General features: G+C 44.9%; 1 protein-coding gene across 4 annotated transcripts; it reads right to left on the reverse strand.

Annotated features, from left to right (window-relative positions):
• Positions 1-253: 253 nt before the first annotated feature.
• SMOX (spermine oxidase) lies at positions 254-80,645 on the reverse strand. 4 transcript variants are annotated; one of them, XM_005291500.5, is made up of 7 exons: positions 80,363-80,638; positions 36,444-36,678; positions 29,043-29,269; positions 17,210-17,383; positions 14,594-15,293; positions 3,798-3,958; positions 254-708 (listed from the first exon to the last, which is right to left on the reverse strand). In XM_005291500.5, the coding sequence occupies exons 2-7, from the start codon at positions 36,649-36,651 to the stop codon at positions 571-573; spliced, it is 1,608 nt and encodes a 535-aa protein (XP_005291557.1). In that variant the 5' UTR covers positions 36,652-36,678; positions 80,363-80,638; the 3' UTR covers positions 254-570. The 4 variants fall into 4 exon arrangements, with proteins under 4 accessions (XP_005291557.1, XP_042711528.1, XP_042711527.1 ...); XM_042855594.2 differs by lacking the exon at positions 80,363-80,638 and adding an exon at positions 43,483-43,872; XM_042855593.2 differs by lacking the exon at positions 80,363-80,638 and adding an exon at positions 37,330-37,791.
• Between the last annotated feature and the right edge of the window lie 63,534 nt (positions 80,646-144,179).

Raw genomic sequence — 144,179 nt, forward strand, 5'->3', positions numbered from 1 at the left:
AACACCAGTGAAGACACAATAACTTGGGCAGGGCTTTGCAGCGTGACTGCTCACACCTGAGCTAGGCTAAGCCGTGCCCATCACCCAAGTTAATTCTGCAGTGAAGACACACCTTAAGAGAAAAGACCCCTCCTATTCAAAATCCCATGGCAGGCAGGGAACAGAAATCCATAAACTTTTTGGAAAGAGAAAAATAAGGTATTGAGCAGAAGCTCCCAAACAAGTGCACAGGATGTACCACACCACTCAGATATTTTATTACAACATTTATTTTAGAAGAGAAGGCACTTACAAAACAGAAAAAAAATTTGAAGAGGCACTGAAAGTGCAATTAAAATGACACACACACACACACACACACACACACACACAAAGTTTACCATACAGAAAGAGCACCCTCCTCTGTTAACAATACAGTAAAGGAAATAAGCTACAGGTGACTATGTTTTTAAACAGTTAGGGCTTTTTTATATAAAAAGATAAAAATTGTTCTACTATTAATTTAAAAAAACCTACACACAACTGTAAAAGGTATCACGAGTTAGTGGTTCTTCTCAAACATTAAGCCTTTCAGTTCCTGCATTGTAAGAGGTCTTGGTACATTTCAATGAGGTGAGCAGCCTCTCTCTGGCCAGAAAGCAAAGCACCATGGGTAGTGGAATAATACTTCCTATGAGTGGCCTCCCCCGAAAACATCACCTGCATAGGCTGGAGATAAGAAAAGAAAGTCAGTGGAAGTTACAGCGTTCCATCCATTACAGCTTCGGGAAAGAGCCAAACATTCTATTGCCCTTCTACACGCTCAAAATTAACACCCAAATTCTTGTGGGCATCAGGGGCGAAATTTCCAAAGGGATGTGCCACAGCTACATGCAAAACGTGCAGTTGTGAGTACCAAATATGCACTGGCTAGCGTGACTGTGTAGTACCATCCTCTGAGGGCATGGAGACACCAATGCAGCTGTACTGGTGCAAATCATTTTTTAGCCGACTGCAGCACATCTACACTAGAGGAGGTTTGAAAGCTTTACCTTCTCTGCTGATTCAGTTTCTACTTCTTTCATCCCACACGATGCCATGTTCATTGTATTCTTTTTGAGGATTAAGTTTAATTTTTCCCCAGTATGACAAGATACATCCCAAAGCCACCAGATTCCTGGACTAAGAGAACAGTGGCATCTCTCTCGATTTTATAGCGTCTCTCACCACAGTATCTATGTGCTTGTTAAGGGGATCGCATACGAAAATGCTCTGGTTCATCCAGAGATTTTATTAATTAAATTCCCCCACACGTGAGCGATATGAAAGGGGAAAAGGCTACATGGGCTTCGAAGTGGTGAATTCCACAGGAAGTAGAGATGTTCACAGAATTTAAATGATTTAAAATCTCAACTTCCCCTTTTAATAGGCACCTCTGCCCCTCATAATTATACAAAAAATGTATAGCCAAAAGAAGAGACAGGCTCACAGAAGTCAGCTTGACAAGTCATCATCTCTCTAGGAAGGGGGTCTAGACCAGACGTGGGCAAACTCCGGCCCGTGGGACCATCCTGCCCGGCCCCTGAGCTCCCAGCCGGGGATCCCAGTCTCCGGCCCCTCCCCTGTTGTCCCCCCACCCCCACAGCCACGCCCCCACGCGGGCCATGCTCTGGCCCGCCGCTCCTGCTGGGCAGCGTGGGGAGCGCAGCTGGCTCTGGCTGGGTGTCGCGGCTGCAAGCGCCTGCTGCTGGTAAGGGGGCGGGGAGCGGGGGGGTTGGGTAAGGGAGCGTGGGGTCCTGGGGGGCAGTCAGGGAGGAGGGTGCGGTTGGATGGGGTGGAGGTTCTGCGGGGGGGTCAGGGGATGGGGAACAGGGAGGGTTGGAAGTGGGAGGCCGGGGGGGCCTGTCAGGGTGTGGGGATTTGGATAGGGGTCCGGAGGGCAGTTAGGGGACAGGGAGCAAGGGGGGGGTTAGATAAGGGCGTGGGATCCTGGGGGGCAGTTAGGGACGGAGGGTCCTGGAAGGGGGTGGTCAGGGGACAAGGAGCAGAGGGTGGTTGGGAGTCCCAGGGGGGCTGTCAGGGGGCAGGGGTGTGGATAGGGGTTGGGGCAGTCAGGGGAGAGGGGGGCTGAATAGGGGGCGGGGGTCCCAGGAGGGGGCGGTCAGATGACAAGGAGTGGAGGGGGTTAGATAGGTCGGAGGTTCTGAGGGGGGCAGTCAGGGGGCAGGAAGTGGGAGGGTCAGATAGGGGGCGGGGCCTAGGCTGTTTGGGGAGGCACAGCCTTCCCTACCCGGCCCTCCATACAGTTATGCAAGCCCGACATGGCCCTTGGGCCAAAAAGTTTGCCCACCCCTGGTCTAGACCCTGAGACAAAGCATGTAGCCTGGGAAATTGCACAGACATAGTGGACACCTCACATGTCTTCTTAGCGACACATTCAAAGAACTGGGACTGCCTGAGAAGAACATTTTATCACACAGACTTGAACTCCCAACGCATGAGCTTCACGACAAGGGGCAGGATCTCTTTAATGTACTAGCACAGCCACAGAAGGAGTTCTCAATACACTGCTCTGGCATATTCCGAATTAGCCCTCAGGATAAGTCAACTGAGGCCATGTTTAACACTCATTCAGAGATGCACAGATTCTAAGGCCGGACGGGACCACTGTGATCATCTAGTCTGACCTCCTGTATACACGGGCCATGGAACTTCCCTAAAATAATTCCTAGAGCACAGCTTTCAGACAAACATCCTCTCCTCATTTAAAAATTACCGGTCTCCAATGGTTAATTACCATCACTGTTAAAAATTTACATCTTACTTCCAGTCTGAATTTGTCTAGCTTCAATTTCCAGCCTTAGGATCACGTTACATCTTTCTCTATTAGACAGACGTGCCCTTTATTATTATTAATATTTGTTCTCCATGTAGATACTTATAGACTGTAATCAAGTCACCCCTTAACCTTCTCTTTGTTAAGCTAAATAGACTGAGTTCTGTGAGCCTCTCCCTATAAGGCATGATTTTGTTCTAATCCTTGAATCATTCTCGTGGCTTATTTCTGACCCCTCTCCAATTTATCAACATCCTTCTTGAATTGTGGGCACCAGAACTGGATACAGGATTCCAGCAGCGTTCACACTGAACCAAATACAGAGCTAAAATAACCTCTCTGCTCCTCCTCAAGATTCCCTTGTTTATGCATCCCAGGATCACATTAGCTCTTTTGGCCACAGCATCACACTGGGGAGCACATCCATCATGAACCCCAAATGTTTTTCAGAGTCACTGCTTCCCAGGAACACTATGAAAAAAGGGCTGTGTTTTAAAATGAGTAAATGATCGCTATTTAACACCCATCGTTTCAAACAGGACTTGGCATCTAGCATAGATAGAGAAAGTAGTGTTTAAAAATGCATCAGCCAATCATGACCAACCTGAGATTCTCTTTTACAGGTGCCTGCCCCGGCTGATGGGGAGCAAATGTCCGAAGGTCCCTCTCTGTGTTCAGTGCCCCCCATGCCACCCCCAAAAGCAGTAGTAAAAAGAACAGGCAGGTGAAGCAGGGAGGCAAAACCTCTCTGAATAAAATCAGCCCAAGAACAGGTTTAAAATATTTGAGGGCAGATTTCCAGTAGGTAAAAGAAACAAAGAACTGCAAGGAGAGGAGACTAGAGGCCCGCACAGATCAGTATAAATATTGTATCGAAAGTAGGCTACACACCATGGAATCTAGCGAGCTGGAAAAGAGCAAGTCCCCTTAATAAAGTCATAGCCAAACCATCTCTCTCTCCATCCTAGCGTTCAATACTTACAACCGTCTTGGAGCTTTCCGTATAAGGCAGTGGCTTGGCAAGCTTCTCCACATCAGCCCCGCTAGACCCAACCTGGGTGTAAGAATAGGATCCTCGGAAGTTGGGATTGCTGCCCCAGGAGGACCGCAGGATGCGGCGAGGTTTCGGAATGTTTGGATTCCCTGGGTCAAAACCAAAGGAGAAAACACAGTCCAGCGAAAAGCGGCTGCAACATCGGGGAGGCGACAACTGGGGAGCTCTGCAACCTGCCCGGGCAGTCAGTTATTTCTTCACATTTTTAAAATACAACTATAAGGGCCTAACCATAGTGAGCCTGACAACCATATGTAACAAGCCTAAAATAGTTCTCTTGAGGACAGGGGCTGGTTATTCCTCTGGTTACAGCTCACCCCTTGTATGCTTACAACGTTGTAAGAATATTAGGTTGGCGTACAACAGGAAGTTCCTCCACAGAAGCGTATGTTGTGGCATAGTGATATTATTGAACTGATGACCAATGGGACTAAAGTATAGTACAGACGGACAAATAAGCAAGACCTTTATTCTTGAACCTGCACAGTCAAGGAACATGTAAGCAGCCATTTGTAGGTTTTAGTAAAATTTCAAGGATAAAACAAAGGAATTAAAAATATGCTCTTCCAGGAAAATTAGGAGCAGGACCAGCAGTGGTTCCGGGCAATGACTTGGGTCTGATAAGTGTCTGAGCTGTGCAGAAATAGGAAGCCACATTTTAAGATATCAGATTTGTCAAGGAAATTGCTGTCACATTTTATTTTGAAAAGGTTGAGCATAAGCCCAAGAGAACATATGGCAAGTGCCGTAACACAATGCAAATACTGTTGTACTCTAAAGTCTTCTTACAGAGCACATTCCAAAGCACTTACACAAAAGTCACACAATGTATTGTACAGTGCCAATCCAAATAAGAGGAGGTGGTTAGAAATGAGCCTTTGTTGCCCTCACATTGTAAAGGGTGCATGTTCTCATTTTATATTGTCAAGGTGCCCAGAGGTCTTTAGGTGCAGGCGTCAATACATAACAGAACAATAATAAAAAGTTGATAACGCTGGGAACATGACGTTGCCCTTACCAGTACTGAATTTTAAATTGAGAATCAGACAAAAGCAGGGACAGAGATTAGAAAGAGATAATTCAGAGCTAGGGAGCATGCAAACATATTACAGAAGCCAGGGAGCTACTGAATTTGTGAAAGGAAGAGAGTTTGGGGTATCTCTAGCCTGAATGGCAGTTGTATAAAATCAGCGGGCTTAAAGCAATGACTCGGATACTCGTGTAAAAAACAACTTTGTGTTTCCTTTTTGAAGATCTCCAAAAGTACACCCTCATGAGTTAAGCTTCAGTCCTTCTGTGACTGAAGCAGCATCATTCCCATATCACTAATTGGAAACTGAAGCACAGAGAGATAAAGTGACTTGCCCCTGGTCATACCGAAGTATTTGTGGCAGAGCCAGATGCAGATCTGAGACCTCCTTACTGTCAGCCCTGTGCTTGTGCCCAGACCATCCTCCTCTTCGCAGTACAGTGGAGGTGGAGGTGGAGGTAAACAGCAGTATCTATTATGCATTTGACTGTAGCATTCACGCCACTTTAAATATTAGAAACCTGTTACATTTGGGGTGAGAAATTGTGGGGAATGCTGGCCAAGAAACAGACTATCCCTCAACTTTGCAATAGAAATCCTATGGTGTCTTTAACTTCCACCTGGCCAGCCATGGCAGACTGATAGAGGGAGGCTCCATTTGAGGGGAAATAGACAAACTCTACAAGCCACAATGTTGCAGTGCTCCCTTGTAGGGGAAGAAAGCCAATTAGAAATGCTACCTCCGCCTGGCAGGGAAGCAAAACTCAGCTGAAAATCTGTCAAGAAACTCATCTAACAGGATACTCTTTTATAGATAGCTGGATATTCGGGCTGCTTCTGTTTGTCCACAGATCAGATAAATGCATTGAGTGGATGTGGAAACCCCTAAGAAAGGATCACAGCTGCGCTATTCAAATAGAGAGATGATGGTTGTGCAAAGACTTTGGCTATCATTAACAGAGGAGTGTGTGACCCTAGGACTTCTTGCTGCCAACTGGCAGGGGGATGCAGAAGGGTTAGAGGTGTACCCTGGGTGTGGTATTTACACACCACTCCACTGAAGAGTATCACTTCAGCTCTCTACTGAAAGCCTGTGACACACTGGTCATCCTAATCTTTGCAAAATGTACGAGTGGATATTATGTAAGGAGACGTGTATGTATACTGCAAATTATGTTCTTAAATGCTTGGCTGACCATTGTGCATTGCGTGTTTTACAACAGGAGTCTGTTTGCATACTGAGTCACATGCTAACGAGGAGATTGCAGGAACTTCAGAAGAAATTAATTGGAAGAACGGCAGGGGGAGAAATTCGTTTACAGGTGAAAAGCAAAGGACTTGTCTGTTACATGGAGGGGTGCAGAGAGACACCCTGGCATCCTCCATCTGGGGAGACAAGCTGCCAGTGGGCTTGGGCTTACAAAAGGCAGGTGCTCAGCCATCCAGTTGAAAAACACTGTGAGAAGGACTTTGGGTGAGGAGGACAACTTGCTAGTTATGAGATTAAGCTCTAGAATGCGTGTTATGATTTGATTTTATTTGTAATCATTTCTTTCCATTAATCCTACTTGCTTCTTCTCCAATCACTGTTCCTTGTCAAATGAACATATTCCTGTTTGCACTATAAACAAATCTAAGTTCTGTGTGTTAAGTGGAGAGGTGACACTGATAGGCCGGTGCATACTGTTCCCTTGGGAGTACTGGATCTGTGAATTCTGTGAGCGCCCAGTGGATCAGGGGCTGGATACTCCAGCGGATGCTCAGAGAACTCAGGGACTGGCGTGTATCTATCACTAATCTGCAAAGGGACGACAGAGCCTGGGTAGGCTGAGAGTGCTCATGCGTCCTGTGGCTGGCAGTGTCCAGGCGTTGACTCCAAGCAACCACAGACAAGGCTCCCTCATGCTCAGGGCAGGTGGTAGCGAGGTACTCCTGGGAAGCGTCACAGAGCGTACCCATTATTACCCCACCAGGGTTCATATTTCTGAATCTGTGGAGGAGGACTCCATGGAACCCAAACCAGCCTCTCTTTATTCTGTTTTCACAGTACTAGTTCTGAGGCAAGGGTATGTGGATTTACAAGACACAAACCAGGGTATCATCGTTTTAGGGCCTGGTGAGGGATGAATGTGTGGTGCATGCACGTAAGTAAGTAACTCCCATTGAAATCGAGTGGAGTTTTGCCTGTGTGTTTTGCAGAGTCAGTCAGCTTGTAACTTGCTTAAGAGTGAGTAGGCAGAGCTGATTTACTTCCTTTAGATCAGTTCCTCCTAGAAATGGGTCTAGAGCTAACTTCCTCAGAAAGTTGGGTGGTGTTCTGATCTGGGGATTTAGGGCTCACTTTAGTCTACGGAAAGCCTCATTCATATCCGTGGGCTTTATATCAAGCCGTTTGTTTGGTCCATTGTAGAGTTAAGAGCCACCCACGAAATACAGATCAGGGTCCAAGTGTTCCTGAAGACTGAGGGGTCTCGCTTTTCAGCTGTGGCTTGGAATAACTTTTGGAACTCCATGCAGGTTGTTCACTATTGCAGGAAGTCCAGTCATGTTCAAACCCTAACCAAAAGTTAAACTGAAAAGCATGAGCACAGCTGAACGTTATTTTAGATTTTGCACTTGCAAACATTGTGAAAATGTGGAAGTCTAAAAGCTGAAGCATGTATGATGCAGAAAGAACAAAGCACATTTCACAGGGAGGTTGCAGATTTAATACAGCTTGCGTCAGCATTAGACAAACGCAGCATGGCTGAGTGAGTGCCTTGGCCACAGGCTCCCAGAAATCCAAATTCTCAACACTGAGAGCTTAGCCAACACAGTAATGGGTACAAGGCCTCAGACTGTCTAGAGCATGGGCATCGTTGGGGGGCGGGGGAGGACGCTGGCCCCCCCAAACAAGGCCAGCCTTATAGGGAGGCGCTGTAGTCAGGGTGAAAGGCTCGGTGCATTTAACTTAATGCACCTAGCTGGGCCCCTGCCAGCAGCTCCTGACTTCCAGCTTTCTCCTCCTTGTCCCCCAGCAGCCCGGGGTACTGGCTGTTTGGTGGTCCTGGTGGGGCCCACGCAGCCGCGTGTCTCTGTGCGGTGCAGTGGGGAAGCGGGAGCCCGACATGCCGTGTCCCCTCGGCAGCAGCACCAGCCCCGGCAGGAAGGCGGCCACAGCAGCGCCAGGAGTCACCAGAAAATGGCGGCATCAAGTCCAGCGGCAGCAGCTGGTGCCAGAGTGGTCATGGCTCCCCCGCTCAGGTCAGCACAGCAGACAGCATCAGCATCCAGGGCTCCCCTGCTAAGCTGGCCCACCCCACTCCCCAGCACCGGCAGCCCAGGTAGTGCGCAGCCCGTCGCAGTGCCCACCACTCCAGGAGGGGGAATAGAATCAGCGAAAGGGGGGGCTAGAGGGAGAGAGAGAACATGTCTCTCCCTCCCCTGACACACACACACGGCCCTATTGGCCTGGCTGGAGCTGCCTCCCACCCCAAATACAGCAGTCAAACTAGGCCTATGGGCTAGAGCCAGCCTGTTTTAATCAGATTTAGAGGACGCTACATTTTTCAGCTACCCAGTTGTGAATTACTGGAATTGTCAATGGTTCTCCGACCAGCAAAACCGAGAGGGCTTTCACAGCAAATATAGATAATCCACTACTCTCATTTACAGGTGAAATTTAAGGTTCCAGAGGCAGATAATCTCCTCTCCTCCTCCTCCTCCAAGAAGCATACCGAGAGTAAATAATAGAACATGGGCCTGATCCCACTGACTTCAATGGGCACTGGACCAGACCCTGTAACTTAAATGTACAGCTGAAGAGCGGAGTCCTAGGGACTCCTGTATTCTGTTTATAAAGGAGCATGAGATAGCACTGCACTGTCCCTCAATGCCCATCCCTGTGTGGAAGCTACCCAGAGGTATAAAAATCAACAGCATTAATGATGGGGCCTGATGGAGCAGAGGGTTATGGTTATTTCTAGATTGCTGGTGGCAAGTTCTGAGTTAGGTCACAAGTAGTCCTATTCTCTGCAACAGTAATAATCATTTGGACTTATAGAGCATTTTCCTCTGAGCATCTCAAAACACTGATTATGTCTCTCAAGTCTCTTGTGAGGCAGGGAAGTATTGCAGAGGGGTGCAGTCATTTTAAACAGACACAGAGCGGTTAAGGCCCAAATCTCCAGACTTGGGTGTCTGAAGCACCTGAAGAAGTGGTTTGACTGTGAAAAGGGTGAGCTTCAACAGTGGCAGAGGGAGGTCAGGCTGCTTAGTTAGCTATCCAAGTATGGGTTTGGAGCACCAAAATTCACCCAGCAAACACCAATGAAAAAACCGCCCCGTTATCCCAGGGAGGTTTGGAGGAACAGCTATGGGCATTGTGAAAAACTTTCCAGCAGATAAAAAGACTTGCTTGGGGGGAATGAATCAAGCCATGAACATTTCACCGGTGGAACTGGACACAAGGCATAATGAAAGTGCTCCAAGAATCCTCTTTTCCCTGCAGTGATGAATGCCCGAGAGAGAGGAGATCAGTTTGGCTGTGGAGATCTGGCAAATGTAACCAGAGATTCTGATCCAGGATTAGATCACTACACAGCACGAAGATGGGTCACAGCTGGGATGGTTGAGGAACCTGATGGACACTGAGCAAGTGTTGGATCATGCGGAACAGCAACCGTAGTGGACACCGAAGATCCATTTTCAAACTATTTTCCCCTGAAAAGAGGAGTGAGAGGGAGGAGAGAGAGTTCGGTAACTAACTTTACTTGTAAGAGGGTAGATGCAAAGTAGGAGAGGGGAAAGCTAAAGAATTTAGTTCCCACCGAATAAAATAATTTAGAAAAAGAAGCTCAACAGTTTTAAATAGGAGGAACAATGGCAATCAAGATTATTTATAAGATTTGGAAAGCATCATCGTGGAGCACTAAGACAACTTGATGTTAAGAAAAGAGCCCTCTCTTGTCTTTATGGAAGGTTGGAGCTGACCTGCTGTAATTAGTAAGAACAGTGATTTTGATTCAATTTATATGGATGTTTTTAAGGTACCACTGCACTCTTGTTTATAATCTCAGTGGAGGCTGGGATGGAAACAAGAGAAGAGTGGAGTGCAGTGGAGTTCAGGCTGGATTAACCTTGCAATTCGAAAGTCCCGAAGATGGAAAATTGAGCCTTGTAAGTATTTCCCCCCTAAACAGATGGAGGTGGGAAATAAATAATGAGTTGCTCAGACTTCACTGGGCCCCAAGCAGGACCTTTGTCTTGCTTGTGTTTAAGGCAGTTCTGGCTGCAGATGGAGTCGAAGAGGAGAAGGAGGAAGTGGTGATGATAGTTGGTGTTGGTCCTACTTTGAGCAGGGGATTGGACTATATGACCTTGTGGATAGGGGTGAAGCTGTGGATGTGGTATACCTAGACTTTAGTATGGCATTTGACACGGTCTCGTATGATATTCTTATCGATAAACTAGGCAAATACAATTTAGATGGGGCTACTATAAGGTGGGTGCATAACTGGCTGGATAACCGTACTCAGAGAGTTGTTATTAATGGTTCCCAATCCTGCTGGAAAGGCATAACAAATGGGGTCTGTTTTGGGACCAGCTCTGTTCAATATCTTCATTAACGACTTAGATATTGGCATAGAAAGTACGCGTATTAAGTTTGCGGATGATACCAAACTGGGAGGGATTGCAACTGCTTTGGAGGACACGGTCATAAGTCAAAATGATCTGGACAAATTGGAGAAATGGTCTGAGGTAAACAGGATAAAGTTTAACAAAGACAAATGCAAAGTGCTCCACTTAGGAAGGAAAAATCAGTTTCACACATACAGAATAGGAAGAGACTGTCTAGGAAGGAGTACAGCAGAAAGGGATGTAGGGGTTATAGTGGACCACAAACTAAATATGAGTCAACAGTGTGATGCTGTTGCAAAAAAAAAGCAAACGTGATTCTGGGATGTATTAACAGGTGTGTTGTGAGCAAGACATGAGAAGTCATTCTTCCGCTCTACTCTGCTCTGGTTAGGCCTCAGCTGGAGTATTGTGTCCAGTTCTGGGCACCGCATTTCAAGAAAGATGTGGAGAAATCGGAGAGGGTCCAGAGAAGAGCAACAAGAATGATTAAAGGTCTTGAGAACATGACCTATGAAGGAAGGCTGAAAGAATTGGGTTTGTTTAGTTTGGAAAAGAGAAGACTGAGAGGGGACATGATAGCAGTTTTCAGGTATCTAAAAGGGTGTCATAAGGAGGAGGGAGAAAACTTGTTCACCTTAGCCTCCAAGGACAGAACAAGAAGCAATGGGCTTAAACTGCAGCAAGGGAGGTTTAGGTTGGACATTAGGAAAAAGTTCCTAACTGTCAGGGTGGTTAAACACTGGAATAAATTGCCTAGGGAGGTTGTGGAATCTCCTTCTCTGGAGATATTTAAGAGTAGGTTAGATAAATGTCTATCAGTGATGGTCTAGACAGTATTTGGTCCTGCCATGCGGGCAGGGGACTGGACTCGATGACCTCTCGAGGTCCCTTCCAGTCCTAGAATCTATGAATCTATAAACCTCCTGAGGTCTCTTCCAACCCTAATCGTCTATGATTCTATAACACCCCGATTCAGGGAGGCAATGTAGCTTTAAATCCCTATTTAACGGCATAGTATTTTCCAGTACCACACACTGTTTTTAATGCTGCGCATGGTGAGAAATGTTTCTTGCCATGTGAACTTTCAGACTGCTGAGCAAAAGGTCATAGATTTCTCTTAAAGTTAAAGTTGCCACAGGAATTTAATCTACTGCCAGAAATGGCTCTGAGGTATCCTGGTGGCTCAACCAGCAACAAACCACTGGCCAAGAGAACGTGCTACAGTACTTGCAAAATAAAGCAACTAAGTCATCAGTTAACTTCTGCCCTGTTATTGTCAGTAACAAGTCCCACTTATTATTAGAGTTAACAGTTATTGATTTACATTGGTGTGGGTATCAATATTTAGGTCCCAATTCAACTCCTATTGACTTCAATGGGCACTGGAGGTGAAGCTCGATGATTGACAGAGGAAGTCTAGGCCAATATTTATCTTGAGGAATAATAAATCCTGACCATCAGTAAAATTGCAAGTCAAAATCTGTATTGTTAAATACATTCTGAATGTCTCCACCTGAAGTGTTGGAGAAGGTCTCTAGCCAGGGATTTAAAAAGAAAAAAGAGTAATGGCTGTCCTTTTCCGCTAAAAAGTCTATTATGTGAATGGTGAGAAGGTACTCCATGATGTACAAAACTAAAGAGGAGACATGGGGTGAAATCCTAGTCTGAATGAAGTCAAGAGGAGTTTTGCCATGGACTTCCATGAGGCCAGGATTTCACCCCTGGTCTCTACCCCAGGAGTTTAGACTCTGCATCTACATGTACAAGTGAGGCTACATCCACAAGAAGCTATTATTTGCCTCTTGAATGGAAGCAACTAATTAGCAAGTACTCATCAGCATAGCTGATCCAAATAACATTGCTGAAGATCTGAATATGGTTCATAGCCAACAAACAGGTAAGAGAACTTTGCTAACTTGTCATCTTCCTTCAGCTAAGCTGTAAACCATGATTGGCTGGTATGCACAGCAGAAACCTGACTGTTCATACCATGTGAAAACACAAACTATGTTCAAATGTCTGGGGGTCAATAGAACAGGGAGACATGATGGAAGTTAATCAAAAACTAAGGTTTGGATCGCATGGGATGGATGTGTGGATACAAATATGTTAATAATAAGAGAGAAGCTTCTGGAAGCATAGAAGGATTTCTCATCTTTGATAGCACCTCTTTTTTTAAAAAATTATAATTCAGTATGGAGTAGTCCCTAAAACCGAAAATCCTTGGACCAAGACTGTACAATGCTCTGTTCTGCATTTCTGCAAAGTATTTTTCATAGCTTCCGAGACTAGAAGGGACCACTGTGATAATCTAGTCTGAGCTCGTGTATAACAAGGCCATAGAATGTCCCGGAGATAATTTCTAGAGCAGAGCTTTTAGAAAAACATCCAATCTTGATTTAAAAATTGCCAGTGGTGGAGAATCCACCACAACCCTTGGTAATTGTGCCAGTGGTTAATTACCCTCACTGCTAAAAATTGACGCCTCATTTCCCCTCTGAAGTTGCCCACCTTCATCTTCTAGTCACTGGATCACGTTATACCTTTGTTTGCTAGACTGAAGAGCCCATTATCAAATATTTTTCCCCATGTAGGTACTTATAGACTGTAATCAAGACATCCCTTAACCTTCTCTCTGTTAACCTAAACAGGTTGAGCTCCCTGAGTCTATCACTGTACGGCATGTTTTCTAATCCTTTAATCTTTTGCATGGCTCTTCTCTGAAACCTCTCCAATTTATCAACATTATTGCTGAATTGTGGACACGAGAACTGGACACCGTATTCCAGCAGTGGTCGCATCAGTGCCAAATTCAGGTAAAATAACCTCTCTACTCGAGATTCCCCTGTTTATACATCCCAGGATCACATTAGCCCTTTAGACCACAGCATCACCCAAGGAGTCCAAGTTCAGCTGATTATCCAACCATGGCCCCCGAATCTTTTTCAGAGTCACTGCTTCCTGGAATAGAATCCCCCATGGGGGATTGTATGGGAAAGTATGGCCTGCATTCTTTGTTCCTAGATGCATATGTTTGCATGCAACTGTATTAAAATACATATTGTTTGGTTGTGCCCAGCTCACCAAGCATCCACATCGCTCTATATAACAATGAGCTGAGTTCTTCATTATTTACCAGTCCCGAATTTTTGTGCCATCTGCAAACTTTATCAGTGTTGATTTTATGTTTTCTTCCAGGTCACTGATAAAAATATTAAATGGCGTCAGGCCAAGAACTAATCCCTGGGCATCCCCACTAGAAACACACTGACTCAGGGATGATTTGCATATTTATACAGCACCTTTCCTCTGAGTATCTCACCGAGCTTTTCAGCATGAATGGGCTACACCTCACAAACATACCCCTTCCCTCGGCTAAGCTAGACAGGTAATGCAGAACTGACAAATAGACTTGCTACAGCCTGAATTTTTAGAAGGTCACTCATTTGGGGTGCCTTCATTTTTGGGTGCTCCCTGATTTTCACTGCTGTAAACTATTGGCAGCTAACATTGAACAGAAGTGTGCTCAGGGCCTCTGAAAAAGTGAGGCCCGGGGTGGCTCATTTTTGAAAATTTAGTCCTACGTGACTTACACATGCAGAGAGTGGGAGTCAGAGACAGACTCCAAATGTCAGACTCTCAGCTGGTTTCAACTGGTGTAACTCCATGGTCTTTAATGGAGCTATGCTGATTTACACCAGCTGAGGATCTGACCCTGGGAATCCGGACTGTCAGTGCATCGCTGTAACTGTTAAAGCTGATAAAATGATAGTGGAGATTTTTTAAAAAAGCATTTGGAGTCTGACTGCACTCAACCCACCAGTTGATGTAGTGTGCTCCCGTTCTTCATCATCATCTCTATATAAATGAGTCTCAAAACACACACAAGCCTTTAGAGCAGTGGCACTTAGATAAGTACATAGAGTGCATCTCTGCAGCAGGTGCTTCTAAAGCATTTGCACATCCTTTCAAAAGGAACAAGAGGCCAAGGAGCTATTGACTACTTCACTGCATTTCCTTCCTCTCGGTCCCCCCTTTCTTCTCCACCAACAAAAGAAACGAGAGCATTGCTGACCTGTAAATTTACGCAGCATCTCAGTGCACGTTTCTGCCACAGTTTCGTCGTCGTACTTCTCCATGATCAAAGCCTCCTCCCCGCAGATCCAGCCACTCAGCACATAGCCATACCGCTCCGGTGGGTATAGGACATCAAAGCTGCAGATCTTCTTGTACCACAACTCCTCAGGGTAAGTCAAACTCTCACTCTCTGCCTCATCCTCCCAGACGAACTGGATGCTGTTGCATTCAGGACTCCAGAAGGGCTCTTCAAACTCCAGGAAGATTTTGTCGGTGGTGCTAATGCCCAGTTTCTGAATGGCCATCACCTTCTCCTCAGGCAGGCCAGGGTGGAACAGGCTCTCATGGTACTTCTTCAGGACCCCCAGCGATACGGTCACGATGACGTGGTCGGCGAGGATGAACTCACAGTCCTCACACTCCACAAAGACATGGTAGCCCTGGTCCTCCTCGGGGCGGTCGCTGTTGTGGTCGGCCACACGCTCAATCTCCTTGCTGACCGACTGGTTCCAGTGGATGCACTTGACTGGCTTGCGGAGCTGGATGACCGACTCTGGAATGGAATGGGCCAGGATCTCCACAATCTTGATAAAGCCACAAGGAATGACGTGATGGGCCCCAGGGATTTCAGTCCATTCTCCGAATTCACTGAGCGAGACCTCGTCCATGCTATGGGAGCTACTCTCACAGCTCTCCACCTAGCGAAAGCAACACAAAACCAAGTTTCCAAAGAGCTACCCACCTCACCACGGTACAGACAGAATAGTGCAAGTTAACGGCAGAGACAGGAATAGAACCCAGGAGTCCCGAGTCCCGGTCCCTTGCACTAGGCCACACTGACATTTACCGATATAGCACCTGAAAGCCAAAGAGCTAGACAAAACAGATCACTTGTTATACTGCTTACCAACTCTCTCTCTCTCTCTCTCTCTCTAAGGACCAATTGAGTGTGTTCTGCTATAGTACTCTGATGCCCCTTCTGCATGATGTTGGACCAAGGCCCTGGCCACTTTTGATCACGTACAAATCCCATTGAACTTTTCTGCTAGAGAAGGGGTGGAGCGCTGAGCACGGATCAGCTCTGAGGTGCTGCTCAAACAGAGGCTGGTGCCATGCTTATTTAAACACTTTTTCCACTACCCAACGTTGACAGAGATTCACATTCCATACGGAGACATTAGAAGAACCAAAGGGTTTCAAAGCCACCCCCTCAGAGGCAGATCTCAGCACGCCATGAACATTAACATTCAACTAGCTAATGATCTGCATCTGAGAGGTCCTTGATGGACTTTAAAGTCTCTGCTCTTCTCCTTTCCCTGGTTATAGGACAATCTACAGTCTGGGGCTAGCGCATCGGTGGTAGTTGTATAGGTTGTTCTGGCTATGGTAGAAAAGCTTTATCAAATCTAAATAAATAAAAGCAAGTTATTACAATGATTCAGCACCAAAATTACAGAAGGAATCTTGGGGAGGCAAAATGCAACTATCCAGATTAGAATTTGGCCAAGACACCAGAGTTAACGCCCATTTTCTTACCAGAAAGGCCCTAGGTTCTTTAATGACCATGAGTGACTATTACTCATTCAATAATGACTCAGAGGGAAGAGTGTCACAGCAGCTGTCAGACTCCCTGTGTGACCTTAGGTCTCTCTTTGCCTCAGTTTCCCATAGGTAAACTGTGGATACGTATACTTACCTACTGCGCCAGAGTGTTGTGTGTGTGGCTCCCCTGCCTTCCTTCATAAGCCTTTAATTCACATGACAATTTCAAAGCACAAACTGCCCAATTATGATTAACATTTATTCTGTCAGGTTTCAGAGTAGCAGCCTTGTTAGTCTGTATCCGCACAAAGAACAGGAGTACTTGTGGCACCTTAGAGACTAACACATTTATTTGAGCATAAGCTTTCGTGGAATACAGCCCACTTCTTCAGATGCATAGTGTTGACTGCTTGGTGCTGCACAAGTCCCATCCTCAAGATAAGATACAGAGAAGGCAGGATCTACTTGGCAAGTAGCATGGAGGTACTAATGAATACAGTTTACCTTTGATTTGATTCTCTCTCCCCTTTCAAATGAATGTTAAATTGCTTTGGGATTTTTTTTTGGCGGGGGGGATGCTGGCTGGGATGATTTAGTTGGGGATTGGTCCTGCTTTGAGCAAGGAGTTGAACTAGATGACCTTCTATGATTTATTTTGCAGGGATTGCCCCAACAGCTTTGTATTATCAGAGTTAATTTTCCTGGTTTCCAAGCTCTGGAGAAAGGCAAAAGGGGATAAATGACACTCTGCCTGCAGCACATGGTCCATGGTATGGGGCAAAAAGGTAGCATTCCTAAATGGAGCTGGCAGTATGCTGTCTTTGGCCGGTAAGTGGCAGGATAGAGGATTGAATGTTATAACACCACACAGAGGAATTTAACTGAACTGATGAGACATCTCATAACTTGCCAGCCCATTGTGGAGATGTCCAGCTTATGAGGAAAATTTAATAGATGAACTAGAAATATCCCAGCTGCAAAGACGACCAATGTAAGTAATTCCCGAGTGATAGGACATAACTCTTAGCCAGCTTTCTAATGTCCCATGATTGAACTGCCTTTTTAAACATACCTTAAGATATTGCTGGATCATGGCTAGTTTTAGCCTCCTGGTGGTCTCCGAGTCATCTGGATCGGCTTTGATGCGTTTGCGCACCACATCCCGTGTGAAGACGCCCACACTATTCTGGCTCTCAGCATTGACTGGTTTACCACGTTGAAAGAACTCCTGAGTCAGGTTATAGACCTGCCAGAGACAGGACAGAAAGAGGGAGAGAGTCACTCGCAGCAAGTAGCTCGAGTGTGCAGAATCCAAGCCCCGAGCGGTGTGCGCACTCCTCTTCACCCAGGATCGGTAAGCCCAGGCCACCCCACTGTGTGGGGGAACAAATTCCATAGCTGGAGGCGCAAGCCTAAAAGTTGCCAAAGGGCGTTAGGAATTGATTTGATCACATGTTGCCCTTCACAAGATGTACCAAGAGTACAAGGAGTAATGGTCTCAAGTTGCAGTGGGGGAGGTTTAGGTTGGATATTAGGACAAACTTTTTCACTAGGAGGGTGGTGAAGCACTGGAATGGGTGACCTAGGGAGGTGGTGGAATCGCCTTCCTTAGAGGTTTTTAAGGTCAGGCTTGACAAAGCCCTGGCTGGGATGATTTAGTTGGGGATTGGTCCTGCTATGAGCAAGGGGTTGGACTAGATGACTCCTGAGGTCCCTTCCAACCCTGATATTCTAGGATTCTATCCACAGCTCTGCCAGTCAGCAGAGGATAGGAAATCAGAGGGTCAAAGACAAATTGGAAGAACTCTGACCTGCCTAAAATGTTCTATGGTAGCTATTTAGGAACACACTATGTCTGTCGGTCCTCCCAAAATATGGGCGTTTCACCATTACCTTCCACTGGAGGAAGGGACAGCGCTTCTTGTGCAATCATGGCACTCTCAAGGGGCTAAATCCTGCTACTCCAGCTACAGTACCAATATTGTTACTGTCTGTGGCCCAGTTGCCCTCTAATGGTGGCAGACCAGGGAGCACCTATATCTGAATACTACTTCTGTACAGGCAGGGTTGAAGTCTGGGTTTTTGTTAGGGTGAGAATGGAGTTGGAGAATGTTTGGTTTGGGAGATTGGCTTCTTTTGTAGGGCGAGTGACTGGGTTTGCTATTTCTGATTTTGTGTTTCTCAGACTGTCACAACCTGGCCCTGTCACATGCTTTGGACAGATACCAGTCTGCTGTGAGTGGATCCATCAACTCAGTCCCACACCCTTCTAAGCCTCCTGGGTCTGGACAGTGTCTGGCCACTGTACCTAGCTATGGGTCTCTCAGGTACAGACCCCATGTCTGACACTCTCCTTAGGCAGTGGGATCCCACAGTTCAACAGCCTAGACCCTGGAACCAGCGCCACGGTCCTCCAGAGCCCCCACGTTATCTGCAGAATCCACCTGGTCAAGGAAGGTCTGATGCACACACGCACACTTTACTCTTAAAAAACACAAGAATTACAAATCTATCGTTTTCCATAAACTCCATAAATACAATTCCCCCTCAATGTCCTCACGACCCTTGAGAGTCCTGGCATTGGGCTCAGTCCTTTCGGCCAGGCAGCCTGACCTTCCTTGGCCTGACTATCCTTGCTTCTGGCAGGAGAATGGCTTCCTTTGTATACAGAGCATTCCAGTTTTAAAGACAGCCTCTGACACCTTTCTTGCCCCTGCTAGGGAATTCCAGGTTCAAACACCCCCTCTTCGCCAAGCTTCTAGGCAGAGAGTTGTCCAAAATCAATGGCACTGCTCATAGCAAACCCATTGTTCCACCAGAGTATAAGCCATTCAGTGCTGATGGCCTTTAATTACGCTGTCACAGCTTCCCAGACACAGCCTATCCTCTATGGTGTCAAGTTCCTGCTACAAACGAACATTCAAAGCCACGCTATAGGTTACATTCAAAATGGTGGTTGAAATACAACATGACATTCACAAAACAAAAATGGAATCCATAGGTTGACCATTACATATCCCCCAAATTCTAACAGATTGTATTCTTACGTTATTTATCTAGGAGTCCAATATTCTGGAACAGGGGCTCTTATGTTGAAATCAATATATACAAGTGTGAATGATTCACAAATAAGAAGGCCGCTCGTCTGATTTTAAACCACAGTCCCCCTTTTTGGGTGGTTTGTCCCCCATCCCGTACTGAGACCAAACTGCACATAGTTTTGTCTGGGGGACACCATTCTGAAGAGCACGCTGCCCCACCCCTGCCAGCATGACTGGGGCGGCACGCTCCTCAAAATGAGGTCCCCCATGCAGCATGACCTTGCGTGCACATGCCTGCAGGGGCGGCCCCCTCCCCATTCCCAGAAGTACTGGAATGTCTGGTATTCTGGGAATGTGGGAGTGGCCACCCTATACACAAGTGACCACTCATATACGGTCATGAAGCACCCAAGAGTTCCCAGTTGAGATTGCTCAACTGGCTGAATCTTCCACCATTTCATACATTCAGAGACTCCAAGGACAGAAGGGACCATTCTGATCATCCAGGCTAACCTTCTGTATAACACAGAACTCCCCCCCAATAATTCCTAACGCAGAGCTTTTAGAAACACATCCAATCTTGATTTTAAAATTGCCGGTGATGGGGAATCCTCCACAACCCTTGGTAAATTGTTCCAGTGGTTAATTGCCCTCACTGTTAAAAATTTACAATTTATTTACAATCTGAATTTCTCTAGCTTCAACTTCTAGCCATTGGATTGTGTTACACTTTTCTCTGCTAGACTGAAGAGCCCATTATTAAATATTTCTTCCCCTGGTAGGTACTGTAATCAAGTCACCCCTTAACCTTTGTTGTTGTTGTTGTTAAGCTAAATAGATTGAGCTCCTTGTGGCTATCACTATAAGGCAGGTTTTCTAATCCTCTAATCATTCTCATGGCTCTTCTCTGAACCCTCTCCGATGTATCAACATCCTTCTTGAACTGTGGGCACCAGAACTGGACACAGGATTCCAGGACCGGTCGCACCAGTGCCAAATACAGAGGTGAAATAACTTCTCTATTCCTACTCAAAATTCCCATTTATGCATCCAAGGGCTGCATTAGCCCTTTTGGCCACTATATTTCACCGTTCAGCATGTCCCATGTTCAGATGATTATCCACCACAACCCCCAAATCTCTGTCAGAGTCACAGTTTCCCCAGATAAAATCCCCCATCCTGTAAGAATAACTTACATTCTTTATTCCTAGATGCTTGTCTCCAGCTTACCAAGCAATCCACATTGCTCTATAATAATGACTCAAGTTCTTCATTATTTACCAATCCCCAAATTTTTGTGTCATCTGCAAACTTTATCAGTAATGTTTAACATAAAAACTTTATGTTTTCTTCCAGGTCACTGATAAAAATGTTAAATAGCGTAGGGCCAAGAACCGATCTCTGCAGGACCCCCCCAGAAATACACCCGTCTGACGATGATTCCCTATTTATAGTTACATTTTGAGACCTATCAATTAGCCAGCTTTTACTCCTTTTAATGTGTTCCATGTCAATTTTATAAATTTCTAATTTTTTAATCAAAATGCCAGGCAGTACCAAGTCAAATGCATTACAGGAATCTAAGTACATTACTTCAGCACTATCACCTTTATCGACCAACCTTGTAATCTCATCAAAAGAGATCAAGTTAGAATTCTTTTTTTTTTTTTGGAGAAGGTGTTTCATATAACAAGATGACCCAACAACTTGTGTCATTGTTACTGTTGGTGAGGAGGAAGTGGTTATTAAAACACAACCATCACCACCAACCACTTGTGCCCCTCTGGAATAATCAAGTCTTTTGTTTGCATGATTCCAAGAACTGCTCAACTGTGAGTAATGGTACTTCATATTAAATGAAAAACTTAGCAGAACAAAGACAGGCAGGAAAGCCCTTAAAGATAAATCACAGACGTACAACCAATCCCAGGAATAACTTATTTGTCTAGAATCTGTGCCACCTTCTTATTTATCTAGCACCACAGGGAAGCATAGTGCTTTATAAGCGGAGAGACAAGATCTCAGGTTGGAGAGTTTTTCCCATCGAAGGTATTTGGATTAAAACTACTGACCTCTCTGACAGAACTGGATAGTCATGGTTTCAACATACCAATGTTGAGGAATAATTATGGAAAATGGTTTAAACTAATTGCCCCCTGCACCTTCCATATAGCTGCAATTCCCAGCCAGAAGAGAGGTAGGAGGATCCTGGCATGTCCATCCCTGTGGCTTGTAGTAAGAAGCTGCAGGGGCCATAGAGGCCACATGCTTTCTCCCACCCACCACAGCTGGTCCCCGTGTTCTATCCCAGTCCCTCGGTGCACTACAAAGGCCTGGCTGCCAGTGGGCAGCGTGAGGGACAAAACACAAGACAGCAGTTGCAGAGGGAGAGAAAGGATCAGTTGGCCTCAAAACTCAGAGGTCTGCTGTCACGTGGCCAGACTTGTAGACAACTGACTTTTGGAGTTTTCAGGCACCAGGGGATTCAGCATCTACCTGGCTAAGGAAGGACAGACATTTGCCATGTATTTTCCTTGAGACCCTCGCAGTAGTTGCTGTTTGGCTGTTTCCAGGCACAGGATGACTCACCTGAAACTGTACTTTGAGCTATCTGTGCAGTCATTCGGCTGCTAAAAACATCTGAGAAAAAAACCGATGAGTCTGGCAAAATGGCAATCAGTATTGGGGACTATGGTATCAAATTGACCTTTTAGTTCTCAGGACAAAAAGTCGGGGGGAGGGGGTTGGGTGTTTCCTTTTTGCCTCTGTGTACTGCCCCCCTGTTGTGACTGTAATTTGGGGGGGTTGCTTTGAAGTTTTATTTAATAAACATGAACAGAGAGAAAAGAGACAGGAAGTGAACTGGGGCAAGAGAGAGAAAAAATGAAGGAGCAGTACCAGAAAAACCAAAACATAGAAAAAGAAATGATGAGACGGGAAGACACACAGAAGAGAATAAGGAAACTGGTAGAAAACAGAAAAAGAGAAGGATACTGATTGAGGCAACAGAGCTGTCCCAAAGCATAGGGATTTCAAAACAAGAGAGGTTGGGAGTCCTTAGCAGTGGAGGGGGGGAAATGGTCTCTCTTTCCCCCGCCCCCACATCAGAAGTATTGTGGAATTTCAGCAGTCGGCAGTTCATGGGCCTACACTATGGCACAGATTTCTGAGGTCTAACCACTTCCAACAAGTACTGCTACAAGCTGCCGCAGACCTTGCCTCAGCATAATGCAGGTCAGCTTTCATAAGCTGATTGCAGCCTATAAGCAGATAACACATTCACAAGACAAGCAAAGCTGTATTAAAATCCAGTTACCACTTGGCCCAGAGACTAAATTAGCCATAGGCATGTTTTCATTGTCCATTGTAGTATTCACTGGGCACCAGAGGAAAGAAGAGAAACACACATTTCTCCCTCAGGGGGGAAAACACCAAATGAGTTTTTTTCCCCTAAGTATGTGATCCAACTGGTCAGACAACAGGAAAATATCATCGTCTGTATTTATTATGGTAGCACCCAGGAGCCCCAGTCACGGGCCTGCACTGCTAAATGATTTTGTGAATGGCAGCTCGTTCAGCAGCAACGTGCAAAGAAGCAAGATTGGAAATGCCAAGAGAATCTTACAACGAAGTCTCTCTTAATAATGTATCAAGTATTGACTGAGTTTAAGATTGAACACACTTCCTAAATCTGCTTGTGGAAAGGGATATTTATGCTTCTAATGATGGAAAGAATATGCGTGCACACACACACACAAACAAAAAAACGGAAGTGTATCCTTTATATATACATACATACAGCAAAAGCTGTTGTAAGTGACCATACAAAGGTCAAACCAAGACTGTGCGGTTAATGAGAATGTCTAATAAAGGGGAGACAGAACTGTATTCATCCATTTGGAGATACTTTGAGGCTGTTTCTTGAGAGAAAAACCTGAAAAAAACTATAACATCAACAAGTGTACAAGACTCCATTTAAAGTTACTGGGAAATGGCATTTTTGAAATACGGGACATAGAAAAACACCTAATTTTATTTTTTTCCTACAACATAGCTATCAAAGCATATCCAAGAGACTCCAAACAAGGTTTATTTCAAAGAGCTTGGCAAGATGAAGTGCCCAGGAGCGTGTACAAGATTCTACTGATTTTCTTTCCATTTAGAAAGCACATGTGCGCAGGATCTGACCGCACCAGGCCAATTAGCAAAAATTCCAAAGCCAAATATTAATGTCATCTTACCCCTTCCACCAAGGGACAGCTCTAAATACAAACAGTAACACACCAGCAAACACGACAGAGTGAAGAACTGGCCAAACTCTTCTCTGAGGCTGGGAAGAACAAATGGGTCCTGTTGCGTGCCCCAAATCAGCAAATCTGGGTTATTTCAGTCTAGAAACAGAAGGGCGTTCCAGAGCCTTGCGCCTTGCCAACAGTCCCTTCTCTATTAGAATGAGAGATAGGGTACCAGCATCTCCACTCATCGCAACTGTGGCTGCATACCACAGGGAAAGAGGCAGTCTCTCCAGGAGGCCAGATATTGAAAAGCAAATTTTAAAAGTTATTGAGTGCTGAATTAGGAAGGCCAGGATGGCACATCTCAATCTGTGCAGTTTCCTAAGGATTGTCGGAACTCACCTCAAGTACTCTTTCTAACTCGGTTTTAAAATGAAGGGCTTGATTTATACCCCTGTCTCCTGGCAGTCTTACACTAGTGTAACCCCAGTACAAACCAGGCCCTCGGTATCTAGTGGGCCAGGCAAATGGTAGCGTGATAGACTACGAGGCAGGGGAAAACAGCTTAGTTCTGAGCTGGCATAAAGCCCAGCAGAGCGTGGGAGCCTCAGGGGAAGAGAACTTAATCATTCTCCAGCTACCTCTTTAAACCCACCAACCATGCACCACACAGGGGAACGCTGACTGACTCTGAGGCCATTAACTATAGTAACCAGAAAAAGGGTCATTGAGGTGGGGCCGATTGTGCTATGTTTTCAGTGCACAAGGTAGGCGTGTTTTGAAACTGAAGATGGGGCTCTTAGGCACTATGGTACTTACATTATTATTGTTAAGAATGTAAAACCCTACAGAGACAAGGCCCTGTTGTTTTTACCTTGAGGTAGCTAATCAAGGTCAACACTATACCACCCCCTCACCCAGGGTTTAACTCGCCTAGCTCCATCAAGGTGGAAACTACCTGTGCCTTGTCTCCTCCAGAATTTTACATCAATGTAAAACACACCTTTCCCAGCAAATGAAGACCACATCCTGGGAGACTAATGAAGTTAAAAGGGCTAAAAGTGGGTGTGATACTGAGTCAGAAAGGGTTAAGCAACTTGCAGGCTAAATGACCCAAATTCTACCTTTAAAGACATATTAGGAAAGTATGTAAATGGTAATTAGGGATATTCCTTATAAATAGCTAGCAAAGCCACGTCAGATAGACGAGAGCTTTGAAATGTAGACTTGTATTGTTAAAGAATTGGGAAAAGATAGTGATTGTACTAGTCTATGTTTACCTATATCTTGTTAGATGTTAACAATGTAACCAGACGGCTCCTGTCTATCACTATGTTTCATTGATTCAAAGATCAAAAGGGAATATTAATGTTTAGATGAACTGTGAATGTGGTAATATCACGGTCTTCATTTCTCTTTGAAGTATGTAATAAACTTCTTGTGAATGGAACAGGAGTACTTGTGGCACCTTAGAGACTAACAAATTTATATGAACATGAGCTTTCGTGGGCTACAGCCCACTTCTTCGGATGCAAATGGTGGGAGATGGGCAGTTGCCTAATGCTGATCCATGTAGCTAATGATCAGTGATGCTGAGGAAATAGGAGTTCTACTTCAAAGCCACAGTGCTTCACCTATTATTCACCTGCTGTTAAGAGGCTTCAAGAGAATTATAAAAGGAACTCTTGGGCCCTGATCCTGTTATCTCAGATCTGCTTCAGCTTCCTCAGGGGACGTTTGAGTCCCAAGACTGAGGTCCCCAGCTCCAGTCAGGATCACCCAGATATTGGACATTGGGCTATAACCTATGGAATTGATTCTGAAAGAACCTTTTGCAACTCTAAAACTCACCATCTCTATTATGAAACTGACCTAAGAACTCTATTCATATCTGTATGTATAATGATCTTTTAACATATCTTTTCTTTTTAAATAAATCTTAGTTTAGTTAATAAGAATTGGCTGCGTAAGATCTGAAATATTCATTGACCTGGTGGGCGATGTGTCCGATCTTTTGGGATTAGTAGAACTTTTTATATGGTGAATAAGATTTTCAGTAATCCTCATCATATTTGATTTGGCTGTCTGGGTGGGAGCCCAAGGCTGAATTGTTTTAAGGGAACTGTGTTTTGGGCTTCTGGGTAACCAGTAAAGTGTTGTAGAAGCCGCTTTGTTGCTGGCTTGGTAAATCTAAGTATTAGAACAGCCACCAGTTTTGGGAATCATCTTCCCCATTCTTTGCAGTTTGCCCTGATTAAGCAATCTCAGTGTGGCCCCCCGGGACCCTGATCACAGTGGGGGATTCTCCGGGCTCAGAAAGTGGCTTGGAGATCACCCTGTGAGGGAAAGGTATGTCAGGACCCTGGAGAGGACTGTGAGGGAAAGCTAAATACGTCACGTGCATCCAGTTTTCAGATTTGCCTTATTTGCCACTGATTTAGTGTAGTGGTTGTTTGCTCAGAGTGGTTTTAGGGATGTTGTAAAATGCCCCAACATACAATCCCACCAACTAATAAAGAGGAGATTCAAACTGAAGCAGGCCGAATGCCCACTTTTCATTCCCCCTCCCCTTTAATTATAAACATGGCACAAGAACCTGCAAATCATCCAAAGCAGTAAAACCATAAGGAACCAACACAACCAAAAATATAAAAGCTAGAAGTAATGCAACATGCTAACTCAGTCTGTGTGTAAAGAGACACACGTTCTCGTCTGTGCATTATGCAAGAGTAAAGTTCACATTCTCGTCTGTGCATTATGCAAGAATAAAGTTCCTGAAGCCACACGCACATACTACGCACTTTCCTATTTACTTCATCCATCAGCGAGTGATATTGCACATTTGGTTTCTTTTGCAATTTGGGTTTTCAAAAGATCATAACAACTTCTCTTATTTTTGTTCCCAAAAATAGAGAGAGGGGAGAAACACAGGACTTGCCTTAGCCGACCGGTACCAATCATCCACCTAATCCAGCATCCACCTTTGAGCGCAGCCAGTACCAGAACTTCAGAGATGAGTGTGAACTCCCCCACTATGGGCAATAATGATGCAACACGGGTATGGGAGAAAGTTACTTCTTAGTCCCAGACAACTGAGGGTTGGCTTATGTCATAAAGTAAGAATGCTGAGATCCCTCATACATTTTTATCCCAGCACATGTAACAGCAGATGTGTTTACTACCCATATAAACGTCAAATCCTTTCATGACTCTTAGCTATTGGCCACAAGGTTATCTTCTGGTAGTAACAAGCTAATTATGCATTGCATAAAAAAAAAAAGAGATCAGCTTGACGTTTGTTGCTTTCTAGTTTCGCTGGCAGACCCCTTGTTATTGTATTATGAGAAAGGGTAACCCCAAGTGCAAAACTGACTTTTCTTCACCATTCACTTTATATCCCTCTGTAAACTTGTATTAAAGTCTTCTCTTAAACTGTATTCTCACCTCTTTTTGTTTCCTTCTCATAACAGATCATTCTAGGCCTCTAGTAATTTTCATTCCCCTTTGTGAAACACTTTCTATATTTCTGTATCTTTGAGATGGGATGATCAGAACTGAAAACAGTATTCAGAGCAGTGGCGTGCCGTTTTCTTATATAATGTCATTCATTACGGCATTTCCAGTGTTATTCCCTCTCTCTTTTTTGATCTGGCCCAACATTTTATTTGCTTTTTTGATCACTGCTGCACTCTGAACTGAGGTTTTCCCTGAGCTCATTATGGTGATGCCCGGCTCTTTTTTCTGAGGGGCTACTGTTAATTTTAAAACCTAGTAATAAGTAAAAGCAGCTCAAACTATTCCTGCCAAAGTGCATCACCCTGCACTTGTCCAAGTGGGATTTCATCTGCCACTGTGTTGCCCAATTGCCTATCTTAACTAGACCCCTCGGATGTTCCCCACAATCCTCTCTATTAACCCAATACTTATAGGCCACGTATTCATTAGCTCTAGTCATGGCACAATGCTCAACGTTTTTCTTTGTTGAAAATCAGCATTTCCACTCTGTCTCTGATCCACGATAGCACTTTAGCTCTCACCCCATAACTATTTTGTTTCCTTAATGGCCTCTGGTGAAGGATTTTACCAATGTCAGTTTGAATACCCATGTACATATTTTTAAATATATATTATACGATGTCCGGCTGATCCCAGGGGTGTGACATTATAAAAAAGATTTACCCAAACAAGTGTTGGTGAAGTTCAGATCCAGCTGCAAACTTTGAGGGCTCTACAAATGGCTACAACTTGGCAAGGATAGTTCCCCACCCCCACCCCCATTTTATGTAACCCACTCGGAGAGCATTTTGATTGGGGAAATTTTATATTGGCCCCTCACCCAAATATAATTAGAAATAGAGGAAACCAATCAGGAGAATAATTAGAGTGAAACCTGGCAAGCGGTCTTAGCATTGTTTAAGTCTAAGGGCAGGTCTACACTACGTCAGGGATCGATGTTCTGAGATCAATCCACCGGCGGTCGATTTAGCGGGTCTGGTAAAGACCTGCCAAATCAACTGCAGATTGCTCTCCAGTCGATCCCTGTACTCTACCCCCGACGAGAAGAGTAAGGTAAGTTGACAGGAAATTTTCTTCCCTCGATTCCTCACAGTGTAGACCCCGCGGTAACTCAATCTAAGGTACGTAGCTGGAGTTGCATAGTTTAGGTCGACTTACCGCAGTAGTGTAGACACAGCCTAAGTCTTGGTATTATAAAGTACAAAAGTAATGCCATTTTACATCTGTTCAACCATTAATTATCAGGGACCACATTCATCCTGAGCAGAAGCAGGCATCACTCCACTAGAATCAGTAGAATGGTGCCCATTTACACAGAAGTGAGACTGACCCTACCTATCTAGGACACCGAAGATCGCTTTTTCCTTGGGTATTTGCTTAGGACACGTTTCATTACTGAACCTGTATTTCCACTTTTAGTCTGCAATTTTCCATTTATTAATTTTTTTAGTGCTTTCATTTCTATTTTTCGTTCGTCTGGAGTCCCTACCATGAGCTTAGACACTGTTTTACATAGCACTTTGGAGAAAATCACTTAAGATAGAGGAATGAACATTACAGATAGCTTCCAAATCATAAAAATGAAAGCTCTCGCCAGGAGAGAAATTATATTTAACCCTTGTAACATTTGTCACAGCACCTGTGATGCAATCGAGCTTGTAATTCATATTAGGAGGAATGTCATTGCTTACACAGTACAATGTAGTAGTTATAATGTTAATAACAATGTCTCACTGCCACATCTTTTTGTTGGATCTTTCTAAGTTATTATGTTCCGCCTCGTTTGGGCCCCTTCCTTATTATTAGCTAAATGGCAAGTCTACAGCTATTGATTAAATTATCCCACAATATTTGCTGGAAGTGATGAGAATTGATCATATTACAGAACAGAAGGGGTATTCTCCTTGAGTGTGATTTGGTTCCAGGAGCTCTGATCACATTAACCAGCGACTGAATTAAGTAGAAGGCACCATATTGGTTTTTTAAAAAATCCAAAACTTATTTTAAGTAGAGAAACTGAAGGCATTAAAAGTTTTTCTACTGTCTCGGCACTGACAAGCATCTAGTGGTTTTCAGACCAATGTGCAACCGGAGGGGGCTGCTAAATACCAACCTCGTTGTATAAATCACTGAATTCTTCAACCACATCTTTCGGAATCCTCTGCCCATTGTTGGTAAGGTGATAAGCCACCCCATTCTTGGAGTAAAGACTGATACGGCCAATGCTTCTCTCACCATCAGTGGTCTCTTCAAGTAAGCCATTGTCTTCTGCTAGATGATAGACTGGGTTTCCATTTGAACCATGGATCCACGTAGCTCCCAGTTCAAAAGTGGCGTTCTCTAGGGGGGAACAATCCAATTAGACCAGTACGATGAACTCGTTCACACAGAGATGTTGTATGTCACATCCCAGTCTACAAATGAAGACCAGTAAATAGAGCACAAAAAGGACATTTGCCCAATGATGCCACATTACGAAAAAAACAACACTGAAGCACTGAAGAAGTGCTTTCACTTAAGGACAAGTTTAAGTGTCATACTAATGTTTGTTCATCGTAGGTCTCTACGGAACAACAGCGTCACACAGTGCTACAGAAGGGGAGCAATCACAAGAGGGGTGTTCCCTAAAGAGATTCCAAGGTATGCAGCAGCAATGGTATCTAATAGTTCAAGAACAAAGCAGAATCCCTGACTCCAGGTCCTAATCCATGATCGTCACTACAGGTGCCACTTAGCCTCTCTACTTCATCCTTCCCACCTATAAAATAGGGATACTATTCGTTTACCTACCACAAGGATGCTGGAAGGACCTCTGCACAGAGCTTTATATCTTCAAAAGAGCTATGTGAGTATTTTCTATATCCCGGTATCAGATTCTGAGCAGTGTCACAGCAGAATGCAATGGTGTCTACCCTACGAACATCATTAGAATTTAGTGCACCAGAGGGTATATTGATCTCTCTTGCTCAGAAAGTGTGAGGGGTTAGGGGAGGAAAAGAGGAGTTGGCTCTCTGTACTGTACTACTGCAAACAGAATATAAATGAATACTTACATAAATATTGAAGAAGTGGTAGGGAAAGAATAAGAGCATCGGTAGGCCACCCAAAGCCTTCAAACATCAAATTTAGTCTGAGGGAAGGGGAGGGAAGGTGATTGTTATTCAAGTACAGGGCAAAAAGGCATCTGTTCCACTAAAGCAGAGGAATGCAGGAAAGACTGAGACTGTCCTGTAGTGGCAGCCTGAGGTTGCTTACTTTAGCATGCAGGAAAGCCGCCTTCTGCAATTAAACATGTGTGTTGTTTGCCAAAAGGACTCAAGCTACCTGCATTTCCATAAGGTGGAATTAGATCATATTTTATTATTTGTGCCTTTGAAAGCTTTCTTTAAAAAGATGCACTGTCACATTAAAAAAAATCATTTATTTTTCACTACCTATGCTGTTTGTTTGCTTTTTGCATTTCTCAGTTTGGACAATGCAAACTGATTAGTCAGTTACATGGTTCTCTTTAGTCCAGGTCTAATCAGTTTTGCCCTCAGACTCTCGCGTATTAGCCCAATTCTGCAAAGTTTAAGGTGATAACACAGGGGCATGTTTATTAGGTTAAAAAGAAACACGGTTTCTAACAGATTTTAACTTAATTTATGGGACTATTTCTTATTACAGTTAGGTTTTGTAAAAGCTCATTTGTACAAAACCAAATTTGGACTAAATCTGACCCAACACTGTCCCTTTAATATCATGGTCAACCCCATGCAATGCAGCAGGTCCTGTAGTTTACGTGGATATTTTATTAGGAATTAGCAGGTTAGCTACTAGCCTAGATGTTTTCCCTCTTAATAACTTCCTACTGAAGAAGGTAAGAATCACGTAATTGATTACACCAGGGGTTCTCAAACGTCACTGCACCGCAACCCCCTTCTGACAACAAAAATTACTACACAACCCCAGGACGGGGGACCGAAGCCTGAGCTCGCCCGAGCATGGCCGTCCCAGGTGGAGTTGGAGGGCAAAGCCAAAGCCCAGCCCCCTGCTCCGAGTAGGGGAGCCAAAGCTGCAGCCCAAGGGTCTTCAGCCCCGCGCAAGGGGCCTGTAACCTGAACCCCACCACCCAACGCTTAAGCCCTCGGGCTTCGGCCCTGGCCCTAGGCAGTGGGACTTGGGTTTCAGCTTTGGTCCCAGGCCCCAGCAAGTCTAATGCCAGCCCTGGTGACCCCATTAAAATAGGGTCGCGACCCACTTTGGGGTCTCGACCCACAGTCTGAGAACCGCTGGATTACACCATCACATAGTGCTTAACCTGTAAATACAATCACAATGCCATCCAAATATGCTGTTAGAAGTGAGGCTATCAAGTTGTACGAATGAATCACTATTTCAAAGCAAATCCCAAGAGATTTGGGTTTCCAAGCCAAGAAACAATTTCAAAAGGAAGTAAATTGCCAGTGGAAGTTATCCGTCAAGGCCCTGAATGTGCAAAGACTTACATGGGCACATAAAGCATGTGCTCAAGTCTATGCAAAATCAGGGCCTAAATGTGTTAATATTTAAGGCATTGCAACTTCTGAACATACCCATAGATCATGCAGTCTGGTGGAAATGACTCAGTCCAGCAGTCAACGGTATAGTGCTCATAAATATTTCAGGTTTAAAGTGACAGTGATCTTATTACCTGGGATCTTCATACAATCCATGGCATACAAGATTATTAGCAGGAGTAGTATATAAAACATGTCGGCCAGTACACTAGTGTGAATTGGCATTAATACTGACTTCCAAATAGAATCTGGCTCTTTTTCTTTCAATTATCAGCATTTTTTAAAGTAACACAAAATACTAGCATATTCTTCTTTATTTTTACCCAATAGCATTTACTTTACTGTCACAGCACAAACAAAAAAGGAAAAGCCATTTTCTCCTGTGTTCTATAGGAGCCCTTGTGAGGAATGTAATTAAATACTGTACAGGGAAACTAAAAATAGTCTAGCTCACCTGTATATTTAGAAACCCATTAACTGACATTACTCAAAGCAGATAAGCCAATTATTTCCTGGAGTAAGTGGCATGATAAATTCTTTAAAGTTGTGAAGTTAATCACATTCTTTTACACAGATACGCCATTTAGTTCCAGGGCCCTTCAGGGCTTGAAAAATTAAGTAGTTCCAATACCAATCTCATTTAAATAAGGCCTTGTCTACACTACAGGATAAAGTCAATCTAAGCTACGCAATTTGAGTTATGTAAATAGCATAACTCAAGTCGCCGTAGCTTATAGCTATTTACTGCGGGGTCCACACTATGGGATGTCGACGGGAGACGGTCTCCCATCGATTCCCCTTACTCTTCTCGATCCAATGGAGTACAGGAGTTGACAGGAGAGCGATCTGCGGTTGATTTAGCGGGTCTTCACTAGACCCGCTAAATCGACCGCCAATGCATCAATGGCTGTGCGTCGATCCCCCGGTAAGTGTAAACAAGCCCTTAGTAAGAGAGTAGTATACAGTCCTCATAAAATGGGTCTGCTGGTCCCATTAACATGGCTATTTAGCTATAATATGTATTTCTCATGCATCACTGTGATGTAGCACCTGGATGTTATAATGATTGTTGGAATCCATATATCAGACCAATGCAGAGGCCGTATATATTATATATATATACACACCTCTACCTCGATATAACGCTGTTCTCGGGAGCCAAAAAAGCTTACCGCGTTATAGGTGAAACCGCGTTATAACGAACGTGCTTTGATCCACCGGAGTGCGCAGCCCCGCGCCTCCCCCACCGCCCCCCAGAGTGCTGCTTTACCATGTTATATCCAAATTCGTGTTATATCAGGTTGCGTTATATCGGGGTAGAGGTGTATAACTAAAGCAGAACTCTCCATCTCTTCTTTGTTATTGCCCTGAGTGGAATTCTGAAAAACGTGTCTACGTTGAGTTACAACTAACTCTATGAGAGGTCTCATTGGAACTGCAGATACTAAGTAAGTGTATCTGAATTTAGACCTTAAGTAACTATCTTCAAGGGTATGTCTTCACTGCAGATAACTCAGGTAATCAGCACCCAGATCTATGCACATAGCTTAACCTCACCCAGGTGTGAGCAAACACACTGCAAAGCCTGTGTCTTAACTGGTGCTATGCTCCCCTGTGTGCGTCACTAGGTCTTCAGGGGGCATATCTTTGTGCTGCAGGAAGCTGAGCTGTTCTGATTCTTTCCCAGTGGACTTGTGGAAAAACTTGTCTGTCCTTCAGAGAACATTAGGGGAATTGTGGGAAGGCACTGGAGGACTATCAGCAATTGAATGGTTTAGCTTGCATCCTCATTGTCAAGTGGACGGGCTACCCGCTCAAGTGAAAGTGGTACTCAAGTTCTAGCCTACACCTCCAGTCAGGCCAGCTAGCCCAGGTTTAAAGCACTACCAACGTCAGATGAAAGGGTTTTGTGTGTGGACACAAGGGGGGGTTGGGGCAACACTAAAGTAAAACCCTGAGTTACCTCTGCAGTGAAGACATACCCCAAGGAAGAGATCACTAGACCACCCCTTAGCTTTGTCATTGAGGAGGAGGGGCTGCGTATAAAGGCCTTGCAACCTGACCTAATAGGAGGAAAACTTGGGCTCCTCCTGATGACCGGTAACAAAGAATTCAACACCAAGACCCCTCCACCTGGAACAATATGTCCTCAGACACAGCGATCCAGATCACCAGCTAGTACACACGGGCGTGACTCCAATGAAGTCAAACCTAAACCAGTTTATACCAGCTAAGGATGTGGCTTTGAATATTTAAACCGTGAGGAATGTTTTCAAAGAGACTGGAGATCTGGAGATGAAAGGCCCTCTGAGCCAGAATCTGCTAGCCTTGCTCTTGTACAGAAGCAAAGGGAATACTCCCAGGTGCATCTACATTAGATAAGAAGGTACATTCTGTGCTACCAGTAGGTAAATGAACCTCGTCAGTCTTATGGAATCACCTCCCTAATGCCAACTAACTAGTTTAATTTTTGACCATGTTCTCTGTATTCATTAACTTGGGCCTCTAGCTGGTCGTCTTTCACTTTATTTAGCCCGGCCTTACGTCACTTACTGTATTTTACTCTATAAACTCACCACAGTAAATAAACATGAGTGCCTGTGACCTTTCAGAAGGGAAATGAATGAAAAGGCTATTTGACAAATCTAAACTTTGGAGTCTGAATAGGGCATTTCAAATGCTGGCGAGACTTGGCACAGAGATTAGAATGGGAAATGTGTCATTTACTCCCCATGGGCTGTGTCCAAAATATCCTTGACCATGCGTGTGAGTGGAGGGAAGTGTTAAAGGTTTAAATATTAAGGGGCCAATATTTTCCCTGTGGAATATTTTGTATAGTACTAATATAGGGCCTAATTTTGCCTTCCCTGTTCACTATGTTACTCTGTGGTCTTGCCTTCACTAGGAAGAAAAGGGTGTTCTTACCTCATGTTAGCTAACACGTGGTAACCAGCACAAGTTAAAATCCTAGTGAAGACAGGCAATTTGGAGCCTAAGGTTTACCTCAACCAACTAATACACGTTATACTCCTGAGGGCATTTTGCACCAAAAAATTAAAAATTCTGCGCACAGTATTTTAAGATTCTGCAAATTTTATTTGTCAAATAAATGTGGAGGCTCCAGCATGGCATTGAGGAGCACAGGCCACTGGCTGCACAAAGGTGGGAGATCACCCTGCAGCACCCCCACCCCTGGGAAATGGACTCAGCAGTGAGGCTGCACCTGACTCTGACACAGCACAAGGATTGGGCCTGCCCTGGAAACACCACCCCCCTCCATGCCAGTTGCACCAGGTGTGGGCAGGCAAGATCCAAGTATGGAGGGGCTTTGTGTAGGGGAATCCAGGTGTGGGTTGAGAGGGTTCCGTGTGGGGTAATCTGGGTGCAGGCAGCTCAGTGGGAGGATCTGGGTGCTGGGGGGATCTGGATGCACAGAGGCTTGTTGGGGGGTTCTGGGTGCAGTGGTAATGGAACTCTGCAGGGGGGTTCAGGTGAAGGTGGTTGGGGCTCAGCAGAGGGGGTCTGTATGGGGGGGATAGAGCTAGGCGGGGGAGTGTGGGGGACTTAGTGGGGGATCCAGGTATGGGAGGGGGGGGCTCGGTGGGGTGGGGATCCCGGTGCGGTGGCTCATTGGAGTGGTCCAGGTGCAGGGCGAGTGGGGCTTACCGGGGGGGTTCTGAATGCGGGGGGTGAGGATCGACGGGAGGGTCTAGGTATGAGGGGTCTGGATGCATGGGGGTTAGGTGGATGGGGGAGCAGCTCTCTATACAGGGATCCCTCCCCCTGAAGAGTGATGGGTGCAGGAAGCGGGAGAAGTTTGCAAAGCTTCTTGCAGCTGGGGGAGAAATCTGGGGGTGGGTCTGACCCCGCCCCAGATGCTGTGCAGGGGAAGAGCAAGTCCCGTCCTCCCCAGATGAGCCAGGACTAGCTGCTGAGCTTGGAGCAAGGTAGGGAGCTGGGTCTTTCCCAGTCTCGCCCCCTACCCCACAGTGATTTACCTCTTTGCTGGCTGCCCTGGGCACCCAAAACATACTGCTGGGGAGGGTCACATGACCGCTCTTGTGGCTACCCTTTGCTTCCCTGTCAGAAAGTCATTTTTCTGCGGGGAAGCAAAGAAATCTCCGGGGGACATACATTCTGCGCATGCCAGTGGCACAGAATTCCCCCAGGAGTAACGTTAATGCTACACGCTGCCTTATCTTCACTAGGCATTTACTTCACATTACTTACCATGTATTAGCTAACGGGATGGGAATACTAATTCTAATCTAATCTCATCCCAGCCCAGGTAGACAGACATGCACTAGCTCTACTCCAGCTAGCACGCTAAAAGTAGGAGCATGGATGATGTGGCTTGGGCAGCAGCCCAGGCTAGCCACCTGAGTGCCGAGCCAGAGGGTCAGGTGGCCTTGCACTCAGGTGACTAGCTCGTGCCGCAATGTCCACACCACTATTTTTAGCTCAAGCAGAGGTAGAGTGTCTGTCTACTCGGCCTGGAAAACTCATTCCCCGCTGCAGTGTATGTACCCCAAGATACCTACGTTCTGTGGTCAGCAGATTACTGAATGTTCTTAGCCAAGAGCAAAGGTTGGATGCCACAGAAGAAATCTTCCTAGTTCATACATTCAAGTTACTGGAGAAAAATACCCTTCCCCACTCTCAGCCACACTGAATTCTCTTTATAAAGCCAAATGATCACCAACACCTTCACTTCACAATAATACTTTACACTTCTGCAGAGCCTTTCATCTAAAGCTAGGAGTGCTTGGGAAGCTCTGTGCCCCTCACATGCACAATAACCCATTGCACCCAGAAGCCTGGTAATTGCAGGCTAAAATATCCATTTGCAGGTGCAAATGACCAGGAAATGGCTTTAAGAGGATATCTAACAAATTAACCCTCGTAATAATACGAACCCTTGCCAGAAGCGCGAGATGAGAGAGTCCGATACAACAGTACAACAACATTTTCCTTACCAAGTTTGACGCTTTGCACTCTGCCTCCAATTCGGTCAGACGCCTCAAGGATTGTTACATCCGTGAAACCGTTTTCCAGGAGAGATTTTGTAGCTGACAGGCCCGCAAGTCCAGCACCAATAACTACTATTCGAGGCTGTCGTTTTCTCCGTAGGCCACTACTAAGAGGATCATCAGTGCTGTCTGAAGATGTTTCACAACTTTGCATGCCGTCCAAGCTCTCTTTCTAAGGAATCTAAGGAAAAGCAAACAAACAGGTTCAAGGAACTAAGCCAACAATTCTTCACGCTTCAGGAGGATTCCTTCTCTCAGCATGGAAGCAAATTTGGGGGAGTCTCTAGATATATGACTAGCAGAAAAGAAAGTCAACCTATGAACTAGAACAAGTCCTTTCAAATGGGAACCACAGAAAGGGCAAAGAAGGATGTAAGAGTTTCTGGTCTCGACTCTGGAGCATCAATCGTTGAGCCTACTGCCGTCTCCACCCTCTACATTGTAACCATGTAACAATTTCCAGCAAATTCATAGGATTTCTGACCTCCTGTCTCTTTATATAACCTACTGAGGTGGCAATTTTGTGGTAGAGCAAAAACACACACCCTGTGACAAACTAGCTGTTCAAAGAAGTAACGTAACTTTATTCTGCTTCTGTGGCAACCACAAAGCATAAGCTTTAGATCATATAAATATGATACTAGGTAAATGGGACTTAGCTCAAAGCAGGAAGACCGGCTATCAAACCAATAGCTGAACCAAAAGCGAGGGGCGGGAGGAGAATCTAGGGTTTGCTCATTAGAGGGCTATTTGATTATTGCATCGTTAAGAAATGTGACTAAATGCACTAATGATCACAAAACTACCACACTACTTTTCACTTCTGAGGTACCATTCATTTGAGGATCTCAAAGCACGTTGCACATATTAACTGAACTTCTCCACCTCTGTGTAGTACGCAGGAATCAGATATGGAGGAGACAGACGATGGTCCAAGTTCAGCAGCCACAGCTACAGTCCAGAACAAGCCTACAGATCTATCCATTTTATAAACTTCCTCTCATCTTATCAGACTTCTGCCAGCAAAATCCTGCAGTACACAAGTGAGACAATTATATTCCACCACTGAGCCCAGAGGATTAAGGTAGTCCATAGCTGCTTCCTCACTGTTTTCTTGGAATGTGGCACTCTGCTGATAAGGCCTTGTTTCTCTAGGACCCTGAGGGGAGCGGGTGTCAGAGAGAATAGTAAAACAGGAAGCAAACTTGGCAGGAATATCGCCAAGGGTCAAACAAAATTAAAAAAGCAAACAAGGCAATTCTGAGCCAACGCTGGCACAATGTCCTTAACTCACCTAAAGTAGACTGTAGAATAGGCACTAGCCACATGTAGGAGCTGCATGCTGAAGTACCTGCATACTACCGTGCTGTAATCATGGACAAATGGGACACATTCTGAGTTGTGTGTCCACATACTATTCCCAGGTTCATTTGTGTGGGTTTGGTTTTTTTAGACACTATTCTCCAATGAATGTTTTAGCACTTATGAAAGGTGCCTGTTGAGGTGCTAAAATTAACAAAAGCTATATCCAGCCAGCAGGGGAAAAGATCCCTCCTGACCCACAGACTCCCTCAAGCGCAAAAGGACAAATTTAACACAGTCAGTTGCACAGAGTATTTTTTAATTCCAATGAAACAGGATTTAAAGGTTATCCTGCCTTGGAAACCTAGACACCAGCACTGGTTTGTGTGGAACAGCAAAATGAAACAGACTAACTCGGTTTTCATTGCACAGGCCAACAGAAGAACAAGAGATAAACACAGTACGCATAAGACAAAAAGAAGGACCTTACATTTAAGTAATTTTAATGATCTAAGACATCATCAATACTGGTAAAGACACCACACACACATACATTTTATATACTGCATAAGAAATGCTTTGGTCCAAAAATGCACTTCTACCCCGATATAACGCTGTCCTTGGGAGCCAAAAAATCTTACTGTGTTATAGGTGAAACCCCGTTATATTGAACTTGCTTTGATCCGCCGGAGCGCACAGCCTCCCCACCCCCGGAGCACTGCTTTACCGCGTTATATCAGAATTCGTGTTATATCGGGTCGCACTATATCAGGGTAGAGGTGTACCTACGTAGTGTGAAGATTTCTGTAGCAGAGGATTCTTTAACCAAGCAGACAGAGGCATAGCAAGTGGCTGAAAGCTGAAACTAGACGAATTCAGACTAGGAATATGACCTGTATTGTATCACTGTTTACTTGTGCTCCCCGGCCGGTCTGTATTCATCTGCTGCCTCTTGGTTTACATTTAGATTGTAAGTTCTTTGGGGCAGGGACCATTCTTTCTTTGTTTGTTTTTGTTCTGTGTTTGTACAGCACCTCGCACAGTGGGGTCTTGGCCCATGATCAGGACACCAAGTTGCTAAGTAATAACTAGTAATGGTAATTGACCATTGGAACAACTCCCTTGAGGCTGCAGCGGATTCACCATCATTTGAAGTCTTTAAAGCACGGCAAGGTGTCGTTCTAAAAAGAAGTGATTGTCTTGATGCAGGAATTATTGGGGGAAATTCTCTGGCCTGTGTTATGCAAGTCAGCCTAGATAATCATAATGGCCCTTGCTGGCCTTAATCTAGGAAATCTATAATTATACACACAAACGTGCATGTATGTATAATAATATATGTATTGAGCAGGGGGTTGGACTAGATGACCTCCTGAGGTCCCTTCCAACCCTGATATTCTATGATTCTATAATTTGTGTCCATACAATATACCGACACACACGGGAGTGTGTGCTGTTCTCGGTGTCCCTTAAAGAATAAAAAAGGATTACACAATACTCAGTAGCATGCTTCCTCCTCTCCAAACAATCTAAAACAATCTTAGATAAATGGATTGAAAATCCATTTTTCAACAGGCTATTCTCCTCCCGCCCTGCCAAAAAAACAGATTGTTATCTGAAAGCAGAGCTAATGGAATCCATATACAGAAGGTTCACACAACAGAAGCAGGAATGGGAACATATTTAGCAGATGTAAAGATTATGCACAGTGTGGCCATTATCTCATTAAGTAGCCTAGTGCTACTTGAATCAAGCAAATGTATAACAAGCCAGGCTCTAATGAGTAACCTTAGTGGGGAGGGATAGCTCAGTGGTTTGAACATTAGCCTGCTAAAAACAGGGTTGTGAGTTCAATCCTTCAGGGGGCCACTTAGGGAGCTGGGGCAAAATCAGTACTTGGTCCTGCTAGTGAAGGCATGGGGCTGGACTGGATGACCTTTTGGGGTCCCTTCCAGTTCTAGGAGATAGGATATCTCCATATATTAAAAAAATATATATAATAAAAAAAAACCCTTTATCTAATTAACTGCAGTGAGAAAGTATTCAATTATCTTCTCTAATGTACATTTTTTTTTCTTTTTTTTAACCAAGTAAGGGCAAGGAAGTGTTTGGAAGGATAATAAACATCTTCAGGCTGCCAACAGTTACCTCCTCGCATGCCCCCTCCTTTCTGGAAATTCAGGCTGTCCGTTGGGTATACACTGCCTGGCACAGAACAGTGTGTGCTTTTAAACAGATAAAAAATACGCCTGAAGTAGCCGGCAGAGTGGCAGGAGGATTGTACTGTTTGCTGCAACACTGCCTATCGCCAGTACCTCCCGCATCTTAATTGCAGTCATCCTGTCTCCCGGAACAATAAACAAGCATTTTGTAATTTCTCCCTCTTGTACACTCTAATTAGTTCTCTAACAGCAAGTGCATTAAGCATCACTGCCTGTTGCTCTGAAACATGAGGTCAGCGTTCTCAAAACTAAACTTGCCCAACTGAAAGATCATCCTGATTCCCCCCCCTCCCCTGCCCCTTTCCCAGGCTGGCAGCCAAATTCTTGAGACCATTCATGATGCTTTTCAGCACTACTGTTTACACCAGCGCAGGTTAAGTACCAGCACCATTTCACTGCAGGCAGAATAAGGAATACACAAAACTCAAGTACACCACATCAATCTGAAACAAGGGTCTGCTGCTGTTATGAAATTCCTACATATCTAACTATTGCAACCTTATACATTTGTGTTGAATTCCAATTGTAACACCACCACCTCACCGAGTGTCATTTCACCATCTTCATCCTTAACCTCAAACTTCGTTTATTCAAATGTGGTTCTTTACTCTCCATTGTCAATACTCACACCCCTGTACTTAGCATTTCATTTTGGGCAATAAATAAATACACTGCAGATAGTTACATGAGGATAATTAAACATTAAAATGCTGTTATGCTGCAGGGAGAATACTTGAAAGCAGCACTGGCTAACATGTTCCAGGATTTTCATTCCCACCTTTCCCACCAAATATCTTACCACCGGTTAGTGTCCCATCTCCAAACTCTAATAACTCTTACCGCTTTGTAAAGTACTTTGAGATCCTCAGATGAAAGGTGACATATACAAGTGCAAAGTATTATTACTCACATCAGCTCCCTCTCTGTAGTCATATCCGCTTATTTAAGTGAAAGAAACAAGTTTTTACTCCTGATAGCACTGCGTGACGTGTTCTGCCTCATTCATCACTGGCTCGATTCCCATTACAGACGCCAAAGCAACGACTCAAGATGCAGAAACAAGGTGGCTTGATTTCTAAACCAAAAGATGACTTTCCTAAGATTTAAATCCTGGGTGAAAGTTAGCCTCCCCGCACAATGCCCAAGCAATCAGGCTTTGTGCGGGGTGCTAAGCAAATGTTGAGGGGACAGAGGGGAATGCAAATCAATCGTATTTGTATTACATTAGCCCCAAAATGGCCCCTTCATGCCAGGCGCTGCACAAGTTTGCAGCAAAAAGACAGTCCTTGTCACGAAGACCTTACAGTCTTGTTTAATGACAAGACACAATAGGCGGATGAAACAAACAGACAAGGAAGGATAATGAGGATGATGATATGAGCATGTTTTCACTTAGACTAGCTGTGCGCACAGCATAACGTATGCCCCTATTGGCTGGAACAGCGGCTTCCGCTGCCCTCCCATGTCCCCCGCGCATGGGTTTCAGGCCACTAGATTTGTACACTTGCAGAGCCTATGGCCCTGAGCCGAGCTCGCCCCAACATCACCTCAAAACCAGCCTATTTGGAGGCAGCATGGAGACCTCAGGCTAGATTCTGTGCTGTGTCACCTGAGCGATGCAGCCCAGAAGGAGGGGGGAAGGAGGGTGGCACAAGGACAGCTTTAAGCCACCTTTGTCCTGCCCAGATTCTGGATTCGTGAGGGCCTAAAAAGGCAGCCTTTCCAGGACTGCATGTCACTTGCTCTGCAGCCCAGAATCCTCATAGCACTGAAGCTACAAGCATACCACCCCTCCTGCCTCCCTAGATCCAGGCCTGCCTCGGCACTCCTCCCTATGCCAGGGTCTGCAAAGGGGGAGCAGCACAAGGCCATCCGTCTAGCGCAACCTACAGTGAATCCCCATTTTCTCTAGACCAGGACCCCCTTTTCCATGTCAGGACCCTCCCTACCCCTGAAGTCCCCCTACTTCCATCTAGCCACCCTCCACCCCCATTTAACATTATCAGAAAGGCAGGGGCACTGCAATCCCCTGACGTGTTTGAAGCTCCCAGGCTGAGAACCTGCTCCTTCAATGCATACATACAATTCCTATTAACATAGTGAATAGGGCACCAGACTGGGCTCCTATTCCCAGTTTGGCCATTTACACACTGTGTGACCTTGCGCAAGCTACTTCACTTCTGTGCCTCAGTTTTCCCCACTCATCAAATAGATATAACAATGACCCATCTTTGTAAAGTGCTTTTCTAGTTTTAAGTATTATACGAATGAACATTAGATACTATAGAGACAAAGGACCTCAATACAATACATCAAGAGTAGCACTTAAAGTCTTTAAACTTCATAGAAAAATAAACATAAATGTTTAAGTTCTTAGGCAAAAAAACCAAGATATATTTTTGTAAATGTGATCCAAGACAGCCGTTCCCTTTGTCTCTTCCTACATCATCCCTTCATCGTCCTCCCTGCATCATCTTCCCTTGTCTACATCATCATCAATGGAAAATGTGAGGGAGAGAAAGCTAAATACTCAAATCCTACAGTTTTAAAGGTATCTCCAGCTATGCAAACAAGATGTGAAAGGCTTCAGGCAAGCCCCACCACTAGCCAGTAAGCACTAGTTCACCCTTTCTTGGATTCTTTCACGGATTACTCAGATGCTATGCACAATCTCATCGCAACTAGAGCTGAAGTGAGATAGTGTGTAGTATCTGACTAATCAGTAAAACAAGCCATAGAATAAGTGAAACCTAAATATAACAACATTCCCATGGGTGATGACATGGTCTTCAAAATGTCCCGGGACAGGGGTGGGATTGTATTGCAATGATTCATTTCCCAGGCTTATCAAATGCTTGCAAACTTCGTCAGAGCGAGATGACACGCACAGCTAACAAGGCGGGTGGCTGGAAAGGTGAACACAGCAACACAGAGCACTATGCGCAACAAAAAGACTGGGGAGAATTTTATGAACAAATATTGTTTTACAAAAGGAGATTCTGAATACAGACGCTTTCCATTTAATTTTTAAAGCGGCTGATGCAACAAAACATGTTAAAATCACAAAAGCATCACGCAGTCACAAAAATCTATAATTTTTTCAGCATTCATGTATAACAGATCAACCACCACCTGGAGCCTTCAAGTTCCGCCTACGCTGCTGGGGATCTCATGTCCTGGAGGGTGAATCCCACTGAATAATAACACAGAAGTCCTGTAAAAAAGCCCCTTCCCTCCAATGGAGTTACGCCTGTTTATATGAGGGCTCAATTGGGTCCCTGATCTCCTCCTAGCAGTCACAAACCTGTACAGTAACAAACAGGAAATCAGAATGTGAGGTTGCAGTCCTATTCCATCTCTAATGACTAAAGATTACATTAAGAATCTTTCAGATCACTTCAACATGACATTGGGCTATAGGTGCTCTCAGATAAGCAGAGTTGGCTATGGCTAATACTCACATGAGAAACCTCAAAGCAGTCTCTGGATACAGGTGATACAGTTTTTGGCATTCATTCACTGCGAATCAGCATGGCAATGGGTACTGGGCTGCTGATTTGCTGTCTTTACCACAAGAGAGCAACCACGAATCCTGACTTTGCCATTGCTTCATGCTTTTTATAGATTCTGTGACACTTTTTGCAAGCAAAAGGCTAACCCTGGCATCTTACACAAGTCCTAGTCATGGTAATTACGTCTTCCCTACTTGCGCATGCCATGCATGCAGTTTCAGTCGGATAAGAAACGGTTCCTCATTTGCTTCCTTATATCATTGTGTAATGTTGCTGAGCATCAAAAAGAACTACCGTGTTGCAATCCACAGGCCACTGCTGAGTGAAGCAATGCCTTTATTGAGACTGTAGTGTGGTTTGGGATCCTGACGATAGCTACAATATTCAATACTACGCATATGGTTCTAATAATTTCCTACTGTCTGCTAAGAAGCATTTGACGCAACAAACGTTCCCCGCTCTCCCAAACATCACCAGAAAGTTGCTAAATGTAAAATCTCTCTGCCCCAGACTGTTTTTCTTTTTTTAAACAAAGGCCACTCGATGGAGCTTTTGATCATCAAAGCACTGCACATTTTTACCACGTGTGATTGGACTTGGTTTACTGTATTCAAACATTGCTGGGGTAAAATGAACTTGTCTGAAGCTGATTCACATGAAAGCAACTTATTAAATTCAGTTTTTGTTAAGTTGAAGATATTTAACAAGCTCCCAAGCATCTTGGCAGGCAGTCTAAAGACTTCCCTGTTTATTTGTTTGTTTGTTTGTTTGTTTTTAAAAACTAACATATGGGCTGAGCAGGTGGTCTGCCAAAGGGCACTTCCATATAGTGCTCCGAACTAGCAGAATAGCAAAAAAATAAGTTGAAGAACATCATGCCAGGTGGTCGGAATGTGACTCATGTCGGTTTAGAACACTCATAAAACCTGCCAGTGTGTGTTTTCTCAGCCCTTCTGATCTCAGAGAGAGAAAAAAGTAATTGGGTGGCCCACATTTGGCTCTTCAACTTGCTCCCAAGGCTAGGGAGTGCTGCGGATACAGCTTGCTCAGCCAGCTCCAGCGGGTGAGCGGAGGACCTTGCACTGCTCTCTAAATACCCCTCGTACTAGCTCCTGGAGTGAAGCTCAGTCAGCGCTTGAGGATAAGTGGGGATGAAGTTAAACCAAGGAGGTAAATCCTAGAGGATTTCCTCCACGATAGGAAGTCTTGATCCATATGCCCAGATGTCAGTGACCATCCTGCAATGATTCCCAGAGGTATGAGCTAAGAATTAACTTAATAGGGTTTGAGGAACATACTGCAGAGGCCTCCTGCACTGGCTGGGGATGGACTAGCTGCTGTCAACCAGCTCTGGCAGAAGCTTCAATTCCACAACCCTTCAATACCATTTTACGCAACCTTTAGCTCTTTGGACATCCAAAGGTGGCTGGCTTGTCTTGGAATGAGACAACGGTTCTCCTATGCTCTGTGGCCTGGGTTACAAATGTTTCCCTGTCCACCCAGCTAATGAGGTCAGCATACTTATTCAATGGTCCTTCATTGAGTAATGTGCCAGAGGATTCAGTGTTAAACAGGATGCAGTTAAAGAGAATTTTACAATTGCAGCAAGGGTATAACTTTGGGTTCACTGTATTCTTTCCCTGGTACAGTTCACTGAATCATAGAAATGTGGGACTGGAAGGGTCCTCAACAGGTCATCTAGTTCAGTCCCCTGCACTGAGGCAGGACTATGTATTATCTAGACCATCCCTGACAGGTGTTTGTCTAACCTGCTCTTAAAAATCTCCAATGATGGAGATTCCACCACCTCCCTAGCCAATTTGTTTCCATGCTTAACTACCCTTAGGCCTGGTCTACATTGGGGGTGGGGGGGTCGATCTAAGATATGCAACTTCAGCTACAAGAATAGCGTAACTGAAGTTGACGTATCTTAGATCGACTTAGAATCACTAACTTCACGTCCTCACAGTGCGGGATCGATGGCCGCCGCTCCGCCGTCGACTCCGCTTCCGCCTCTCGCCATGGTGGAGTTCCGGAGTCAATGGCAGAGTGATCAGGGATCGATTTATCGCGTCTGACATGATAAATCAATCCCCGATAGAGTGATCACTACCCGCCGCGTACCCTTACAGTCAGGAAGTTTTTCCTAATGTCCAACCTAAACCTCCCTTGCAGCTCTTCTTTCTGGTTAGGTGTTCTACCATAACATCACCCTTGTTTTTTACCCCTTTTATTCTTACCCAGAGACAGTCAATAGGTCTGCCTCCCACTTCTGTCTCAACCTCAGTGCAAGTGTAAACATCTATGACATACAAGGCAACACCTCTTCCCTTTTTTCCCCTCCTTGAACAAGCTGTATCCTTCTATACCAATATTCCAGCCAGGTGAATTATCCCACCAAGTTTCTGTGAAGCCCATTATGTTGTAATTATGATTATTCCCTAGTATTTCTAGTTCTTCCCGTTTACTCCACATACTTCTTGCATTAGGACATCTAAGATGTTCATTGGATTTCCCCTCTATATTCCCTTTTGTCTCTCCTTTGTCCCTACTACGACTGCCCATGTTCCCCCCAAATTCTGACCCTTCCCCCAGGTCTCCATATTTTGGTCTTACCCATGGGCTTTAGTCTCCTGTCCCCATCAAGCCTAGTTTAAAGCCCACCTCACTCTGAATGCCTTTACAGTTTGAGTGCCTTTACTGTTAATTATGTTTCTCCCACATCCTTCTATAGACATGTCTCCTGAAAGGAAAGCAAGTGCTGCCAGTGAATCCCCGGCTCCCCCTCACCCCCAAAGTTCCACAACAAGGAGCAGGAAAACACAAGTAAGTTAATGCTGAGGGGTCCGAGTCCTCTGAGATGGGAAGGGTACAGTAACACACAGAGCAGCCATCCCCCATTCCCACTACATCATCTCCTGCTACAGCCCAATACCTGTGGTTTCCTATAGGAGAAGCAGCAGCAACAATGCCATAGAAGTGGCTCTTCCCAACTCCTGGACCGTTCCAGTGTGTCCCCATTGCCACAGGAAATGGGGAGCTTCCCCCTCTATCCCTGGAGAAGAAAAGGATGATATAGCCCCAGATTCCTACACCTATGTTACATGCTGACATGCCTCAAACTATAGCCCATGGACCCTAGGGGGTCTGCTGTGAGCTCACATGGTGCTAACTCTCCTCCTCATTTCTAGCCGCACGTCTACACTACAAAAGTAAGTCAACCTAACTTATGTTGGCATACTGCAGTAATTACATCGCTTGTGCGGGTCTACACTAGGCTCCTTGTGTCGGGAGTGCGCATCCTCAACAGGAACGCTTGTATCGATTGTACTATCAGTATGGGGCATTGTAGGATGGCTTCTGAAAGCCAGTAACAGTCGACATAAGCAACATGGTGTCTACGCTGATACTGCGTCGACCTAATGACATCGACATTGACCCTACGCCTCTCGTGAAGGTAGAGTTATTAAGCCAGTGTAGCAGAGCACTTATGTCGATGGGAGCCAAATTTAAGCATAAACACTTCCATAGTTAAGTCAACAAAACCTGCCTTGTGCCAACCTAACTCTGTAGTACAGACCAGGCTTAAGGCCACGTCTACACTACCCGCCAGATCGGCAGGTAGTAATCGATCTATCGGGGATCGATTTATCACGTCTTGTCTAGACTTGCCGCCGTGAGGACGGCCAGGTAAGTCAAACTAAGATACTTCGACTTCAGCTACGCGAATAGCATAGCCCTAAGACACATTAAAAGAATACAGGAAATCCCTGGAACAGTAAAGTAGGCAGATAAGCCAAGTGCTGTAGTTGTCATGGAGATGGTATGAGTTCATGAACAGAAGGGAAAAACGCCTGGGAATTGCAAACAGGAGGGGATTTGGTCCATGAGACAACTTATGTAAATTGGAGAATAAACCAAGTGGGGATATGACAGTGGGTGGAGGGTCAGTCTACACTAGAAACTGGAACCATGTTTTGCTATAAACTGGGCCAGTGCTGCAGCTAGGTTCCCTTAGGTGATTGTATCAGTAGCACAGCCAGGGAACAGCTGTGCACTACCCAGCCCACGTAACCACATGATCGTATTACCCTTACTCTTGTTCTCTCTCCTGTTAATTCAATAAGATCGGTCTTAAAATCAGATTCCTGACCTCAGTTATAATGTTTATATAGCGCTGAGCAAACTGGGGTCTGCATCAAATAAATGACAATGCCCATATTCGCATTAGACTTCTGAATGCTTTGGGATTTTGACTGTTTTGTAAACGCGTTACAGTAAGCGAAGGAGCGATGCCTGAGTTCTGAGTACAACTCACCAATGTAAAGGGAGGTGAGTCAGTTAAGGAAGCTATGTTCACTGAAGGAAGCTATGTTCACTGTGTCTACTACAGTATAGGCAGGACCACCTATTCAGGACACACTGCATTAAGGACACTACATCAAAAGAACCACATCTTAGAATCCAGACATTACAGACTGCCATGAAGTAGCAGCAGTTCTCTAAACAGCATCATGTATGCTATATTTGAAAGCCGCACACATTCTGAGTCTTTGATTGAAAGCCACCCTTAAGCAGTAACCACACCTTTCCCTTGCAAACCACAGGAAAAAATAATTAAATGTAATGGAAGCCTTGGCTTCTAACCAAAGACATACATGGCCAAACTCTACAATGATTCACCCCCCACAGCAATATCATTCATACCTAGCCTATTTCTGCTGAAGTCAACCAGTGCAGAATTTGACCCATTGGGTGGATACGGATTGAGAAGGGCTCCCTTGCCTGACTTCTTCTAGAATTCTAATTGCCCATCAAGTACTGTCATGACAGGAAGCAGCAGAATTCTAAATTCTCACTAGCCCCACACAAGAGACTAACGTAAGGATTATGCAACACCTACAACATAAACCTTAACACGCCACACCTCGTTTTAAAATTCCAGGTGTAAGGCAGGAAGGGAGGCCTGATAAATATAATTAACTAGAAACAGACACAAAGCAGATGTTATTTCAAAAGTTTGTTATTTTCTTACAGAGGAAAATTATCATTAATCCAAAGCAGTTCTTGCTGCAGCAAGTGTCACAAAGGTAGTGTGTAGAGGAAGAACATACAGTACAAGGTCAATTTGTTGAAGAAGGGTGGGGTGGGATGGGATGGGATGAGGCTTCCTGAAAGGACCTGTCCACACTTGAAACGCTACAGCTGCAGCACTGCAATGCTTCAGTGTAGACACTACCAACACCATAGAATCATAGAAGATTAGGGTTGGAAGAGACCTCAGGAGGTCATCTAGTCCAACCCCCTGCTCAAAGCAGGACCAACCCCAACTAAATCAATGGGAGGGGTCCTCCTGTCAGTATAGGTCATCCACCTCTCCGCAGTTGCTAAGTTGACAGAAAAATTCTTCCATTGACCTAGCACGGTCTACACCCGGGGTTAGGTGGGCTTTACTATATCACTCAGGGAGATGGATTTTTCCCACCTCTGAATGACATTGCTGGGTCAACCTAACACTTTAGTGTAAACCAGACCTAAATTCTCTGGTAACACTGATGGATGGGCTTCTGAGATTTATGATACACCCATGACTAGATTCCTTCCCAATTTCTTCATGAAGTTTCAATCAAGGAGCCTCTTATTGAAGATTAAGGCATCTCCCCGGTGCTGATCAAAGGGTGTGTTTTTTAATATGAAATGCACATCCTTTTATCTTACAGATGTTTCTGTGGCAAAGGCACATAGAAACTTTTAGCTAGCTGATGTCTATCTTTTAACTGTTTGGTGACAGCTGTAGGAAATAAGACAAATCATCACTATGTTACCATGAAGAAAAATCAACTTATACTGAAGGAGCCAAATTTATCCCTACTGTAACTCCAAAAGCCATTCTCCACTGCCCTCATGATTACTAGTGCCTGGACCCAGAGCAGAGAGAAGACCTAGCTGGTGAAATGAGGGAGGAGAAGAGTAGAAGAGATAGAAATGCACTAGTAATGCATGGTAACAACAGACAGTTCTTTGTTTCCATATTATTACCTTCACCAAAACAGAGCATACGGCTGAAATTCTATCTTGGGGCTCTGGTGACAGTAAAATTGCTTTAGCTGAGCTCTTGGATTGAGATCATTGGATCCCAGCCTTATGTACACTAGGATGTACATAAACCGTGGTTTATTTATCTGTACAATACGGCTTTCAGTTTTCCCCACCATGGCTTAATTAGAGTGACATTGGTAAAATCAGAGTGACATTTCTTAATGATTACCAATATATACTGCATTTTAAACAAATGGAACTTTATCTTGTGTTACACATCTTTAATAAACTGTATCTCAAACTGCTGTCCAGAAGTAAATAATTATGCAGAAAGAGAAAAGTTAAGCATAGGCTAAGAAGGAAAGTGACATTTTAGAAATAGGGGAAGTTTTAGGGGCAGGGAGAATGGTCACATGGCTTACACAGAGGACTAGGAATCAGATGACTTGTGTTTTAGTCCTGGCCCTGCCACAGATTTCCTGTGTGATCGGGGATAATAAACATAAAATTCTAACCATGAACTAGTAAGTACCCTCAATTTCCATGTATTTTGAGGAGAGTTGATTGCATTCAGCATGTCACACTTTATCCTTTCTACACTTTAGTTTCCTCATGCGTAATAAAAGGATAATATTTAGCTACGTCAAAAGGGTGTTTTCATTCATATTTGTAAAGGGCTCCAAAACCCTTACGTGTACATTTAAGATGTTAAGACTCACCTCCTTAACACAGGACCATATAATTTCAATTACTAATTCTTACATCAAGCCCGAAACTACAGGGTGAATGCATTACAACAGATCAGATGACATGTCCACAAGAAATACAGTAAGATTAGACAGATGTAAATGTCAACCAAAGTATAATGCTTAAAGACAAGTTATTTCATAGGAGGATTCTTTTTTAAACTTAGATTAGAGATTTTCCCTTGTGTAAGGTTCTTTTTATTTCCCCTTCCTGTTTAGCCAGTCTGACCCACATCATTTTTCCATTGCAACCATGAGGGTTTGTCCTACAGAGAAGGTTGGGGAGGTTTTGTTTGTTTGTTTGTTTGTTTGTTTTTCCCCCTGGGCCAACTTCGAGTTTAAAAAGGAAAAAAATACACTTGAATGAAGCACAGTCCCTGTTTTTGGAAAGCTTGTTTTGAAAACTTGGGAGGAAGCAAAGTCTCCTCAATTTATAAAAAGTCCTGATTAACATTCTCAACCAAACCTTTCTATAGAAAGTACTTGGTTGGGAACATACTATTTCAAGTTGGCCTCCTCTTTACAATGTCATCTTCAGGAATATAGGTCAATATTTAAAAAAAAAGAGAGACTAGTGATTTTTGTATGCTCACATTGAGACATCTTGACGGCACTTGATTTTCAGAGGGGTGGGTGCTCAGCATGCAGTCCCTTTTAAGATGCTAGACTGGACACCCAAAAAGAGACACTCTCAAAAATCACTAGTCACATTTGAAAATCATGACCATTATTACATTTATTACCAAGATTAAAGCTCTAACCCCCAAGGAAGCACCTCTAAAGAATAAAGCTTGATGCGAAGAAAGAAGTGGATATTACAATATCTTTCTATTCTATAGAGATTCTTAAATTTTATGACAAGTCATTCCATTGACAAACCTTTTCAAAGAGGTAAAACATAGGAACTGGCAGGGATCTCCTGAGTCACTAAGCCCAGTCCCCTGCTACCACATCACAAAATCCTGTTCAAAATCTTGTCAAGCTCTATCTGAAAACTAGTTAGGTTGTCTGTCCCCATTACTCCCATTAGAAAGCTGTTCCAGAACCTCTCTTCTCTAATGATTAGAAACCTTCTTCAGCCTAAATTTATTCATGGACAGTTTATACCCATTTGTTCCTGGGCCAACTTTATTGTACCACCTTTTTTTCCTTCTCAGTAAGGAAAGCAAGACTTCTGGAGCATTCATGAGGTTTAAAAAGTTCACTTTTTCTGAGTACTGAATTGTTTGTTCCAATTACTGTACTCTGGTCTTTGCAAGCTTCCCAACCCTGTTTACACTACATTTTCTTCCATATTATGATATAGCTTTTTGAGATCATGTTTCTGCTACCAGGGGCAGCTCCAGGCACCAGCGCACCAAGCGCGTGCCTGGGGCGGCAAGCCGCGGGGGGCGGCCTGCCGGTCGCCGTGAGGGCGGCAGTCAGGCTGCCTTCGGCGGCATGCCTGCGGGAGGTCTCCCGGTCCCGCGGCTTCGGTGGCAATTTGGCGGCGGGTATGCCGAAGGCGTGGGACCGGCGGACCTCCCGCAGGCATGCCGCTGAAATCTGCCTGCCTGCCGTGCTTGGGGCGGCAAAATACATAGATCTTGCATCTGAAGAAGTGAGGTTCTTACCCACGAAAGCTTATGCTCCCAGTACTTCTGTTAGTCTCAAAGGTGCCACAGGACCCTCTGTTGCAAAATACATAGAGCCACCCCTGTCTGCTACATGTCAGAGTTCCGTGTTATTATATGGTAGTTTCCCAGTGTTGAAACGCCCTTGCGTCTAAACTGAGTTTTAACCATTTTAAATAGCTAATCTTTTAATAAAAGATTTTAAAATGGGGTTTAACAATTACAACAGGTAAGCATTTTTAAACATAATTATGCTGCTAGCGTAGACAGGGTCTATTCTTATTGGCAGTCCCAACGTTGGAGAGACTTATTTGAGAGGTCTGCCCTGTCCATCCTGGTAGTGTAAACGTGAGCTAAGCCAGATTTTTCAGAACTTTTTCATAACAGAACAGCTGCCATGTGACAACACGAAAGGAAACAAACGTGATGCATTTATGGGCCTAAAATGAAATTAAACTGTTATACAAAACCAGTCTTCAAAGCAGTCTTTGAACTAACCTTAAACCACTTTCTGCAAATGCAGGAGAAATAAGGAACATGTCTAGTCTGGACCAGCCCTACTGTCCTCTGTGCCTACGTGCTGCTACTCACATTTAGCTAGTTGTTTAATTGGATAATAGAAAGTACACTTCATAACTGCATCACTATATCACATTCAATCTGCCTTGGAATAGGGGCATGCAAATGGTAACAAATAAACCAGACAAGCCAGGCAGCAGAGTACTAAGTTATGGCCCCACATCCTCCACCACTTCACTTTCTTCTCCTGTGTACTCCCTAGGGAAGGGACTACATGCCTTTGTTTGCACAGCACCCAGCAGAATGGGACCCCAATCCTGAATGGGGTCTTTGGGCACAACTGTAAAAAAAGTTGATTCATTATCAGTGTTTCTTTATAAAGACGGAAGCCTGGTTCTGATCTCACTTAAACCACGGTAAATTGGGAGTAGATCTATTGAAGAAAATGGAATTACTCCCAGTTCACACCAGGGTGAGATGAGAATTGGGCTCTGACTGCCTGTGTGTAATTGTCTCCACTCAGGGTCTGGTTGGGAAGCGTGGCCTAGTGGTCACGGCCACAACCCCAGACTGCCAAGGGGGTTGTTGGGAGGGGAGCCCAGGCCCTCCCACTCCACCGGGCTCTGACCCAGGGCCCTTTGGGCTACCAGTAACCTGGCAACCAAGACCCGTCCTCCCTGGGCCTCTTCCTCTCATCTCCCCGACCTGGAGTCACCTCAGTCCAAGGCATTCACCTGGTGGGAAAAGCCAAATCAAAGACAAGAAAAAGGGAGTCGCCACTGTCCAGGGCCATAGGATACTTTCCTCCCTCCTTGTCTCTGCGGAGGGTCCTCCCTTCTCTCACGGAGGGCCCCTTTGGGCAACTGCATCAGAGCCTTTAGGTTTCACTCTGCTCTGCTGGAGCTGTGGGCTGCAGGTCTGCTCACCTTCAGCACTGCTCGCCAACTGAGCTAATTCGCTGCCTTTTAATTCCTCCAACAGATGGAGCATTTGCTGCAGGCATGGTGGGGCGGGGCTAGCTGAGCCCAAAATGAGCCCTTAAGTCTTCGTTGCTCAGTGTGGGGTTTGTACACCCCATCACACTGTGACTTAAGAAGTCAACTGCTCCTACCTTTTATTCCCATATTGAAAACCATAGTCATTTATGGACAAATTACAGCTGGTGGGAAAACAGAAATTCCTTCCCATGGGAAATTCTGACATTTCGAAAAAACTTCAACCCGAATTGGTACGAAAAGTCAAAATGTGCAGTATGGAAATTCCAAAAATATTTCAATTAGAAAACATGAAAAAAACCCTGACAGAAATGTTTTGTTCTGATGTCAAAATGTAAATACAGAAATATTAAAATTACATTTTAAAAAATAAATTGAAACAAGGAAGCTGAAATGAAATACTCCCATTTCAATTTCAAATAATTTAAAAAATTTTACCATCAAAAATTATATTGAAATCAACACTCTCCCGCAAAAATTTCAATTTCAAAGATACAGCCTTTTTCAACGGATAACTGTTCCATCAAAAACATTTCAACTAACTCTAGGACACTTCCCCAACAGCCAATTGTTGTGGACATTTCAGACAGACATACATTGGTCTAACAGAGAACAGACCCTAACCCGTGACTTCAAGTGAAGTTTACACAACAGAAGCAGATAAAGTTATTCTTTCGCTCACTCCAGCCAGTGGGAGTTTTATCATGGACTTCATAGATCTGGAAGGGACCTCAGGAGGTCATCTAGTTCAACCCCATGCTCAAAGCAGGACCAATCCCCAAGATTTTTTTATCCCAGTTCCCTAAATGGCCTCCTCAAGCATTGAACTTGCAACCCTGGGTTTAGCAGGCCAATGCGCAAACCACTGAGCTATCCCTCCCCCTTCAATAGAAGCAGGACTGGAACCTTAAGTTCTTACCACCACATGACCTATGTAATTATAGGCCTGTCAGTCTGACATCGATCCCAGGCAAGATAATGGCATGGCTGCTATGGGACTCAGTTCATAAAGAATTAAAGGAGGGTAATGTAATTAATGCAAATCAACATTGGTTTATGAAAAACAGATCCTGTCAAACTAATTTTTTTTTTTAATGAGATCACAAGTTTGGTTGATAAAGGCTATAGTGTTGATATAATAGACTTCTGTAGGGCGTTTGACTTGGTACAGCATGACATTTTGATTAAAAAACTAACCTGATATAAAATTGGCACAGATTAAATGGATTACAGATCGGTTAACAGACAGGTCTCAAAGCGTAAATGTAAATGGGGAATCGTCATCAAGATGGTGTATTTCCAGTGGAGTCTCACAAGGTTGTTGGCCCTACGCTATTTAACATTTTCATCAATTACCTAGAACAAAACATACAATCGTCAATGATCAAGTTTTCAGATGACACAAAAATTGGGGGAGCAGTAAATAACGAAGAGGCAAGGTCACTGAAACAGAGCAATCTGGATTACTTGATAAACTGAGCGCAAGCAAACAATATGCATTTTAATATGGCTAAATGTAAATGTATACATCTAAGAACAAATAATTTAGGCCACACTTACAGGTTAATGGACTCTATCCTGGGTAGCACTAACTCTGAAAAAGATTTGGGAGTCGTGGTGGATAATGAGCAAACATGATCTCCCAGTGTGATGCGGTGGCCAAACGAGCTAATGTGATCCTGGGATGCATAAACAGGGGAATCACACATAGGAGTAAAGAGGTTATTTTACCTCTGTATTTGCCACTGGTGTGACCACTGCTGGAACACTGTGTCCACTTCTGGTGCCCACAATACAAAAAGCATGTTGATAAATTGGAGAGGGTTCAGACAAGAGCTACAAGAATGATGAAAGGATTAGAAAACCTGCATTATAGTGATTGAGCTCTTTGAGTGTATCTATTAAGCTTAACAAAGAGTATGTCTTCACTACCCACTGGATCAGCGGGTAGTGATCAATCTATTGGGGATCGATTTATCGCGTCTAGTGTAGACGCAATATATCAATCCCCGATCGCTCTGCCGTCGACTCCGGAACTCCACCGCGGTGAGAGGCGGAAGCGGAGTCGGCGGGGGAGCGGCGGCAGTCGATCCCGTGCCATGAGGACGTGAGGTAAGTCGAACGAAGATACGTCGACTTCAGCTACGCTATTCTCGTAGCTGAAGTTGCGTATCTTAGGTCGATCCCCCCCCTCCCCCAGTGTAGACGAGGCCAAAGAGAAGGTAAAGGGATGCCTTGATTACAGTCTGTAAGTATCTGCACGGGGAAGAAATATTTAATAATGGACTTGTCAGTCTATCTGAGAACACAATCCAATGGCTGGAAGCTGACGCTAGACACATTCAGACAGGAAATAAAGCATACATTTTTTAAGTGAGAGCAATTAACCACCGGAACAATTTACCAGGGGTCATGATGGACTCTCCATCAATGACTATTTTTCAATCGAGACTGGATGTTTTTTTCTATAAGAACTGCTCTAGAAATTATTTGGGGATGATTCTATGGCCTGTACAGAAGGTCAAAGTAGATGACTGCAATGATCTCTTCCCTTAGAATTATATGGCCATAGGTGTATGCATGGAGTTTAAAAAGTAAGACAAGGTTCCATTCCCATGCAGCTTGAAATCTAAATATGATCATAAATAAGAACTACAAGATCCTGGTGGGATGGGACAGATGGGTAAAAAGAAGAGACAACAAACATCTGGCTACCACAGCCAGATATTTCAAAGTCCAAGGAAAGCAGGAGACACACATTGGACAAGGTACCGTATAAAAGATGTATAAGAAGGAAAGGGTTGAGAAAAGAACTACAAGAATGATTGAAGGCCTGGGAAATTTGCCTAGCCATGACAGACTAAAGCAGCTCAATCCATCTAGCTTACCCCAAAGAAGGTTCAGAGAGGTGACTTGATCACGGTCTCCAAGTACCTACATGAGGAAGAGATTTCTGATAACAAACAGTTCTTTAATGTAATAGAAAAAGGTATAATTAAATCCAATGGTTGGAAGCCTAAACTAGACAAATTTGGACTAGAAAGAAGGTGGAAATTTTTAATAGTGAGATTAATTAAGCATTGAAAAACTTACTTAGGGATCTGGTGGATTCGCCATTATTTGAAGCCTTTAAATCAAGACGGGATATCTTTCTAAAAATGATGCTATAGCTCAAACAGAAGTTATTGGCTTGCTGTAGAAATGACTGGATGAAGTTCTTTGGCCTGTGTTATGCAGGAGGCCAGATAAAATCATCATAATGGTCCCTTAAGGACTTAAACATCTATAAACAGGTTATGTGTCCAGACAACAGCACAGGCAGAAGGAGAAATTCTTTGCCAGTATGTAGAATCAATAAGGGAATGCATAAATGAAATTGATTTTTAAATTGTCCAAATGACCTAGTTTCATTAGCCTAGCTGGAAAGAGCATTTCTTCTCTTCTCTTACTAGCACTGTAGACGAACTGCTCAGAGTGTACTACATTACTACTGAGAGTTGGCGTGGGGGCTGAGCGAGGCAGGCCAATTAGTCAGGCTTGGGTGGGGGGCTGCTGGGAAAGAGAGGGGAGAAAACGATCAGACTAAATTATGATGGCAAATTGTGTAACCACCATCTGCTCAACACAATTCAGACAAGCTCGCACTGCACAACAAACAGCTATAATTCACTTGTATTGTAGGTCAAAAATTCAAATCTGGCCAAGTCAGCTGCAACACAGTCTCATGTATCTGACAGCTGTTCAGTGGCATATATAAGAACTCAACTGTGGTCTTAAGGCTTGTCTATACAGGGAAATTGACTGGAATCCACTTTATGGATTAAGCTAAATCAGTAAAAGGCATGCTTCTTTTTAAGTATCCACATTGGGAGCCATTGCTTTTTAAATTCACATCCTATTTTATTCCAGAATACATTCCCTGTGTAGACAAGCCCGGAGTTGTTTTCCTGTTACACATCCTAACGGACACCCTTGTTAGCAAGTCTCCAGAGGCATACGGGTTTGAAAATGTCAGAGATACTCCACCCAACCTCTCCCGGCAGACCAGGGTAAAGACACATTGGTGAGGAACTCTGCACAGCGGCCGCTTGTGCTGTACCTATTCAGTGAGAAAAAGAGAACTTTGGTGTCGAAAGTCGTCAATAAAATTACTTTTGCCAGCATTAAGTTCACTTAAAACAATTTTTTTTAAGGAGAAAATATAGTGTATTTGTTGGCTACCAGAGCCAGATGTTTCAAAGTCCAAGGAAAGCAGGAGACACACATTGGACAAGGTACCATATAAAAGATGTATATGAAAAGCTTACATCTGCTCAGACAAGACAGGCAAAGCGCCATAAGAACTAAAAGCAAGCAAGGTGGATTAAAAATAAAAGAACAAAAAGGAAAAAAAATCAAAAATTTTAAATCAGATTTTTTTATTTAAATTAAATATAAAAAATATGAAGCAGTACATGTTTGCTGTTGAAGCTTTAAAGAAACTCAAGCCACTGGCCTGGTGGAAGTCACTGGCTAAGCACTTGCAACCATAGTTTACTGAAGTGCTAAACCAGCTTTTGACAGCAGTAGCCGCTTCTGCAGGTGCAGAGAGAATATTTTCTTCATTTCAGTTTATTCAACTAGTTCAATTCAATGACTAGTTCAATCACAGTTAGGAAACTAACTGGGAGTTGAAAAAGCAGGAAAGCTTGTTTTCCTCTTCCTTTCTATGAATAAAAACTAGGTGTGAGAGACTATGAGATCTTCTATTTCTAAAATCTTGAAGGACATGGGGACCAGAAACAATCAGTTCAATTCAATAACTTTCTTTGTTCAGTAAATCAGTTACTTTTAGATGCAAAACTAGTTTTAATAAACTCTTTGATAAACTTTTTTCTTATGTATCCAGCACTTTTATTTTTATTTAATAAAATTTTAAAATGCCGTTTTTGTGCATTTTTTAACAAATTTGAATGTCCATCCAAATAGAGCTTGACACAAATACAAAATTAATCATCTTGTCAATAAGAAATGTATCATTCACCATTTTCTAACATAATAATAATGTAAAAATTAAGAATTTGAATAAATATATGTTAAGCTACAGAATTATTTAAATAAATGTGTATATTCTATTGGTTAGCAAAAAGAAGCACCAAATTTAGTATAAAGACTATATTTAGTTGCAAATCAATATTTTTAATAGCTACTAACCAATGAGAATCCACCTTTCTTTAGGAAAATAGCTAAAAGTACAAATGCAAAACAATTAAAATCAATTATTTAAATCAAGGTTTCCTGCTTGCTGATGGAAATCACAATTAAAATTGGTGATTTAAATTGCTTTGATTTAAATCAATCCTCCCTGATAGCAAGAAGGGGGAGGGGGTGAGGGTGGAAGTAAGTGATGTACATAAACTAATCCCAGGGGTAAACCACAAACATTTGTCACTTGCATGTTTCAGGAATATCTAGGCTAGCCTTTACAATGGGGTTAGCTCCTCCAGTTAACTGCATAAAAACACCCTTTGTACACTCTTGAGGCTTGTCTACACAGGGACACATAGGAAAATTAATCTCAATTAAAGGTTAAGCTTGTAAATGGGAGCAGCTAAATTTCAGCTGGGATAACGACATTCTGTTATATAAAATTTCCCCTTTAGTTTCAAATGAATATATCTAAATTTTTCAGTTTACAGGGGGCTATTGCCTTGTGCATGAATAATTAATATTCTTTTTAAAACCCCATGATAATTGATATGAACATAATATCCAAGATGTCCCATATGGATTTCAACTAGTGTCACTGAGGTGTTGTGTGATGTGGACATGTGTCCGTTTGGAACCAGAAAAGACCAAATTCATTTCACATAGAACCACCAACAGCTATCAAATGCCAATCCAATTGCTTCCTTTGTTATTCAATTGCTTCTCAGAATCATTTTACTAAGGACATAATAATCAAGCAATGACAATTATAAAATGCCAGTTAAATACGTTACTATTGAGATTGGCTGAGATTTTAAGTTACTAAGGACATAATAATCAAGCAATGACAATTATCAAACACCAGTTAAATATGTTACTATTGAGGTTGGCTGAGATTTTAAGTTATCATGTATATTTAAAGGACAGCTGTGATTTCAAATGATGTGCTTAAATGTAGTTTAACTGCAATTATATGTTACAGATTTCATACATGCCGGCTGTATTCCACGAAAGCTTATGCTCTGATAAATTTGTTAGTCTCTAAGGTGCCACAAGTACTCCTGTTCTTTTTTCAGTTTAGTAGCTTATCTGCATAAATAATGTTTCTAACATTTGTCCCCGTACATTTTCTATGTAATAATGCCTTCTGTTTAAATAGCATCTTTCATCCCCAAATGCCCAACTATTACCAACTGTACATGCAAAGCAATAATTTTATCCACCACTGAAATGTACTTCTGGGGTGAAATGCATCAGCTGTTTAACAGCACTTGGTGACACCATGGTTCATAACAGTTTAGGATAGGAAGTGAAGCAGAATATCATTGTCCAACTAAAATTGAAGGGAGAGATTAGATCGGCAGAACATAGGTATCCAAACTACAATAGAACCTCAGAGTTACGAACACCTGAGTTATGAACTGACCAGTCAACCACACATCTCATATGGAACCTGAAGTATACAATCAGGCAGCAGCAGAGACAAAAAAAAAGAAGAAAAAAAGCAAACACAGTACAGTCCTGTGTTAAACGTAAACTTGTAGCAGGAGCAAGGGAAAGCAAAATTTTTCTTTTGCATAGTAAAGTTTCAGAGCTGTATTAAGTCAATGCTCAGCTATAAACTCTTAACATTTTGGAAATGTTACGGAAAGAACCATAACATTTTGTTCAGAGTTACGAACACCTCCATTCCCAAGGTGTTCGTAACTCTGTATAATTTGGTCCACCACACAATCTGAAGAGTGCCAGGAGATCCTAACTGGCCACAGCTGGTCAGGGCCTACATTTTACATCCCATAAAAGTGACAGCACCTCAAGCAAAAGAGGACCATGTTAAGGAGTTGGTTCAATACCAGTTCATAAAGAAGAGCATTACCAACACTATTTCCTACAGCACCTGGCTCCCATGAACTGTGAAAACCTTACCCACTCCGTGCATTGATTTATAATGTGTCAAAAGAAAGATATATATATATATATATATATATATATATATACACACCCTCACAAACACAGCAGCAGTGACACCAGAATAAAAGGTTTCTCCTCAACATTTCTATAGTAATTCTATGCACCATATGAAAAGAAGTGTGGAATAGTTGTTGTGTGTGACCAAACACTGGGAGTTACTCTTTCCCCATTTCCCAAAAGAGGAATACATGAAAAATATCCTCTGCAATACAAATGACCTGAATTTGTGAAATCCTGCATTTGAATACCAGGAGCAAAATTTAGCATGCAGCTCCCACTATTCAATTAGAAAACCAGCAGCTCACGAGTGCCCCCTCCTTTTATTACAACAATTGTCATAGGACCATAGTAGTCAGGGCACTCTTGCACCACTGTTCCCTCTCTCTCCTTCTCCTACCTTTGATCTGGAACCTATTTCCACACTACACCCTGTGTTTGGAGCAACTTCCCTTTTCCCATGCACCAAGCAATCTCTTTTCTGCTCCTTCTTTAAATATTTCAGCATACAAGGATCTATGGGACTGGGACCTTCTTTGTGCCTTGTACAGCCCCGAGCACGTTGTCTGTGCTTAACACATAACTGATCATTTGCTTAGCATTGCATCACTGACCTCCCCTCCCGCAATGTCTGCAGCCTCACTTGTGCCAGAGTCTTACGTGTTTCTATCCTATCTGTCTAAACTCTTGGCGGTGGAGCCCTTATTTTCTTTCCGAACAATAAAGCACCTTATATAGGTATGGAGCTTTATAAATAATAATAGTAATTAAATCCATCCCCTGTAAATGCAAGATACAGGGGCTTACTAGAACAAATGAATGCGTATATGGACACCACAATTTCATTCCTGGCTGTCCCAAAGAGTCCTCTGGAAGTTTGAGCAAATCACTCAGCTTCTTCACAACTCCATTTCACCATGTGAGGGCTTGTCTTCATTACTGCGCTACATCGGCGCAGAATTACTGTGAGGCTGAATTCATTGATTGTTACAATGCGCTTGGAGAGCCTCTGGTGGAAGAGTAGCTCTGGGAAAGCAGGAAATGCCATACTAGATCACCCTCTTGTCTTAGCACAATGGGACCCTGGTTTATTACAAATAATAATCACCCCGTATCCTGTCTCTGATGTAGGCCAACACCATAATGTCTCAGAGGAAGGTGCAACAAAACCCAAAGTGAGCACGTGGTGAACAGTCTACCCACAGAGGAATTTTCTTCCTAACCCCCGCCAGTTAGTACTTGGCTTAGGGTCTGATGGAGTGTTCAACATGCCTTCTAACAAGTTCTTTCTATCTAATGTAAATATGGACGTTCTCAATATCTATATGAAATGTCTAATCATTTAAAAAACCCTACTGTGTCCTTGGCCTCAGTGATATCTCGACAATAACCTCCACAAGTTAATTATGTGTTAAAAATTATTTCCTTTTGTCAGCTTTAAGTTTGCTGGCCCTCAATTTCATTGAAGGTCCATTTGTTCCTGTACTGTTAAAAAAATGTCCTAGGAGGGCCCTGTTTATCGCTCACGTCCCCTGATATTCATCATATTTCTAAACTAAGCAACCCGAGTCTTTTCAATCTCTACCCATGAAAATATATCTTCCTGTCTCTAATCCTTTTTGTCACCTATCTCTGAAGCCTTTCTGTTTCTGCATTTTTTATTTATTTTTTGTCTTGGGATGACCTGAAATGAACACCGTATTCCAGGTGAGAGCATATCAGGTGAGGTAATACTTTTTATTGGACCAATGTCTGTTGGTGGAAGAGACAAGCTTTCGAGCTTACACAGAGCTCTTCTTCAGGTCTGGGAAAGGTACTCAGAGTGTCACAGCTAAAGACAAGGTGGAACACTTAGCAAGAGAGACCATTCAAGAAGAAGTGACCAATTAAAATCTCTGCAGTCAGAGGACAAAAAGGGGAATTAGCGGGTTATAGATTGTTCTAATAAGCCATAAATCCAGTGTCTTTATTAAGTCCATGATTTTTACTGTTGTCAAGGCTGGATCCCCACTTTGAACTTTAGGGTACAAATGTAGGGGCCTGCATGAAAAACTTCTAAGCTTAACTACCAGCTTAGCTCTGGTTCGGCTGCCACCATTTCAATGGATTCCCTTCCTGGGAAGCCTTGAAAAACCTTCACCCATTCCCTGGTGAAAACAGATCCAAACCCCTTGGATCTTAAAACAAGGGGAAATTAACCATTCCCCTCCTTCCTCCCACCAACTCCTGGTGAATCAAGATCCAAACCCCTTGGATCTTAAAAACATGGAAAAATCAATCAGGTTCTTAAAAAGAAGACTTTTAATTAAAGAAAAAGGTAAAAATCATCTCTGTAAAATCAGTATGGAAATTAACCTTACAGGGTAATCAAACTTAAAGAGCTCAGAGGACTCCCCTCTAGTCTCAGGTTCAAAGTACAGCAAACAAAGATAAACACTCTAGTAAAAGGTACATTTACAAGTTGAGAAAAACAAAGGAAAACTAACCCGCCTTGCCTGGCTATTTACTTACAAGTTTGAAATAGGAGAGACTTGTTTAGAAAGATGTGGAGAACCTGGATTGATGTCTGGTCCCTCTCAGTCCCGAGAACGAACACACTCCCAAACAAAGAACACAAACAACAACCTTCCCCCCACCAAGATTTGAAAGTATCTTGTCCCCTTATTGGTCCTTTAGGTCAGATGCCAGCCAGGTTACCTGAGCTTCTTAACCCTTTACACGGAAAAGGATTTTGGAGTCTCTGGCCAGGAGGGATTTTATAATACTGTACACAGGACAGCTATTACCCTTCCCTTTATAGTTATGACAACTGTCTAGCAAAGTTATGCATTTAAGCTCCCAGGAACATCTTTTTAAGGTATTGTTGGACCTCTGGATCATGAAAGATGTATTGTGGGGGGTACTGATCATCGCAACAGTGGAGATATGTCTGCAGGTTTTGCATCTGTTATTATGGTAGGGTCTGGTGCTGCTTTGAGTTGGTGTGTCCTGATCTGTGGGGAGCTTGCATCTAATAATGAGCTTGACATGGTTGATGGGTTGTTTGAAGGCCAGAAGAGAAGGTTCAGAAATGATGTATGTCAGGATGTAATTCCCATCAAGTATGGGTTTTATCTGTTTAATGATACCCAGTATGAATTGCAGTGTAAGGGGGTAGGTGACCAGTAGGGAGTGTTGTCAGAGGGTTTTTTTTTTCCTGTATTGAAGCAAGTTCTCTTGGGGTATTTGGGTGGCCCATTCCATGATGCAATCTACTTCTCTGATGGAGTTTCCTTGTTTGGTGAAGGTGGTTTTTAAGTGTGTTAAGGTGCATATCCCAGACTTTCTCCTCAAAGCATATTCTGTGGTATCTGAGTGCGGGCTACGGATAACAGATTTCTTTGTGTGTTTGGGGTGGTTATTGGATCTGTGAATGTAAGTGTGGTGATCCATGGGTTTCCTGTAAATAGGGATCCATTGTTGATGCTGATTGTGGTGTCCAAGAAGGTGATGCTGATGTGGGAGTGTTCTAGAGAGAAACTGATGGATGGGTGGTGGTTGTTGAAGCTGTGGCGGGAATCTCTGAGGGACATTTGCACTAAATGCGTCAATAACAACTATGTGGGTGAAATAGGACAATCACTACACTCTTGAATGAACTCACACAGAAAAAAGATAAAAGATAAAAACACCCTATCACCCATCAGCGAACACTTTTCACAAAGCAATAACGCCACATCGGACCTCTCTGGTATTGTTCTCAAAGAAAACCGGCACAGCACCTTCAAAAGATGAGCTTGGGAATTTAAATTCATAACCTTGCTGGATACTAAAATCACAGACTTAATAAAAACACTGGATTTATGGTTTATTACCATGGGTGGTAAGTGGCTCTTCCATTTGGAGAGGCTGGACATGCCCAGACCGTGGCCATGCCCTGAGGCCTGCCCCCACTCGGCCTCCTTCTCCCAAAGTCATGCCCACACTCCACCCATGGCCCCTCCCCTCCCCCAAAGGCCCCCCGCCTGCCTCTCCCCCCGAAGCCTCCCCCACCCTCTGCTCACATGTCGTTGACCGCTCCCACAAGGCTTCCCCGCCCACCCACTGCTTCTGCCTCCTCGCCCGCCCCGTTTGTGCCTCTTCGCCCCCTCCTCTAAGCCCCCCACCCACCTGCCACTCATCGCTTGCATGTGCCTCTTCACCCCCTCCCCTGAGGCCCCATGCGGGCAGAGCAGGGACAGGAAGAGGCAGAGCGAGGGCAGGGCCTCGGGGGGAAGAGGATGAACACAGACGGGGCCACAGCCCTGGTGCCCTTTCGGAGGCAGTACACTTCAAAGGCGGCAGGTCAGCTGTTTGGGGAGGCTCTTATACCCGCCACCCATGCTTGTTACTACAATCTGTAATCCATAAACGCCCCCTTTTTGTCCTCTGACTGCACAGGTGTTAACTGGCTACTTCACCTTGAATGGTCTATTACAACGTGTTAACTACTTACGCCAGTTGACCTGAAGAAGAGCTCCAAAGCTTGTCTCCTTCACCAACAGACTTGGTCCAACAAAAGAGATTACCAGACCCACCTTGTCTCTCTAAGAGCAAATCTATGCTACTAACTTGCAGCGGCACAGCTGCAGCGCTTCTGGTGAAGACGCTCTAAGCCGGGGTAGTCAACAGGTGCACTCTGGGCAAAATCAGGACTGTCAGAGGCTTTTGCCCGGACCACAGGGCATGCCGAGACTCGGGGCTTCAGCCCCACAGGGTGCGCCGCAACTCAGGGCTGCATCCCCGCTGTGACTCTGGGCTTCAGCCCTACGGGAGTCGGGGCTTCCGCTCCGCGGGAGACACCGGGGCTCAGAGTTTCGGCCCGTGGGAGGCACCAGGGTTCCCACAGGTTTGAAAATATTTACTGGGGCTCTGGCTGACTTTAAACCCCGTGTCGGGCTGACCATAGGAGCCCCATTGCCCAGGCCTGACAGCCTTGTAGCTCCTGTAACCTAGAGTTGCCACCCATCCAGGTTTTACCCAGACAATGCGGTTTTTGGCTTCTGTGTCTGGATGCTATTTAGGGTTGCCACGTTCCCGTTTTTTGACCAGCCAGTCTGGTCGAAAAGGGGATGTGGCAACCCTAAATGGCACCCAAACCAAAAATCCCATTACCGTGGGGCTGTCTCCTACCTGTGGGCAGATTCTTTGAGACAATCCAGCGAGCGAAAGGGGGAGAAGGAAGAGGAGCAAACGATGGGGGTGGGACCTTGGGGGAAGAGGCGGAGCAGGGGCGGGGCCTTGAGGGAAGAGGCGGTGCAGGCGCGGGGCCTCGAAAGTCCGGTTACCAGCAGTTAGAAAGGTGGCAACCCTATGAACCACAGTTAAAGTTGCCGCCCTTCGCCCCAATCAAAATCTGAAATGGCGCTCCTGGGTCACGGACCCTGTTATTAAAATGTCCACAATTCCACCTAAGCTTCTGAGGGGTGCCTATTTCCTGTCTGTCTTGGAGAAACCTCCTCTGGTTGACTGCTTTTTCTCTTGCTGCCAATCAGGGCTGCTGCAGGAAGTAGGCAGTGCTCTCTGCCCCTGTCCCTCAGCAGGCGCCATTCTTACATGAGACAGGAAGGAGAAGACAAAGTTCAGAGGCTTCCGGCAGCTCTGCTCTTCCCTTCTCTCTACTCCTATGACAAGGAAAGGGCTTGTGCCTCTCCCTCTTCTTCTCTCCCTCCCTGCACCCCCTCTCCCTGGACTCTGAGGAGGGGGGTGAAGAGCCGCAGGAACAGCAGGAGGAGCAAAGGTGAACCAAAGTAGTCCCACCTCTGGCGCTTTCAATGTTTAATGGCACCGTGTTCAAACATGGCATCCAAAAAACGAAGAGTGGACTGACGCTTACTATTTTATTTTGCCACAACATCCAAATGGTCGACTAATATGTTTAATTTGTACAGAGACCGTGGTTATCGTTAAAAGCGGCAACATCAAAAGGCACTACGAAATGAAGCACATGGATTTTGACTACAAACATCCACTGGGCTCCCATTTAAGATCAGACAAGATCACTTCATTAAAGGATGCATATTTTCAGAGCACAAATATTATTTCAAAGGCTACTCGTGCTTAGGAAAAGGCTACTGAAGATTCACTGAGATGTGTGGGGGTAATGGCAAACACAGGAAACCTTTTCCAGATGCGGACATTATTAAGCGGTGTATCATCTTCCTGTTTGTAAAGAACCCATTCATGGTACAAGCAAATGCCACTTGGCGTGATCAAGCAAAAGCATCCTTTCCAGATGTTGAAGAAAGCAAAACCACAGCCAGAGCGTACTGATTTACAAGCGGATGAAGTGTGTAAGGTGCATATCTGAAACTTTCTGGACAACTCTTGTGCTGGATTGCAATTATACACATTTAAGGAAGATGGCATTTAACATTTTGACTATGCTTGGTTCAACGTACATGTGAGAGTCAGCATTCTCAACAATGAATAACATTAAATCACGTAATCATAGAATCATAGGATTTGAAGGAACCTCGAGAAGTAATCTAGTCCAATCCCCTGCACTCATGGCAGGACTAAGAATTATCTGGACCATCCCTGACAGCTGTTTGTCTAACCTGCTCTTAAAAATCTTCAACAATGGAGATTCCACAACCTCCCTAAGCAATTTATTCCCGTGCTTAACTACCCTGACAGTTAGGAGGTTTTTCCCAATGTACAATCTAAACTGTCCTTGCTACAATTTAAGCCCACTGCTTCTTGTCCTATCCTCAGAGGTTAAGGAGAACATTTTTTCTCCCTCTTCCTTGTAACCTTTTATGTCCTTGAAAACTATCATGTCCCACCTCAGTCTTCTCTTCTCCAAACTAAACAAACCCAATTTTTTCAAACTTCCCTCATAGGTCATGTTTTCTAGACCTTTTGTATCTTTTGTTGCTCGTCTCTGGATTTTCTCCAATTTGTCCACATCTTTCCTTAAAAGCGGTGCCCAGAACTGGATACAATACTCCAGCTGAGGCCTAATCAGCGCCGAGTAGAGCAAAAGAATTACTTCTCGTGTCTTGCTTACAACACTCCTGCTAATACATCACAAAATGATGTTTACTTTTTTTGCAACAGTGTTACACTGTTGACTCACATTTAATTTGTGATCCACTATGACCCCCAGATCCCTTTCTGCCGTACTCCTTCCTAGGGTCACTTCCCATTTTGTATGTGTGCAGCTGATTATTCCGTCCTAAGTGGAGTACTTTGCATTTGTCCTTATTCAATTTCATCCTATTTGCTTCAGACCATTTCTCCAGTTTGTCCAGATCATCTTGAATTATAATCCTGTTCTACAGAGCACTTCCAACCCCTCACAGCTTGGTATTGTCCACGAACTTTATAAGTGTACTCTCTATGACATTATCTAAATCACTGATGAAAATATTGAACAGAACTGGACCCAGAACTGATCCCTGCGGGACCCCACTCGATATGCCCTTCCAGCTTGACTGTGAACCACTAACTACTCTCTGGGGATGGTTTTCCAACCAGTTATGCACCCAAATTATAGTAGCTCCATCTAGGTTGTATTTCCCTAGTTTGTTTATGAGAAGGTTATGCAAGACAATATCAAAAGCTTTACCAAAGTCAAGATATACCAAATATACTGCTTCCCTGTCAAAGAAAGCTATTAGATTGGTTTGACGGGATTTGTTCTTGACATATCCATGCTGACTGTTACTTACCACCTTATTATCTTCTAGGTGTCTGAAAACTTATTGCTTAATTATTTGCTCCATTATCTTTCTAGGTACTGAAGTTAAGCTGACTGGTCTGTAATTCCACGTGTTGTCTTTATTTCTCTCTTTATAGATGGGCACTATATTTGCACTTTTCCAGGCCTCTGGAATCTCTCCCATCTTCCATGACTTTTCAAAGATAATCGCTAAAGGCTCAGATATCTCCTCAGTCAGCTCCTTGAGCATTCTAGATGTATTTCATCAGGCCCTGGTGACTTGAAGAAATCTAACTTGTCAAATTTCAGAGGGGTAGCTGTGTTAGTCTATATCAGCAAAAACAAGAAGGAGTCCTTGTGGCACCTTAGAGACTAACCAATTTATTTGGGTATAAGTTTTTGTGGGCTAGAACCCACTTCATCAGATGTATGGAGTGAAAAATACAGTAGGCAGGTATAAATATACAGCACATGAAAAGATGAGAGTTGCCTTACCAAGTGGGGTGTCAGTTCTAATGAGGCCAATTCAATTAGGGTGGATGTGGCCCATCCCCAACAGTTGACAAGAAGGGGTGAAAATCAACAGAGGGAAAATTACTTTTTGTAGTGACCCAGCCACTCCCAGTCTTTATTTAGGCCTAATCTGATGGTGTCAAGTTTGCAAATTAATTCCAGTTCTGCAGTTTCTCATTGAAGTCTGTTTTTGAAGTTTTTTTGTTGAAGAATGGCCAATTTTAAGTCTGTTATTGAGTGTCCAGGGAGACTGAAGTGCTCTCCTACTGGTTTTTGAATTACAATTCTTTCACTCCCAGCTATCTTCGAGACACCACTGACTTCCTGAGGAAACTACAATCCATTGGTGATCTTCCAGAAAACACCATCCTAGCCACTATGGATGTAGAAGCTCTCTACGCCAACATTCCACACAAAGATGGACTACAAGCCATCAGGAACAGTATCCCCAATAATGTAACGGCGAACCTGGTGGCTGAGCTTTGTGACTTTGTCCTCACCCACAACTATTTCAGATTTGGGGACGATTTATACCTTCAAGTTAGCGGCACTGCTATGGGTACTCGCATGGCCCCACAGTATGCCAACATTTTTATGGCTGACTTAGAACAACGCTTCCTCACCTCTCATCCCCTAGCGCCCCTACTCTACTTTTGCTACATTGATGACATCTTCAACATCTGGACCCATGGGAAGGAGACCCTTGAGGAATTCCACCAGGATGTCAACAATTTCCACCCCACCATCAACCTCAACCTAGACCAGTCTACACAAGAGATCCACTTGCTGGTCACTACAGTGCTAATAAGTGATGGTCACAATAACACTACCCTATACCAGAAACTTACTGACCGCTATACTTACCTACATGCCTCCAACTTTCATCCAGACCACATCACACAATCCATTGTCTACAGCCAAGCCCTGAGATACAACTGCATTTGCTCCAATCCCTCAGACAGAGACAAAACCTACAGGATCTCTATCAAACATTCTTAAAACTACAATACCCACCTGGGAAGTGAAGAAACAGACTGACAGAGCCAGAAGGGTACCCAGAAGTCACCTACTACAGGAGAAGCCCAACAAAGAAAGTAACAGAATGCCACTAGCCATCACCTACAGCCCCCAACTGAAACCTCTCCAGCGCATCACCAAAGATCTACAACCTATCCTGAAAGACGATCCCTCACTCTCACAGACCTTGGGAGACAGGCCAGTTCTCGCTTACAGACAGCCCCCCAACCTGAAGCAAATACTCACCAGCAACTAGACACCACACAACAGAAACACTAACCCAGGAACCAATCCCTGCAACAAACCCCGTTGCCAACTCTGTCCACATATCTATTCAAGGGACACCATCGCAGGACCTAACCACATCAGCCACACCATCAGGGGCTCGTTCACCTGCACATCTACCAATGTGATATAGGCCATCATGTGCCAGCAATGCTCCCTGCCATGTACATTGGCCAAACTGGACAGTTTCTACGCAAAAGAATAAATGGACATAAATCAGACATCAAGAATTATAACCTTCAAAAACCAGTAGGAGAACACTTCAATCTCCCTGGATTAGCACTCCAATCTCCCTCATTAGCACTGACCCCCCACTTAGTAAGGCAATGCCCATCTTTTCATGTGCTGTATATTTATACCTGCCTACTGTATTTTTTACTCCATGCGTCTGATGAAGTGGGTTCTAGCCCATGAAAACTTATGCCCAAATAAATTTGTTAGTCTGCCACAAAGACTCCTAATTTGTCAAAGTAATTTTTAACTTGTTCTTTCCCTATTTTATTCTCTGCTTCTACCTCATTTTCACTGGCATTCACTATGTTAGATTTCCAATCCCTATTAACCTTTTCGGTGAAAACTGAAACAAAAAAGTCATGTAGTACTTCTGCCATTTCTACATTTTCTGTTATTGTTTCTCCCCCCTGGCCCCTGCCCCCACTGAGTAAAAGGCATATCCTGTCCTTGGTCTTCCTCTTGCTTCTAATGTATTTGTAGAAGCTTTTTCTGTTACCCTTTATGTCTCTAGCTAGTTTAATCTCGTTTTGTGCCTTGGCCTTTCTAATTTTGTCCCTACATACTTGGGCTATTTATTTATATTCATCCTTTGTAATTTGACCTCATTTCCACTTTTTGTAGGACTCTTTTTTGGGTTTCAGATCATTGAAGGTCTCCTGGTTAAGCCAGGGTGGTCTCTTGCCATACTTCCGACCTTTCCTACACTCCGTTCTGACTGATAATCGTCTGTGCAATTGTCTCCATCTTGTCTTGACTGAACTCACGCCAAACTTCTAGGCCCTTGTCTGGTAGAGGACCTGTCACTTTTCCCACTGATGGCAAATCGTATAATTATACATTATTCACACATATTTTATTTTAAATTTCTATTGCCATATAAAATTACATTTTCAGTAGTGATACTACAGTGTTAACAGGTATTTCACAGTAATTATTCATGATTCTTTTGCTTAATACACATGTAGGTGAGTGTGTATTTGTTATTGGAAAGACCCGAATCATAAAAGATAAAGAGTTCACATGTACTAGGGGTTATTTTCTTTCAAATCCTGATACTTATATTAAATAAACCACAAAAGTCTTGAAAGTTTTGAATATGTTTATCTATCTCTCTATATCCACATATGGATACAATAATTTTATTTGACAAAACACATTCAAAACTTAAAACAGTTGTCTGAAAGTATTTTAATGCTAATATTTGCATCTTATCTGCGTACTTTCTCAAAGTCTCAGATGTAATTTATTACATATTTCTTGGAGGTTATTTTCAGGTTATACAGTGGTTTGATTTTATTTTTCATTTAATGCACTCAAAAATAAGCAATAGGCCCTGGGTATATTACACAGCAATGTATGCATTCATTGAACAGGGGCACTTGCAGTGTGAAAAATATTTCTCTGGTGGCTGGATCTTGACCAAGAAATTTGGACCTTGAAAAAAAAATTGACTACACCTGCTCTAAGCCAATGGAAGAGAGCTCTCCCATCAGCTTAATAATTCCACCTCCACAAGAGGCGGTAGCTTTGTCGGCGGAGAAGCTCTCCTGCGACATAGTGCTGTCTACACCAGCACTTAGATCAGTATAACTATGTTGCTCAATAATCCACACCCCTGTGCGATGTAGTTATACCAAAGTAATTCTGTAGGGTAGACCAGGGCTAATATCCTCAGACCAACACAACTACAACATTTGTATTTTCAGTGTTATTTTCTATGCTATCCTTAGGCAGCACACCATTTTGGTTGCTTTTTTGGGCAGGTCTACACTACGGGGTTAAGTCGACGTGTGCCCTGGACTCCAAGACAGGAACAGTGCTCAACCCACTCCCCAAGTGGGTGTTAGAGGTATAGCTTATTACGATCGCTTTCCTCCAGATCTTTGTTCTATTAAACATTTGTTCTAACAGCACCTTGGGACATCTTGTTAACATTCTGCCATATTGAAAGCTTAGCTTTCATTTGTGTTCTGCCTTAGCCTGTTTCTTCTCCAGGATAGTACTTTGCCTCTCACTCCATGACTTAGTTTTCTTAATTGTCTCTTATAAGCAACTTTGTCAAATGCTTTTTGAAGGGCCAAATAAAGTAGAAATGACAGAGGCACAAAGTCTTATCATACAACTTCTACGAGGCTTTGCTAACGCCATTCGGGGAGGTGGTGGCATAGGTGCCAACTCCATGAGTGGTCTGGGGCTGGAGCACCCAGGGGAAAAAAAATAGTGCTCAGCACCCACCGACAGCCCCGTGGATCAGAGCCGCCCATTACCCCTCCCAATCAGCTCCTCTCCCTCCCTCTCTACACCTCCTGAGCACACGAATCAGCTGTTCAGCGGCGTGCAGGAGGTGCTGGAGCGGAGGGGGAAGAGTGGGGGCAGGAAGAGGTGGGGGAAGAGGGAGAGAAGAGGCGAGGCGGGGGCGGGAAGAAGCAGGGTGGGGGTTGCGGGTAGGGCCTGGGACAGAGCGGAGGTCGAGCACCCCCTGGGAACAGAGGAAGTCGCCGCCTATAGGTGGCGGTACTATGGCGTCAGAACTCCTCTTGTTGACATATGCTGTCTACACTAGCTGATTATGCTGCTATAGGCCACATCTACATTACAGATCCTAAGTTCTCGGGGATGGGGGAGAAGTACTCCCTAGGTACAGGAGAGTTGGATTAGGGGTAGTGTAAGACTGTATTGCTTTCAGCTCTCTCTGCTGAGACAACATAGGTTATTCTCTTGACACCTCAGCTACAAGGTAGCTGCAACTGACTATTTCTGCATTAGTGAACTACGTGTTTATTTCCCTTCAGTGTTGAACCAAACCTAAAAATAAAACCTATTCTTTTCTTCATGGCATGAAAACATGTAATTCTAAACAGGCCAATAATATACTTCGATGAATTAAATTTAGCTAATTATGGAGAAACATCTTAAACAAATCTGTCATTACCCAGCAAAATAATGAACCATGAAGAACAGAACACACAATTATCAGTTCTTTGGAAGAGATCTACCACTGTCTATCAGTTATATCAACTGTGAGAATATGACGATTTTTCTGTTTCAGGTGGTTCCTCTCCTTTCACACACCTTTACCTTGTTAATTTTGAAAAGGAAAGGCAGATTTAAATTAAATTGGTACAGGATGTCAACAAAGTCGATATAGCACTTTAAAAAAAAAACTGTAATCAGAAATTTAACACAGCTTAACTATGAATTCATGAGGCCAAATCCCCCTAATCAGAATAGCTCAGTGGTCACCAACCGATAGATCATGATCGTGGAGCCTCTGACAGACGATCTCAGTCTCAGTCATTGAGACTGAGATCGTCACAGGCTCCAAGATCCACCAGTGATCACGATAAGGTTGCCAACCCTCCTGCAGCCAAACAGGGAGATCGGCCACTAACAGTCCGGTGGCACAGAGGGACTAAGGCAGGCTCCCTACCTGCCCTGGCCCCGCGCCGCTCCCGGAAGCGGACAGTATGTCCGGCAGCAGCTCCTGGAGGGAAGAGGCAGGGGGTCTTGCGCGTTGCCCTTGTCTGCAGGCACCGCCCCTGCAGCTCTCATTGGCCAGGAACGGGGAATCGCGGCCAATGGGAGCTGCAGAGACAGTGCCTGTGGATGGGGGGGCCCACCTGCCCAGGAGCCGTCTGATGTAAGTGGCGCCCAGCTGGAACCCAAACACCGAACCCCTCCCACACCCCAGCTCCCTGCCCCAGCCCTGAAACCCCTCCTGCACCCAAACACCCTCCCAGAGCCCACATCCCACACCCCACCCCCTGCCTCAGCCCTGAGCCCCTCCAGTACCCCACACTCCCTCCTGCAGCCTGAGCCCTGAGCCCCCCCTCAGAGCCAGCACCCCACACCACCTCCCACAACCCAACCCCCTCTCCCAGCCCTGAATCCCATTCTACACTCCAAACCCCTCGGCCCCAACCCAGAGCCCGCACTCCATCCCGCACCCCAACCCTCTGTCCCAGCCTGATGAAAGTGAATGAGGGTAGGGGAGAGCGAGCAACGGAGGGGGAGGGGGAGTGACCGGGATGGGGCCTTGAAGACCGGGAGGGGTAGGGACAGGGAAAGGGTGTTTGGGTTTGTGTGATTACTGTTATTTCACGTTTTCTTTGAGGTAGATCCTGGGATGCACTTAAATTCAAAAAGTGATCTTGTGCTTAAAAAGGTTGGAGACCACTGGTGTAGCTCTTTTGAAGTCAATGCAGTTATACTGATTTATAGTAGCTGAGGATTTGGCCCATAAACTCTAATCCCAGTTCTACTACAGATTTTCTATGTAGCCTTCACCTCCCTGCCTTAGTTTCCCTAGCCATAGGCACCAACTCCGTGGGTGCTCCGGGGCTGGAGCACCCACAGGGAAAAATTGGTGGGTGCTCTGGACCCACCGGCAGCTCCCCGACCCGCCCCCCCTGCCCCAGATCACCTCCACTCTGCCTCCTCCCCTGAGCGCACCGCCACATCCTGCTTCTGCCCCCTCCCCCATCCCTCCCAGCGCTTGCGCCACGAAACAGCTGTTTCGCGCAGCAAGCTCTGGGAGGGAGGGGGGAGGAGGAGGAATGCGGTGCACATGGGGAAGAGGCGGGGCCAGGGCGGGGATTTGGGAAGGGGTCCAATGGGGCAGGGAGGGGGCGGAGTCAGGGCAGGGGCAGTGGGGCACGAGCACCCACCGGCACCAAGGAAAGTTGGTGCCTGTGTCCCTAGCTGCAAAATGGAGATAATATTTATCTCAGAGGGATGATGTGGAAACTATCTTTGAAGAGGAAATGTTCTATGACCAAGGCCCTGAGTATGCCTCAGTTCTGTGGCTGCAAATCTCTCTTCCTGTGATGCAGTGCTTCAGAATCTAAGCACAAGTTTCTAGTCTTCAGGGTTTTGAAGGTAACCTTGAAAACATAAATACAGAATAAACAGTGTTGTCTTCCTGAGATATGCAGAAAACCTTAAACAGTGGCTCTAGAGAGCAGTCTACTATCCCATTCAGCTCAGTGATGAAACCAGAAGATAACAATTTAAAGTCAACATTAAGTATTTTGCTTCTGATCATTTTATCAGAGGTATCCATTTAATGTTCTTATCTCACAATCCAAACTGCATCCCATGCCTTCCCAGGTGCCAAAACCCCCAAATGTCTTCTACCCAGCTGCCAAACCACTCCCCACAGCATCTCCCTTGACAACTTCTGTGATGCAGTTATAGCTTGTCAAGACAAAAATCTGCAGCACATCAGGAACTGAAAGTGTGGGGGAAAAGCAAAATAAATATATCCAGACAATGGAGGCCTTTATACTAAATTCGTTAAAGACCCTCCTTTTTATTTAAAAATGTTGTAGTTAAAACAAAAAGACACCAGTTTATTCAAAAAGTTATTGGTGCCAATTCCAGTTGAAGACAATGGGGTTGCACTTGTGTCAATGGGGAACTAATTTAAGGTGCAGAACTTTTATTATAGGTATGATGTGCAAACAGAGCTCAGACTGAGTTTGCAAAGCTAGGAGGGGGGTATTTTTGGGGGGTGGGGAGAAGGGGGCAGGGAAGAGAATCACACATCTCAAAATATTTTTACATGTATACAGAGCACTGCTGAAAAAGAAGTTACCGAGAAACAAAGAACCCCACAATAATATTTTTAAAAGGGCATTTTTCAGAGTAGAACCTCACTTTAAATGAAGCTACTGTAATACAGAAGCCAAAGATCTTGCGACATCATTTAAGCCTAGTTTATTGTGCAGCACATGGGGCTTTGGCTCTAGTAGTGGTTGCCATCAAAATCTTCTGTTGTAAATAGTTCGCATTACCACCCACACTATTCCTGGAATTAGTTACAGGAAATACCATAGTAATAATGTTAGCTACTTGCAAGTGGCAATTGCAAAGGCTTACCATGGTGACCACTGTGAGAGTACAACTATTACTATTCATAGCCAAACACACCCCCTACTCCAAGGTGTGGAATACCTGGACTCTGTGAAACCCAATATTTCAATATATTTTCATTCCTTTTTGGGAGTGGTGGCTATGGCCACGGGTGAGGATATTTCTACATTTATTAGTTTTCTGGTTGGTTAATGGCGCTCATAGAGGCTGCTAGATCTGTGAATGTGGTAGAATCTATCTCTAGTATTTTGTCAAAGGCACCCAGTGCATGGGATATGCATTTTTATTTATATTTCTTTTGATATATAATATGTACTCATATAAATTAAGACCCTGCAGGGTTGACTCCCTGCTTCAACCTTCAGAGGTCAAAGCTTTTGTCCTTCCCACTCTGATTTGAATCTCAGCTTTCATTTAAAAAAAATTCTAGTCATTTTCCCTGGAAAGACAGTTTTCTGCAGCGGGGTGGACAAACCACCATTATTATAAAATGAGCCAGTTATGTATGCCAAAGAGTACATCTACACTTGAGCTGAAGGTGTATCTTACAGCTCAAGTAGACGTATGTGCACTACATTTGATCAAGCTAAAAATGAGCTAAAAATGGAAGTGATTGCTACAGTGCAGGCAGCAACGTGGGCTAGCTGCCTGAATATAACCCCCCCACACACCCTCACCCCAAGACCCTAGGTCAGGGGTGGCCAACCTGAGCCTGAGAAGGAGCCAGAATTTACCAATGAACATTGCCAAAGAGTCACAGTAATACGTCAGCAGCCCCCCATCAGCTTCCCTCTCTGCCCCCGCTCCCAGTGCCTCCTGCCCAGTGGCAGCCCCACCAATGAGCGCCTCCCTTCCCTCCCCGCACCTCCCGATCAGCTGTTTTGTGGCATGCAGGAGGCTCTGGGGGGGAGGAGGAGTGAGGGCACTGCAGGCTCAGGGGAGGGGACAGGAAGGGGTGGCATGGGGGCAGGGCCTGTGGGAGAGCCTGTGGCAGAGCCAGGAGTTGAGCAGTGAGCACCCCCCGGCACATTGGAAAGTTGGCGTCTGTAGCTCCAGCCCCAGAGTCGGTGCCTATATAAGGAGCCACCTATTAACTTCTGAAGAGCCGCACTTGGCTCTGGAGCCACAGGTTGGCCACCCCTGCCCTAGGTACTTTCTCAGGCAGCTACCCTACCCTGCTGCCTACACCACTGCAGCTACACATCTATTTTTTAGCACACTAGCTCTATCAAAGCTCAAGTATATACATATTCCCATGCTGAAAGTTATGCCCCCAGCTCAAGAGTACACGTACCCAAGAAGTCACCCTACTAGCCCTCTCCAACCTTCTTAGGCCATCCCGGTATATTTTAGGAGTGGGGACTCACAAAAAGTTGTCTCAGAGGCCAAACCCAAAACGTTAAGGCTGCTTCTGGCTGAGGCGGATAAGTTCGCTCCATGCATGTACTTTAAAGCAGAGGGTCCTGCACATGGACCCATAAAAAGCAGATGTTCTGTCTGCTCAATGTGGACATTAGAGATCCCATGGCATTTTTCAAATTAGTTCATCCACAATTTCCACACCCCAGACAACAGTATGTGCAAGCTGGTTGCTATCCTCCACCCCAGAGGTGGTTGCATTTCAGTAGTAATGTAATTAACTTGTTAAAGTACTTTGCCAACCTTCAGCACTACAGATATTTTTAAAAAAAGAAGCAGCAGCTAAGATACAAGTTTAAGAGTGAGCAGGCCTGTCCAGGATTGGCAATATCAGACTGTTTTCAATAAAGAGGCATAGTCCAGAGGGGTAATGACTGAAAGAGGGCTCTAATCTCCATTTATGAACCTGACTTTTCCATGTCTTAATATCCCCAAGTATAAAATGGTGACAACTGTTCACCAACTCCTAAGGGTTTTGTAAGGAATTAATGAATGTTTGGTTAGCACTAAAAGCAGGAAAGGGGCTATATAAATGCTAAGTATTATCAGTATGTCAATACACTGAGTTTGTTAGTGACTAAAAACACACACCCGTTCTTACACAATACACTGGGATGGCTCTAGACTGACACCATGTCCTTAAATCAACCAGCCTGGTTACTCTCAGAACAGCATACTATATTGTGCATATTAAGTAAAGCTTGCATCACACCAGGGTGAGGTAAGGACAAGAGTTTTGGCCTCAACCTTGTCTAAGCCAGATCAGAAAGTGGGTGTGTGTAATTTTACACATAAATACGCAAAATGGATTTTAATATGTGTGTGTAATTGTATCAGATACAGGAGGACAATTATTGATAAGCATCAACTTTATCTTGGTTAGATTACAAAGTGGATTTGGAGGTGGGGTATTATTATTTTTATATATGTATATATATCGAATACACACACTTTTTATTAGGATGTTTCTGCTGATACTACTTGAGCTTTATTCTCATGATGTCACCATAATCCTGAGATTATTGATGTAAATACAAAGCTTTCGTAGCCAGTAATTTATATATGGTGTTTTACGATGACTCTGGCGTTATAATGCTACCAAGGTATTATAATATTACAGCTTTGGAGCTAAATTCTGATCTCAGTTACACCAATGTAAATCTGGAGTCTTTCCACTGCCGTCAGTTAAATTACTTGAGTACATGAGATCAGAAACTAATGCCAAAACCACAGCATTATTAAGCCCAGGGACAAACAAGAAACACCTAATGCATACTTGAAATGCATACTTTACAGATCATAGTTTACATCAATAATCTTGAAGTTTTGAGGACATTTATTACTGGAGCTTTACTGTCATGCTATTACCAGAAAAACTCCTTAATATAAATATACTCACACACATATATTACCAACCCCACACAACTACTTTATGAGCTGACATAAAGATAAGGTTGAAGCCATTAATAATTGTCTCACACCCACCTTGCACAATTCTACTTGCCTGGAGCAATTTTTTTTCAAAAACGTATGAGTCAAATATAATTAGCTGTTTCCTTAATATTATCAAGGTTAAGCACAGAAGAGTTGGGAAATTTTGGGAGGGTGCCTGGTACATTTCCAAGACAATTTTGTAAGTCTGGCCTTGAGCTACATTGGATATTACACAGATTTCTCACTACTTCTATATAGTGAAACGTGAACTCACCCAAAAAATACACACCCCCATTGTTATTATGGTTATTATATACTCTATGCTTTGGAGTGTGCATGCACAAACAAACACAGTTCCCTGTGCATTATCTAAGTGGAGCACATCTCAAACTGCAGTGAGACGCAGCGGTAGTCAGTGTCGAAACCCTGTGTAGTAACGTGACTGGGGAAAAGGAACCGGCTTTGTTTCAGGATTTCCCCGCTTTTCCATCCATCAATTTGCAACATCAACAACAGAAGCCCATAAAGAGGTCAAGAAAGGAGCCTCAAATGAGCACTAACTGCACAGCGTTTGCATGGCAGGAGTCTGACTCTGACACAAGAAGAATCTGAAACAAGCACACCAAAGCAGGGTTCTGAAAAGCGGGGAGAGGAGGCTGGGGGGAGGGAATAACATCTACCAGTAGGGTGACCAGATGTCCTGATTTTATAGGGACAGTCCCAATATTCAGGGCTTTGTCTTACATAGACACCTATTACCCCCCACCCGCTTTTTCACCCTTGCTATCTGGTCACCTTATCCGCACAGGCTGTTTCGTATGTAGGTCCCCAGGGTGAAAGCCCCCCCTCTCCCCAAATCCTGGGGCAGCTGAAGCTATGACAGAACACCAGTGCCCAGTGGGGACAGGGTATACGCTCCTCTAGGGAAAGGGGGGGGGAGAATTATCTAGGGAAGAATAGGGGGTTACAGGATGGATCACCCCAATTCCCCCTCCCAAGTAGAACTGGGGGAAGGGGTCTGTGGTTCTCTAGGGGAGACTGGGGGGGTGGAGGTTCACGAGGACAGGTCACCACAGTTTCCCCCCCTGCCAAGCAGAACTGGGGGGTACTGGGGAGGAAGGGGTCTGTGGTCCTAAAGGGGAGGACTGGGGGGGTACAGGACAGAGCACCCCAATTCCCCCCTCCCAAGCAGAACCGGGGGGCCCCGGGCTGTGAGTTGCTCCTGGGAAGCGGGGGGCTCCGAGGCTGCGCCCCGGGGAGCGCGGAGGCTGGCGGCGGAGCAGCGCTGGGCCGGGGGGGTACCTGGCTGTGCGGGGGCCGGCGGCGAAGGGCTCCTGCAGCCTGTCCAGCTCGGCTCGGCGCTCGGCGCTCTGCCGCTCGGCTCCCCGGCTGCTGCGCTGAGAGGCGACAACCAGCGGCGGCCTGTTCCGCAGCCTCCTCCCCGCTCGGCCCGCCCCGGCTCCGCCTCGGGCCCTCCGCCCGCCCGCCCCTCGCTGCCGGCCGGCCGGGCAGCCTGGCCCGAGGCCCGGGCCCTGCCCCTACCTCGGGGGCCGCAGCGCCGCGCAGCGAGTGGGAAACATCCCCCGGAGCACGGACCGAGCACCCCGGCCACGCCGGCCCCGCCGCCCAGCCCCCCGCTTCCGCCGCCATCCCCCGGCCCCTGCCCCCCCATACCCTGTCCCGTCCCCCCCCCGGCCCTTCGCCACTATCCCCCGGTCCCTACCCCCCCATACCCTGTCCCCCCCCGGCCCTTCCGCCCCCATCCCCCGGCCCCTGCCCCCCCATACCTGCCCCCCCCCGGCCCTTCCGCCCCCATCCCCCGGCCCCTGCCCCCCCATACCCTGTCCCGTCCCCCCCGGCCCTTCCGCCCCCATCCCCCGGCCCCTGCCCCCCCATACCCTGCCCCCCCCCGGCCCTTCCGCCGCCATCCCCCGGTCCCTGCCCCCCCCATACCCTGTCCCGTCCCCCCCCCCGGCCCTTCCGCCCCCATCCCCCCGTCCCTACCCCCCCATACCCTGCCCCCCCCCGGCCCTTCCGCCCCCATCCCCCGGTCCCTACCCCCCCATACCCTGTCCCCCCCCGGCCCTTCCGCCCCCATCCCCCGGCCCCTGCCCCCCCATACCCTGCCCCCCCCCGGCCCTTCCGCCCCCATCCCCCGGCCCCTGCCCCCCATACCCTGCCCCCCCCGATCCCCACCCCCCCCGGCCCTTCCGCCCCCATCCCCCCATCCCCCGGTCCCTGCCCCCCCCGGCCTTTCCGCCACCATCCCCCCGTCCCTACCCCCCCATACCCTGCCCCCCCCCGGTCCCTACCCCCCCCCGGCCCTTCCGCCACTATCCCCCGGTCCCTACCCCCCCATACCCTGCCCCCCCCGATCCCCACCCCCCCCGGCCCTTCCGCCCCCATCCCCCCATCCCCCGGTCCCTGCCCCCCCCGGCCTTTCCGCCACCATCCCCCCGTCCCTACCCCCCCATACCCTGCCCCCCCCCCCGGTCCCTACCCCCCCCCCGGCCCTTCCGCCACTATCCCCCGGTCCCTACCCCCCCATACCCTGCCCCCCCCGATCCCCACCCCCCCCGGCCCTTCCGCCCCCATCCCCCCATCCCCCGGTCCCTGCCCCCCCCCGGCCATTCCGCCACCATCCCCCCGTCCCTACCCCCCCATACCCTGCCCCCCCCCGGTCCCTACCCCCCCCGGCCCTTCCGCCACCATCCCCCGGTCCCTACCCCCCCATACCCTGCCCCCCCCGGTCCTTCCGCCACCATCCCCCGGCCCCTGCCCCCCCATACCCTGTCCCGTCCCCCCCGGCCCTTCCGCCCCCATCCCCCCGGTCCCTGCCCCCCCCGGCCCTTCCGCCCCCATCCCCCCGGTCCCTACCCCCCCATACCCTGTCCCCCCCCGGTCCTTCCGCCCCCATCCCCCGGTCTCTGCCCCCCCATACCCTGCCCCCCCCCGGTCCCTGCCCCTCCCCCCGGCCCTTCCGCCACCATCCCCCCGTCCCTACCCCCCCATACCCTGTCCCCCCCCCCAGCCCTTCCGCCGCCATCCCCCGGTCCCTGCCCCCCCATACCCTGTCCCGTCCCCCCCGGTCCCTACCCCCCCCGACCCTTCCGCCCCCATCCCCCGGTCCCTGCCCCCCCATACCCTGTCCCGTCCCCCCCCGGCCCTTCCGCCACCATCCCCCCGTCCCTACCCCCCCCATACCCTGCCCACCCCCGGTCCCTGTCCCCCCCCGGCCCTTCCGCCACCATCCCCCGGTCCCTGCCCCCCCATACCCTGTCCCCCCCCAGCCTTTCCGCCACCATCCCCCGGTCCCTGCCCCCCCATACCCTGTCCCGTCCCCCCCCGGCCCTTCCGCCACCATCCCCCGGTCCCTGCCCCCCCCATACCCTGCCCCCCCCGGCCCTTCCGCCACCATCCCCCCGGTTCCTACCCCCCCCCCGGTCCTTCCGCCACCAACCCCCCCATTCCCTGCCCCCCCGGTCCCTATCCCCCCCGGCCCTTCCGCCCCCCGGTCCCTCCCCCCCCATATCCCCCCCGGCCCTTCCACCACCATCCCCCGGTCCCTACCCCCCCATACCCTGCCCCCCCCCGGTCCCTACCCCCCCCGGCCCTTCCGCCACCATCCCCCGGTCCCTGCCCCCCCGGGCCCTTCCGCCACCATCCCCCCATACCCTACCCCCCCCCCCCCCGGCCCTTCCGCCACCATCCCCCCGGTCCCTATCCCCCCCCCCCGGTCCTTCCGCCACCATCCCCCCGGTCCCTGCCCCCCCATACCCTGGCCCCCCCGGCCCTTCCGCAACCATCCCCCCGGTCCCTACCCCCCCACGGCCCTTCCGCCACCATCCCCCCGGTCCCTATCCCCCCCCCGGTCCTTCCGCCACCATCCCCTGCCCCCCCATACCCTGTCCGCCCCAGCCCTTCCGCCACCATCCCCCGGTCCCTACCCCCCCCCGGCCCTTCCGCCACCATCCCCCCGGTCCCTGCCCCCCCATACCCTGTCCCCCCCCCTGGCCCTTCCGCCACCATCCCCCCGGTCCCTACCCCCCCACGGCCCTTCCGCCCCCATCCCCCCATACCCTACCCCCCCCCGGAGCACCACCTCCATCCCTGACTCAATCAGGAGGCCACTGAGCGTGTCTAGGCTGTGGGGGGACGCAACCAAAAAATATAACTCAAAGCGGGGACTCAGTTCAAAAAGTTTGAAAACCGTGAGCCCTTTCTGGGTGCAGGCAGGGGATATCTAGGGGCTGTGTATGGGTAGGGGGGCTCCTGGCTTCAGCCCCCCCACTGCTCCTGGCTTGGGGTGAGGGAGGTTTGCCAGCTTCAGCCCCAGGCCACTCCCAGCTTCGAGGGGGAGGGGATTGCCAGCTTCAGCCCCCCACCGCTCCCGGCTTCGGGGGGAGGTGCTGGCTTTGGGAGGGTGCCGTTCCCGGCTTCAGGGGAGATGGCGCCTTCAGCTCCTGTCTGGGAGAGGGGGTGTGGCACAAGCTTCAGCCCCGCGCGCCGCACCGCTCCCAGCTTGGGATGGGGAGGGCGTCGGCTTCAGCCCCGCACTGCTCCCAGCTATGGGGCCGGGGCTCGGTGCACCGGGTTTCAGCCGCAGGGCCCCGCAGCCCCCTTGAAAGGGCTCACGGACCCCCGGGTAAGAACCACTGCCCTATGCTACCATCCCCATCCTCCAAGTCCCCTATACCACCATTCCCCAAATACACCCTCCGAGTCCAGCCCTCCATAGTCCCTATATCACCATCCAACCAATACCCAATGGATCCTAAACCACCATCCCCCAAATACCTCATCCTACCCCCCCGTCCCATGGACCAACCTAATTACCTTCTTTAACAGTACTAGCCTAGTGATGGGAGAAGCAGTAGTGGTGGTATATCTTGATTTTAGTGTTGTGTTTTACACTGTCCCACATGACATTCTTATAAGCAAGCTAGGGAAATCTGGTCTTGATGAAAATTACTATTAAGGTGGGTGTATAACTGTTTGAAAGACCATACTCAGAGTAGTTATCAATGGGTCACTGTCAAGCTGGGAGGGCGTAGCTAGTGATGTACAGAGGTCAGTCCTGGGTGGTACTAGTCAATATTTTCATTAATGACTTGGATAACCCTGTGGAGAATATGCTTATAAAATTTATGGATGACACCGAGCTGGAGAGGTTGCAAGCAGTTTGGAGGACAAGATTAGAATTCAAAATGAGCTTGACAAATTAGAGAATTGCTCTGAAACCAGCAACATGGAATTCAATAAAAAGTGGAAAGTACTACATGTGGGAAGGAAGAATCAAATGCACAAATACAAAATAGGGAACAAGAGCTTGGCAGTTAGTACTGCAGAAGAGGATCGGGGGGATAATGGATCACAAATAGAATCTGAACCAACAATGCGATACAGCTGCAAAAGGCTAATCTCATTCTGGGATACATTTACAGGACTGTCATATATACAAGATGGGAGGCAGCTGTTCTGCTCTACTCAGTGCTGAGGGGATCTCAGCTGGAATATTGTGTCCAATGAACGATGCAGACAATTAGGACCCACGTCCTCTTATGCAGCATTGCTGCCTTGCCGGTTATCTCCCATTTGCTTGATGTCCTCTGCATATTTTATAAGCATACTCTCCACTCCATCATCCAAGTCATTGAAAATACTGAACAGTACTGGGCCCAGGATGGACTCTTGCAGGACCCCACTTGATCCATCCTCTCATTTGACAGTGAACCATTGATAATTACTCCTTGAGCATTGTCTTTCAACCACCTTATTATAATTTTCTCTAGAGCATATTTCCCCAGTTTGCTCATGAAAATGCCATGTGGGACTGTGTCAAAAGCATTAATAAAATCCAGATATATCACGTCTTCTGCTTCCCTTCTATCCACTAGATTGGTTACCTTGTCAAAGAAGGAAACTAGGTTGATTTGGCACGCTTTGTTCTTGACAAATCCATGGTGGCTATTGCTTATCACCTTATTATCCTCTATTGCTTATCACATTATCCTCTAGATTTACAAATTAACTAATAATACTGATGTTCCACTGCAGGGCCCAATCCATTGGGCGACACCAGGCTTTATAGAGTAAGGCTCCAATCATGCAAAGATTTATGCACATTATTATCTTTAACCACTCCAGCAGGCCCACTGAAGTCAAGGGACTTACTACCGTGCTTAAAGCTTAGCACCTGCTTAAGTCATTGTAGAATCAGGCCATAATTTTTCCTTCAACAGGACATTGTCAGATTAAAACAATAACTTTTTAAAAAATAAACTGTGTTATACTTTAGATAATTTAAGAATAATCCAGAACTGTCCAATTTACTTTTTGACCACTTATGCTGTTTTGTTTATTTTGAAAAGACCAACCCATTTTGCTTTCTGCAATCTTTAAAAAAAAAGATTTTAATTAAACATTAAAATATAAAAAAGCAAAGATCAAGCAGACATAGCAAATGTAGTTATAAATCTCAGATACACCACTCTCACAATGTCTGGAGTGGCTCATGACTGTGGGTGCCAACCTCAGGACAGACTGTCAAAAAGGCAGGCACCCCAAATTGATGGTATGTCCTATAATTAGATTTCACCAACCCAGTAACAAATGTAAACTCCTGGATCACTATAACAGTCTTACCATGGAGTCACACGCAGTCCCCTTAGGGTCTCCAGTCTATCCTGCTACCCAGGCAAGCTGGACATGATAACTGGTCTCCCAGACCAAAGATCACAAAATATTCAGATTACTTCCAGTCCCAAGGGACCAGTCAAATACCACAAATCAATTTGTATCTCAGATCACACACCAACAACAGCGCTTGTAGCCAGTCCTGTAATTAACTAATAGTTCATTAACTAGCAAAAAGAAACAAGCGTTGCTTACAGGTTAAAGCAAGCAAGCATACACACACAAATGAGTTACCATCTGCGGTTCCTTAAAATAACAGAGAGGTAGTAATCTCTCAATTCAAAATGTCTTTCAGGGTGGACCCAGGGGTAACTCCTAGGGATCTCTGCCTTAGTTTAGTGTGTCTGGCCCTCTGAGAGTTCAAACAGCAAAGAGATGAAACATTTTCATGTCAACTATTTTTATTTCCCTCTTCCAGCGTTCAAACTGATGGGATGAGCCTTCTGCACATACTTCCCAAGGGGTAGAGGGGGCAATTAACAAAGCTTTTGTCCTATGATGGCCCACTTAATTTTTGATAGTCCTCCTGCATGGGCTGAGGGAGCCCCTCTTCCCACCTGAGCCCTGGTCTACCCTACAGAATTACTTCTGTATAACTACCTCATTCAGCAGTGTGAATAAGCCATACCCCGGAACAACGTAGTAATACCAACCTAAGCACTGGAGTAGACAGTGCTATGTATCTACTGCCTCTTGCAGAGGTGGATTAACTAAACCAACGGGAGAGCTCTCTCCCCATTGGCTTAGAGCAGAGGTTCTCAAACTGTGGTCCGCAGACTGAGCTCCATTCAGGTGGTCCACAGGTAGTTCCCTCTAAGGTGCACGCCTGGGCTGTCACACATGAGAGAATGAAGGGCCACCCACCTAATTAGTGGAGCTGTGCAGACGTGACTTCACTAATTAGGTGCCTGGACCCTGGAGAAGACGCACCTGTAAGGTGAGATGGTGGCCTTGGGGGAATTAGGGAGTAGGTGGGAAGGGGGTGGTTTTGGGATATGCAGGGCTACAGTGGCCAGAGAAAGAGGCGACTTTGCATAGCTCCAGGGCTGTGGCTGCCAGGGAAAGACCCCCCTCCTTCCCAGCCCCAGCTTGGGGACTGCCGCAGCAGGGGAGAGAGGAAGAGACACACACCCCCTTCCCAGCCCCAGCCCGGGGGCTGCCACAGTGGCGGGAGAGAGGGCACATCCATCCCATTAAAAAGGTAAGACTACTGATATTAAAATATGAGTTGTGTGCTTTTATTTGTAGAACAAAAAAATGTTACTTATTAAGGGTTTTTTTTACAGCGCTTTTATCCAAAGTGCTTTATAATAGTTAGCTAACGTTACAACATTTGGAAAGATCATTAAGTGGTCCGCCGAGACCCTCAGCAATTTTCAAGTGGTCCACACAAAAAAAGAAGTTTGAGAACCACTGCTTAGAGCATCTTCATTAAACTGCAGCGGGATGATGCAGTGTTTAAGTGTACACCTGCCCTGAGTTCAGAAGTTCAGAGGAGGCATTTTTACAATTATAAAAGAAACTAAGGACAGATCTACACGTAAAACGCTGCAGCTGCACATCAGAGATGACGCTAATACACTGACAAGAGAGCTTCTCCCATTGGCGTAGTTAATCCACCTCTGCGAGAGGCAGTAGCTATCTTGACGGGAGATGCCTTCCTATCGACATAGGACTGTCTGCACCAGTGGTTAAGTTAATATAACCGTTGCTCAGGCGTATGGATTTTTCACACCCCAGAGTGACATAGTTATACTGATGTAAATTTGTAATGTAAACCTGGCCTTATATTTTACCTTGTAGCATGCAATACAGACATTACAAGTGAGATTCATGCATGCAGCAATTTACAAGCATTTCATCGACTCTAAACACTAAATACATTCTTATAAGACTAATATCTATTTTGAACAAAACTAACATACAGGTGAGCTGGTTTGGTCTCCAGCTATGAGTTTGTCAGTTCTTAGCGAACGCCTACGACCTTGGCCAGAGCCAGAGCACTTCGCTTACCCATGTCACAGCACTTATAAGACAAAACTTAAAAGTAGTGCAGAGTGCTACACCACAAAATGTGTGCTAGAGAGAAATATTCTAAAATAGATACAAAATTCTACTACTACGGGTTTTTTTCCTGAGGCAGTGCTTATGGGCGAATACTTAGCACAATGCTACAGAATGTGGGTCACAAACACAAGCGTGGAATGTTGACAATAAAAAAACCCCCAAAAAACCCAGTTCTCATTGACTTTCCCCACCTCCTCCTGCAATGTCCTGACAATATTTCTACCAAAGGTTTACAACACCTACATTTGGGACCAGAAAAAACCTGGCAGTCTCTCTTTGAAAGTTTTTTTCATTCAAATCATATGTGAAGGATATCCCAAAATAAGCTATGATTGGTTCCAAAAACCTTGTTCACAGAGACTGACTGTCCTTTGTTCAAAGGCCGTCTACACTATCTGCCATTTCATACACAACTACAATAATTCAGCTATATTAAGGAAGGCTAATCCCTACTACTATTCAATAACCATTTTGCAAGATGTCTAGAGTGATGGATAAGTGCATTGTAAATAAATCTAACAACGATAAATCATCTCAATATTAAACAATGGCTCAAGTCACCCCGTGGTTAAAACAAACAAGGGAGGAGGAAATCTCTTGAAATTCCCTTTGCAGCATTTTCCTCCCTCCATTGGGAGGAGATTTGGGATGCTGCATCCTAGCCAATCATACATCCGTGTGGGGCAATGGGGAGGGACACAGAGGTGTAGAAGCAGCACCCCTATCTGGAAAGTGGCAGATCCATGCACCATGCACCTGACCCAATAAAAACAATCCTGAATTTTAAAAGAGAGGCAGAAAAATAGAACCAGCCAGCCAAATTCAACGGAGAAAGGCAATAGCATCTAGACAGGCCACCCCTTGTATAAAGGGGCCAGGTGCATGGAGGAAACAAAAAGACAGCAAACACAGAAGCAACAGGAGGTGGTCTTAAATGTGGAAATATCGTCATTGCAACGTGACCCTCAGGGCAGCTAGGAAGGGACTATGCTTGACCTCCAGGGCAGAAGTCCGTTTATAGCACCGAAAAGCAGGTACCAATGGATTTCCAGTATTTCCTCAGACTGGCAGCTGGAGCTAAAATCCTCAAAAAGAGGAATTATTTATAGAAGTCTGCTCTTCCATCATACACACTGGTTAGACGCTGGCAGCAACACAACTGAAAGCCACATAAGTAGATGTCAGAGCATCACCCTCCCACTTGTTAAAGAGGGGCACTTCAAGGGTCAAAAACCAGTCCATATCAACCAGCTTAAAAACCAGGGAAGGGTGAAGAACCTTGCATCCCTCCTATGCACCAGAACTGTTTCTAAGTAGAATTTCCCCTCCCACACACTCTTCAGTAAGGAATCCAGCAAGCTAGACTGATGGCTGGTTCCCAAGGGAACATTAAGAAGCTATTTCTCTTTAAAGTAGGCACACAATTTTCCTTTGTTAAACTATTTAGCCTGCTGTGACGTTAAAATCTCTATAACATAATTCAGAAGCTGCAGACTGTGTTGATGTGTGTCCAGCATGTAGAATAAGAAAGGAAAAAAGCAGCAGTACCGGTAAAAGAAGAATGACAAATTTGCTAGAATTTTTTTACATGGGTTATGTTTTCCCGGGAAGGTGCAAAAAGGAGGCAGTGATGCCTAGTGGTTAGACCAGGACACTGGAACTTTGGTGCTCTGCTTCTATTGCCAGGTGGAGTGGGACACAGAAAGCAGCATCACACGGCAGATTAGGTCAAGAAGGGAAGAATATTGGGTGCAAATGAAACAAAAGAGGAGATTTCTAGGTAGATAGGATGTAATTACCCAGATTGGACTTTGGCTAGGACATCAGGGCAACCCTACTCTTGTAGATATAAAAATCCCTATGAGCTCCTTAATAGCCACCAGGAGTCATGATCTCAATTTGCTATCTGTTTCTTTGCCCCTCACACTGTGCTAGGGCATTCATTAGGTACTGACTCCATGCTGGGGAGGGATGAAAGTTTGGCCAATTCTATTCTTTTTTTTTTTTTTTTCAGACCTTAGACTGGACCACCACAGTCTTGATTTCACTGGAGTCAGTGAAACTTCTGACACTGACTTAATTTGGATTGGGCCCAAAGTCCAGCTAGTCCTCAGCTGAACACATCCTTCAGTATATCCTGAGGTAGATAAAAGGGTAACAAGGAATATAAACTTTGAAGCCTACTAGAAAGTATCATTATTACTAGAGGCCAAATTCTGTTTTCTGTTACACCTATTTAAATCCAGATTTATGCTGGATTACAATTTGACCAAGTGTCTATGTTTCATATATCTCTAAAGGTACATCTCCACTGCACTAAAAGACCCACACCACAGCTGCGGCTGGCCTGGGTCAGCTGACTGCGGTTCGTGGGGCTCAGATCGGACGGCTAAAAATAACAGTGTCGATGGTTGGGCTTGAGCATACGAGACCCTGTGAGGGGGGAGGATCTCAGAGCCCAGGCTCCAGCCCGAGCCTGAACATCCACACTGCTATTTTTAGCCCGGCACCCGAGCCCCACCAGCCCAAATCAGTTGACTCAGACTCAGTGTCGTGGGTTTTTTAATCCCAGTGTAGACAAACCCGTAATCTGCTTTTTTTTTTAATATTTTGGTTTAAACTTTTTTTTTTTTGCTTTAAGTTTCAAAGTAAAAGAAAAGGCTGATGAAACATGGTGTTTTAGGTGCTAAGCGTCCTGTTACCGTGACATTAGACAAACAGTACGTAAACACTATCCCACGGCTTTGTTCTGCCAACAGCAAAAAGAACCTCAGATCAGCAAGAATTGGGATGTGATCTCAGCAAACACCATCACAAATTGGGGACCTCAGATAAATACTAGAGCTGGGCAAACAATGCCTAGGGAATAACTTCTGTTCACAAAGGTTGCAAACATAGACTTGGATTTCTACAGATTTGTTAGTATTTTCAAAGCCATGTTGGACGTGTTTCAGGTGACTAAGTATCAGCCAATGGACTATTCGTATTGCTGCAATGATTTGCTATTTCTAGTGTGATGTTTGTGTTCTGTAACCTAATCACATGGTATTTGATTCTGCTCCCTACCCAGGAAGCAGCCTTGAATAAGTTACTTGAAGTGGCATGATCTAGTGGATAGGGCCATAGTGCCCAGCTCTGCCACTGACCTGTTGTATGACCTTGGGCAAGTTACTTCAGCTCTTCATGCCTCTATTTCCCCTCCCACCCTTTTTCTGTCCTGTTCTATTTAGAGTGTGAGCTCTTTATAGCAGGAACTGATTTTCATTATGTGTCTATATAGTACCCAGCACAATGGGGCCCTTGTCTGTAATAATAAAATAAAAGTGCTGTGAACATTCACCCGAAAGCATTTGCATGAGAAATCATGGCTCTCTCTATTTCCCTGAACTTTCTAGTGAACAGACAGAAAATAAAATACAATAAAATTGTTTACAAAACATTAATTAAAAGGGCCAAACATCACAGAGAAATTATGGTTCCTATGTGAATTACTGTTCACACATCCGGTTCTCAGCTCCTGCATCTGAGCCCAGTTCTAATTAGCACCTCTCCCTTAGCAAGAAAGTTTAGGATCAACTCATTTGTTTTTTTTTAATTAGAATAAGAGATCTTGCAAAGCTCTATCAGGGTATAATGAAAATGTTGATGCTGTATAAAAAGAGCTACGATCGTCTTCTGCACTCAGTCACGATCCAAAATGCTAATGGTTCAAGGGACTGTTTACTGCAGTGTTTGGGGCCATTGCTTTTCTATTTATTTTAGAGGCGAACACCCTTCCTAATTCAGTTAGCTTTAAATCATAATCGGCTTGTGTTACTGCTGTATACAGTAAAAGCTGTGTTATCCAGCACTTTACCACCGGGCAAGGTCGATAAACCGGCATTTCTGATCTTCATTGAAAGTCCCGTTTATAGTCCGGTTGGCGCGGGGCCAGCAGGCTCCCTACCTGGCTCCACGTGGCTCCTGGAAGCAGCGACCTCTCCCTGCTGCTCCTAGGCGGAGGCGTGGCTAGGCGGCTCTGCGCGCTGCCTTCGCCCGCAAGTGCCGTCTCCGCAGCTCCCATTGGTTGCGGTTCCTTTCTCTGCTAGCTCAAAGAGCATTCAATATTTCTTCCCCAGGAATCTGTGATCAAGTCACTGTAATCAAGTCACTCCTTAACTTTTCTTTGTTAAAATAAATAGATTGAGCTCCTTGAGTCTATCGCTATAAGGCCGGTTTTCTAATCCTTTAATCATTCTCGTGGCTCTTCTCTGAACCCTCTCCAATGTATCAACATCCTTCCTGAATGCTGGGCACCAGAACCGGACACAACAGTCCAGAAGCAGTCACATCAGTGCCAAATACAGAGGTAAAATAATCTCTCTACTCCTATTCAAGATTTCTCTATTTACGCATCCAAGGATTGCATTAGACTTTTTGCCCACAGTTTTGCACTATCGCTACTATTGGGGTCAAATATCAACTTTTTAAAATAAAAGATTTCATTACTTACGTCACTAGTAGTATTGCCAGATATTAAATCCAGTAGACTTTTTAAAAATCAGATGCATTCTTTACTATTCATGTCATTTGCTTGCTTTTTATTATGTATATTGCAGGAGCCACAGTCATGGATCAGGACTCTATTGTGCTAGGTGCTGTACAAACACAGAACAAAATGATGGTCCCACCCTTAAGAAGCTTAAAATCTGCATTCAAGCTTTTCCCACTTCTGCCTGGATAATGAAATCAATCTTGTGAATTTTACCTTTGTGGCAAAGGCCCAGGCTGGGAATAAGGAAACCTGAGTCTGTTGACACACTAGGTGAACTTTGGCAAGTCATTCTTACCTCTCTGTACCTCCGTTTTTGTCATCTGCATGTTAGAAATAGCAGTGCTTATAAACTTTTGTTAAGCATTAAGATATATTAGGGCTGTCAATTAATCGCAGTTAACTTACATGATTAGCTCAAAAAAATTAATCATGATTTAAAAAATTAATCACAATTAATTGCAGTTTTAATTGCACTGTTAAACAATAGAATACCAATTGAAATCTATTAAATATTTCTGGATTTTTTTGAAATTTTCAAGTATATTGATTTCAATTACAACACAGAATACAAAGTGTACAGTGCTCACTTTATATGATTTTTTTATTACAAATATTTGCACTGTAAAAATGATAAACAAAAGAAATAGTATTTTTCAGTTCACCTCATACAAGTACTCTAGTGCAATCTCTTTATCATGAAAATGCAACTTATAAATGTAGATAAATTTGAGTTACATAATTGCACTCAAAAACAAAACAATGTAAAACTGTAGAGTCTACAAGGCCACTCAGTCCTACTTCTTGTTCAGCCAATCGCTAAGACAAACACGTTTGTTTACATTTACGGGAGATAATGTTGCCCACTTCTTATTTACAATGTGACCAGAAAGTGAGAACAGGCATTTGCATGGCACTTTTGTAGCCAGCATTGCAAGGTATTTACGTGCCAGATATGCTAAATATTAGTACGCCCCTTCATGCTTCAGCCACCATTCCAGAGGACATGCTTCCATGCTGATGACAGTCGTTAAAAAAATAATGTGTTAATTACATTTGTGACTGAACTCCTTGGGGGAGAATTGTGTGTCTCCTGCTCTGTTTTACCCGCATTCTGCCATATATTTCATGTTATAGCAGTCTCGGATGATGACCCAGAACATGTTGTTCATTTCAAGAACACTTTCACTGCAGGTTTGACAAAACGCAAAGAAGATACCAATGTGACATTTCCAAAGATAGCTACAGCACTCGACCCAAGGTTTAAGAATCTGAAGTGCCTTCCAAAATCTGAGAGGGATGAGGTGGGGAGTTTGCTTTCAGAAGTCTTAAAAGAACAACACTCTGATGCAGAAACTACAGAACCTGAACCACCAAAAAAGAAAATCAACCTTCTGATGATGACATCTGACTCAGATAATGAAAATGAACATGTGTCGGTCCACACTGCTTTGGTTTGTTATCGAGCACAACCTGTCATTAGTCTGGACGCATGTCCTCTGGAATGGTGGTTAAAGCATGAAGGGACATATGAATCTTTAGCGCATCTGGCATGTAAATACCTTGTGATGCTGGCTGCAACTGTGACATGTGAATGCCTGTTCTCACTTTCAGGTGACATTGTGAACCAGAAGCAGACAGCATTATCTCCTTCAAATGTAAACAAACTTGTTTGTCTGAGCGACTGCTCGAACAAGAAATAGGACTGAATGGAATTGTAGGCTTTAAAGTTTTACATTGTTTTATTTTTGAATGCAGTTATTTTTTGTACGTGATTCTACATTTGTAAGGTCAACTTTCATGATAAAGAGGTTGCACTACAGTACTTGTATTAGGTGAATGGAAAAATACTATTTCTTTTGTTTTTTACAGTGCAAATATTTGTAATAAAAATAAATATAAAATGAGCACTGTATACTTTATATTCTGTGTTGTAATTGAAATCAATATATTTGAAAATGTAGAAAACATCCAAAATAATTAAATAAATGGTCTTCTATTATTGTTTAACAGTGCGATTAATCACGATTGTTTTAATCACGTGATTAATCACAATTAATTTTTAATCGTTTGTCAGCCCTAAGATATATAAATGAAAACATTATGGAAAGTGCAAGATATTAATATTTTGATGCTGTCCGTTTCTAATCAGTTTCGGGTGCTGGTTCTCACACAGCATTTTTGCTGATGTAATGCTTGTGTTGCAAACTCTGCAGGGAAAAGTTATTCTTTTAAAAGTAGTAGATCTCCGTAGAAGTGTAAACAATTGTACGGATTCATTTCTACTGAGGTTAGATTTTTGTGAACAGTTTTTTTGGAATACGTTTTGCACTTTGCATGGCTCTAACCATGTCCCTTTAAGATCCTGCATTGTGCTTGTATACGTCAACAACTGTTTCAAAAACAAAACAAACCCAAACCCATCTGTTTGCCAAGCAGTGTGTAGAGCCTCTGAATCATTCAAGGGCAGCCACATGTCAGCAAGAGTAACAGGAAGTGCCTTGCGCTTGACCTTTATTTATAAAAGCAAGAATGATACTTCACTGCATATAGTTACAATGATCTAATCAGCTTTGCTGTGCTGTAGCCATCAGATCAATTGCATCCATAACACATGTGTTTTCCGTTAAAAAAATCTGTCTCGCGTTTGTCAGACTGGAGCAACTGTGAGGATGCCCTCACCCTTCACTGCATCAATGTATTAAAGTGAGAGGTATTCTGAGGGGTGGGCTGAGCGGACTCTAATTTTTTGTACTGTTTAGAGTGGAGCTTCTCCTGTCTTTTGGGTAAAGAACACACAGCAGATTTGTAGCTGCCCTTTGCCCCTCCCTTCTCTGGGTGCCCTTTGAGGCCTGACTTTAGCAGTGCACTGAACCACGTGCTTAACTTTTAAGTCCCATTGACTAAAATGGGTCATGTGCCTGAAGTTAAGCACATGCTCTACTAAACCTTCTGTACAGGAGGGGGAATAGAACCTAGGTTTCTACCATACCAGGTGGCTGCTCTAACCACAGGGCTAACAGTGACAGGATGGGCATTGTTACTGTTTTGATGGAGTGAGGCATGTGCCTAAGTCTTTCTCACAAGAAACACTATAGGCACCTACACTGCCTGACTCCAGAAGAGGGGGTCCAGGTTGTGAATCACAAGCAAAGTGAGGCACCCCCCCTTCTACCCTGGACTTAGATGCCTAACTTTGAGAGAGGGGTGGGACTTAGGACACACCTCTCTTGCTGGCATTTCCCATTGGCTACTCTAGGCATGCTGACATTCTTAAGCACCTCTCTCCCCCCATTCGTTGTATAGCAGTTGAATGTCACCACCCCTAAGTCCCTTTGTGGATTTGGATGTAGGCGCCTAGTAAATTGGGACCTAAGCAGGACTATGACTATGCTGGCCCTCTCCATGGGGGCGAATTACAGTCACAGTTGTAAAACATTGTCCTGAGAAGTAGCCAGAGAACTTTTCAGACTAAAAAGCGATCATGAGTTATTTGCTTAGGTCATGCTGCTGCAGGACAGTGCTCCAGCAAGGCCGGCATATTGCCTTCAGCAGGGGCCAATATCGAACGCTTCTGTGGAAAAATGTGTAAAAAACAAACAGTCCCGAGCCTGTAGTTCAGCATATTAACAACATTATGTACTGGGCCATGGGGGTTCCTCGGGGATTCCAGCTGATAGTAGTCGACAGTTCAAAGGAGGAATATCGATAGCCCTCATCATTTGTTGGTTAGCTAACGCAACTGAAGGGCACTATTCTTATTCATAGATGGTGGATCTTTTTTGGAAACTTATGATACTTCAGTATTTGCATCAATGTAGCTTTCAGGGAGTTCCACAGGTTATGCAGTAATAAATCTATGGCCATCTGACAGCCTCCCCAGTTAACAGCATTCTGTACACCATCATGGCCACGGGGAACTTCAAGGCTACCGCAGGGAGAGAACTCGGATCCTTCTTACCGCAAAAGCACAGCCTCCTGCCTAACAAAGAATTGCCGTTAGTGATTAGCCACAGAAGGCTGATGTCACTCAGCTGAGCAGCTCGACTCTCTCTCTCTCCTGCAGAGAGAGCCGTGCTACAAACTGTAGCCAATTCCTTACAACGGACTTAGTAAAAATGTTTCTCGTTTAGCCTTTTGAAATTAGTTGACCTTGTAATTTTATTAAGTGGTCTCTTAATCTTACATAATGTGATGGGGCCTTCAGGAACAGCCAGTTAGTCTCTCCTATACCATTGGGTATTCCTGTTTAATGGAACCAAATGTCAGTCACTGCATTTTTCCAAGATGAGGTCCCACCATTGTAGAGATCCAATTACTCCTGTATACAGAAGTCACTTATCTGTCTGAAAATCATTTTCCTGTGTCCAGTATAGTTTTCGGAGCGGTTCTCCCTTTAGAGTTGGCTGACGCCTGCCTCCAGACATCTCACCCACGGTCTGGATCCCATTTAGCTCCTCAGGAGAAATTCATGCTCGTGCAAAATGAAGCCAGAGACCAGGCCTGAGCCACCACTGCATTTCTTTACAGGGTGCATGCACTCGGACATTCTGTTGCCTCGGCAACCATTCTTGACATCATTGTCCTTTCCACATGTCAAATGCTGCCGTACAAGGGGTTGGGAAAGCCTCCTCCATTAACAGGAAAGCGTAGTTTGACACTGTTAGATGGGTGGGGAGGGAACTCCCTAAAGGGAGAAGGGGGAAGAGCAGAGTTACTACATAGCCAGTGGGAAAAAGTTAGAGGCAATAAATACTTGCTTATCCTGGTCATCATGCCCATAGCCCCAAATAAAAAACCTCCATCACCAAGGGCTAAATTATGCTTTTTCAGCAACAGAGCTGTTCTGGAGAGCAGGAGCAGGTGCACAGCTGGAATGTCAGTGTCAGGCTGCATTATGCTTTCGAAAGACACTATCCCTCCCCTTGGAGAACAATGGGACTTACTACTCCATTGCAGCCTGCTAGTTGTCTCCTGGCAAGCAGCTAGGGAAGCGGTTGGGGGCAGGGCCATGATCCCACCTAGACACCCACACCCCTTCTGGAGCATTGTATCCCCCTACACACACACACAGCCTCTAGCCAAATTATATCTGCCTTCTGTGCCAGACTGGATGAGGTGGAAGGGACTCTCTGAGCTCCTTCTGACACCCCTATGCAGGGGCAGATGTCATTGGGTTCTCACTGTTGAGTGTTATCCCAATCTTTAAAATATTTTTAGAAGTGTGTGTGTCCAAGCGAGGAGAAGTTGTTTTGCCACATTTAGAACCTGTTCACAGATCATGGGTTCTAAACAGAGTGGAAAATTCAAAACTTTGGAGGTTCAAGCGAGGAAGTGATCATGATCTGATAGAATTCAAGATCCTATGGAAAGGAGAACATGAGAGCAGCAAAACAAGGACAGTGGACTTTAGACAGGTGGATTTCACCTGACTCAGAGAAACAGTAGGCAAGGTCCCATGGAAAGACCAATTAGGAAGGAAAGGACTGTAAGGGGGCTGGTAGTTCCTAAAAGATGTAACATTAGCGGCTCAATATCAAGCTATTCCGATGCAGAGGAAAGATAAGAAAAGCCACAGGAGGCCAATGTGGCTGCACAAGGAGCTTTGTAGTGACCTAAAAAGCCAAAAGGGATACATTCAGAAAATGGAAGAAGGGACACGTCACCAAGGACGTGTACATGGGAATAGTGCCGGCGTGTAGGGACAAAATCAGGAAAGCAAAGGCAAAGAATGAGTTACAGCTGGCAAGAAATGTTAGAGACAAAAGACTATGTCAGACAAAAAAGAAAGATCAGGGAGGGTGCGGGCCCACTGCTCAACGGAGAAGGTGAGTGGTAATGGAAGATGATAGGAAGGCAGAACTGCTCAATGCCTCCTTTGCTTCAATCTTTTCACTAAAAATAACATGACCAGACAACTAGTGAAGTTACCATAGACAATAAGGGGGAAGGGCTGGAGATCGGGATAAGTAAAGAACATGTCAGATCTTCTGACCAATTTGAATGAATCCAATCAGCGGGACCTGATACAATTCACGCGAGGGTATTGAAGGAATTAGCTGAAGAAATCTCGGAGCCACTGACAAACTCCTGGATAACAGAGGAGGTCCCAGAAGACTGGAGAAGGGCTAACATAGTAACCATCTTTAAAAATGGGAAAAGGAGGAGCCGGGGAACTATAGACTAGTCAGCCTGACTTTGATAACTGGGAAACTACTAGAGCAATGTATAAAACATTCAATTTGCAAATACCTGGAGGATGAAGGGGTGATCATTAGCAGCCAGCATGGATTTACTAAGAAAAAATCATGCCAAACCAGCTTGATTTCCTTCTTTAATAGGGTAACTGGTTTGGTGGATAGCAAGAAATGTGGTGGACATGATATACCTGGACATTAACAAGGCTTTTGGCACAGAACCACATGATATTCTGATAAGTAAACTGGAGAAATGCAGGCTCGGCAGAGCTACCATTAAGTGGATACATAACTGGTTAAACAACGGCAAGCAAAGAGTAACTATTAATGGAATGATGTCAGATTGGAGGGAGGTTTCAAGTGGGGTTCCACGGGGATCTGTTCTGGGTCGGTGTTGTTTAACATCTTTATTAAGAACCTGGATGTAGGAATATCCACAGCATACTGATCAAATTTGCAGACGAAACAAAGCTCAGGGGGGGTTGCCAACACTTTGGAGGACAGAGCTAAAATTCAGAGGGATCTTGATAACTTGGAGAATTGGACTATTGTCAACAAAATGAAATTAAACAAAGACAAATGTAAGGTGCTCCACTTAGGGAAAAACCAAATGCACAAATACAGAATGGGGGGAAACTGGCTTGGCAGCAGCACTGCCAGGGGCAGCTCTACGTTTTTTGTTTTGTTTGGAAAACTGACTCTATTACCCTTGCTTCATCAGCAGCAGCAGCACCTCCCATAACCGCATTGGTCATTGGGGCACCATCACTGATAAGCAATCAACCAATTGTCTCCATCCCTGCTGATCTGTGTGTCAGTGCTTGAGTCTCCGCAAAGTCCATTCCGGTCCACTCTTTTATGTTGTCAATCCATCTCTTCTTCTGTCTCCCCTTCTTCTCTTCCCCTGTACTGTCCCTTGGAGGATGGTCTTGGATAGGCCAGATGATCGTGTTACATCGCCATACTACTTCAGCTTGCGCTTCTTCACGCTCGTCAGGAAGTCTTCACATGACCCAGTGCGTTGGGTGATGATGTTGCGGACCTCTTCATTGGTGACGTGGTTGAAATAGGAGATGCCCAGGATTTTATGGAAGTATCTCATCTCTACTACCTGTATTTTCCATTCAAGTTCTGCTGTAAGGGTCCATGTCTCAGGTTAATAATGACAGCGGCAACCATCTCCCACCAAGGCGGACACAACAAGTATACTACTGGTATAACCCCAACAAAAAGGATCCGTGGAAGAGATAACATCACCATAGCCACAGGACATTGAGACAAATAGGGAGGTTGAAAGAACTCATGTACGAAATGGAACAATACACCTGGCACCTCCTAGGAATCTCTGAGGTCAGATGGAAGAACTTTGGAGAGGCACTAACGGAAGAAGGCCATGTACTCTATTACAGTGGAGAGGACAAACATGTCAATGGTATAGGATTTCTTGTGCATGAAGATATCAAGAATTCAGTACTAGGATGCCATCCAATATCCAGCAGGCTTATTTCCATCCGTCTAAAGGCAGTACCGTTCAATATCACAGTGGTAAAGTCTATGGCCTCTCTCGACACTTACCTGCTCCCCTACAACAGACTATGACAATGAGCAAATTGAAGATTTTTACAATCAGCTCCAAGACATCATCGATAAGGTATAGAAGAAAGATATCCTGATTGTACCGGGAGATTGGAATGCTAACGTTGGTACTGACGCCCAGGCAGATTGGCGAGATAATTGTGGCCCTTTCTATAATGCAGTAACCAATGAGAGAGGACTGAGACTTTTGGAGTTTGCCAGATGTAACAATCTGGTTCTTGCAAACACATTAGGAGCACATAAAGCATCCAGACAATCAACATGGCATGCACCTGATGGTTTACATCACAGCCAAATCGACTACATCATGGTGCAAAACCGATTTCATTCTGGGATCAACAGGGCTAAAACAGGGAGCTTCCCTGGTGCTGATATTGGAAGTGATCATGACCTTGTGATGCTAAACTTTTGGCTCTGGCTAAGGAAAATCATTAGGCCATAGTTCACCAGAATCAAGTTTGACTTAGAAAGACGTAGAGACTGAAGCATTGAAGAGTCATTCCAAGCAATGATCAGCAGAAAATTTGCTCTGCTGCTTGCTCTAGAGGAAGATGTAGAAACAATGACCAACAATTTCAACACTGTAATGAATGAGGCAGCAATGGACATCCTTGGGAAATACCGTAAGAAGACAAAACCTTGGGACACAAATGAAATACTACAAACATGTGACATTAGGAGAGAACTCAAGAGAGACAAGAACAGCAGTGAGGGAGCTGATAAATACAGAACGATTGGCAGAAAGATCAAGAAAGGAATGAAGGTGGCCAAGGAGATATGGATCGAAAAACAACGCTCTAAAACTGAAGAGTGTATCAATAATAAAAATGGCAAACGAGCCTTCCAGATTGTCAAAGATCTGACGAAGGAAAGATGGACCAAAGCTAACTCAATTCAAGACAAAGAAGGGAATAGTTTTACAGAAGAAAAGGACATCATCAATAGGTGGACAAATTACTGCTCTGATCTATATAATCACCAGACAAATGGAGATCCTAGTGTCCTAGACAACCCAGATTCAACAGAGGAGGATGACTTTCCAGTACTGCATGAAGAGGTGGAGGCAGCTGTGAAATCACTCAAGAACGGAAAGGCTACAGGTATTGACAACATCCCAGCCAAACTGATGAACTGATGTACTCACCAAGATCTGCAACAAGATCTGACAGATCAGTGAGTGGCCCTCCATGTGGACACAATCACTAATCATCACTTTGCCAAAGAAAGGCAACCTGCAATTGTGTCAAAATTATCGGACCAAAAGCCTAATTAACCATCCTAGCAAAGTATCAGAGGGGTAGCCGTGTTAGTCTGAATCTGTATAAAGCAACAGAGGGTCCTAACAGACTAACAGACTTCTGTTAGTCTCAAAGGTGCCAGAGGACCCTCTGCTGCTTTTTACATCCTAGCAAAGTGATGCTGAAAGTCATATTGAACAGATTGAAGTCACAAGTGGAGAATATCATCGCTGAAGAACAGGCTGGCTTTCGTGCTGGAAGAAGTACCACAGAACAGATTTTCAACCTTCTTGTTCTATGTGAGAAGTACTGACAACACCAGCAGGACATCTATCACGTCTTTGTTGACTTCAAGAAAGCATTTGACAGAGTATGGCACGAAGCTCTCTGGGCAACCATAAAGAAGTACCATGTTGGTCATAAGCTTATTCTTACCATTAAACAACTGTATGCCAAGGCCAACAGTGCAGTTCTCATCAATGGCACAATAGGAGAGTGATTTTGTACCACTGTTGGAGTCTGGCAAGGCTGCCTTCTTTCACCCACACTGTTCAATATCTACTTAGAGTGCATAATGACTGATGCCCTAAAAGATCACATATGCACAGTCAGCATTGAGGGGCGAACAATCTCAAATCTTCAGTTTGCTGATGACATTGACAGCCTGGCAGGAAGTGAAGATGAACTTGCCAACCTTGTGAAACGATTGGATGAAACTGTCGCAAAATACGGTATGGAAATCAGTGCAGAGAAAACCAAGCTGGTGACAAACAAACATGACGGCATCAGCTCACAAATCACTGTCAGTGGACAAGAGCTGGAGACAGTGAAACAGTTCAAGTATTTGGGGGCAATCATCACTGATGAAGGATCAAAGACAGAAATTCTGGCAAGAACTGCGCAAACAACAGCAACAGTGGCAAAGCTAAAGCCAGTCTGGAGGAACAAGAACATCTCCGTGGAATCCAAACTGAAACTGAAGCACGCACTGGTCATCTCCATTTTTCTGTATGCGTGCGAGACGTGGACCCTTAGTCTTGCTTAGTAGCACTTCAATCTCCGTTGTTTATTAACAAACTTATTCTTAGTTTTACTATAAACAATCTCAGTGCTGTTATACTGAAGCATAGAGTGAGTTTTCAGCTGACCTAACAGGCTGACAAGCACACGGTCTCTTTGGAGGCAGCAAACTTAATAATTTCTCAGAGTGTCCAATGAGCATCTAAATAGTACAGGGCAACGTCCCTGGGAACTGGGGTTCACTGCTTGTTACCTGCAAAGCAAGGTTTAGACTGGCAGAGTCTCAAGGACTTTGCTGGTGAAGTGGCCAGACTGGTGTGGCAGGGAGCTGACACACAAGCTAATCTCCAGTAAAGCTCGCTCTTGCTAAGGTAGAGGGGTAACACAGTGGCTTACAAATCTGGGCTGCCCTGAGGAAAGCGTCACACTAATTCATAACTACTCTGGGAGGCAATGACCTGAAAGGGAAGAGGCGCTTGAAGCCTTTAAACAGAAGGCGTTCCTGGGCTCCTTGACAGGAATTACAATCACCCTAGACAGGTTGTTGGTTTGAAAAGGCCAAGCTGGAGTTGAGGCTGTAACAAGCTCTCTGCATGTTATTTGGGTAGATGGTGTTTGTTTGTTTGTTTTACAGATGGAGTTGCCTGACACTTCCCATTATAAGACCCTGTTTACAGTTTCTTATAACATTGCCAAATTTAAACTGCTTGGGCTGAAATTTTCAATGCTGAGTGTCTGTCTCAGACTGAATTATTTTGGTAAATTTCACCTTAAACTGCTCAGCTGTTTCAGAAAACAAGATTAGGGAGAAATATGTTGTTTGTCCCTGTTAAAACATTTCTTTTTACAGCTGTTTGGTTGAAAAGCTCTAGTGCCCCTATCCTTTGGAACAGGGACTTGAAGGGGGGCTGGGGTGGCTGCCCTGGTGTTAGGGGTGTGCCTTTTGCTATCCCTGTGAAAATTCACCCAAATTTAGCACAATAGAATCTGGAAGGGTGTTTCCCCATGAGTTACATAAAAAACTGCATTAAAAGAACATTGAGGTTGCAAATTCAGGTATTAGGCTACAGTCTTTAATTATCAGGGGGTAGCCGTGTTAGTCTGTATCTACAAAAACAACAAGGAGTCTGGTGGCACCTTAAAGACTAACAGATTTATTTGGGCATAAGCTTTCGTGAGTTAAAACCTCACTTCTTCGGATGCATAGAGTGAAAGTTACAGATGCAGGCATTATATACTGGGAGTGGACTACATCCACCCTGATTTAATTGGCCCTGTCAACACTGGTTCTCCACTTGTGAAGTAACTCCCTGCTCTCCATGTGCTTGAATAGGGACTGGGAGTGGCTGGCTCACTACAGAAGCAGCTTTTCCTCTCCTGGAATTGACACCTCCTCATCTATTATTGGGAGTGGACTACATCCACCCTGATTGAATTGGCCCTGTCAACACTGGTTCTCCACTTGTGAAGTAACTCCCTGCTCTCCATGTGTCAGTATATAATGCCTGCATCTGTAACTTTCACTCTATGCATCCGAAGAAGTGAGGTTTTAACTCACGAAAGCTTATCCCCAAATAAATCTGTTAGTCTTTAAGGTGCCACCAGACTCCTTGTTAGTCTTTAATTACACGATCACATTTTGTTTTTTCCACAGAACCCCTGCCTCATTCAGTGCCCAGGATGAACCTGCTCTGGGGTGAATCGAATTTGTGTAGTGAAGGAGGCTGTTGTCTGTAGGATGCCTGCCTCGTTTGCTGCAGAAGCTGGAAGGGATTTAAAAAACTAATAAAGGGAATATTTTTCTAACTAACGCACAAATAGCCTGTGGAACTCATTGTCACAAGATATCATTGTAGATAAGAGGTTAGTAGGATTAGATATTTATATAGCTAATGAGAACAACCACAACTACATTTGATAGAGTAAAACATTATTTTAACAAGGGATAGAGGTCCTCATGTTTCAGGGCATAAACCAATCGCTATTTGTTGGGGACTGAGCAGCAATTTCCCCTATGGGCAGGTTACTCCATAATTGTTCATTGTGAGTATTCTTGAACTTTCCCCTGAAGCTCTTGATACTGGCCACTGGACCAAATGTGCCATGGGTCTGGTTTGAATGGATACCCTGTGTCCCATGTTAGACTTCTGTCCCCTTCTGATCCTTGCACAAGATCAGTTTACACCCTGAAGCCTTGTTCTTAATTACCCTTCTCTTAACTTGCATAATGACATGTTACTAGAAGTCAGGCCCGTAGAAACTCCAGCTGTAGTCTGCGTCTTGGTTATTGCCTGTGTGCAGGGCCGGCTCCAGGCACCAGCCGAGCAAGCTGGTGCTTGGGGCGGCAGATTGTTCGAGGCGGCATTCCGCCCAATCCTAGGGCTGCACGGCCACTTTTCTTTTGTTCCGCTCCGGCCGCCCTGTAGGTCCTCTTCCTTCCCTCCCCGCCGACCAGAGCGGAGCCCTCACGGTAGGCGGCAGGAGGCGGCGCAGCGGGAGGGGTCGCGTGGCAGCGCCCCTGCTGTAGCCCTGGCCGCCCCCTTCTCTCTCTCTCCCACCCGCTCCCTCCCCCCCTCTCCCCCCCAGCCGGTCCCCGCGCTCCGGTTTTTGGTTGTTTTTTTTTTGCTTTGCCGTTCTGGCCGCCCCATTTTTTTTCGCTTGGGGCGGCCAAAAAGCCAGAGCCGGCCCTGCCTGTGTGACAGTTTCAGCATGCACAGCGCTTCCTCTTTTGAGGCACTTGTGGATATGATCTTTGAGCTCTTTTGCTGCCGTTTGGACTCAGCAGCTGCAGAAGTTCCTGTAAATACAACCAGCCAACCTAGTAAATGCATCAGTACAAAATGCTCTCGCTTCCATTGGATCAACAAAACCACTGCATTTGGAAACTCCAAATGGATCGAGTGCCCAGCTGTGGGTGCAATTGCCTGCTTAGCATCTAGGAATGCTGCCTTCGCCATGCAAATACTGGTTCTCAGCATGTCCAGTGAATACACACACATTGCAGCAGGCATCAATGCTGGGCCTACAAATAAATATGGTTTGGGAGCTGGCTAATGGCATGACCATGCACAACAGGTTTACACATCCTAATGGCCCAATCTGTCTGCCACTGAAGCAAGTGGCAGCAAGATTGGCTGCTGTGGTAGACATGATTAAATCCTGTGCTTCAGGGCAAAACCTGCAGGGATCAGGATGAAAAATTGCAAAGGTGGATTGTGGGTGGTAGGAGCCCTGCCGCTCTGTACTGCAGGGTGGCACTGTAGAAAGCACAATACTGAACCTGAAACACAACTGTTCAGATCAGACACAATAAATCCCTTCTTCCTTTCAACAACAGAACATGCAATGGGCCATGTTTTCAAAAGAGCTTGCCTCGCATTTAGGCACAAAATCAAGCCAGATTTTCAGAACGGCTGCGCACCCCGCAGCGATGTCTTGTGCAGCTTTGGCCACCACCCTTCAGCCCCCAGCATGCTGGCCTCTGTTGGAAAGCCGGCTGCTCATTTGGGTTGTCTAAATGGAAGCCAAGCGCCTTTGAAAACCTGGCCCTCTGCAGGGGTGCTTAGCCCTTTAGGACACAGGGCCAAAAATAGCTTAAGCTAGGCACTGCCCAAGTGAGGGGCTGCTTCTGAGCCTTTGATCCTGTGTAACTTGCTCAAGATCACACAGCGAGTCAGCCTAGATACAACAGCGATGGGCATTTTATAAGTGATTAATTAAATCTAGGCAGAACCAGGAGCCCTGGATCCTAGTCCCCTGCTCAAGCCATGAAACCGCAGCTAGGACTCTGATCCCGAAGCATTCTCTTGAAGCCTGCAGATGATGTACTTTGGCAATTAAAACAGTATATAGAAATTGTTTGGCCTAGATCTCTGCACTGTGTCAGCCGTGATCATATCTAAACTCCTGATAGTCGTTAAACTACATCTCAGCCAGCACCCTCTTGCAGTCTATAGATATTAAGGCTAGGTCTACACTATGGGGGGGTCGATCTAAGATACGTAACTTCAGCTACGTGAATAGCGTAGCTGAAGTGGCGTATTTTAGGTCGATTTACCTGGTTGTGAGGATGGCGGTGAGTCGACCGCAGCCGCTCCCCCGCCGACTCCGCTTCCGCCTCTCGCTGTGGTGGAGTTCTGGAGTCGACGGCAGAGCGGTCGGGGATCGATTTTATCACGTCTACACTAGACGCGATAAATCGATCCCCGATAGATCGATCGCTACCCGCCGATCCAGCGGGTAGTGAAGACGTACCCTAAGAAAACAGTCCCAGCTGCTGCTGTTAAGATGCTTGCTATTTGCCATGTAAGCGGCAAACCTCTGAATTCCAATAACATAATTTAGCACTTAACTAGAGCTAATCAATGTTGCATTTGTGACAGACCGTTCTCACCCAGCCACTGCCACTGCAGGTCAATCTGCTGGAGATTCCACAGGGATTAGAACTCAGTCAGTGAGGAAGAAATCTCTTACTTATTATTATTCTTATTACTTATGGGCAGAAGTACCATTCAAGCTCTCTGGAAGTAAATATGGTGGTTGTTTGTAAGTGAACTGCTGGATTGATAGCCCCCTGGATGACCAAAGTTCTCTATTTATCCAGGGCAGGTAAATCATAGATAGTGCGAGGGACCAGCCTCTAAACATAAGACGTCTCCGTCTCCATGCTCAATCAATTCTGGCCTTTCTAATGAGGCTGCCAGACTTGGGGCCAAGCAGTGCCTACTGTAGGGATGGTTTCTGTGGTGAGAACATAGTGGACCAGGGCCACACATATTTTTTTCACATTTAAATCTAAGGCTATCTCCTGTATCTGTCCTTACCTCAGCATGGTGCCTTGTCTTTCCACAAGCTGTGAGTTCATAATAATTTGTATTCCAATAGCCCTTAGAAGCCCCAACTGTCAGCCACTGTAACTAAAGGAAAAGTTTCCACTTTAGTGATGAGTCATGCTGGGTTTTGTCACACGGATGTTGCAATCCCATTGGTGTTATACAAGTGGGTTTGGTTCGCATTTACTTGTAGTTCCTCACGTTGCGCCTCACAAGGTGCCTTGCATAATCCTGTGAAAAGCAGATCTGATCAGACTCGTCTCAGGCTGACGCTCTGTGGTAAGGCAAAGGGCCATAGACAACGAAACCACTCGATCCCAGCCAGTAATGTGACTTCTCTGCCTCGTGATCTACAGAAAACGGGACACAGGCCAGGCCCATCTCCATAACTCAGAGCCTGGTGGTTTTCAGGCAGAAGTATTTTGTTGAAGCTCTTTCTGTGCTTATATAGATCAGCCAGTGATAGCCAAAGGAACACAGCTAGTTCTTTAAAGATCACTAATTTGAAGTGCCTTAAAAAACACTCAAATCTGATTCCTGATCTCCCTCCTCCTCACATGTCTTGCTTTTTAACAGTCACCTTGGGCTGTATTTTTTTTAAAGTGTGAAAAAGCCCCATTGCTGGGGTCCTGAGTTGACCCCATGCTCAAGGTATAAAATAGGGCCTGTTCTGCGCACGGAATGCCCACTGAAGTCAGAGGGTGCTCTGTGCACGGTGGGTTTGCGGAAAGAGGCCAAACATGACTGTGTTAATGAGCCTATATGTGCACAACTACAATGGTGTCACTGTGAGATAGCGCTGGTAGGAGGAATGGTCTAGTGCAGTGGTTTTCAACCTTTTTTCATTTGCCGACTCCTAAAAAATTTCAAATGGAGGTGTGGAGCCCTTTGGAAATCTTAGACATAGTCTGTGGACCTTTGGGGTCCACAGTGAAAACCACAGGTCTAGTGGATAAGTAATGGTAGTGATTTGGCTGTACTATTATATTTGAGATGGGATGGGGTGGAAGCAAGGTTGTGCCCCATTTGCTTGTATGAGAGAGAGAGACAGAGAGAGAGAGCATAATCTGATCTAAACTGATCTCTAAATCTAATTGAAGAGAGAACATAAAGACAGACAATAACATTTATATTCCTATACTTATTATGAGCATAAAGTGCTCTGAAGTTGAAAAGGGTCTGTAAGAGCTGTTAGAATACATTTCCCTAGGTTACATAACAGTGCCCAACTCAATCTTTCATGCTGTTCACTTAGGCTTATTGGATCTCAGTGCGGCATTTGATAGAGTTTGGCATAAGCTCTTAGTGAAATTCAGTGAGATGGAAATCGGTGGGAAAGTCAGATTTCCTATAGTATAGGAAAATAACAGTAAGACTAAATGCTACTTTTTTGAAGACAAGGCCAGTCAGGGTAGGAGTTCCTCAGAGCTCAGTTTTAAATCCCCTTCTTTTTCCTGCTGTACTCCTGTGAACAGTCAGACTGCTTGAAATCATCTGTACGTCCATATGCAGACAATATTATGCTTCGTATCATGGATCATGAAATAGATGTTCTGGAGAATGAATTGAATGAAGACTTCAACATTATAACTAGATGGGCAAAGGAACATCAATTCCAGCTGAATCCAGCAAAAATAAAGTCCACCTACTTTACCACAACTTGTAGGAGGTTCAACTACAGGCCAAAATTGACACTAGCTGGAGAAGGTATTGCCATTAAGAGGAACCTGGTATACTTTGGAGTGACCTTGGACACAGAACTAAGATTTGGACCACAAGTCGGAAAGATGCCTGCCAGTGTTGGGTAACTCACTTACGCTAAGGCTCATAGGCCTCAAAGGGAGGGCATGGATCAGCGTTCACGTTGTGCTCCCCATCGGTACCCAGCCTGGGCCAGAGAAGCTAATGATCCAACCAGGGGACCAAATTCGGAGATGAATCCTGGTCACGTGCCACCTGAGGCACGTTGCACATATGCTAAGAAGATAGGCCTCAAAGCCTTAAGCTAACTACTTAAGCTAAATATCTTACAGGATGTAGGCCTATAGGTTTCTTGCGTAGCTGCTACATAAAATAGCTTAAGCTATCTCTGTAGGCTATAATCTTCTATGATGTATTGCCAGTACCAACTGGGGTTCACATGTTAAGACACTGAAAACAACACACTGCTTAATAATTCACCCAAAACTTGAATATCCATTACCTGTCTGGTCATGTACTGCTCCCGGTAATCTCGCTAAGACTGATGTTGTGCTGTTGTCTGCAGTTCTCATGATAATTGGAGCGGTAAGAGACACTCCAAAAGCAATCTGTGAACAAGAGTCTGATGTTCAATTGTAGAAAAGAATAGCAAATTCAGTATAGAAACTGTCTTCATTCCCTACCTGAATGTCATCACCACTCAGGTCTGTTCAGAAATTGGAAAGCCAAATTAAGCTGAAATGATCATCTTGTTTCAAAAGGTCTGTAAAGACTACTAAAGAAATGGAAGCATGTGTACACTGATGGTTCATCAGACAAATCCTTCAAGAATGGTAGTTGTAGTGTCTTCATCTAGTGGCCTCATAGAGAGAGTACAATAAAGAATGCTAGTTCAGGATACATTAGCTCGAACTATACGGCCGAACTGAAAGCTATTTTCACTGTACTGCAAGAAATAAACAGGTCAAAAATAGAGGCGGATGTTGTGATGTTTGTTGACTTACAGTCGGCGATCCTCTGTTCCTTTCAAAGAAATCAGAACATTAGCAACAACGCAATTCACAAGGAGGCTCGGATGATTGGAAAGGGAGCCAATAAATTGACTTTTCAGTGCATTCCATCAAATGTTGGTGTGCATGGGAGTGAGCTAGCTAAGGGCCAGGCCAAAACTGGAAGATCGAAAACTCAGGTTGGAATGACAGCTGTTGAGGATAGTCCTACCCTTTCAAGGGAAATATTAGCAGAAAGAAATGGTTAAAAGATTAAAGATTCTCTGATTGACATCAAAGCAACTCCAAAAATAATATCCACTATTGTGAGACTGTGGATGGGGCATGCTGCAGAAATGAAAATCAGTAGAAATGGGACCAAGATATATCCACTTGGCAAGATGTGGCAGGAGAAGGCTTTTACACCTGCTCATGCTTTTGAATGTAATATTGTAAGGAAAAGTGAAACTTTTTGGATTGCATACCTTGCCTCGAGCCCTTACAAAGGACCCGGTATGAATTGCCAAATTCATTCTCAAACTTCAAGGCCTAATATGATCAAGGGACAAGACAACAACCATTCATTTTAGACTTAGCACAAGGAGAAATATTCAGGTACTGAGAACAGTGCATGAGAACATCACTGATGTCACACAATAGGAATTAGGTCAGGCTGCAACACTGAGATCTGGATTACAACCCCGCCCACTCTGCGAATCTACTGGGTCCCTGACTCTGGGGTTTTGGTTTGGCCCCAGCTCTACCAGAGAACAGTACATCTTCTCTCACTGCAGCAGCTAAATATTGAGAGAAACATTTTTATACCGAAGTGAAAATAGCATTTAGGAACAAGACACACGTGGCTTCGTTCCTGGCATTATGTGCACAAAGTGTCCTTATCGAGCTTGAAGTCAATGCTTGCATGATCTGCTTCCCTTTGCCTCAAGCAAAATAAATCAGGTTAGCCTTTGTTCTTGGCCCTTAACAAGTGAGGGACAGCTGGATACTGGAGAGATGCCTGTGTCAAGTGACACATCTTTGTGCTGTTTAGTTAAGCACTGTGTGTAGGATTGCACAGTGAAAGTTTTTAACTGCCACTCTGTGAAACTGAATGAAAGATTTTAACTGACACTTTTTTTTTTTGGTGAAAAATGCAGGTTCGGGTTGACAGAAATATTTTGTGAATTCATGTCAATTTCAGCTAAATAAATCAATAAACATCCTGAAAAAAATCATAATGCTTCATTTTGGCATTTTCAAAATGAAATGTGTTTTGATTTTTCAATGCTAAACTTCCTTTAAGTTGATACTTTTTAATTTAAAATGACTCAAAAAACATTCAAAATTGAAACGACACATTTCAATTCAGGTCAAATGAACTGTTTTGTTCAACATAAAACTTTTTTTTAGGAATTGCCAGCTAACCAAAAAATCCATTATTTGCACAACTCTCTCCCATGCCCTATAATGGTTCAATCACTGACCGCAGCGCCATAAAGATTCACCAACCACCCATTTGGATTTCCTGAATCGATGCTTAATTCTTATTTAAAAACACCGGAAGAAGCTTCCGCAGCACTCAGAGATCACTAGAATGGTCTTAGAAGCCGGCACATTTATTATTGAAGCTGCTACTATGAACAACCATTTCCCTCAGATTAATTAAACACAGCGGCAGGCTAGAACACTAGTCACAACAGTGTACCATTTTGTCTGGACCCGTACGCGGCTAGCCAATAGAAAGAGAGCTCCTGACATGGCATCCCCTTTTTGCTTAACGCACACGTGCTAAAATAATTAACCCTTTAGTTGCTGGATTAAAACACTGTGTGAACACAAGGCTCCTGGGTTTTCTAGGCTCTTTTTTCTCTCCACTTCATCTGGGAGGGAAGCGTTGATGAGCTCTTACCTGGGGTTAAACCATCTGAGATTGGGGAAGAAGTTTTGAATGAGAACCCCAGCAGTGTCAAAGCGAGTGGAAATTAGATTTGTTTTTTTAAAGCCTTGCTAGCAGACCATAAAGCTGCATGCTACATAAACAGAAATAGGCAAATTCAATTGTAAAACATCTCAGTTTCAGATATTCATAGAATCATAGAATATCAGGGTTGGAAGAGACCTCAGGAGGTCATCTAGTCCAACCCCCTGCTCAAAGCAGGACCAATCCCCAACTAAATCATCCCAGCCAGGGCTTTGTCAAGCTGGGCCTTAAACACCTCTAAGGATGGAGATTCCACCACCTCCCTAGGTAACCCATTCCAGTGCTTCAACACCCTCCTAGTGAAATAGTTTTTCCTAATGTTCAGCTGTAGCAGGGGGGTCACCCTACTCCTGCCTGGAGGGGTTAAAACAGCCCTGGGGGAGAGGTCTGAGGTGGGGGAAAAGCTAGGCTGATTGGGGAAGCAGCTACAGGTGAGGCCACACCCCAATCAGGACACGACTGGCCCTATAAGAGGGCTGAGGGCCAGAGACAGACACAGACACACTCTCTCTAGCTTCCTAGAGAAGGAAGGACCTGGCTGCCTGGGACACTGAGGAGGGTACCTAGGGTGGAGCAGGGCTGGGGAAGGGCAGAGGGAGCTGGGGAGCTCCAGCCTAGCAAAGCCCCAGGCTGCTGGCCGAGTAAAGGGCCCACAAAAGGGCACTAGGGCTGTAGAGGGGCAGCCCAGAAATAGGCAGAGGCAGCTGGTCCAATCCCCCTTGCCGATGATAAGTGGTTTACAAACTGCCATCTGCCCCAATGAGCCGGGGCTAAATGGAGACTGGCAGTAGCCACTGAGGCAAGGTGGGGTTGGGGGGTTCCCCTAGGAGGGGAGACCCAGACAGAGGGGGTGCTGCGGTGGGCAGAACCCCTGGGCAAAGGGCACCGGGGTCCAGCAGCAGGAGAGATATCAGCTGGCAGAGAGCGCTCCGGAGCTGGAAAAGAGCTGATTCCCTGGACATCCAGCAGGAGGCGCCAGTGAGTCGTTGTCCCGCCACACCAACCTAGACCTCCCACACTGCAACTTGAGACCATTGCTCCTTGTTCTGTTATCTGTCACCACTGAGAACAGCCGAGCTCCATTGTCTTTGGAACCCTCCTTCAGGTAGTTGAAGGCTGCTATCAAATCTCCCCTCACTCTTCTCTTCTGCAAACTAAATAATCCCAGTTCCCTCAGCCTCTCCTCGTAAATTATGTCCCCGAGCCCCCTAATCATTTTCATTGCCCTCCGCTGGACTCTCTCCAATTTGTCCACATCCTTTCTGTAATGGGGGGCCCAAAACTGGACGCAATACTCCAGATGTGGCCTCACCAGTGCCGAATAGAGGGGAATAATCACTTCCCTCGCCCAGGTCGCTGTTGTATAAATAGTAATTGCATTATCCTAGGAAAAGTGCCTTAAATGTACTATACACAGTGTCTCTGAGCCCAAGATAAATAGGATCTCAAGGTGCACAAAACCATACCCCATTTATAATATATTCACCCTCCATCAAGATATAGCAGCCTTTAATGTGGAACATAATAATAACGTATATGGAATATAACACTTGTTATCTCAAAACACTTCAATTTAAATGCTCTACATATTGTATATAGGGATTACTTCACCCACTGCTGAAATTCAGACATCTCTGGGGTGAAAAGGCAGCAGCTAACCTCACAACGTTATACAACCTTTTAGGGCAAGAAGTGATACAAAATATCTACTTGAACCTGCAGGTGGAACATACGCCGGTAGACTGCAATTACCTCGTTTGGAATTTCCTTAAGAAATGGCTACAAGGCTGTTAGGTCCCATCTGATGCTCAGCGGCCCTGTGGTATGAGTCCAGGACTGACTCAGAGAAGACTGCCACCAAATGAATAAACATAATAGTCCATCATGCCAACAACACCGTTTTCAATAATAATACCTTCCCCGCTGCCTCCTGGGGGGTGCCGTAAGGAGAAATGAGTCAGCATCGATAAAGCACTTTGAAACCATAAAGTGCTCTAAGTGCTGCATTTTTGGAAGGAGGGAAAGGGAAGAACAATTTTATATGGGATGGTAGAGAGTATCTACTGTAAGTAGGCAGCATGTCATTACCTGAGTTTAATTTCTGCTGCGTAACTTCCCAAAGCGGCCAAATGGCTGTTTCAGAGGTTCTCTCCCCCACATCTGAACAGCACGCTGGAGTCAAGTTCATCCTCATTTTAAATTAAGTCCTGAGGTGATACAGCCCATTTATGGTGCCCAGTCATTGACCAAGAGGCTTTTTCCTTTACTCCATGCTTTGTTTTATGGTAGGAAAGATGTTTGTAAAGCCAGACAAAGCCTTCACCTTTGTCATGGGAGATAGTGCTTTTAGTCACATTGTAAGAAATACTTGACTAGCTTGGTCTTCAGGGTTGTCTTTATGCTGCACACGATGGCACTCAGCCCGTCAGCACAATGACAGGGCTAGCACTCACATCTGCCGGCTCCTCTTACACAGACCGTGCCAAGTGAGCTGAGGACAAGGAAGCAGAGGGACTATGACACAACTAGGCAGAACTGTTCCTGCTGGGCTAGCCACACTATTTCCTTTAACGTCATCTCCACTGTTTTTCTACTACTGACGTGACAAACAGTCACAATCTTCTGAGACATTCAGGAAGCGTTGTGTTTACTGCTCAAGCCGGAGGTGGGACAGACCTTTCTCACCCACGCTTTGCCACGCAGATGCCTGTCAGTGTCTGCCAAATGTTTGCTGAGTGAACTGAGTCAGGGAACCAAACCAATGGGGCTGGTTTCCTTGAGCAAATATTGAGGTAGAAGAGGCACATACGGCTGAAGCGGATCTTGGAAAACATGGATAGAGTAGAACAAAGTGCCGCAAATCATGTAAATCAGAAATCCCTTCCTGCCAGGGCAGGCTATAGGCCTGAAACTGATCATAGGCCAAAGGCCAAGAAATGACCAACTTCCATAGCTGCTAAATCTGGGGGGTGGGGTTGGGGGAAGGGGCTTTTTTTTGCTACATAATGACAGTGCTGTATGAAAGTGGGGATGGATGGACCTTTGTCTCCCCTAGTGGGGTTGATCCACATAAGAGGTGAATGAGTCTACTACAGTTGCCAGCTAGGGAGCTTCAGTCCAGATCCTCACAGGTCTATTTGCACCTAATTGTTCATACTTGCAGCTGTGTAAGGCCAGGTTCAAATCCCACTGCTGGAATCAGTTACAAAGGGATGTGGGGTGGGAAATGGTGCTCAATGCTTTAGGAGTAGCAATCGCTTGTTTAAGCAGTGGTAGATTCCAGAGGCCATGTTTGGATCTGGAATAGATTTAGACTAGAGTTTCAGCGTTTGGGGCCAGATTAAATGATATTGCAATTCTAAGCACTGACATAAATCTGCAACCCAAAATGCCAGAAATAGCATGAGATCAGCTGTTCGTACAAGATTCACACCATCCTCAGTACACGGAGAAACTGCTGTAGGCAACGTCTGTTACAGAACCTGGCACCCACTGTAGTCCTGGCTGAATTTCACCTCCCATTCCAACTCCTCATTTCCCCCCTTCCATTGGGAATCAGTTGCTCATAAATTTCAGTTCTTTCTCCCAAAGTCTGAGTGACATCTGTTGAGCCATGTAGGAGTTGGTGGCATGGGGAGGTAAAACATAATCTCTCCAAATGTTCCAGTCAGAAACTGTGTGCTCTGGTAAAGCCGGTGTACGGGCCTAGGGTGTAGGCTGTCTGGCCTAGTGGTCATAGCTGAGCTGGGATCTGCACATCAGGGATGGTAGTCGCAGGAATCACAAAAGCCAGATTCAGTAAGCAAGCGTCGGAGTCAGAGTCAAGCTGGGGTAAGAGAGTGAAGATCAGAGGCAGTACCAGGGTGGAATCAGGAGGCAGGAATCAGGGTCAGAGACCAGCGATCAGAGATAGTTCCAGGCAGGAATCAGGAGGCAAGAGTCAGGCTGAGACCAGAAGACAAGGTAAAGTCTGGAGTCACAGCAGATCAAAGTCAGCGTGGTTGCCCAGACAACTTCCTGGGCCACTCACTGGGGTTAAATGGGGTGCTTGGCCAATCAGAGGGCCACGGGGTACTGTCACTTTGGGTGGCTCTTCCAGTGACGCTCATTCTCCACAGGGCTCCCTGCTAGGTAGGGCTCTGCATTGCCTCCCAGTAGTACTGTGGGACCATCAACTGTTCCCAGCCCTGCAGACCCAGGTTCTAGTCCATGGAGTTTTACATCCAGAAACTGGGCTTAGTTTGTGGAGCTTCTCGAGTATTGTAAAGGAAACCAAGATTGAAGAAAATCCATTCAATGTTATTAAAGTCACCATTGTTATATATTTGCAAGACAATGGCATCTACAGGCAAAGGCCCTGTTGTGCGAGGTCCCTGCATGGCGTACTATCTAAACAGACAAGCCAAAGGGTGGGAGCCAAGAAATATTATCCCCAGTTTATAGATGGGGAATCAAAGCACAGCGTGATTAAGGGTGTACCTACACTGCTCTGACTGAGGTTTGACCCCAAGCCCATCTTCCACCCAAATCACTCTGACTGGGGTCAGCAAGCTCTGGGGACCTGGGTCCTAGAACCCTGCTAGTAGGTGGGTCAGAGCCCAAGACCCACTGTGTCGCGGGTCCAAGCCCTGTCATTTTGCAGTGTGGTCGCAGCTCAAGTCACAGACCCCAGTCAGATCAGAAGGGCAGTATGGATGTGTTAGCCTGGCGGTGAGACCCGTGTCCAGGTTTACAATGCAGTGTGGAGGCTCAAGCATGGACTTGGAAACACTGATTTCACAAGACCGAATCCCACATATATCGACTTAGTGTGCAGTGTAGACATACCCCCCATAAGTTGCCCACAGTCATAAAGGAAACCTGTGCAGAGCTGGGAATTAAACCCAGCTCTCCAAAGTCCCCATCCAATTCCTTAACTACGAGATCATTCTTCTGTGTGAACATTTACAACTGCCACTTTTGCACATTCCAACTTTTCTACCTTTTTTTCTTCTTCTCCTTCTCAAATGCATATTAATGATGATTGGGTTGAGGTTACCCTATTTCAGAACACTTCAGTTAGTGGAGCTTGAAGTCTCACATGTCAAATAGTTTAACATCAAGGAATGTACAAGGTCATTTAGGGTCACCCAGAGTTGCCAGGACAGAGTGCCTGCCAAGTTTATAAACTAGGTCCCACCACCGTAGCATTTAACTTCAGAAAGAGGAACTACACAAAAATGAGGAAGATAGTTAAATGGAAATTAAAAGATACAGTCACAAAAGTGCATGGACACTTTTTTAAAACACCATAATAGAAGCTCAAATTAAATATATACCCCCAAATAAAAACACATAGTAAAAGAATGTTTAAAAGTGCCACCATGGCTAAACAATAAGGTAAAAGAAGCAGTTAAAGGCAAAAAGCATCCTTTAAAAATTGGAAGTCAAATCCTACTGAGGAAAACAGAAAGGAACATAAACTCTGGCAAGTCAAGTGTTAAAGTATAATTAGGAAGGCCAAAAAAAGAATTTGAAGAGCAACTAGCAAAAGACAAAAATTAACAGCAAAAAAAATTTAAGTACATGAGAAGCAGGAAGCCTGCAAAACAATCAGTGGGGTCACTGGATGATTGAGGTGCTAAAGGAGCTCTCAAGAAATATAAGGCCATTGCGGAAAAGTTCATTGAATTCTTTGCATCAGTCTTCACTGCAGAGGATGTGAGGAAGATTCCTACACCCAAGCCATTCTTTTTAGGTGACAAATCTGAGGAACTGTTCCAGACTGAGGTGTCAGTAGAGAAGATTTTGGAATAAACTGATACATTAAACAGTTATAAATCACCAGGACCAGACAGTATTCACCCAAGAGTTCTGACGGAACTCAAATATGAAACTGCAGAACTACTAACTGTGGTTTGTAACCTATCGCTTAAACCAACCTCTGTTCCAGATGACTGAATGATAACTTATGTGACACCAATTTTTAAGAAAGCTCCAGAGGTGATCCTGGCAATTACAGGCCGGTAATCCTAACTTCAGCACCAGGTAAATAGGTTGAAACTATAGTAAAGAACAGAATTATAGACACATAGATTAACACGATATGCTGGGAAGATTCAACAAGACTTTTGTAAAGGGAAATCATGCCTCACCAATCTATTAGAATTCTTTAAGGAGTCAACAAACATTTGACAGGAGTGATCCAGTGGATACAATGTACTTGGACTTGCAACAAGCCTGTGACAAGGTCCGTCACCAGAAGTTCTTAAGCAAGTAGGCCGTCATGGGATAAGAGGGAAGCTCCTCTCATGAATCAGTAACTGGTTAAGAGATAAGAAACAAAGGGTAGGAATAAATGGTCAGTTTTCACAGTGGAGAGAGGTAAATAGTGCATTCTTCCAAGGATCTGTACTGGGGACAGTGCTGTTCAACATAGTCATGAATTATCTGGAAAAAGGGGTAAACAGTGAAGTGGCAAAGTTTGCAGACAATACAAAATTACTCAAGATAGTTACGCCCAAAGTAGACTCTGAAGAGTTACAAAGGGATCTCACAAAACTGGCTGATGGGGCACAAAAATGGCAAATGAAATTCAGTGTTGATAAATGCAAAGTAATGCACATTGGAAAACATAATCCCAATTATCCCTACAAAATGATGGGATCTAAATTAGCTGTTACCACTCAAGACTTGGATTCATTGTAGATAGTTCTCCAATAACATCTGCTCAATGTGCAGCTGCAATCAAAAAAGCAACCAAATGTTAGGAGCCATTAGGAAAGGGATAGATAATAAGACAGAAAATATCATAATAATAAATAATAATATAATCACTATATAAATCTATGGGATGCCCACACCTTGAAAACTGCATGCAGTTCTGGTCATTCCATCTCAAAAAAGATATATTAGAATTGGAAAAAGTACAGAGAAGGGCAACAAAAATTATTAAGGTTATGAAGCAGCTTCCATATGAAGAGAGATTAAAAAGACTGGGTCTTTTCAGCTTGGAAAAAAGACTGCTAAGGGAGTATAGGATAAAGGTCTATAAAATCATGAGTGGTCTGGAGAAAGTGAATAAGGAAATGTTATTTACTCCTTCACATAACACAAGATCAGGGATCATCCAATGATATTAATGGGCAGCAGGTTTAAAACAAACAAAAGGAAGTATTTCTTAACACAATACACAGTCAACCTGTAGAACGTGTTGCCAGGAATGTTGTGAGGGCAAAACTATAATGGGGCTCAAAAAAATTAGATACGTTCATGACTATTCCCAAGATGGTCAGGAATGCAACCCCGTTCTCTGGATGTCCTCAGCCTCTGACTGCCAGAAGCTGGGAACGGACGACAGGGGATGGATCACTTGATGATTACCTGTTCTGTTCATTCCCTCTGAAGCACCTGGCACTGGCCACTGTCGGAAGACAGGATACTGAGCTAGATGGACCATTGGTCTGACCCAGTATAGATGTTCTTACTTAGTGTGTTTTTGTAACTACTGCCCCCTATAGACCGAGTATCAGCTCAGTGGCAGGATATCATAACCCTCTTGCAGTAGTTTACTAAAGACTTAGGGCTGGTCTACACAAGGGAGGGGGATTGATCTAAGATACGCAACTTCAGCTACGAGAATAGCGTAGCTGAAGTCGACATATCTTAGATTGACTTACCTCCCATCCTCATGGTGCGGGATCAACGGCCGCGGCTCCCCCGTCGACTCCGCTTCCGCCTCTCGCTCTGGTGGAGTTCCGGAGTCAATGGAGAGCGCGTTCAGGGATCGATTTATCGCGTCTAGATGAGATGTGATAAATCGATCCCCGATAGATTGATTACTACCTGCCGATCCAGCGGGTAGTGAAGACGTACCCTTAGTCCTAAAACTACTACATAAATATGAATGTTGCATAGGTTACTGTTGGTATTCACATCAGGGATGTGAAAATCATTACTTCTAGAAGTAATTACAAAAAAAATCTGTTCTCAGTTACAGCTTATAAAAATGGCATTGCTTTGGACAGCAAAATTTGGTCCACTGTCTAATAAAGCATAGACAAATTATATCTTCCCTTAAATCTGTGCAAATTCAATGGGATTGTAGGGGAGCAACGGAGGAGAGAATGTAGCCAAATTCACACCTGGTTTAAGTAAATGTAACTCTATTAATTCCAGTTTATTTTTATAAATTCCAAATTAGCATGAATCTCACCCATTTCATTTGGATTGAATATACAGATACTTCTATCAGAAAAGAAAAATGCAAGGCATTGCATTTGGGGAGATTATTATTACAGCATTTTTGCCCAGACAGAAATCCATGTTCGAATAGTGCTGAATAGTTCAAATTTCACTGTTCAAGTGGTGAAGAGTTTATTCAACACTTAAGCAGGTGAAATGGCTAGAAAATGTCCATTGAAATTAAATTTCAGTGAAAAATGGAATATTTTCACACAAATGTTTGCAAACATTTTTTTCTGTTTTCCCAAACAGCTCTACTTACATGAGATTTTTAAAAGATATAAATGTTAATATTTGCTATTGATTTTAATTTTTTAAACTCAACTATAGGGCAGAACAAATTTAAATCTTACACAAACTATTGTAAAGAGAGTAAGAAAGAAAAACTTCCACGGATTGCTCATAGAGGTCCCACTCTGATGATGGGGAGATTTCCCTCAACTTCCAAAGAAATAAGTGGGAATGGAGGTGCTGAATTCTCTCATAGGAGCCAGGTCCATATTGTGGCCCAGTTACAAAGTTACAGTTATATATTGGCCACAATGCATTTTTGTAATGGTTTGTGCCATGAGTCATCGCCAGGGTCTGAATGCTTGACTTTCGGCACAGACTTACCACTGTAAGTGCTAACTCCATTAGCTGGCAGCAGTAGCAGGTATTATCTTCTGTGTGGCCAGCCACTAGAGGGGGACGCAACACTCACTTTAAAATCATGTTATATTTGCATCATAAAGTAGCATTTATCCCTATGACCCATACAAAAAAACTTTCATTTATGTAGCACAAACTTCACCCATCACTCCTACAAACAGTGAGGTGAAACAATGTAGCTGGTTCATAGAGCACAGCAACATTGTAGAGGTGTTTAGGACAAGAAGCGAAGAAGCCCTCGTGCAATTGAAATGGCAAAGAGGAATCTAAGTAGGAAGAATTTATATACCTGAATGGGAATCTCTTCAGGACACAGGGCTGCTCTACACTGGGGGAGGGGGGATCGATGTAAGATACGCCACTTCAGCTACAAGAATAGCGTAGCTGAAGTTGATGTATCTTATTTCGACTTACCTCGGGTCCTCACAGCACGGGATCGATGGCCGCGGCTCCCCCGTCGACTCCGCTACCGCCGCTCGCCCTGGTGGAGTTCCGGAATCGACGGTGAGCGCATTCGGGGATCGATATATCGCATCTAGATGAGACGCGATATATCGATCCCTGATAGATCGATTACTATCAGACGATTCTGTGGGTAGTCTGGACGTACCCACAAGGATTAATTCCTCTACTCTGAGGGGAGAGAACTCTTGGCTACAGCTGGGTGAATAGAGGATTTTTTTGGTTCACAGAAAATCAGGGGGGAAATTGTTTCAAGTTAAACTGAAAACAAATTTTTCTCAAATTGTTGGTGAATTGAAAATTCAAAGTTTGAGGTTGAACAAAATGTTTCGTTTGACCCAAAACAAAACATTTAATTTTTGAGCATTTTTTAACCTTCTGAACATTGCTTAAATAAAATTAAAGGAAATGTCTATGCAAAACAAGCATTTTGAATCCAAAAGTTAAAATGTCGAAATGAAACATTTCAAATTATTTAAAAAAAATGTCGTTCCACCGCCACCACCACCAAAATGATGTGGTGAAATTGACAGGAATTCAGATGCGTTTGGTGCCACTGAATCTACATTTTTTACAGAAGAAGTTTCAGTTGAAGAATTTCACCCAGCTCCAGTTATAACCTTCTGTTCCAATAAGGCACAGAATGCTACTGAACTAACCAAATGTGTGACTAAGCCCACGTCTACACTTCGGGTGCTGTAGCCATACAATGCGACCCTGTAATGTAGGCGCAGACGACAGCAACAGAGAGGTTTTTCCCTTGCTGTGGAAACTCCACCTCCTTGAGCCACAGTAGCTAGACTGATGGAAGCATTCTTCCATCACTATAGCTGCGTCCCCACTGGGGGCTAGCTCAGCGTAGCTATCGTGCTCAGAGGGGTGGATTTTTCGCATCCCTGAGTGCCGCTGCTGTGTCGAACTAAGTTTTCAGTGTAGACCCGGCCTCAGTGAGCCGGCAAAGGAGCACACAGACAGTACACAAGCATATGAAATATTCCATTACTGCAGAAGGTAGTTGTGGGCACACTCACAAGCTGGTCTGCTACAGCAGTGGTTTTCAAAGTATGGGTCGCGACCGAGTACTGGATTGCAGAATATTAAGCACTTGGTCACCTGCAAATTTAAAATGTCATGATCTCTTAAAATGTCTTTCATTACAGTTTTAAAATAACATAATCATTTAAATGTCAAACTTTTTTTTTTCTGGTCAGACTTATTTGTTTGCAGAGAGTTTCTTATGCACTGTGCACTACACGTGTACACAGCACAGTCGTTTTGATTGTAATCACCTAATGAGACTGCTTTCCGCACACTGTCAGCTTTGTTAATGCTGTGAAGACTCAAGTTGCGAGGCTTAACCAACAAACCTTCATCCTGAAAAATGGATCGTTTTGCAATAAGAAAAAAGTTCAGAAACAGGCATCATCAAATCCATCTTCATCTGAAAATGAAAAGTGTAAGTACGTCGTCAGCAACAGAAAGTTCTAGTAATAATGGACAGACTTCTGCCATGTCGACCTCATTTGAACCACCTACTAAAAAGAAAACCAAATTGTGAACAAAGGAGCTTAGTGATGCTCTTTTGAAATAAGGTTTCATCAATTTGTGCTAATGCAAACCGAGCTCTAAAACTGCAGGGTGTTATTTGCAGTGAGGTGTTTGCAAATGAGAGTTTAAAACCGTCAAAGTGAAAAAGACATTTAGAAAGAAAACACAGCGAACTCACTGATAAGCCTCTTGCATATTTTCAAAGGAAGCAACAGGAATTCGTTATCAGCGCAAGTTCTTAGTCGGTCAGCTACTTTGAATGGTAAAGCACAACTGGCATCATATTGGGTTGCATACCATATGGCAAAAGAGAAAAAGGCCCATATGGTTGCCAAAAAACGTATTCTTCCAGCATCTCTGGATATGATGCGTACTATTTTTGATGAGAAGTCTGCTGAAAAATGGAGAAATATTCCTCTCAGTGATAACACAATGTCTTGGCAAATATGTAATATTGCAGAGCATTATTCAGTTACAGTCAGCCGGGGATTTTGCTATCCATCTTGACAAGAGTACTGTTATTTCAAATTGTACAACACTGTTAGTTTCTGTGAGGTATGTTTCGCAAGTTGACTTTATGGAAGATTTGCTGTCCTGTCTGACTTTACCAACCAATACAACAGGAGCCCAGATATTCGAAGCCCTACATGACTGCGTGGTTGGAAAATACAAATTGGATTGGGCTAATTGCAAAGGAATTACAAGTGATGGTGCAGCAAATATGAGAGGTAGGAATAGCGGAGTTGTGAAAAAAATATCTGAGGCAGCTAGTAATGGTGTTGTTTGGGATCACTGTTTCATTCACCTTGAAGCTCTGGGGTATTTCCCCAGATCTTATGGCAGTACTGAAGGAAGTGGTGAAAACTGTTAATTTCATTATTGGAAGGTCACTGAACAGCAGGCTTTTTGAAGTGTTATGCTCAGAAATGCAAGCATTTTGAGTATACTCATTTAATGTTACAGGGCAGGGTGCTTACAAGGGTGTACAAGGAACAAGATGCACATATTTCTGGTAGAGAAACAGCCTAACTTGTTTGATGATGACAGTTGATTAATAAAGTTGTCAGATCTAGCTGACATTTTCTCAATTTTAAACGAATATGAAGTTGTAAGGAAGAGGCAATGATTTGTTTCGACGCTGTGAACAGATACAAGCATTCCAAAAGTCATTAGCACTGTGGCAAGCACAACTGAAAAGTAATCTTCCGAGTGACTACGTGTTTCCAACATTGGTACAACACACTGAGAACAGCATCAGTGGAAAAAAAAAAGGGAATGAAATGAGGAGTATCATCCAGTTATATCTCACTGCTCTGTCTGATAATTTTAGTCGCTACTTCCCTGCAAAGAGGTTTGAAAATTTGAAGGAAAAGCATTGGATGAAAGATCCTTTAGCTTTTGAAAATCTTGAATCAATAACGGAGCTAAACTTGATGCCTGGGCTAGAAAAAGAGCTGCTGCAACTCACCTGTGATAGCACACTCAACACATACCACTGGTCATTGAATTTGTCATTGTTCTGGATAAGTGTTTTCAAAGAATAACCGCTGTTAAGTAAGGTTAGTGTTCTGTTGTTGCTACGGTTCACAACAACCTACATGGGCAAACTGGGATTTTCAGCTTTGACAAGGTTAAAAACAAAAGAAAGACGCTGACTCAACAGTGCGCCTGATATGTGGACTTTCATCTTGTGATCCAGTTTGGAACAAAATCATGAACAACGGGCAGGCCCCCCCCGTCACATTAAGTAAGAAACTCAATCTGATTGTCGTTTTTACTGTGTTTATATTGTATTTAAAAATGTTTTACAAGTAACGATGTCTAATTTTAGTTGTTACTTTAAGGGAAGTGGTTCAAGCTAGCATGTATTGCCCTTTATTGTAATTTTATAAAAAACTTTAGTCAGAAGATATTACTGTTTTGGGTCACAGAGATAAGTGTTTTTCTTCAACTGGGTCGTGAGAAAAAAAAGTTTGAAAACCACTGTGCTACAGCACCACAAAAGGTTTCACCACTATTGATCATGACTAGTTCAACCCCTCAAGCCAGAGGCAGAAAACACAAAGACCTCTGTACTTGTGGTGAGGTAGTGAGGCAAGAGGTTCAGATTCTCTTCTCACACTGGTAATATATCAGTAACTGATGTTAGTGAAATATTTCATTAGTGAGGCATGAGGTCTTCACCATAATGAAATATTTCACTAACATCTGGTTTAATTACAGGGACGCTTTCCAAGTGGTTTTGGACAATAAATTTTAGTAAGTCTAATAGGAATAGGATTGTAGTTGTGGCTTTTTTAAAAACATTCCCTGGCAGGGCTAGAAAACCAAACACTTGCTGCCTTTGTGTTAGTGAATGAGTGAGAAACAGAATGATCCAAATGGCCAAGCTGTCTGAATGGCAACAAGGAAACTAAGAGCTTAACTGCTGAAAATGAATAAGATTTCTAAAGTCCCTTCAGTATTCATTATCTAGGACCTGATCCTGCTGCAATTGAAGTAAGTGGCAAGACTGGATTCTCCAACAACATGAGTCCAGAGTAACTCCATTTAAGTCAACAGACTTACACTGATGTAACACCAGTGTGAGAAGAGAATCTGAACCCACTGAGAACGCTTGTGATCTCACACTTGCTTTACATGAGTGTAACTCTGACTTCAGTGGACTTACTCTTGATTTATACCAATGTAGGAGATCAGAACTGGGGCAAGGGATTGGGGCGTGGGGTTGGGGTGCAGATTTACCTCCCGTGTCTCCCGGTCAGCGGCACAGCCGGGGTGCACTGCAGACCACGCTGCGCCCCGGAAGCACCCAGCAGCAGGTCTGGCTCCTAGACAGACACGCGCAAGCGGCTTCATGTGACTCTCACCCGCAGGCACACACACACACCCAGTTCCCATTGGCTGGTTGCCAGCCAATGGGAGTGCGGAGCCGGTGCTTGGGGTAGGGGCAGCATATGGATCCCCGTGGCCCCCCTGCCTAGAAGCCAGACCCGCTGCTGGCCACTTCCGGGGTGCAACACAGTGTCGGAACAGATAGGAACTAGCCTGCCTCAGCTGGCCAGCACCACCAACGGGACTTTTAACGTCCCAGTCGGCGGTGCTGACCAGAGCAACCCAGTGCCTTACATGCCGCCACCCAGTACTGGGTCACAACCTGAACTATGAAAAACGCTGCCCTATGGGAGCAGGATCCCCTGTGTCATGGATCTCTCACCCAGGCCCACACGGGTCAGGGGAAGCCCTTATAATCCAACCCTCCACCTAGTAGCCTGCTGGCAATAGCTTACATAAGACCTAGAAAGCCCAGCCCCAGTATGAGACTCCTCCCCTGAGGTCCAGTTGGAGGCGTTCCAGAGCAGCTGATTGGCCCGCTGGCCCTACTTAAGCCAGCAGCAGGAAGACTGGAAGTTGACTGTGCAATTGGGCTCTACTCTGATCTGGACTGTGTGTGCTACCTACTCCCCTGGCTTGACTCCTGGCATCTGACTTCTTGCTTATGACCTCCAGTTTGTCCCCAGCCTCTGACACCCTGGTATCCTGACCCAGCTCACTCTTGTCACCTGTCTCATGACTGCAAACTCTGGCTCTGACGACTAGGTCTGGCCACACATGACCTGGCTGTGTCACCCGGGTTGCAATCTAGGGATAGATGCTAATCTTTTATGTTGCATGTTTATTCTGGCCAGCATCTAAAGCATAAGACATAACACATAGTACATAATATCTGCAAAGATATGGTCCACTCGGGCTTCGTGCTGTACAAACCAGTTTGTCTTTAGATTCTCCATTGGCAATTGTGTTCTGGTTGCTCCACTTCTATTGGTCTGACAAGAATTCTGTCCTTCAAGTGTCAAATTGAAGCCGCTTCCTGGTGGGAAGTGGAGTGGGGGGGGGGCAAAAAGGAGTTATGGTCAGACAGGAGCTGATAATATCTTGGAAGATGTGGGGGGAAATGGCAGTCCTTTTCCTCCTTTGTTCCAGTTTCTAATTTTGAGGGAGTCTCTTACTGTCTGCCTTGAACTGCACAGCCTTTGGTCTTGTCACCACCTTTTTTTGCTTCCTATTGTCCCTGGCTCATTTTCCTCTTCTCCCTCCCCTGCTCCAGGTTCACTTTGCTCTGCCTTTGAAAGAAAGAAAAAAACATTTATCTTCATCCCACATCTCTTCTCTCTGTCCTTATTTCATACCCATCCCCATGGTATCTGACTTGCCTCTCTAAAAACCATCCTGACTCCCTTCTCCCCTATCTCATGGAGCTTGCTTATTGATTTCACAACCTTATGTTCCTCTTCTCCGGCTCTCTTGCCAATTTACCCCTCCCATCTGGCTTAATTTGAAGCCTTTCAGGTTTTCTTACTTAAAAACGGAATCTATTTTTGAGCAAAAATGGGATTATTTTTGCTCGAATGTTTTTAAGCAAAGAACTCACTTCTTGAATTTAAAATTTGTCTGGATAAAGACGTTTTGCATATTTTGATGCAAACCCAGCTGCTCCAGAAAGACTGTGGGAAAGGAATTTTCCAGTTGCAAATGTTGATATTTTGTTTTTTCTAACAAAACTTTCTCCTACATACTCAGATCAGTTTTGTCACTACTACCCAAATGTGTGCTGGCAGGTAATGCCCGTGTTCTGAGTCCTATCACATGAATGTAAATGATAACACGGTTGCATTTATTTTGATCTCATTACTCTGAGTGAAGACTTCTACAATATTTAGATGTGATAGGGTCTAATCACGCAGCTCTCCCTTTGATGTTAATAGAGGATGTTTTGCTTGTAGTTCACAAGCACTAGCACTCTTTGTACTCCTATCCCATCTGATCATCTTCAAAGCACCTTACAAGCATTACTGAGTTATACTTATAAGGTTTAGTATGTAAATTTATATTTCTGACTGATAGGGAAACTGAGGCATATAGGTTAACCTTGCTGCATTCAGAGATACATTTAACACTCACCTCTTTGCTCAGGCATTCCCATCATAGTCATTCATTAAAAAAACTCTAAGCCTGCTTCTTGGTGGCAGGGAAAGGAGAGACAGAACACTTCTCTTTTAGGTAATGGGAAGCAGAGAGATACTCTAGTGGTGAAGGCCTGGAGGGACGGACCCCATTAAACACAGCTCTGCTGGGAGTGATGGCTTATCAATCCTTTTGTAACTAAGGGCTTAGCCACACCAAAGAGGTGTAAATTCTAGTGTGCACAAGCATATCACACGCTAACTGGACCATGTAGGCATGGTTGGCATGCATTAGAAGTTCAAACAGTACCGCATGAAGTGGTACTAGGGAATTTTCAGCACACGCCAGAAGGGTCCACATTCGCCAGTTGGCGCACACTAGAATCTACCCCCGTCTGGTGCAGACAAATGCACCGTGTAGACAAGTGTGACACCCCATGGAGTAATTAGGGTCGTGTGGCACCTCACCACCACCTCCCGTTAGCCTGAAGAACCTGTCTGGGTCTATTATGGATCAGCTCCCTGAAACCATCAGCCTCTGGCAACACAAGCACGGCCTTCCAGGCCGCCCTCTCTCTGTATAGGTAGCGATAGGCCTATCCAGTGAATGCTCATCGAATGACCAGGCCTGCTGTTCCAAAAGGAACAGTACACACCAGCTTGTGAGCTTTAGCTCCGGACTGGCACCTTGCTTAACCCCACAACACTGAGATCGAGTTATAGTGAAAACCAGAATAAGTTTATTCTCAAAGATTCAAGTAATAGTGAGTAAGCATCCGGGAAACAAATGGTTTCCTATCAAACGAAATCGCAACATGCTCTCTAAAGCAAGGGTGGGCACACTTTTTGGCCCGAGGGCCACATCCGGGTTGCGAAACTGTATGGAGGGCCGGGGAGGGAAGGCTGTGCCTCCCCAAACCGCCTGGCTCCTGCCCCCTCCCACTTCCCGCCCCCTGACTGCCCCCCTCAGAGCCCCCCACCCATCCAATTCCCCCTGCTCCTTGTCCCCTCACCGCCCCCTCCAGGACCCCCCGCCCCTAACCAACCCCCCCAGGACCCCACCCCCATCCAACCTCCCCTTCTCCCTGTCCCCTGACTGTCCCAACCCCTATCCACACCCCTGCCCCCTGACAGGTCCCTCAGGACTCCCACGCCTATCCAACTCCTCCTGTTCCCCGTCCCCTGACCGCCCCCTCCCCGAATCTCCACCCCATCCAACTGCCCTCTGTCCCCTGACTGCACGCCAGGTCCTCCTGCCTCTTATCCAACCCCCCCACTCCTTGCCCCCTTACCATGCCGGAGCCAGCCACACTGCCATGCCAGAGAGCTGGCGGCGCAGTGACCTGAGGCTGCGGGGGGTGGGGTGGGGAGGAGGGGACAGCAGGGGAAGGCCAGGGGCTAGCCTCCCCAGCCGGGAGCTCAAGGGCTGGGCAGGACGGTCCCGCAGGCTGGATGTGGCCTGCGGGCCGTAGTTTGCCCACCTCCGCTCTAGAGGCTAAACTAACAAGCTAACCTCCTGGCTAAAGAAGTTTTGTCTCACCCAAAATTCTTTTCAGCATTTTCAACCAAGCCTGGCTGAGTCCCATTTTCCATTCAGCAGAACTGCTGTCTTTTTATGTCCTCAGTGAAGAGTACCTGGGTGACTTCTCTGCCTCCCAAATACAGTCAAGCAAACCTTTTCTCTCTCACTTTTCTCCTCTCTCTGAAGTTCTCACTATCCTTTGTTTGTATTCAGTTCAGACTCGTGACATGAAGCCCACTGTGAATGAGACAATATTCAGGTTACATGTGAACAGACAGATGAACGAACGTCTCTTGTTCAAAAGAGCACCCTGTTTTTCACCTTTGCTGGTGACCAGCACCTACAGACTTTCAGGGTATACACAGAACTCCTTACATAGTATTTGCACAGACATGTCACAATGATTTTGGTGACCAGAGTGACACAGGCTTTTATTCAACACCTGACATGAAACTCTTTGATGAACAAGAATGTACACACCAGACCCAAGAGAGGCTGTGACCCTACTTGGTGTTAAGAGGTTCTTGGGTCACAGCAAGTCCTTAGTAAAAATAGAAGGGAGCTAGCAGGTCATCTAGACCAAAGATTTCAAGCCTGAGTGACACCGAAATCTATACAGAGATACCAAAATAAATGGCCTAGTTTTCAGAGATGTTGAACACTTGCCATTCATATTAGTTTCAAAGGGAGCTGTAGATGCTGAGCACTGCCAAAAAACAGGGCATTTGTTTAGGTGTCTTAACTTCAGGCAACTAAATTTGAAATGTTGCCCCTTGACCAGTCCCTGGCTGATGCAGGATTGTACGTTACAGTACAATCTCTAACATTTTGTCCAGTTTGCAATGACCCAAGTAATGAGGTTTCCACCACTTCTCTTAGGAGACTCTTCCACACTCTGGTAGCATTCGTGGTTGAGATGTTTTTCCTGATATTCAACCTAAATTTCCTTTCCTCAGTTTCATTCAGTCCCACTTGTTTGGTTCAGCTTGGATTGCTCCAGCCATGGCTCGGAGGGGGGGAGGGGGCACATGTGTTAGTTACATTCCTTCACATTGTGCTAAGAGTGAGAACCTGAGAGTGGAAGTGACTTGGCTGTTTTCATTATCCAAGTGGAGAGAAAAGCACCAAGGAAACAACACCGACTAAACAGGAAAAAGAATGTTAGCATTTTAAAATTCTCTTAGTTTTAAAGGAAGATGGGGCCAAACCAAACCCCTGGGTTTTGAGGAAGTGCAGATAGTGATGTAGCTAAGATATCAGAGTGCCAATGACCATAGTGTGGCAGTGAACCAAGGAACGTAAGATCCAAATCCATGCAGACATATCAAGTGGAACTCAAGTCCAAAGCATGATGATGTTCGAAGTCTTTCTAGCTATCTGAACCAGAGACATGAACATCTGGACTTCATGGGTCAAGGTCATGTCTAGTCCTTAGTTATCTGAGGTCATAAGACTAACAGCAGTAAGAAAATTAAAAAACAGAGAGGCCAAATCCTGTAGTGTTTACTTAGGCAAAACTCCCATTAACTTCATTTGGAGTTAGATTGGACCTATGATGTTTGTGTCCGTGTGTCCTTTTAGCTCCTTTAACAAAACTCTGACTTCACTCTCTATGCCCACCTGTCTCCCCTCATGCCTGGTATCTGCCCTTTGCTTATACTTACACTGGCTTTTTGGGGAAATCTCCCACCAGTTTCCCTGGCTTTGGTGCAGCTCCACCTGTAGTAGTGACATATAGGGCATTTTTACCACTAAGCCTGAGGTGAACTGGTAGAACGATATGGTGAAAATAGAACAGTTCATGTGAGTGGCCAGGGTCAGGGAACGAGCTTTAGATGATAAAAATACATGACATGTCCTGATAATAACACCTTATATAAGCAATTGCTGCCTTTGTCACGGGGGTGTTGTGTGTTGGTGAATGAGAGGGAAGGTTGTTTGCAAGACAAATGTCTACATCGACGGGTCGTCTGCACCAAGATAGAGCCGGGCAGCCTCTTGCTTAGGGAATGAGCTATGGAGTCTTTCTCTCTCTCTCTCTCTCATTGCCCAATGGGCTTCTTTGCAGCAAAGCCAGTGAGCTTTGGCTCAAGCCCTAGGTCAGTAGTTCAAACCAAGCCCCACCACTAGTAATCGTCCAGTTGAGAGCATGAAGCGAATTAACAGAAAGGAAGCTTGGATTTTGCCTGTTGTGGGTAGAAAGGGTTCCTGCTTGCAGGGATGTTGATCCAGCAGGTTGTGCAAACACCACGTTCACTTTAAAAATAACCAGCTTCACGCAGGCTGCAAGGAAATGAACTGCAAAACTCTTTTCTGAGGTAGCCACTACAAACAAAGGCAATGTCAGAGCAGATACCAAGAGGAGGACCAGAGTTACAAATTGCCCAAGAAAATGCAAAGAATTTCCTGGCATGACCGACCCTGCTAGCATGATCCACGGTCATAAGCATGAAATTCAAATCCCTGCATTGTTCGCTAAGACGGGATTTAAAAGCACAACATCTAAGCAGCAAGCCGCTGCTTTTCAAGGCTTAGGCACACCATCAATTAGCCATCATAATAGACACGGCAGCGACATGGTGCCTGGCAAAGGCAGCAGATCGAACAGGGAAGCCAGCTCAGAGCTGGGATGGTTTCTCTCAGGGAGTTTCCTAATGATGAAATGGAGTTATCAATCAGCCACCGCGTAGACAGTGTCATCCTGGGGTGAGATCTTATATAGTGATCCTGGTCCAAATGCCTTCCATTCCCTGCTACAACCACAAGCCCACAGTGCTTCCCTCTCCAGTCCCCTCTGGGCTAGAAATCAAGGATCTTTGTGACGCTTCCAGGACTTTCTGGATTTAACTAGAAAATGCAGCAAAACATGGGGATGCCTTTCCCTGTTCCCACCTCCATGAGGAAAAAATAAATAAAACTGAATCGTCTGTGAAGTCATGAAAGGTTTAATTTAGGCTCGCTGCCCAGATGACTGAAAGTTTGGATGAGTTCTTATTTGATCCACATCGGCTGGCCTCTCCCAGCAATTATTCAGATTGTTTGCAATGTTGTTGGAGCTGTGTTGGTCCCAGGATATTAGAGAGAGAAGCTGGGTGAGATAATATATTTTATTGGACCAGCTTCTGTTAGTGGAAGAGACGAGCTTTCGAACTTCGCACGGCTCTTCAAGTCTACTTCAGATTGTGAGCTTTGCAAGGCAAGGACTTTATATCACTGTACACAGGGAGGCAGCCAGCACGGTCAAGTGGACACAGTATTGGGATTCAGGAAACTTGGGCTCTGTCTCTGACCTGTGTGATGCTGGGCAAGCTGTGTCACCTCTGTTCTCCTCCCACCCACTGTCTGTCTTGTCTGTACGGTCAGGTCTTTGTGGCAGGACTGTCCCTTGCTCTGTGTATGTACAATGCCTTAGCACAACAGGATATGACTGTAATATAAACTCAGTGGTAATTAAAGCAACTCCGTTCGTACTGCCCATTTCTGCTGGTCTACGCCAGGGAAAATTTTTCGTAGAGGTCTAACTGGTTTGATGACCAGATGAGTTGAACCAGTTTTATAACTGATTGGAGCTGGCTCCAGGCAGCCTGAATGGTTTTTACAAAACTGGTGTGAAGCAGGTTTAGGGTCTGATTCTACATTATGATGGAAGGTGCTGAGCACCCTCAACGCCCCAACTTCAGGCCTTTTGAGTGGTTAAGAGAGCTGTGCTCTCTTTTCCCTCCTGGATCAGGGGGATGAAAATAGCTTGGGGCATTCTGATTCTAGACTCTGATCCATCAGAGGAGTTCATTGCACTTTGGTAATAGTAAAACATTACGCCCGACAGCATCCCTGTGAGGCATGGGAGTAATAATGTGCCTATTTTAGAGATGGGGAAACCGAGGCACAGCTAAGTGTCTTGACAAAAGTCATCCAGTGAATTAGCCTGCAGACACTGGTCTCCAGTCCTGTGATTTAACCATAAAACCGTCCTGGCTCCCTTATGGATGATGGCAAAATACAGTACAGCGATATTTGAAGCGGTGGATGGTTTCAGATCTCATGCTTCAGAACTAGATCCTATTTTATCCCAGCCCCCGGCGTTTAATTCGGTTCAGATAAATGGCTTCTGTGCTAGCTTGTCTCTCGTGGTTTGAAGTAGAAAACATGGAGCACGCGGATGCTAAAAGACACCTGGGCTCTGACTTATAAACTGAGCCAAAATTTTAATGGAAGCCACAAAAGGAAACTAAATACGGAACTCCAGGATGTCGTCACATTCACTCTTGCATCTTAACTACAGTTTACAGTTATGAAAAAACAAGCCGGGCCTTGATTCTTCCTCTTCTAGAAAACGCTCTCCCCGACAGCTTTAATTTCCTGCCCACCTAGAACCAGCAGCCCTGCTATTTGCGCTGTTGGCTCAGTCCGATGAGCCGGGAGCGAAGAAAGCATTCAGAAGGCTCGAATGAGTAACTGGCACTGTGTTTGGTCTGAATAGCAAAGAACTTGTGTGGGTTTTCTTTTCAGAGGCAGATGAGAAAAGGTTTTGTTGTGGCTTTCAGGCAGCCCGGAAGCACTGGGAGCCTTTAGTTCTGATCTCTGGGCTCATTTGTGCCTATTTTTAAAATTTACACTTTAATCACCGTAGAGGCTTGAAGAGCACCTACTGCAGAGGCCTCCAACAGAATCAGGCTGGGAACTGACCCCATGCTAATCGTATGCCCCTAGAGCTGGGATCTATCCTGCTGTGCTTGGAGAACCAAGAATTCTCCCCCAAACGTTTCCCCATTTACTCTCTCTACCCTCAGAGATCCAAGGGCCGTCCAGGCAAGGGTAGCTGTATGCAGGGGCCACCAGAGTCCCACAGCTCCAAGCCTGAACCACTCAAGAAAGCTCAGAAAGAAAGTGTCACTGTTATGAAGTTCTCACACCATGCAATGTATTTTTGCTTGAGGGAGTATATCCTGTACGTAGCAGTTCTTCTCCTAAGAAATAATGCTAGTCGGAGACTCAGACACAGAGGGTATGTCTTCTCTATCGGCCGGATCGGCGGGCAGCGATCGATCCAGCGGGGATAGATTTATCGCATCTAGTCTAGACGCGATAAATCAATCCCCGAGTGCTCTCCCGTCGACTCCTGTACACCAGCTCGGCAAGAGGCGCAGGCAGAGAGAGAACCAGCTTGAATGGGGATGTGCTCAGCTTCTCTAAAGAACGGCACCACTGAGCCCAAGATCTAACTTCCTGTACCCTCAGCTAGAGAATGTGCAAAGTCATCTAAATAGCACCTTCTAATGATCAGCAACATTACAACTAGAAAATACTCAATTATTACAATCATTTATTTATACCATGCCCAGCAATGTGCTAGGTTTTACAGAGCAACTAGAGACAAGGTCATAGAATCATAGAATCTCAGGGTAGGAAGAGACCTCAGGAGGTCATCTAGTCCAACCCCCTGCTCAAAGCAGGACCAACCCCAACTAAATCATCCCAGCCAGGGCTTGGTCAAGCCGGACCTTAAAAACCTCTAAGGATGGAGATTCCACCAACTCCTTAGGTAACCCTTTCCAGTGCTTCAACACCCTCCTAGTGAAATAGTGTTTCCTAATATCCAACCTAGACCTCCCCCACTGCAACTTGAGACCATTGCTCCTTGTTCTGTCATCTGCCACTACTGAGAACAGCCTAGCTCCATCCTCTTTGGAACCCCCCCTCAGGGAGTTGAAGGCTACTATCAAATCCCCCCTCATTCTTCTCTTCTTCAGACTAAATAACCCCAGTTCCCTCAGCCTCTCTTCATAAGTCATGTGCTTCAGCCCCCTAATCATTTTCATTGCCCTCCGCTGGACTCTCTCCAATTTGTCCACATCCCTTCTGTAGTGTGGGGACCAAAACTGGACACAATACTCCAGGTGTGGCCTCACCTGTGCCGAATAGAGGGGAATAATCACTTCCCTCAATCTGCTGGCAATGTTCCTATGAATACAGCCCAATATGCCGTTAGCCTTCTTGGCAACAAGGGCACACTGCTGACTCATATCCAGCTTCTCGTCCACTGTAATCCCCAGGTCCTTTTCTGCAGAACTGCTGCTTAGCCAGTCAGTCCCCAGCCTATAGCAGTGCATGGGATTCTTCCTTCCTAAATGCAGAACTCTGCACTTGTCCTGGTTGAACCTCATCAGATTTCTTTTGGCCCAGATTTCCAATTTGTCTAGGTCACTCTAGACCCTATCCCTACCCTCCATCATATCTACCTCTCCCTGCCTTGAGCTTACAGTCTCTTTTGGAAAGAACATAATGAGAGAAAGATGAAGACAGACAAGTACTTTAAAGAACTTGCCTGCTCTGTAGAATCCTCCACTGTCCAGAGCTCTCAAATCATTGAGTCATTCTGCAGCCTTCAAATCCTTCTAGACTCCTCATTTCCGCTGGATGCCCAAGCAGCAGTGGTAGGAAAAAAGGTTCATTTCCATCTATGACTGACCAGAATATGGGACCTCATCCTATCAGCCTTGGACCTGGCTGTAGTCTTCGACAGGATTTTTGTCCTCCAAGCATGATAATTGCAAGTCACTACATCTTGGAAGGAAGTCACACAGGCTGAAAAATCTCCAACTGATTCACTGATTCAGCAGCCGGTCTGCTTAGCAGCATGGGTCACCACGAGCACATCAACCTGGTATTCTGCTCGCTGCAGTGGTTCCCTACTGAATTCAAGATCCAATTCCATATCTCTGCCCTGATATTCAAAGCCCTCCCTGGGATTACCAGAGAGATCGACTCTCCCTCCACGACCAACTCTACCTCCGTAACCACGACCATCTAGGACAGCTACATTCCACCAGGACAATGAGGCTGTCAACCAGTGAGGAGGGACTCGTGAGCACAGGAAATAGGATCTTGGCCCTGATTATAGACTACCTGAAGAGACAGGAATGACCCCGGGCCTCGCTGCATTTAGAGTTCAGACCTAGGAACTAACCAAGCTATTTCACCCACAGGCTGGAAACCAAGCAAGAGATTGCTGATATTTCTATTTTGAAATATGCATGAGGTTCTCAGATACTCTGGGGATGAGGGCCAGAGTAACAATAATTATCTAGAGAGTAACTTTATGGAGTTATTAACTCATGGTCTGCCGTGGCACAATTTGATGGTTCTTTAAAAGATATATTTTTATTTATATTGACTCACTTCCTGTAGGCAACAAACTCATGGGATTTTAGGAGGGATTTGAATCAAGGGTATTTCTACACTACAAATGCAACAGCAGCACAGCTGCAGCTATGCCGCTGACGCATAGCCACTTACTACAGCAAAGGAGAAGGTTATTTGGTCACTGTGGTAAATCCATCCCTCGGAGATACAGTAGTTAGGTTGATGGAAGAATTCTTCTGTCTACCCGGCTGTGTCTACAGTGGGGGTTAGGTTGACCAAGCTACATTGCAGAAGGCATGAAATTTTTCACAGTCCTGAGTGATGTAACTAGTTCAATTTAAGTTTTAGCTATAGACCAGGCCTTTGAAGAAAGGGTGGTGCCTTAGCAAATGGGTTTTAGGAGGATGATCCGGAGCCAAGGAAGGAGGGTAGAGGGAGTGGAAGAAGAATAGGTTTTAGTAACATAGAATAATTACTTACTGAGTAATAATACTTAGCACTTGTTTAGCATTCCAAGTTTTCAAAACACTGCAGCTAATTAGTCCTCGGCTATGCAATGTTCTGGGTATTATCCCAGTGGTACAAGCATGGAGGGCTTCTTATACCTGGCTCTATTAGAGATCTCAGTGAGATTTTTTAAAAATAAAGCTGGAACGCAATATATTATAAGATACCGGATCTAAAGCTGTGTCGGAAATTCCACTTTGTCTTACATGGGATTCGTTTATTAATCATTTGGAATGGAAATGGAGATAAAATTATAATAATTAATGGAGATATCCTATCTCCTAGAACTGGAAGGGACCTTGAAAGGTCATTGAGTCCAGCCCCCTACCTTCACTAGCAGGACCAAGTACTGATTTTGCCCTAGGTCCCTAAGTGGCCCCCTCAAGGACTGAACTTACAATGCTGGGTTTAGCAGGCCAATGCTCAAACCACTGAGCTATCCCTATCCCCTTAAAAATTGAACTCACAACCCTGGGTTTAGCAGGCCAATGCTCAAACCACTGAGCTATCCCTGTCCCCTGACTGCCCCAACCCCTATCCACATCCCTGCCCCTGACAGGTCCCTGGGGACTCCCATGCCTATCCAACTCCTCCTGTTCCCCGTCCCCTGACCGCCCCCTCCCCGAATCTCTATGTTAGACATAACCACAATTTTTAGCTCTAACAGTACATTTTCGTTGTTAAAAGTGCTTAAATTCTCAACCTGCCTCCTGTATGCTACATTCACACACACACACACACACACACAGAGTAAAACAGAACTTATAAATTATATGGGCTGCCACTTTGGCAGGCACAATTACTGACTACACAGGTCCAATTAATCATATTTATCTTGGGGAGATTTTCTCCCACTTTGAGAAATCAAAGACTAAGTGCAGCAAGACCCAAATGCAAAACTGAATTTCAAATGTATTGGAAGAAGATAAAAGAAAAAAGAAAAACAGAAGCTACTGCTTGTTTCTGATCACACGTTGGTTTTATGTCAGTATGACTCCTTTAAAGTCAATGAAGTTACTCCAGATTTCATAGATTCATGGATTGCAAGGCCAAAAGGGAACATTGTGATCATAGAGTCTGACCTCCATCCTGTATAACACTAGCCATAGAAGAACTCCCCCCAAAATAATTCCTAGAGCAGACCTTATAGAAAAACATCCAATCTTGATGTTTTTCTGTAAGGTCTGCTCTAGGAATTAAATTGTAAGGGATAGAGAATCCACCACAACCCTTAGTAAAAGTGCTGTTGAAAGGAGAATCAAGCCCACTGTCTTCCTCAAGCTACAAATATGACCCGAGAGAGCTGTTGTCAGTTTTACAATCAGATAGTGTCTGTGCTCACACTAAGGCGCTGGTGAGACCTCATTTGGAGTACTGTGTGCAGTTCTGGTCTCCCATGTTTCAAAAAAAAAAAAAAAAAAAAAAAAAAGATGAACTCAAACTGGAACGGGTGCAGAGAAGGGCCACTAGGATGATCAGAGGAATGGAAAACCTGTCGTATGAAAGGAGACTAGAGGAGCTTGGGTTGTTTAGTCTGACAAAGCGAAGGCTGAGGGGGGATATGATTGCTATCTTTAAATATATTAGAGGGATTAATACAAGGGAGGGAGATGAATTATTCCAGCTTAGTACTAACGTGGATACGAGAACGAATGGATATAAACTGGCCGTGGGGAAGTTCAGGCTTGAAATTAGACGAAGGTTTCTGACCGTTAGAGGGGTGAAATATTGGAACGGCCTTCCGAGGGAAACGGTGGGGGCAAGGGACTTGTCTGGCTTTAAGATTAAGTTAGATAAGTTTATGGAGGGAATGGTTTAATGGTAAAACATAGTTGTCAAGGAAAACCAAGCAATGGTAGGTAAATAGCATAATGGCTAAAAGGGGTCAGGATGGAGACTCTTGCCTATATGCTCGGGGTCTTACTGATCGCCATATTTGGGGTCGGGAAGGAATTTTCCTCCAGGGCAGATTGGCTGAGCCTCTGGAGGTTTTTCGCCTTCCTCCGCAGCATGGGGCAGGGATCTCTAGCAGGAGGGTCTCTGCCGATTGAGGTCACTAATAACAGGATTGGGGACTTCAGCAGCAGAGTCCAGGGAAGGGGCGGGGACGGTTTTATGGCCTGCAGCGTGCAGGGGGTCAGACCAGATGATCATAATGGTCCCTTCTGACCTTAAAGTCTATGAAATCTATGTAACTTTGGTACCATCTATACATCTGCAGTGTGAGACTTTTCAGTAGGAAGGGCTGCAAGATAGTGTAACCCACACACCTTCTGGGTGTAGTGTTGTGTCCCATCTAGTGGCACCAAGGCCATTTAGAGAGAGGAGAGAGAGAGATTAATGAGTTTGCTCTACAGCCTTAGCTAACAGCGAGTTGGTTTTTAGCTCATGCGATAGAGGCTCATGCACTAAGCTCCAAAGGTCTCAGGTTCGATGCCGACGATCAGGGTCTGTCGGCATTCATATATTCTAGGACTGGAAGGGACCCTGAGAGGTCATCGAGTCCAATCCCCTGGCCTCATGGTAGGACGAAATACTGTCTAGACCATCCAGAGATGGAGATTCCACAACCTCCCTAGGCAATTTATTCCAGTGTTTAACCACCCTGACAGTTAGGAACTTTTCCCTAATGTCCAACCTAAACCTCCCTTGCTGCAGTTTAAGCCCATTGCTTCTTGTTCTATCCTTAGAGGCTAAGATGAACAAGTTTTCTCCCTCCTCCTTATGACACCCTTTTAGATACCTGAAAACTGCTATCATGTCCCCTCTCAGTCTTCTCTTTTCCAAACTAAACAAACCCAATTCTTTCAGCCTTCCTTCATAGGTCACATTCTCTAGACCTTTAATCATTCTTGTTGCTCTTCTCTGGACCCTCTCCAATTTCTCCACATCTTTCTTGAAGTGCGGTGCCCAGAACTGGACACAATACTCCAGTTGGGGCCTAACCAGCGCAGAGTAGAGCGGAAGAATGACTTCTCGTGTCTTGCTCACAACACACCTGTTAATGCATCCCAGAATCACGTTTGCTTTTTTTGCAACAGCATCACACTGTTGACTCATATTTAGCTTGTGGTTCACTATAACCCCTAGATCCCTTTCTGCTGTACTCCTTCCTAGACAGTCTCTTCCCATTCTGTATGTGTGAAACTGATTGTTCCTTCCTAAGTGGAGCACTTTGCATTTGTCTTTATTAAACTTCATCCTGTTGACCTCAGACAATTTCTCCAATTTGTCCAGATCATTTTGAATTATGACCCTGTCCTCCAAAGCAGTTGCAGTCCCTCCCAGTTTAGTATCATCTGCAACCTAATAAGCGTACTTTCTATGCCAATATCTAAGTCGTTAATGAAGATATTGAACAGAGCCGGTCCCAAAACAGTCCCCTGCGGAACCCCACTTGTTATACCTTTCCAGCAGGATTGGGAACCATTAATAACTACTCTCTGAGTACGGTTATCAAGCCAGTTATGCATCCACCTTATAGTAGCCCCATCTAAGTTGTATTTGCCTAGTTTATCGATAAGAATATCATGTGAGACCATGTCAAATGCCTTACTAAAGTCTAGGTATACCACATCCACCGCTTCTCCCTTATCCACAAGACTCGTTATCCTATTACAATAGCACCACATTGGTTCCAAGTTTAATGCTCTTTTTTTCCCCCTGGGCAGAAGATTAACTCCTCAAATTTTAAATCCTAATGGGTCTGATTCAACAAGGTACTTAAGCATGTGCCTAACTTTAAGCACAGGGGCAGCCTCATTGGATCACTGCTCATGTGCTTCTAGTTAGCACAGGCATACGTGCTTTGCTGAATCAGGAGCATACATCTGGAACTAGTTTTATGAAGTTCCGCTGCCTTAAAAGCCTGGTGACACATGGTATCCAGTGCTGTAGGGAGATGCAGTTACCACCTGGCGTGACTTGAATTGGCCCTTCTTTGGATTCTAGAAAGAAGTGAGCTTTGATGGCAATCTGAAGCCTTTAAAATCTTTGGGCCTGACTCTGATCTCATGCCCAGTGCAAATCAGGAATAACTCTACTACAGTTAATGGAGTTACACCCGTGTAAAATTGGCCTACTCTGCGTTTTAAGTTCAAAAACAAGTTGTACAGACTGTTAAAATAAAAGCTCGATTTTAGAAGCTGAAATTCACTGGAGGAAGCAGCGGGTCTTGGCCCTCGACCCAGGGTGTGTGCACTTGTCACACGGTAGCGTGCCTGGCCACACAATGGAAATCAGTTGTTTGACATCAAGAGAGTCACACCAGTATCAGAGAGACCAGGACTGAGCCCCAGGAGTCTCGGTTGCACTGCTGATCACTAGACAGCCCTGCTTCCCAGATGGTCTCTTATGCCCGCCACACTGCTCATCCCAGTGTTCATCAGCTGGGCCGAGGAGGGTAAGAGCTCACAAATCATGAATGGGAGAGGTAGAAACACATTTACAATTGCATGAACAGAGTGAATAGAAAATATTTACTCTGGGGTCCAGCTCTCACAAGCCAGGTGTTAAACGTTAGCAGTAATATTTCTACCCCACCTCGGACCTGAGGCCTACGAGTGCTTGGAAGACACCATGGCCAAGCTCCAAAACAGCATTAAAAAAATCCCCCCTCCCCATACCCACTGCCACTAGACATTAATACCTCACTCCATGACATGCATCCAACGAAGTGGGCATTCACCCACGAAAGCTTATGCTCCAATACATCTGTTAGTCTTAAAGGTGCCACAGGACTCTCTGTTGCTTTTCACTCCATGCAGCCAACCAACCACACACTAACATGGAGCTGAAAGGCCTTGGCTTCATCTAGAATGATGTATACATCACTGGTGTATTTCCTTACACATTAAAAGATTGTTCCACCCTCACTTTGATGTCAATGGAAGTCTTGCTATTGATATCAATGGGAGCTGGAGTGGGCGGTGACAGCACTAACCCTATAGATGCTAAGTATCCTTGACTTCAGTGAGGAACTCAGGATAAGGTCCTGAGGAGGGAGGATTTCATAGTCAGAGGGCAGACTGGTTTCTCATCAGCTTCCTCTCCAGATTACAATATACAATGATAAGCTAAGTAGTTTCATCCTCATCAATTTCAAGTGCCACAAAGGAGATACCGTGACTAAAACAAGGAACAGAATTTCCTGCCACCTTTTCTCTCCCCTCTCTCTGCCCCCTTTGACACAAGCTTTCAGATCTCCCAGGCATTGATCCACTTATTGGTTTTCTTTTTAAAGAGCTGAATCTGAGGCTTGTACACGTTCATCCATCAGAAAGCAATTTAAAATGATTAGAGCACTTTCCACTCTGGTCTGAAATAGAAAGTTTATTGGTTAGGAGCATTCCAGCAACTTTGGATTGTGGCTGCATTACCAAAAGCTTGCAACTCTCCAATCGTTTTCTGAATGAGACACTTAAGTAATTAAGTACATTGCAGTAATAACTAGGGCTGTCGATTAACCGCAGTTTACTTGTGCGATTAACTCAAGAAAAGTAATCGTGATTTTAAAAATTAATCGTGATTAATCGCAGTTTTAATTGCACTGTTAAGCAATAGAATACCAATTGAAATTTATTAAATATTTTGGATGTTTTTCTACATTGTCATATATATTTTATTCTGTGTTGTAATTGAAATCAAAGTGTATATTATTTTTATTACCAATATTTGCACTGTAAAAATGATAAACAAAAGAAATGTATTTTTAGAATTCACCTCAGACAAGCACTGTAGCAATCTCTTTGTCGTGAAAGTGCAACTTGCAAATGTACATTTTTTTTGTTATATAACTGCACTCAAAAACAAAACAATGTAAAACTTCAGAGCCTACAAATCCACTCAGTCCTACTTCTTGTTCAGCCAATCGCTAAGACAAACAAGTTTGTTTACATTTACAGGAGATAATGCTGCCCTCTTCTTATTTACAATGTCACCAGAAAGTGAGAACAGGCGTTCGCATGTTCGCACTTTTGTAGCCAGCATTGAAAGGTACTTACATGCCAGATATGCTAAACATTCGTATGCCCCTTCATGCTTCAGCCATCATTCCAGAAGACATGCTTCCATGCTGATGACGCTCGTTAAAAAAATAATGTGTTAATTAAATTTGTGACTGAACTCCTTGAGGGAGAATTGTATGTCCCCTGCTCTGTTTTATCCGCATTCTGCCATATATTTCATGTTACAGAAGTCTCGGATGATGACCCAGCACATGTTGTTCATTTTAAGAACACTTTCACTGCAGATCTGACAAAACGCAAAGAAGGTACCAGTATGAGATTTCTAAAGATAGCTACAACACTTGACCCAAGCTTTAAGAATCTGAAGTGCCTTCCAAAATCTGAGAGGGATGAGGTGTGGAACAGGCTTTCAGAAGTCTTAAAAGAGCAACACTCCGATGTGGAAACTACAGAATCCGAACCACCAAAAAAGAAAATCAACCTTCTGCTGGTGGCATCTGACTCAGACGATGAAAATGAACATGTGTCGGTCCGCACTGCTTTGATTCTTATTGAGCAGAACCCGTCATCAGCATGGACGCATGTCCCCTGGAATGGTGATTGAAGCATGAAGGGACATATGAATCTTTAGTGCATCTGGCATGTAAATATTTTGCAATTCCGGCTACAACAGTGCCATGAGAACGCCTGTTCTCACTGTCAGGTGACATTGTAAACAAGAACCAGGTAGTATTATTGTGATGTTGCACCCCATATGGCTTTATGGAAATATGCTTATGAATGTATATATGGCGTAACTGGAATATGTTTTATGCTACATATGCCATGTAACATATTTATGTAAAGGTTAAGATCTACTTAATATATTCATCCTATTTGTATGCATGTGTCATTGTTGTGTTCGAAGTTATGAATATTGGTAGTCTATTATTGTGTAACAGAGTGATTAATTGCACGATTAATCGTGATTAATTTTTTTTAATCGCTTCACAGCCCTAGTAATAACCTTCAATTGCTCTTTGCCTGCAGCATTATTTTAATGGGGGAGGGGGAGGTTAGGACGGGTGATTAGCACGTCTGCATATAAAGGCAAATCAAGTGTATCTTTATGGGAGAGGTTTGAGAGATATTGATCTGTTCTCACACTTTATCACTCAGAGAGGGAAACATTTAACAAGATGAAACGCACTCTATAAAAGTTAAACAATTACCAAGGCAGCTGTGCCCTGTGCCATGAGCTTGTGCTGGACTGCTCTTGTTAGCCGCTGTCGCAAGCTAAGCGGAG

Source organism: Chrysemys picta, chromosome 5 (assembly GCF_011386835.1).
Source record: "Chrysemys picta bellii isolate R12L10 chromosome 5, ASM1138683v2, whole genome shotgun sequence".
NCBI classification, from domain to species: Eukaryota; Metazoa; Chordata; order Testudines; family Emydidae; genus Chrysemys; species Chrysemys picta.

Coding starts and splice junctions, on each gene's coding strand:
- SMOX (XM_005291500.5), bottom strand. CDS start 36,651: ATGCAAAGTTGTGAAACATCTTCAGACAGCACTGATGATCCTCTTAGT. Junction 29,270..36,443: donor AGTGCAAAGCGTCAAACTTG/GTAAGGAAAATG, acceptor GTTCCCCCCTAG/AGAACGCCACTTTTGAACTG. Junction 17,384..29,042: donor TCAGTGATTTATACAACGAG/GTTGGTATTTAG, acceptor TGTCTCTGGCAG/GTCTATAACCTGACTCAGGA.